We start from the raw sequence: 144,179 nt of genomic DNA, 5'->3' as shown, positions 1-144,179 counted from the left end.
GGAACTGAGCAGCGGGAGGGGGTTGAGGCTTGAACAGAGTGGTACAGAAACAAATCTCAAGGATGTAAAATGTGGAAGGAAAACTTCTTAAACAAAATTTGTCAACACTATGCTGACAATTACATACATATATGTGTAAAAATGCATATATCATGTGTCTGTGGTCAGTCAACACTGTACACAGAACAGACGCCTCAAAAGCCAATGGCGAGTTCCACACAGGGGTTCTAATACCAATCCTTGGGTGAGCTGGTTTTCTAGAAAAATATTGTTTTGATAAAATTTGCTGTCACCCTGACACACCTGGGAAGAGGGACCTTCAACTGAAGAACTCACTGGATTAAATTGGCCTGTGGGCATATATGTGGAGATTTTCTTGATTAATAGTTGGTGAGGGAGGGCCTAGTTCACTGTGGGTGGTGGCACCCATGGGCAGGTGGACCTGGTGTGTAGTAGAAGGCTGATCATGAGCCATGAAGCAAGGCAGTAAGCAGCATCCTCCATGGTTTCTGGATCAACCTTGGCTTCCCTGAAACCTGTGATCCTTTCCACAGGTTGCTTTTGTTCATGATATTTATCATGGCAGCAGAAAAAAATTTAGAAGTATGTATTGCTAAAGCAGATGTTATAAGTATATAGACACTGTGTTTGCAGGCCCCCACACTCAATGTGTGTGTGTGTGTGTTAAACTTCTTCATTCATCTAATTATGACTTAGACAATTTCAATGGAAATTCCTTAACTGATGTTTGAGAACTTGCTTGTCAAATAGTCACAAAGTCAGAGAGCTTTAGTTCCTGACTTTACCTTCAAATGACAGATAGCAACCCTCTTAGGCACAGTTTCAAAGCCCAAGGCTGGGGAAGGCTCGTAACTCACGGAACTCAAAGAAAGATAGAGTGTAAGAAAAAAAAAAACCTAGTATAAATAAGTTTCATTTTGAGTATAGGTGTAAAATGCTAGCAAATTAGCAAACGTATATTCCTACAACACATATAACATCTGCTTCTCAAAGTCTGAAGATGAGGGGCCGGTGGGTGACACACTTCCAAGTTTTTTCATTGGTGCAATTGCACAATCAAGAGGACATTGCCAAACATCTGTTTTTAAAGTTCTGTCTTGATAGCAGGAACTATTTTCCAGAACAATAATTTCTCACTTGTTAAAAATGCCTCTCTTACACTGGATTTACCGTAGATGTGTGCGCTGAAGGGCAGTGGACAGCCCTGTCTCATCACAGGAAAGGTCAGAAATTTGGAGCTACCTGCTTTTTGTTGTTTTGCTTTGTTGTGCTCTAATAAAAGAAAATCATGCAATTCATTTTCAATTTCTCTGATGTGTTTGAGGACTTTACCATGAGACAGCCAACAGATGTCTATGGGACCTAGAATTTGATTGTTAACTCTTCATTCCAGTGTAAATTCCATTACATGGAATATTTTTTTCCATGTAATGCAGGGTATACCCACATCACTGTAATACAAGCCCAAGAACCTATGAGCTATGTGCTAGAACCAATTTGAACATGCACATGAATTGTTACCAAGTCAAGTCGTCTTCTTCGTCATCTGACATTTTATATAAAGGTCCACCTTGTGTCCATCTGGGAAGCTGGCCTGCCATGTTAGAGACTGTGGCTCTGTTGTAAAGGTCTCCAGAAATGCTTCCACCTGGCGTGTGGCCTGGAAAGTCGGCCACTGGGAGGACCTCTCAAAGTGTTCTCAAGACTCATGGTCTAGCTCAACCAAAGTGATCAGGCTTGCTCATGAGCTAATCCAAGTGGGTGGCTTGGCAACGTGACCAGGGTTCTGGTCCAATGATGATTTATTCAAATGCATTTTGGAGCACTAATAGGAAGGCTTTTCTTTATTTCATTCCTCCCTCTCTCTTTCCTCTCCCTCCCTCCTTCCCTCTCTTCCTCCCTCCCTCCCTCCCTCCGCCCTTTCTTCCTTTCTTTCTGTTTGTTGTTTGTTGTTTTTTGGTTTTTCAAGACAGGGTCCTCTGTGTAACAGTCCTAGCTGTTCTGGAACTCAATCTGTAGACCAGGCTGACCTCAAACTCTGAGATCCACCTGCCTCTGCCTCCTGAGTGCTGGGATTAAAGGCATGACCCACCACACCTGGCTAGAAAGGTTTTTCTTGAGCTCAAAATACCTCTAAAGAACTGTGTTAGCCCCAACTGATTTGAGCATATATTCTCCAGGAAAGAGGAAACACACGGCGGTGGGTCTTAGGACTATCCTTTAAAATGCAAATAAGAAATACTATTTATGGGAAAAGGCTTTTTTCTTTCTTTTTTTTTGGTTGTTTGTTTTGTTTTTAAACCTGGCTCAATGCTAGCTGGGTCTCCATGGGTTGTAAAAACACTAATAGAAATTTCAATGGCCAGACATCAAGCCACTCACTGAAAAGAAGAAACACCCTTGTCTGTTTTAGCAGTTAGTGGACTAGGAACATATACATGAGAAAGCCAATCCCTGGTGTTTGCCTTCATTAGTACTGGGACTGCAAACACTTTGAGGGGAAGAAAAGGGAATCGAAGTCCTTCAGAATGCCTCTCATTAATTCCTTGTGCAAACAAACTCCAGTTTGGTATAAAGCAAGATAACCTAAGGGGTGTTTTGTAGAGGATGTGTGGTCACTTTGTTTAGCAGTGAACACTTATCAAATGAGATGAACCAAGCAAGACTAGCCAGGCAAAGTTTGCAGGCTGCAAATCTCAAAACATTCCCCAGACACCCAATGGTCAGGCTTCGGCGTCCAACAGACTTTGAGTCGAAGGTCACAGTTCTTGCAAACAGAGGGGACAGCACATGGAGTTTGTGTTTATTTTTGTGTCTCTTAAAAAAATCAAATATGGCCACCAGAGACATAAAACACCAATAACCAACTCCTGGAAGCAAAAGAGAGGTGTGTGGGTATCTTTCTCTCCATTGTCTTATGAAGAAAAGGCAGAGAGGCAATCATAGTTCGGTTTTCTCTATTTCGTTTTAACAAATGTGTAGATGCATTTGTTTTAAATAAGAGCCATCTGCAAGGGGAGGCACATGGGGTCAGCAGCTCAGCACACATCTGCAAGCCTTGGGTGGGGCTTCTCTTCAGTTCAGGCAGGATCTCAACTTTGCCTAGTAGGCTTTCAGGCATCACAATTCCCCAGTGCTATGAAACTTCTTAATTCCTCGTCCTGATTTGTGTAGCTTGAATAGTAAAAATTAATGTGTTTTTGGGAGCTTCCAATTTTGCGCCCAGCTGAGCCAAACCATGTGATGACATCAATCCTCAAGGTAATTTTTATTATTAACATTAACAAGGTAAATCAGGCTACTCACTGCACTCACTAGGTTGTTGGTGGGACCTTAAGGCAGGGGAGGATTTTTATGAAATGAACAAGGGCTGGGGCCCTTAAGGGGATTCAAGTTTCCGACTAGGTGTCCAACACTTCATGTGGTCTACAAGTTTTATTTTGTGTGCTTCTGAACAAAACCAGCCAATCTGGGCCCATATAGTGATTGGCTGTGATCCCAGTTCTGAAGAGGCAGATGATGGGTTCTCCTGGGTAAACGGCTGGTTAGACTACCTGGAATGGGTAGTCTCTGGACTCAGCAAGAGACTATGCCTCCAAATACAAAATGGAGCGTGATCAAGGAAGACGCCCCGCCAACAGTAACCCCAGGCTTCCACGAGCATGTGCACACCTATGTGCACACATGATATCTACAGGCAAACCGGCATGCCAGTTGCATACACTCTCAAAAGTAAATGCAAACTAAAAAAAGGAATGAAATAGGTAAAATGTATCTGTGTTCTAAACACTTTAAACAGAGGGCAGCAAGGAACTGGTCTTCCCCCTATAGTCACAAGGATGCTGGATTTGCAGGGAAATATTTTGCCAATTATTCAGATCATTGTTTTATTTCTTTTATTTTTTTCCACATACTAATCCCAGTTCCCCCTCCTCCCCTCCTGCTCCCCCAGGTTCCCTTTATTCCACCTCCATCTGCTCCTCAAAGAGGGTAAGGCCTTGGGGGGGGTCAATAAATTCTGTCACATCGCCACGTTGATGCAGGGCCAAGGCCCTCCCCTTCGTGTCTAGGCTGAGCAAGGTTTCTCTTCATAGGAAATGGGCTTCAAAAAGCCAGATCATTCATTAGGGATTGCTCCTGGTCCCACTGCCAGTGGCCCCACAAACTGCTCAAGCCACTCACTGTCACCTGCTCTCAGTAATTGTCTTAATTGTAGGGCACAGCTAGCTACATATGTGGCTATATTTATAGTCGACTTGCAAAAAAGATGCCTGCTCGTATAATGAATAGATTATTCTCTAGCCCAAGTTATCTTCCTAGATCCAGGTCAACTTTAACTTCACTGAATCCTTCCGTACCCTTCACATTCTGTACGTGAGTAGCTTCAAAACGCGTCTGACCATTTATTGTTTGTCTTTAATTTCTTTAGACTGGTTTCATTATTTTGTCTAGTAGACACACAAGGAGTGGATTTTTATAACAAACAAAAACATGGAATGTCTTTCCTTTCACCCAGGAATAACTTCCAAAAAGAAATTTTTATTTATCTTTTATGCTTTCCGGTGGTGCTTCTCAAAGCCAGGACTCTGAGGAGCATACCCAGCGAATGTCCTGCTGCTGAGCTACATCCCAGCAGAGGACCCCCTCCCCTGACCCCATCCCCATGGGCGCCAACTTCTATTTTCCAGCTTGCAGTCAACTGCTCTTGAAGTTAGCATTTGATTTTTTTTAAGCAATTGTAAGATACAACTTCTGTCTTTGGAGAATATGTTTGCTATTGCTAGCACACGGATCCCTAAGCAGCCAAATCGAGGACTGACGGGGTTATTTGCTCTGGAAGGGAGGCTGTGGAGCAGAAGCTCGGCTTGTTTGCAGTTTTCATGGGTGTCTTGAATATGTGGGATGGTCGCTGGAGAGGATAACTGGAAACCAATCATGACTTTTACACAGGTGATTTTACTTATTTTGTATGGTAGAAACAGGTTTCAATTCATGGGCGGGGATGCTGTGAGAGGCAGATCAGCCCCGGATGATGTGTGTGGTACATTGTTGCTCCCTCAAACAATGAACCCTGGGCTGTGCCTCGGTCATCAGACCCTTGCGTCTTCTTCATATCTGCCTGTGTACCTCTGACTGATTTTATGACCTCGGCTGTTTTACTTGATTGCAGAATGGAGTGAAAGTGTCAGCCATTTCTGCACATTTGGAGAGTCACAGAGGTTATGAGTTCTCTGTTCTTCACTCCAGCCTGGGGTTATCTGTCAGGATCCTAATGGTCCCCTGTATAGACCTGTGACTGCAGGAAGACAGAGCTAAGGACCCTGGCTATTTCCATGACTCTCTGTTTCCATGTCTTATTCATGGCTCCGGGTTTCTGACAACACTTCTCCCAAATTAAACAGTACATTTCCTCTTTCCTGAAACTTCTCTAGAGTCTGTTTGAAGTTTTTACCTCTATATGTTTTATGGGGTGATAAAGATTTGGGGTGCCTTGAAAACAAGGTAGATACTATGGTTCGATTAAGAAATGTCACTGTGAGACTCAGGTATTTGGTCCTTACTGGGCTTGGGAAGCCTGTGGTATCTTTAGAAGGTGGAGTCTCACTAGAGGAAAAGATTACCAGTTGTCTGTGGGAGCTGGGGCTTAGGGGTTCATAGCCAGGCCCCACTTCCTGTCTGAGCAGCCAGCCCCACCCTCCTGCTGCCATCCCTTCCACACCACGATGGCCTGCATCTCCTCCAACTGGAAGCCCAGATGAAGCTTTGCTCCTGTAAGCTGGTTCCAGACAGTTGGTTTGTGCTCTTTGGATGCCATCACAATTATATTTGCTACACTAACTGGCATTTTCTTTGGAAGAACGAGTTATCACTATAGTTCATGTCTCCTACTTGCTACTTCCAGCAAAGCACACACAGCTTTGACCTTGACATTCACAGTCTATGGGTGATGGAGGAAGGTCATTGGTTAAAAATAAAGAAACTGCTTGGCCCTCATAGGTTAGAACATAGGTGGGTGGAGTAAACAGAACAGAATGCTGGGAGGAAGAGGAAGTGAGCTCAGATGCAGGGCAGCTCCTCTGAGAGACAGACGCCATGCTCTCCTCTCCAGGGCAGATGCAATGAAACTCCGGCCCAGGATGGACGTAGGCTAGAATCTTCCTGGTAAAGGCACCTTGGGGCGCTACATACATTATTAGAAATAGGCTAGTCCAGGTGCGAGAGTTAGCCGAGAAGAGGCTAGATATAATGGGCCAAGCAGTGTTTAAAAGAATACAGTTTGTGTGTTGTTATTTTGGGGCATAAGCTAGCCAGGTGACCAGGAGCTGGGGCGGCAGGAACACAGCCCGCAGCTCCCACAACATATAGGACAGGAGATTGATCAGTAATGTAGGTGTCTTAAATGATGATGAGAACTAATTCAGGATGATGATGGTAGTCTAAATCAGATTGGATCAAGGTCTTTCCTCTATTACATAAATACACATCAATGAGAAATTTGGGGTACCAACCAAGTAATCATGATTCAGAAAGAAAAGACATGAGCCCTGAGGTTCACATACACTGGAATTATGATTAAGAAATAGACTCTATGGAAAGCTGGTTGATTGACAATTTGTAGACAAATTTTTGCATTTGTAAGCTAACTATGAAAAAATGACAAGCAACAGCACGCTGTTGAATTTGCATCAAGAGTGGTTGTGTTAGAAGCTGGGTGCCCATGGCATGGAGCACCTGCAGAATACAAAAAGGCCAGACATCCCTAAGTCTAGTCTGGGATTAGTTCTCAGAAAACTGACCTCCTGGTTTCAGGACCAGAGAGAATTTTCGGCTTGCCAGCACTGGTTTCTGAAAAAACTGCCAACCTGTGTTGGTGCTACCCAGGACCAAACTGGCATGTAATAAAATGGAAGTTAATCCTTCCTGCCAAAACTTTGGAAAAGATGCTTACCAACCAGAAGTGATCCCCAAGTCTGTGTAAGACGGCTTGTAATGGATTTTGACATAGTGGGAACAAATTTTGAAAAAGGAACATGGCAAGAGCACAGCTTAAAGCACACAGGCTGGATGCCAGCAGGGCTAACTTTTCTGCTTCTCTTAGATATTTGCTTTGGGGATTCACGTACCTTGTTGTGCCAGTTGGTTTTCTTTTTGCATATAACGAGGTGGCCCAGCTCTGCTGGGTTGTAGCATTTCTGGATGACATGCTCTCTCCAGTAATTTATAACTGCAGATTTCCTGCTTGCCTCTGGGGTTTTATTCAGAATAGAATATGTTTCTACATTAAGGCTGGTGTGGTGCACAAATGTTTTTAGGCATATAAATTGATGGCATAATTTGCACTTGACCTTGGTTGGATCTTGGTAGTTGCAAGAGAAGAGAGAAAGGTGTTTTTCTTTTCTTCTTTCTCTTTCTTTTCTTTTCTTTTCTTTTCTTTTCTTTTCTTTTCTTTTCTTTTCTTGTGTTTTTTTCTTTTTTCTTTTTTTTGCCAGTTGGGAAACTACCAAAAGCATTATTGCAAAAAAAATGAGACTGGAGTAATTACCATTACATTTATGTTAGAGGGCAAATTCTGTTATTTCCTCTTATTGCTTGGTTTTACAGAATGTCATGCCCCACTGCTTTAATTAAATTCAAGTAATAGAGGAAATAGTAGTTATTAACCCCCAGCACTGGTGAAAAATTAGTCGAGTTAGCATGGCTTACAACCCAAGCCTTGCTGCTAATCTTCTTTCAGTGCCCTGGCCAAGCATGTGGAGCTTTGTGGTGTCAGCACCCACATTTACTAGGACAATAAGGTAAACCCAAAACGTAACATGAAGCAAGCCTCAGGGGGATCAGATTCAGTTTTAATGCAAGCTGTATTCTTACAAACCACGAGCCATGTTAAAATTGACATGATATTGTGAAAGTAAATATCGACCCCCCAATATCATATTTTTGTGACTGGAAAAGGGATTAGTTTTGATAACTTGATTCCCTTCGCTGAAAGGCTCTTCATGTATAATAATAGGACTTTCAAATTCAATTAGTTTTAAACTCGATTATGTTAGAAATGTGTCCCTTTTCTATGCTTGCCTATATCTGAGTTAGTAATTTTCTGGCGTGATTCTTGTCATTTACACACTCCTTGCCTCCCAAGTTCTGCAATTAATATACTTGATTCTGTTGGCAAATTATTTTGAATTCACAAGAAGTCAGATAATTTTAGACAAATGAAGAAATGCATTTGTTAAATAAAATTAACATAATAATTTATTACAGGAAACTATTTTTTGATAAAGAGTTTAACATCATGGTCTATTGATTAAACATGTTAACCCTCCATGTATTTATAATTTGATTAATATTTTACCCGAATTTAACATTAACAAAATGTATATCTACTAAGAAGTACAAATAAACAAGAAATTTTAAAGATCTGTTATATTGTTTGATCTTTAAACTAAACCTAAAGTGAATTATCAACTTTCTGAAAGGCACCTTTTCTTTTCTGCAACAAAATATACCTTTTAATTGTAAGTATATTGTTTCCAAAAGCTAAGTGTATTTGACATGATTTAAAAACTAAGAACATATGAAGAAAAGTTCTTTGAATCAACTGTTTTATTTTAAATAAATTGGTAGATTAGAAAAATATTAATAAGAGAACATTGGATTCTCTACATCTATTTAGAGAATTACTCTGCGAACATTAAGAGCTTCAATATGAATTCAATGAAGCCACCACCTACCTGGTAGTATTCTGTAAGTACATGAACATTAAATAATATTCTATTAATGGCGTAACAGCTTGCAGGTCACAGTATTTCCAGATCATGTTGGACAGAAAGTATAGAAGAAAGGTAAGTGCTGAATTCAGTCTTTAGATAAACACAGATTGAAGTTAGTCAGTGTTATTGGCAGGACTCAGCAATAGATTCACTTTTTAAATTAACCACTTCAATGGTTAATTGAGGATTTCTAAGCCAATAAATCTCCCTTCAGCGTTACTGACTGCGAGCTCAGCTAGCATCCCAAACAAGCTAGCTGTGAATGGACCAGTCTACCCCCACCAACTAGGAAACTTCCCTTATTCCCAGCACATTATGGGACGCCGTATTTTCCCACTTAGGACGGCTTTTGTGCAAGAAGCATGTGGCTGTTTAAAGGCCCCAGCGGGACATCCAGGGACCTCAAAGAAGGGAAAATGATTTGGAACGATTTTCTTTAGTTCAAGGGCACCCGAAGCAGCCCGCAGCTGGCCCGCCGCTATTCTGGTCTGCGTCAGAAGTCCCTTCCTGCTGCAGCCCTCCGGAAGCTTTGCGCGGCTGGCCGGCTCCTCCTGCTCACAGCCTTTGATCAGCCGGCCCCTTAAAAACAACAGCTGCCCCGAGAAGGCCAGGTCTTCGGGAGAGGAAAAGGCCTTTGCTTTCCTTTTTCCACTCCGTTGTCTTGCTCTTGCTTATGGGAACACAGATTCCCGGTGCACAGTGTGGGAGCCGGTTAGGGCAGGTGAGGCAGTTTGATAATAAAGCAAACACTTGTGTCCAGGCTCATCTTTTTTTCAGTAAGCTCGGGTTTTGAGAGAAGCAGGAACAATGTTTTCTTCGACTGTATCCCAATCAAGCCTGGTTTCATCCACCTAAGGGCCAAACCTCTTGCAAATCATTTAGGATGGTTCTTAAGCCAAAGGCACAGCTGGAAACAAAACAAACCCCATCACAATTGCAACAACAAAAAGACGATAAAGCTTCTTGTTAATAAAAATAATACTAAAAGATGAACATATAATTGACTTTTTGTTGTTGTTGTTTTTGTTTTTCGAGACAGACTTTCTCTGTGTAGCCTTGACTGTCCTGTAACTCACTTTGTAGACCAGGCTGGCCTCGAACTCAATGATCTGCCTGCCTCTGCCTCCTGGGTACTGGGAATTAAAGGCATGTGCCAGCACTATCCAGCTTAATTTTTTTTTATTAAATAACGCTAATTATTAAAATAAAGCAAGAATAAAAATAAAGAACTTTATATTTCTATTTTCATTCATCAATGCTTTCTGAAAAGTTGTTGGTTGTCCAGAAAGAAAAGCTGAAGTATTTCTTACACACTTTAAAACGTTGACACAGGGTCTTTGCAGATAGCCCTCTCTGGCCGGGAATTCCTGCACCAACCCTCCAGCTTCAGTCTCCAGAGTGGTGAAATAACAGGTGTGGGCCACAGCACCCAGCTCACACAGCTTTTGTTGCTGTTTGTAGCTGCTGCGGTCTTTCTAAGAATTTTGATTGACATGATTACGACGCAGAGTTTAATGACCTTCGCTATTGCCTGTTTAAACAACAGAGCGAATGAATGCACCAGAAACCCGGGCATCAGCAATGTGATTGGACTTGCAATGCAATCTTGATGGTTGGCTGCAGCGTGGTCATACGAGGCTAGCAATAATGACATGTATAGATGGGCCTTTGTAGTGGACACGATCGACTATTGCTGTTTAACTAGTACAGGGCTGACGGCTCCCAGGAAAGCCGGCTAAGGCTCAAGGCTCCCTGGAGTTTCTTCCTGATGGTTTGATGACCTGTGTTGATTTGGAGAAAACTGATTCAAAGGAAGGGCTGTGGAATACATTTGGAGAACAGAGGGTGAGATGGGGCTCAAGATGGGAAGATCAGCTTCTGTATCCTTCAGGGTCGAAGGCGGTTCGATGATTACTGAAGCGGCAAGGCTCCAGGTGGTTGTGAAAGCCTGGGGTGACAGAGAAGTGGGGGTGCCTGGGGAGTAGGGTTGCAGAAGTAATCGGGATGAGTGCGGAAGGCCATGCAGGCTTCCACCTGCAGCTGTAATGATTATTCCCCATGCTAGCGTGGTTGGCTGCCGTGCTGTATTCACTCACGCTTCCAGAACTCCTCTTTGCCTGACTTTCAGGATCAAGCCTTTCAAACAGGGAGATTTCTGGTGGTTCTTCTGCTTGTCTTCAACATCACCAAGTGTGACAGCTCACACTGCAGCAGACACCGGGCCTGGAATCTCTAGGCCACTGTTCCTGTCTCATGAAATACACTCCTAGCCCTAACTGGCAGGGTGGGGCCAGTCCTTTCTGAGGAGCCTTACCATTGAATCCAGCCTGGAGGCCACTGAGCTTGGGTGATAGTTACTTCTCGGGGTATTCTAGCCCTGTAGTGTAGACATCCCGGGTCATGTGACTATGTCTTAAGATGGGTGATCTGTGATCTACTCACGTCTGGACACCATCTTGCTCCTAATCGATTAAAGAACTACAGCAGAGTAACTAACCACTTTGGCCATACTTGCAATGTTTGGGGGTACTATGGGACCCCCTTTGGCCCATGGCTCAACATCAAGTTGGGTGTGTAGGGAGGATCTGAGGGGAGTTGGGAGAGAGGAAAATATGATCTAAATATATTGTGTAAAAATTTCTAATGTATGTAGAAAATACAGATAGATCCATACTTATCACTCTGCACAAAACTCAACTTCAAATGGACCAAAGTCTTCAACATAAATCAGGATACACCAAATCTGACAAAAAAGAAAGCAGGGCATAGCCTTGAACTCATTAGCATGGGAAAAGCCTTTCTGACCAGAACACTGTTAGCAGAGGCACTAAGATCCACAATTAGTAAATAGGACCTCGTGGAACTGAAAAGCTTCTGCATGGCAAAGGATACTGTCATTTAGACAAAGTGGCAGCTTATAGAACAGGAAAAGGTTTTTTTTTTTTTTTCCAACTGTCATGACTGGCAACTTGTCCATACATTCCTGAGAAGGGAAGTATGGACTGAGGAACAAAATAGACAAGAGACAGAAGACAGAGTCTGGAGGGCTTCCAGTGAAGACTGAAACAAAAAACCCCAGTTCTTACTCACAGTCTTTACATACCCCAATCGAAAGGAGAGGGCACAGATTTCCATGACATAAAGAACAGGCAAGTGTAATTACCCACTCACACAAAAGCACCTGGTAACCACGCCTAAGTCAAATATTCTGCTGTCTGGCCTTTGAGGAGCAAAGCATCCATCAGCCACACCTTCGGTCAAACATCCTGTTGTTCACACTTGAGGAGCAAGGATAGTTTGAACTCTCTGACCTTTAGTCAAGATGGAACAGATCCAAAACTGAGGACTCTCACAACCAACTACACATCTGATAGAGGACTAATATCCAAAATATAAGACCTCAAAAACTGGATATCAAGAAAACAAATAACCAAATTTATAATGTGGTACAGATCTAAACTGAGAACTCTCAAAAGCAGGAACTCAAATGTGTGAGAAACACTTAAATGCTCAACATCCTTAGCCATCAGGAGAATGTAAATCAAAATACGTCGACATTTCATTTTATACCCATCAAACTGGCTAAAACCAATAAAACAAATGACAGCTCATTCTGGCAAGAATAGTGAATTAGGGGAACACCTATCCTTTGCTGGTAGGATTGCAAACTCATACAGTCTCTTTGGAAGGAAGATGGGAATTGATTTACTTCAAGATCCAACTGTATTACTCTTAGGCATATACCCAAAGGGTGCTTTATCTTACCACAGAGTAAGGTGCTCAACTATGTTCACTGCTGCTCTATTCATAATAGTCCCAAATTGGAAACAACCTAGATGTCTCTAAACAGATGAATGAATAAAGAAAACATGATACACACATGTATACATACATATACACATACATATATACATACATATACACATATACATACATATACACATACATATACACACACATGTATACATACATATACACATACACATATACATATACACATACATATACATATACACACATACACACATGTATACATACACATACATATACAATACATATACTAATACATATATACATACATATACATACACATATACATATGTATATACATACATATATATGAATATTATTTAACCATTAAAATGAGATCATGAAATTTTCAGGTAAATGGAGGGAACTAGAAAAATTATTCTGAGTGAGGTAACGCAGACCCAGAAAGACACATGGTATAGGTGGGTATTAGCTGTAAGTTAATGATAAGCAAACTACAATCCAAAGAACCTCAGAGTTTACGTATATAGTAAGGGACTGGGGCGGGGCATGGCAGATAGGTCTCTCGAGGAAAGGATAGATGAGAGGGCCTGGAAGGGGAAGATCAAGTGGGGAGAAAGGACTAAGGGTTCAAGGGAGTAAATATGGGGAGAGCTAAAAGTAAGGGTCATTTGAGGGGAAGTAAAACAGTCGAATCTTCCTAAAATACGTATATGAAGGCAATCTAAGGAAATCACTAAATAACAGGGGAAAGAGAGTCCCAGATAGACATCTTTTGCCACCAAATGAAGCTTCTAGTACCAGGAAGGTTTACATCTAATTGAGTTGTTACCTTTATTTTATATGAATTGATGTTTTGCCTATATGTATGTCTGAGTGAGGGTTGTCAGGTCCCTTAGAACTGAAGTTACAGACAGTTGTGAGCTGCCATGTGGGTGCTGGAAAAGCCGTCAGTGCATCTCTCCAGTCCTGTGTCTCCCCTCCCTCACCCCCCAATTCTCCTCACCCGCTGCCCTGGCCCAGGCCTGTTCTTTTCTGATGAGGATTAGAAAGGAGGTGAATCTGGATGGCATGGGAGGTAGGGAATAGAGAGAGGGGAAAGGGGAAATGGTAATCAGGAAATACGTGAGGGGAAAAAAAGCCCTATTTCAACAAAAGAAAAATAAGCAAAATAAATAAAAGAACTTTGAAACATTTCACTAAACTAGGAAACAAACAAGCAAACAACAAAAACCAAACAAAAACAAAATCCCATAGCAGAAACCAACCAGGAGTTGTGTTCTCCAGTTGCTTCTGGTGAGGTCAGAGCCTGCCATCCGCCTCGAAAGTTATCTGAGCTTTGAAAGACTGAGTGACAGTCCCTGCTTTCCTTCCTCTCATTTCCCTTTCCTTCCCTTCCCTTCTCGATTCCCTTCCTTCTTGCCTTGACTCGGGCAGTAAAGTGCGTGCCATGCAGCATGGAGACCTGAGTTGCATCTCCAGACCCCAAAGAAGTGCCAGGCAGTCAGGGTCTGGGATCATAGCATTAAGAAAAAGTATTCAAGTATCTTTGGGGCTCACTGGTAAGCTGGTCTAGCAAATCAGTGAGTAGCCCTGTCTCAAAAATCAAGGTGGCAAGTGATTGAAGAAGACACCTGATACCAACCTCTGACCTGCACACACACACACACACACACACACACACACACACACACACACACGTTTGAAGAGAAGCATTGACTTCAGGTTTTTGAAAGAGTCAGTTAGCTCATGGGGATGAAAATAGATGCATGATGCAAACAGACAATGGTGGTAGTTGTCGGAGCACAAGAGACTCGGATAAGGAGTAAAAACAGTGTTTGGAAAAGATGATGGAGCTGCAGATATTGAAAGCAACCGAGTGCCAAATCCAGAGATAGGGTCATCTTGGCATGATCTGGTGTGAACCACAGGGATGGGGCAGCCTGGGGATGATCTGATGTGAACCACAGGGATGGGGTAGCCTGGGGAGGATCCAGTGTGAACCACAGGGATGGGGCAGCCTGGGGATGATCTGGTGTGAACCACAGGGATAAGGCATCCTGAGGAGGATCCAGGACGAACCCCAGGAAAGATGAGCTTCCCCCACAGGGCTGTGGTGACCGTGTCAATCAGAACACGCTCTACTCTCGTACACACCACTTGCTCCTTCCACATTCTCCTACTGTAACAGAATCCCTTCATGTCTCAAGTCCCATTCTCTAAGGAACTTAGACATTTGCATAGAAGACTTTGCACTTTTCAACTAGAACAATAAAAAAGCACCTTTCCCCCTTTGCTGGCTTCTGCAACGAGCTACATTGCATGTGTTTTAGGAACAGCTTCACCACTGCCATAGTGAGCCGTGGGTGATGTGCTGCAACACAACGAGGCCACCTAGAGCTTGCTTTTGATTGCCTTAATCCACCGAGGACACCATCTGCCCATTCTGACTCCAAACCCATGCAGCTGTGGGGAAGGTGACTCCAGGACGCATTTCGTCACCCAGTTGGCAATGACATTTATTTTCATTGCTGACTGGTGTTGTTTTGATCTGGGTTTTCCCCCAAATGTCCATGTGTTAAACACTTGGCCCTCTGGCCATTGTGCCATTGAGGGATGGTAGAAGTTTTAGGTCAAGGGGCTCCGTGAGGGTTCTAGGACATTGGGGCGTGGTAATATTATTGTGTGACACTGTTCCTGGGACAATATAAACAAATGTCTGCTCACCACAGCCAGGGATCCAACAAAAGACCTTAGTGACAGTAACTACATCGTCAAAGTCCAATTTGGTGAACCAATGAATCTATGGGTGTCACGGGGGATGGGTGAGGAGTTACAGAAATAGGGGGGTTCAAACATGGCTGTATCACTAAAAGCTCAAACTTGGGAGCTCTCTGCTCAACTTGTAGCAGCTCTACAGACAGACAGGTCTATAGAATGTCCTCCCCTCCACAGTCCTTAAAGCTACGCAACTGTACAGAGAGAAGGGCCTGGGAATCGACTGAGCTTGAGGGACTCCTGGGTTGTTTATTCCCAGGGTCTTAATGAACTGAGAAATCTATGAGTCTCAGTGTCTCCGTCTAGGATGGAGGGCTCTCATTTGGAGGAAGTGGTTTGCTTACAAAATAATCCTCAGAAGGAGGAAGTAGGGGACCCTGGTCACCTCTCATTGCTTCACTCTACATCCCTACAAAATGACATCTTCCTCTCGGGGGACCCCTGCCATGATGCTCTTTCTGCCTCACATAGGACCTAAAGCTGTTCATAGACTGGGGAGGCCACCAGCCTGACAAGGCCTTCTGAGTTCTTCTGGGTGCTTGGAAAGCAGGTTGAGATACCAGCCATGCCTCTTCTAGTATCTGCCGAAGGATCCTGATGTGTGCCTTCTGAAGCTTCAAATTCTCATCTTGTATCTTTGATTCCCTCTGTAACTATTGTTATTTGGTCTTTCTCTAGTTCCTTCATTCCATTTTTTCTTCAGTCCTCTTCCCACCATTTTCTTTGGAAGCCCTATGCCAATCCATCTCCTTGTTATCTAGATAGAAACCATCCATGTGTGCCGTCAGCTCCCCAGCTATCCGTAGCCAGGGTTCAGCAGAGCGTCCTTACCGCTGGCTCTTCTTCGTGACTTCGCAGTTCACTGAAATCTGGACACCCCTGGGCAGGACTGGGGGAATGCTGTAGACTCCCTGAGACTCAGTCCCTGTAGCATGTTCTCCCCAAGTGCGCCCCCATGCTGTAGGTGTGCCATTTGGGACAATTCCCCATCATCTGAACAGTTATCATGCAAGGTCACAGAATTCTATGTGGAAACCATCACAAACACTGCCCGTATAACAGCCCAGGCTCTGAATAGAGAGGAAGAAAAACCTATAATTCTTGCATATCTTTCTTGTACATAAAGGAAAAGATGTTTTAGGTAAGGCTTTCATTATTTTGTGAGTTCTAGGTATAGCTATAACTCCAGTGTAAAACAGGCTGACTCTCCATGGTTGTATAATCTCCATGGAATTGTTCTGTTCTGAGCAATTAACAAATATTTTTTCCTATATTTTTGGTAATAAAAAGGCCAAAATGATTCATTAGTTATATTTATTATTATTATTATTATTATTATTATTATTATTATTATTTTTACTCTTTGATGCCAAGCAAAGGAATGGCTGGTAATTAGTTATAACGTGGGATTATGTAAGAAGACAAGGTTAACGTACCTGACTGAGCGAGCCCACTTCTGGGGAGGTGCAACAGAGGGCACTCACAGAGGAAGTTCACAGCAGGAACTCCCAGAAGCCCCTGATGCTGCAAAGAGCGGTCCATGGATGCGTGGAGTTGGAGCAGCACATGTGAATGGCCTCAGTGCCTTTGAATTGTGAGTGTAGACATGATTTCAAGACAGGCAGCTTTTTGTGATGTGTGTTTATGACAGTGAGAAAAGACTCTAGGGCCGGGGAGAAGAGCTTGGCCTCAAGTAAACAGACTGGATATGGTGGTGTACATTTACAGACTCACTGCCAGGAGGTGGGGACAGCATCTCTGGGGCTTGCTGCACAGATGATGGGGCCCACAGTCTCACCGGAGGAACATCCAAGGTTGATCTCTGGCCTCTGCATGAACAGGCACACGTGTGAACAAATGTATACGTCACTACATGTATGAAATCACTTCAGGTTGTATCTCTAACAAGAAGTTATTTACAAGTTCCCTTCCCTACAGTATTTCCGATGGATATTATTCTGACTTCAGAAGCTTGGGACTAGGCACTCAGAGCAGCCAGAAGCCTTTTGTAGAGCTTTGCAAAGGTGCAGTAGCGGTCATGCCAGTCCCTTTGGTGGCATCTGTGTCCCACCTCACTTCTGCCACTTGTGGGCCGCTAGCTCATGTATGTACACACACTCACATGTATACTGTGGTCGGGAACACACATTGTTCCTTGCCCTACGATGGCAGTGTCAGCTGTCGTAAGGACAACTGAGCCTGACCACATAGCAAACGCTGCAGAATAGTGCACACACGCTGCTTACTGCCCGTGGCATCTGGAAGAGTCTCCCCAACACACCCAGGTTCCTGACTCAGGGAGCAGCAGGCAGGTTTTGTAATCACACTCTGGTGCTTCGGGAGCACACTTCGAATTCTACTCCCGAGAACAGCCGCCCTCTGTCTTATTTTCCCTCCCGGTTTTGGGGAAGAGAATGAGTTATTTATAAATGTCTTATGGAATTTTTATGATTTTTTTCTCTGTATGGGGCTTGTATGTGTTCGTTGTGTAAAAAGAATAGTCTACCTGATAGAAGCAGACGTTGGGTACCACGGTGGGCAGAACTGCCCAGCCTTTCTGGAACTTGTGTTTCCTAAGTCTTGGCACAGAGCACACTGAGAAGATGCTTTCTACCCAGGAGCACAGGGACACTGAGTGCGGGCCCCCGGGACCTCCATTTGGGGTGCAGCGTGTCGTAGGGTGAGGAAGTGAGCAGACACCTCCAGCTGCCATCCATCAGCTCAGAGGCTGGCTGGAGCCGCAGTGGGTGGATTCTGCTCCGTGTGGTGGAAACCCAAGGAGACAGAGACAAATGCTCTCCAGCCTCTCCGCTCTCCGCCCTGCCCTTTCACAGCCCTTAACATGCATGCTCAAATTGATTCAGCCCCTTTCCCCTCCGCTCAACCGTCTCTTTTCCTTGCAGACTGACAGTTTTATGTGTGCCTGCTCTGCCAGTAGCTATAGTGTTGCAGAGACACTGACTTCTAGACTTAAAGGATGAGTGAGGGGAGGGGGGAGGATGGAGAGGAAGGGAGGTGAGCTTGACTCATTTTAATTCCTTTTTATTACGGGGTGCAAAACATGCCCATCACGGCACCAACTTTGTCTCTCCCTCTTGTTTGTCTTTATTCCTTTTCTGTGTCAGTGATTTCCATGAAAAGGTTTGAATAAAGCCTCACACTTGAGAAGCACATCTGCCAGGTGATGTCAACGCCTGGCCTGCTCCGTTTCCTGTTGGGTGGTTAACATGCCATTCTCTCATGGCCCTGGAATGTTGATTTGGTACAGGGGCGAAGGCCAAACACAGGTAGGGTCAAGCTGGAGGAGCGGGATGGGGGAGCTTTCTGTCCTCAGTACAGCTTTGGGGGATGGGGGCTGGGAAGTGTCTAGAAGCAGTTTATTGTCTGTGCTGCAATGTAATCTTGGAGAAGGGGGAGAGGGCAGGAAGCAAAAACTGGACTGTCAACAGTCCCTTGTCAGCTGCCTGTACGGCCTGCAGACTTGCCAAACCTTGGGTGGACTAGAGACTTTGCCTGGGACAAGCTGGGACCCAGGTCTGACCCTTACCCCGACAGTTTTGGAACTGGATGAAAGCACCTTATCGGAATGTGTGAGAATATTTCTGGCATCGGAGGTCGAAGACTGAGCCTCGGAGTTAAAATAAATATTCAGGGTAAGGAAGGAAGCAGGGAGGTTAAGGGTTTGATCAGATAGGGGCTCTGAGCTCACTGAATTCGCCTCCCTCCTTGCTTTCTCTCCGGTTTCATGTGCTCATCTACACAGCAGCCAGCACGCAGCCTGCCCTTCCTGCTCCTGCGGGGAAGGGTTGAAGGGAGGCCATTGATTTATGCAGACAAATAAAGATAAAACAAACAAAGTAAAAGAAGGCGGCTGGAAGCGTGGACCCAGGCCTGAATATTTTTGGTTATTCCCTGTGGATGGGAATTTAGCTTTTCTCGGTGTCTTATCCTATAAGACAGTAAAGATGATGGTACAAGAAGAAGTAAGAGTCTTAAGATTGTATTTTCACCTTCTTAAAATAAATAGGTTCTGGGGGAATGACTTGCAAAGTAACCACATACTATCTATGCACACAAAAACAGAGCGAGAAAGTTTTGGTTGATCTTGCAAGGTTAACTTTATGGTTTAGGGCTCTAGTTACCAGCCAGGTGAGCTTATTGCTGGGTGCTTTCTGGGTTTCTCCATTCTGTGGGGAGTTGCCCTGTTAGACACTGAGATCATGTTTGGGGTCATCCTCACGTTATCAGGGCTCACAGGGCTGTCCTTGTCTCCCTGAAGTTCTCAGGGTCTTCATGGTTGACTGTTCCTAATCAGACGCTGCTCTGATATGCCCAGTTCCCCTGGAGCCGGGCACAGGATGCCCCTGGGAAGTGAAGCATGCAGTTCCTGAAGCCAGACATTCCGTCTCCACTGAGGACCATGGATGGCTGGGAAAGCCTCCCTGCTGGCCTCTGGCTTCTTCATCTTAGGATGGAGGGAGCGCTGTGACCAGTTTGCTGTGGAGGGTGTGGGCAGAGGCTGTCTGTCTGGCAAGGTCAAGGGTGGCTGGGGGAGTTGGTATGAGGCTTTCTGTAGTCATGGGGCTTTCTTTAACAAGATCCCATGAAAACACCGTTTGCAAACACAAGCCTTGCTCAGCATAAGACAACGACAGAAACCTTTTCCTCTGACAATAAACTTTAAAAGTGACTTTGACTCTGTTCAAAGGCCACGAGAGCATACACACATACACTTCTCAGCCCCTGAAATCCCTACCTTATTTTCAGCAACGCGCTACAAAGGGTGTCAATCCTCTGGGAAAATGGGAGATTTACAAGAGCACGTGTTCTGAATGCAAACGGGATCTAGGAAGTCTTCCCTTAGCTACGACTTCACTTCCTGGGGTTTTAGTGGCAGTCAGCTATGGTCTGAGTCTGTGGAATGGAAACATTCGTGGTGTGTAGGTGACATAACAGTCTAAGTAATACGATGAAGTTTGTGTGCGACGGTGTAAACCATCCCTTCACCTAGTGCATCTACCAGACATCACTCCCTTCTTAGCCATGTTGGAGGTTAGGTCCAGAGCCATAGTTTGTCAGGGCTTGTGTCTGAGGGACCTGAGGGGCAAGGTAGCGTTGTGGGTAACTTGAAGATAGCATATCCCTACGGAGGCTTTATTATGGTGGTTGCTCCAGTTTCAACCTCCATTTGAACCTCGGACGCTATGGGAAATGATTTGACCAGAAGCAATGCGGGAAAGGGTTTATTTCTTCTATCAGGTCATAGTCGATCACTGGGAGGGGTCAGGGCAGGATTTCAGGCAGGAACAGAGGCGGGGACCATGAAGGAATGCTACTTGTTAGCTGACTTTATCTCTTGCTGATGGGATTATACGCTTATCTAGTTTTCTTATCCGCCTCGGGCCCACCTGCCCAGGTGATGGTGCTACCCACAGTGAGCTGGGCCCTCCTGCATCACTTAATAATCAAGGCGATCACCCACAGACAAGTCTGTAGGGCAATCTGGTCTAGGCGGGTCTTCCATTGAGTTTTTTTCTCTTGGATGACTCCAGGCTGTGTTGTTAACAGTTACAGTTAACTAGGACAGTTACTGTCACCAATATCTTACTATAGCTAATATAAATTAAACATAGTCAGAGGGATGTACAGGCGGGATGGTGTGTGTGTGTGTGTGAGAGAGAGAGAGAGAGAGAAAGAGAGAGAGAGAGAGAGAGCGCTCAGTCTACCAGCAGATCCAATTTCAGCCATCGCCTGGGAGTCTAGAAACATTTCCCGCAGGATCCCAGGGGACTACTGTGTTGTGAAACCTTAGGCCTGCCTCCTGGGAGTCACTGAGCAAACTGTTTAAAACTGAGAATTTTCCATTAAATTGCAACAAAGTGTTTGCCACGCTAATCGCCTGCATAATTAATTCTTCGTTGGCTCTTTGTCGTATTTTATTTGTGTAAATCTTTATTCTCCAACAAAGTAGAACAAGAGGAAGCCAATAAAAGCATTTCCTTCCACTCGAGGCCTCGGAGGAAGGTTAGGTGAGAGTCTATATGACCATTCTGTGCCAGAGTAATTGTCCTGATCATCTGTGGTTTTGATCCTGCTGGCACACAGCTTTCTGAGTGTGTTTTCAGGATACTCCACGGGACACGGGGAACCAGAGCTGAGGGCTTACACTTCGCATTCACGACTTTATCTTTTAACTAAGCGCACCTCTTTAACTGCAAACTGGGGCTCAGTGACAGCTTTGCAAAAAGCCCAGTGTTGAATAGTTGTTCCCCAAAATGTCAGTTTGGGGGCACACCAAGTCAGGAAATTTCTTGTTTCCTTTTTGAAGGTGCGAGTGTGTGGCCCTGTGATTCAGCAATTCCCTGAGAATGGCTGTCTGTCAAACCTGTTGTGAGCTAGCAGAAGCAGCCATACACTACTAATGAAGGGCTTGTGTTTCACGGGAGAAGATGGAGGGTAGCTGAAAAGCAATTAAGGGACTAGAGAGATGGCTCAGTGGTGAATCGCATTTGCTCCTTATGCAGAAGACCTGGGTTAAATTCCCAGCACCAGAGCTAGGCAGCTTACAATTGCCTATGATTCCAGCTGGGGACCCAGCCTCATCTCTGACCTCTAGGAACGGCCAGTGCTGTTAACCTCTGAGCTGTCTCTCCAGACCTGATACTTCATTGTTCTGGGAGCACAGAAATTTGGTTTAGATGTTTGGCTGGGGGAAGAGTACAAAGTTCAAAAGAAGGAATACCACCGGGATTAACTAAACTACACAGCTCACCTTACCTATTGTTGGTGTTGATAACTTTCATTGAATTAAGCCCTACGTGCGTCCGAGCTAGTTTTAGAGACTTTGAGGATGGTTTTACTATTATCTTGATGCTCAACTTTGATTTAATGATCTTACACCAATTAATGTTATCAAACCTTCAGCACTTTGGCTAAGTCCAGATGATAACAAACTGAATTACGATCTTTCCAGACTTATATTTTAGTTGTGAGAAGCATACTAGGTTTGTCTGTAGGAAGTCTTGCCAATTTTATGTTAAGCTGACTTAACCCATATTCATTATTCATGTGCACAAACTGTCTAGCTTGGTGTGTTCTCTGAGGTGATGACTTTGTCAAGGAAATTGACATTTATATCCTTCTATTTTGCCAATAGGAAAACCAATGGCTCATAATAACCAATGACAATATAAATACACATAGTATTAATAAACCCACACACAGTAATTGTAACATAACACAGAAACGATAAAATTTCTCCCTGAAATGCAAGTGTTAGCTTTTGAAGAATGGCACAGAACTTTTGCAGTTTTTTCAACATTATTTCTGTTAATAACTCTTTCATTTTAGAAATTTTGTTTCCGGTTCATAGTCCTGGTAGAGAATTTCCTAAGTGGCCACTGCTGTAGGTGTTGGCTGAAGGCGATCTGATGACCACACGTTGAGGCATAGGAAAGTCACAGGCATTCGTATCCCCTTGTTGTTTCCAGACGTCTTAAATGCCACATCTGTAAACAAAGCCGCCTTCCTTCTTACATGTGACTGAGGCAAGGAGGCTGGGACATGGTGAAGTCACTCCAGCATTGACCCAGTTCTCAAGTGAGTAACAATTCTGGGTATACATAAGAAGAGAATATGTGCTATTAACTAGAGAAAGTCTTGGACACCTGTCTTTAGAGACAAGTGATGTCTGAAGTTGGACGGAAGCTCTCTCGTGGTGGGACTGACTCTGAGAGGCAATGCTAGTGTGGTTAAGCAGCTTCCATGGCCCTTGTTATCATGGCATGAACAGTTGAAGAACTTCTGAACTGGAGGCTGCTCCAGTCCATGTTTTGAATATGGAGATCCTCTCTTCCAGCTCTTGTTGGACTGTGTCCTCCCTACTCTTCAGCAATGGGTAGGCAGTTCTTAAGGTCTTGGGGTGAGGTGGAGGGTGGGGATAGGGATGCAGAGTGGGGGGATGGGGAAGTAAAAGAATGTTCCTAGGTCTTCGAAGGGTGGTTACTACAGAATATTTAGGAAACCAGTTTATTCTTTGGTTGGACTTGACTGTGAGGACATTCTGAAATTTCAGTTTAAATCATGGATGGGAAGTTGACTTTAACATTCATTTATAATACATTTTTTTAACTTCCTCTCTTAAAAGACCAGTGGTCTAGAACACACCACTCAACCCTGAGTACTTTCCAGAGACCTATGGGCCCCTCACATGGCCGCTCATCCTATGAACCCCTCACACTATGGGCCCCTCACACTATGGCCCCTCACATGGCCACTCACCCCTGCTTCTCCCTATACTGTTCCCCATATTCACAGTCCCTGAAGTTCTGCTCAGATGTCAGATGTCAGAATTATTAAAGATTAAAATAGCACCAACGACATGCTTCATTCTCTATTTATTTCATAGGGATAAGTTTGTGGGACTGAAAGGCTAAGCCTGTTTGCTTACTGCTGAGAAACATTTCTGAGACTGAGATACAATAGTCGAAATACGTCTGCCCACTCCTAGAAAAACTTAGGCTGGGACATGCAAAGCAAGGTCATACAGGTTAAGGAACTCATTTTAAATTCCTGTAGAGGATCAAAGTCCATCTCTAGATCCTTTAGATGGCTGGGGTTTTGTTGTTGTTGTTTGTTTTGTTTTGTTTTTATTTTTACATAACTGACTTGATCATGAAACCCTAGAGCCTCTCACACATCACACCGATGACATCGGTTTCTTGGCCCTGTGGACCTTACAATTTTTCTGACCATCGTCAATCATCACCCGCCATCTGAGTCTGACACAATGCCATTACTTACACCCGCTTGAAAAAGACAAGTTGCTAAGTGACAGGTGAGGGAGCTGGCCCTGGGCTAGGACTGTTATTGAGTTCTCATCACTGGGAGTAGAAAGGAAAACCACCGAGGGACCCCCGCGTTCCGCCTACAATGAGCTGAGCAAACATCTTAACAGGCATGGAGGATGCGAACAGATGTTCTGATGGCGGGTCTGTGAGAAACTGTTGTTTACTGCTCCTCTCTGGCCTGGCCTTTGAAACCTCCGGAAGTTTCCCGTCCCAGCGGGGATATCAGTGATTTATTGATTGCAGTACAATGGAGATTTTAGGAACTAGTAATATTTTTCAGAGGTTAAATACACCCTTACAGAGGTCAGCACTAACTCAGGCTTCAAGGGGCATGCCTTCTCCACTTGAAGCCGGCTGGGGTCTGGCACTTGCCTGCATTCCTGGCTAAGTGGGAAGGGGCTCCTAGGGGAACGGAAAGGGATTCCTAACAGAGGATGTGGACATATAAAACATTTGCACAGAATTCAATTTTTTTCTCTTAAATATTTTTCCCCTTGAGAACAAAACAAGTGATGTGTAAATTACAAAAAAATTGAAACCCTGCCTTGAAAAACAAAAACAAAACAAAAAATAACAAAATATTAAAGATTCTCAGTGGAAAAGACTGTATTGTTGATCAAAACAGTAAAAAAATGTGTCGCAGGCTTATACTCCAGATACACAGTACTGATTAAATAATCAGACTCAGAAACCTGAAAACTGAATTCAGGGATGCTCCATTCTGCCCTCCCTCTGTGCTGAGATTCTGGTCCAGGCTGTTGTCTGCTATCTAGACTCTGAAGTCTAGTTGATAGAAATGTTTTTGCGCTTCCTGCATTCAAGTATCAGGCTTGTCCCAGATACTGATAGGTGCTGTGTTATGATAGCCACAGAGCTATCATGCAGATCCCATTCACACCGTATCACACAATGGTTCTCTTCAGATAGACCAGTCATTGGCAGAGGGCCACTGCAGAAAATCTTTGAACTCACCAACAGGTAGTTATTTTGTGATAAGTGAAGACAATCCTTCACCTTAACTACTTTTAAAGGTTTCACTCAATTCTTAGTTATTTGTAGTAACTATTCCTCCTGAGATTAAAACAAAGACAGCCAATGAGATTTTTGTGATAAACCAGGTCTTCCACAGGTGTGTTTGCTGTCTCTAGACCAGCGCCACGGGATATGGTAGCTAGTGGCCACATACGGCTGCCTGTCACCTGAAGCACAGGGTGATAATTGGAGACCTACCACGCTAAAATCAGTTTACTTGTTCAGCCAGTGTGTGTGGAAATGGGAGCATTTTGGGCCTCGTTCTGGTTGCTTTCCATTGCTGTGATTAAAATATTCCACAAAAGCAACTTGGGAAAGAGGAGTTTATATGGCTTACATGTCCTGAGCACGATCTATCACGCAATCCAGCACCACCTGCCTGGACTACCCCACAGTGGGTTGAGGACCTTCTGTGTCAATCATTAGTCAAGAAAATGCTCCCAGAGACTTGTCCACAGGTCTACCTGATGGAAGCGATTCTTTGATTGACATTCCTTTTTCCCAGATGACCCTAGTCTGTGTCAAGTTGACAAAAACAAAACAGAACAAGCTAGCACAGACATGTTGGGTCAAATGAAATCTAACATTAGTACTGATGTCGCATTTTACTTTCATTTTATAAAAGAAATTTTTAAAATTTTGTGTGTGCATGTATATGTGTGCACCTGTGTACTTGTGTAGTTGTGGTGGGGTGACAAGAAAGGGCAGTGGGTATGTGTGAATACAAGGCACATTGTGTACCTATGTGGAAAATGTCACAATGTAACCCATCATTTTGTACAATTGATAAACGTGGAGATAAGGGCCACAGAGAGTCTCTGTCTCATGGAGCTGTACTCCAGCAAACAGAAACAAAACCCATAGAAATAGACCCCAGGTAAACATGTAACCAAAAGCTTGAAAATCCTGAAGGGAAGAGAATGAGGTAACCCCATATGGTGTTGCATGCATAATGGTGGTGCCACACCTTAGTTGAGGGCCATAGTGGAGCACATAGATCACAAGGACACAGCCAGGCTGGGAAAGAATCAGGAGAGAACCTTCTGGAAGAAGCAAGAGTGACATCCCCAAGAATAAAAATAACCAAAGTTGTCTGTGCAGCAGAAAGCAGGCCGTGGTACTTAGCAACAGAATGGTTGATGTGATGAACTTGGGCCCCGGTTGGGCCTGGTCTCATAAGACATTGAGGACTGCGGTCATTGGTTTTAATTTTTTTTTTTAATATTTATTTATTTATTACAATATTCTGTCTGTGTGTATGCCTGCAGGCCAGAAGAGGGCACCAGACCCCATTACAGACGGTTGTGAGCCACCATGTGGTTGCTGGGAATTGAACTCAGGACCTTTGGAAGAGCAGGCAATGCTCTTAACCTCTGAGCCATCTCTCCAGCCCCTGGTTTTAATTTTTGTTCTCCGAATGGCAGTCTTGAACTATGTAGCACACAGCTCTGCTGGGGACAGGAGCCAAGAGGATGCTTGTTGAACAAACGTGGAGAGACAAACAGAAGTGCTGAAATGAATTCGGGATTCAACCTTTAAAATAGGCTCTTAAGAAATTTGTTGCTAAGAACTCCATCTTCCTAGTTAGGGCCAGAATATGGCTAAATTAGGGCGTTTGAACCTGCTCATCAGAACGCGAGAACTGTTTGTCTAGCTCTGAATGCTTTGCAGTTGGCCTCTCCTGGCTATCCCGCATTCCTTCCCTCTCTGACCTCCGGCTTCTATTCTAAGCTTAAAGTTAGCATTCCTGGCCACCCAAGCCTGATTTCTAGTTTCTGCCAGATTAAAAACATTTTTTAAAATTCTCTTGTAGCGGTTGTTTCCCCACTGCTGTGACCCAGCCCCTGAAGAGAAGCAGCTGAGGGGAGGGAGGCTTCCTTTTAGCCCACAATTCAAGTAGGGATGCAGTCCATCCTGGTGGTACATGAGACGCTGGTCACCTTAGGTCTGGGGTCTGGACGCAGAGGACTGACAGCAAGTAGAGCTAGGTCTAACACACCAAGGTCCACGCTTGTCCCGCGCAACCGTCTCGCCAGCAAGAACGACGCGGCACACACAGGATCCTTCTGCAGAAAGCTTTAATGCATCTTGAGAGGGAGAGCATAAGCTTACAGAGCGGAGACCCCAGAGGACCAAAGCCCAATCCTTTTATAGGTTAATAGTCCTCGCCTCCGACGTGTCACGCTCTGACTGGTTGCAGCTCGTCAGCCCATATGACGCCACGGGAGAGGCAGAGAACAAGGGATGGAAATTTCAGTTGGTGCTGCCGAATGCAGGCGCCATCTTGTAATGGAGTATGCAGGGGTGGCTCCCCACACACGCTCTCCTTCAAGGCTCTACAACCTTTAAACACTGCCCCAGATGGCGCCTCGGTGTTGAAGTACATAATCCTGTGGGGAACAGTTCATATTCAAACTGCACTATTATTTCAACCCACTTAGCTTTCAAGTTAAATTTACTTTTCTTCTGGTAAATTTCATCAATGGACTTGTTTTATTTTGAGACAGATAGTTGACCATTTATTAATTTTATAATTTTCAGTGATATTGAAGGCAATCAATGTTTTATGTGTGTGAGCCTGTGACCTTGGACCCTGTGGAGTCTGATAGCTTGTCTGGGAAGTGCGCTTGAATCAGGAGTTTCTTCCAGGTTCACCAGTAGGCAGGCCACCCTGGACTCAGGACAAAAGCCTGAGGGATCAAAGAAGATGCATGACTCACAGGGTTGATTTAGCAGTTTGCAATATAGCAAGGGAGAGGGGACGCAGCAGACTGACACAGGCTAACAGAGCAAGCAACCAGCAAGGCTGGCTTAAGCCACGTTTGCACGTGCAAGCCTTCCCTGCTCACAGTTTGGTTGCAAAAATCAAAGTGTGATGGCTAAAACGGTGGTTCTCAAAGACTGTCCCCTCTAACACCCTGACATATGTAGTCTTATAGGGCAGAAGAGGAGCTCTGTAGGTGTCACTGTGGTGAAGGGTGATGGCCTGATCCACCCTGGGGCTAAACTAGTCATAGGTGTCCTTGAAGCTCAAGGGCCTGTCTCATGGTGGCCTTCTGACAGAGGATGTGGGTGGTGAAGGATGAAAGAGATGCGATTTTGCTGATGGGGAAACTGCCCCTTAAAGAACACGTGCAGCCTCCAGAAGCTGATAGAAGCGGGAAATGGAGTCTTCTGTTCTGTTAGCAGAAGAAGATGCTGTGGAGCTAGAACCTTGGTGTCTGCCCAGTGAAATTCATAGCAAATTTTAAAACTCTAATGATGTAAGATAACGCATCCTCCCCCCCCCCCACTGTGTGCTACTCTGGCAGGGATAAGAAATTTATGCCATAAGTGAATCTCCAGTGTTTGGTGAGTGAGGCATACTCATGTTGGCACACACCCATTTGTAGGAGGACACAGGTCTGGCCATGCTACCTCAGTTATAGCTCATTGCACAGCTTTAGCTGTGTCTGCATTTGTGAGCAGAGCTTGCCTGAGGAACGAACTGGTGTTTAAGCTACCACAGCTATCAGCTGGAAATGACAAGGGCCGTGCCTTAAGAGTATTTAATATTTGCTTAGCCTTTCCGTCTGTGTCTATCTAAAATTAAAAGTCTTATTTGCTTTATTTTTAAAAGTTGATAGTGAATGCCACAAACTCACTTATTTGATCTTTTCCCCCATGTAGGATACTGGCCAAATGGCTGTAATTATTGCTGTGGTCTGAGTATTCATTTCCTCCACCCATTCTCACGCTTGCATCCTCGTCTCCGTGTAGCCTATGCTGGGAAGCAAGTCCTTTGAGACTCGTTGACTCACTGGGATGCACAGGGCTGGGTTAGTGGCTTCCTATAAGATGCCTGGTAGATGTCTTCCAGTGTGAAGCTTCCATATATGGACCAGACACCCAATCTGCCCACATCTTGAACTTGGACTTTTTAGTCTGCAGAATTCGAAGAAAGGACTTTTTCTACCGTTCCTATGCCACTCCATTTATAGTGATGCAATAGTATTCCTAATGGGGCAAGATAGTTATAACTTTTATTTACTTTTTCATTCCTTTCCTGAATTATTATGGGCTGTACAGAATATATCTCCCAAGGAAGTTATTTACAACAAAGCAAGAAGCAGCAAGGGCCAGCGTTACAGTTTACTTCTGGAATGTTCCCAAGGACCCAATTTTGGTGCTAGCGGGAGATGGTAGGAGCTTTGAAGACTGAGGCCTGGTGGGAAGTCTTCTGGCTATTTGGTTACTGGGTTGTGCTCGTGAGGACTTCAGTGGGACTTGCCTTTGCTCCTTCTTGCCATGAGGCAAAGGATTTTGCCCCTCTGAATTCGCCATTAAGAAGTGAGGTCTTACCATTGACTTAGATACAATGGGGCCTATCAACCATGGGCTAAGACCTCTGAAATCATGAGGCAAAGTTGTTACAGTGAAGGAAAGCTGACTATCATGAAGTGATGAGGATGTGAAGAAAAGAGAATTACGGGCTGTGGAAATAAAAATTCGTGGAGCCACTATGTCAAATAGGATAGAGATGCTTCCTCAGAAAATTAAAAAAACAAAGCTACCACAGACTCATCAACCCCACTCACGAATTCATTGAAGTAAATTGAAATTAGAATTATAACAAGTTATCTGCACTCAGGGCTCACAGAAGTCAAGACATAGAAGCAACTGGAATGTCCATTTGCAGATGAATGGACAAGGGAAATGTGGTTCCTACACACAAAGAAGAATTACGCAGTTTTTTAAAAAAGAAACCTACGAGCTGTAACAACGTAGAAAAACCCACAGGGCATTGTGTTGAATGAACTGAAACAGCGGGACAGATGCCACAACACAAGGCTCTCATCAGATGCCCAAACAGTGGCACCCACAGAAGCAGAGAGTAGATGATTCTTTACAGAGACCCTCAAAGATATGAAGTTTTCTTATACATGACAATGCCAGGGATCTGAACACCGTGTGTACATTAACAGCAATGCACCGGCTAAGGAGGAGGGCCTTGTGTTAAATATATTTGCTGCACAGGTACAAGATACCAATGAGGATGACGGGGATGCTGGAGGTGATTGACAGGCTTAAAGCACAGGATGTAATGACGACTTCCTAGGCATAAACATCTTCAAATTCTTCAAGTTGTGTACTCCAAATAGGTACAAGGTTTTGTTGTCAATCATGCCATAGCAAAGTGACGAAAACGAAACGATCCCACAGCTGGCAATCTCCTGAAGGTGTCAAGAGTGGAGGGCCGTCAGCATGGAGCCATTCTGCTGACAATGCTCCAGGATTCTCGAAGCCTCCACGTTCTTCCCTTTGTGGCCCGCTGCGGTGGCTCTGAGCAGGTTGTCTTGAGAATCTTCTAGCACTTCAGGCTAGACAGACTAAACAGAAGGGCAGGGTTTTGTAGTTGCTGCAAACTTTGGAAATTCTCTGTTTAGTCTTAAGAGTGAAGTAAGCGAGGAAGTCACAACAAGTTATCAGTGAGCACAGGCATTTGTGTGCGGGGACAAGTTTCTTCTGTAAACATTTGGTATACATAGCACGGTCAAAGGGTTGGAGTCAGTTTGCACACTCAAAGAACCACGTGAGAGGATAATTATTAAGAGGAGAGAAGATGGCTTGACAATGGTACGTGGCTTTCATTTCAAGTCTATTTTAACAGTTAGAGTATTAGGTTTTCAAAGTAATAACAGATCAAGATCACCCTTGCCTGCTTAGTAGTGACTGATAAAGATGCGAAGTGACAAGAAAAGACCTTGATGGCTGTGTCCCCACAAACACCGCTCACACGCAGCCAGGCTCATCTCCGCCTTCCCACATTTAAGAGCCGCACTGTGGCTGCTGGAAATGGTCTGGAAGACCGTACCCATCCTGTAGGATGCTCTTTGAAATCATCTATTTCAAATGACATTGTAAAGCTGGTTTTCTTGGTTAAGGGACCCCCCCTCTCCCTCTGGGTGTGAAGTTTGGGCCCTCTTTCTAAAGGGTTAGGATTGTAGAAGCTGAATATAGTTTCTGAGTCTATACTTTCATTGAGAAGTTCTTTCTTGCCATCACGTATCCAAAGAAGGTGAAGGCACCATGCTTATTATAGTAAGACTTCAATTCTGATGCCGAACTCACGAGTATGTCAATCTCCCCTCAAGTACGCAATAAGTAAGGAGGCGGTTTTGGTTTTTTGTTTTTCGGAAGGTCTGTGCCCATCCAGCAGTTCTGTTAAATAATTAATCAGAGGCGAATATAATCAAATTATCTTCTTTGGGCTGGAAAATTGAGTTAAACCATTCAACGTCACAACAATAAAACAGTTTTGAGGCAAATGTTATAATTGAACTGGATTCATGTTAATGCAATTCAGATTTCCTAGCCTGGCCGAGTGGCCCTCATTTGCTGCTCCGTCACAACCAGGACGGAGCAGCCATCCGACTTCTGTTCATGTCACAGGGCTGTCAGTTCCTTGGACATCAGTCCTGAAAAGCTAAGCACAGCCTAGTGTGGCTATTAGCCCATGCAGGGAGCTGCTCAGCTGCTCACTGGTGACACGTTAAGCTGCCGTTGAGCACATTAGGTCTGCGGAAGAAAGGAGGGCTGTGATGGACTGCTGCCACCAAGGACGAGAAAAGACGAAAGGGAGTGACAGTGTGCTCACCGAGTAGTGCTAATAACTCAAGACTCATTTTAGATGCCATTTTGGTGCTGTATATTAAGAGACGGCATGGGAACAAGGAAGGGATGGGATGACAAACACAAGGCAAAATCGATGCCCACGCCCCGTAGACAACAGCCACCCCCAGACAGAGCAAGCCCAAAACATGGTGACAGCTGAGACCAGCATCCAGCCAGGCCAGCACTGGGTCTCCAACGCAAACTGGAATCTGCTTAGGGTTTCATTTTTACACAAGTCAGAGAGTTTATTCTTCCCCGGGATTGCTACGGCTTGCACCGAGTGGGGAGAGCTTGACGCGGAAGGGCTGTACCGAGTGGGGAGAGCTTGACGCGGAAGGGCTGTACAGAGTGGGGAGAGCTTGACGTGGAAGGGCTGTACCGAGTGGGGAGAGCTTGACACGGAAGGGCTGTACCGAGTGGGGAGAGCTTGACACGGAAGGGCTGTACCGAGTGGGGAGAGCTTGACGCGGAAGGGCTGTACCGAGTGGGGAGAGCTTGATGCGGAAGGGCTGTACCGAGTGGGGAGAGCTTGGCACAGCCTCAACTGGGGTTGCTGTTTTGGAGACAGTGAGAGTGGCCGTTGGCCGCAGTCCCCATGACTGTCTTCTCTATCTCTCTTCTTTGGGGAGCACCGGCGGAGACAACACCTGGAGGGGCCTCTGGGGCCGTTGCTAGAGCTTGGACAGAGGGAGACCCTACCATCCTTTCTGTACCCCTGCCCTTTGCATATGCCTTGATTTGGTTTGAGTTGTATGGGCCAGTTCTGTTCAGTGGCCTCTTCTGCTTTCTCCTCCTGATTGCCTTTTTGTCCGCATTCATCACTGGACATCCTTAGTGAGATCTCCAAGTTTACCTTTGAGGGAGGGCCTTTTAAATAAAAATTTTATTTTTAAATTGTGTGTATGTGTCTGTGTGTGTGTGTGTGTGTGTTGTGACTCGGGTGCTAGAAATTAGTCTGGGTTCTTTGTAAGAGCAGTGCTAGCCTCATAAGAGCAGACTGCTGAGCCATCTCTCTCAGCCCCTTAGTTGTTTTTTTATGTTAGTCTGCAAAGAAATGGACTTTTTAATGATATTCCATTCATATGTCATTATGCTTTCTTTGCTTTTGTTACTTCTCTTCTTTGCTACCCTACCCCTGTTCTTGCCCCTTTCCACTTCAGCTTTCTTTCTCTCTTTCTTTCTCTCTCTCTCTCTCTTTCTTCTTCTTCTTCTTCTTCTTCTTCTTCTTCTTCTTCTTCTTCTTCTTCTTCTTCTTCTTCTTCTTCCTTCCTTCCTTCCTTCCTTCCTTCCTTCTTTCTTTCATTTTGTTTTTCGAGATAGGGTTTCTCTGTGTAACAGTCCTAGATGTCCCGGAACTAGCTCTTGCAGACCAAACCGACCTTGAATTTACAAAGATCCACTTGCCTCTGCCTCCCAAGTTCTGGGATTAAAGGTGTGAGCCACCACTGCCGGCCCAACTTTCTTATTACATGAATTCCATTACCCTTTCTTTTATCCCCTATTTACGATCTTCTCCCTTTGATGACTACTTTCTAGTTTCGTGACTTGTACAAACACCTTTAAATATACACACAAGTATACACACACACACACACACACACAATTTTATATCCGGAATACACATGAGAGAGAAAATATATGTGGCATTTGTCTTCTTTTCCACGGCTGTTCTGCTGCATTTAATCTAATGGTTTCCGGTCCCATCTAGTTTTCTGAAAATATCCCGATTTCACTTTTATGACTGTGTGAACTGCCATTGTGTGTATCACATTTTCCTATCCATTCATCCGACAGCCAGCCAGATCCAGTTTCTATCTTACCATTGAGAACAATGCAGGGATAACCAGGGATGCCTAAGTCTCTCTGTGTCTTGTTGGCTCAGTCTTTGGAATGTTTACACAGCAGGGGTGGAGCTGGGCTTTTGAGGCCACAACAGTTTCCATTCCCAAAGATTGCCATTCCCCTCCTCTAAAATCACCTTTGCGAACTCTGTACCTGTATTAGCCTCAGCTGTCAACTCGACACAGTCCAGAGTCACCTGAAGGAGTCTCACTGTGAGATTGCTTACATCAGATTGGCCTGCGGCCATGGCCAATTGCCTTGATTGCTGATTGACAAGAAAGGACACCTTCCACTGTGGGCTGTGAACCCCTGGGCAGGTCATCCGGACTGTACAGGAAAGCTGAGTGTGAGCCAGAGGGAGCAAGCTAGTAAGCAGCATTCCTCCGTGGTCATTCCCTTCAGTCTCTTATCTCCAGGTTCCTGTCCTGACTTCCCTCAGGGATGGACTGTGACCTGGAAGTATAAGCTGAAATAAACCCTTTGTTCCTTAAGTTGCTTTTGGTTAGATTATTTTATCACAGAGCAGGAAAGCAATCTAGAATAGCACCAAATATGAATTAAATGATGGAACTCATATCTGCATATAAGGCTCTCTGCGAAAGGTTTTCCCTTATGTTCTTGTCTTCAAGCCTTGAAGTCTGTGCTCTCCAGTCCCTTGGTAGACACAAGGAGTGAGTTGCTAGGAAACCCATCACCTGGTGTGAAGGCTCTGTCATCACACATGATTCAGTGTGGGTGTGGGCCTAGGGGAAGTTCTCATTCCCGGTTGCACTGTGGAAGAGTGCCAACGAGCACACATGTGGGCGAGCACACTACTGTGTCCCTACCCCCACACGAGGCAATATCATTATCAGTTCTGTAACATGCTGCTTCCGTTCGTTGCTTGTGCTTATGGTGCATACACAGTACTGAAGGCTCTGTTCTGTCCATCTTGATTGCTAGACTCATGGGACAATGGCTATGTGATCCTCTGTGACAACTGCTGCTTTGCGTTGTTCTTTATGCACTCAATGATCAGGACAGTTCCTGGAGTGCCTTAGCTAGAAAGAGCTAGAGATGTGGTGGGCCAGAGTTAACCTGCAGAAGTTTTATTTCTTTTGAAAGACCCAGAGGGGATAGATAGTGTCTTACTGGTACCCAGAAAAGAAACTCTCAGAATGAAATCTTGGCCCTCTGTTGTATGTGGTCTTAATCAATCTGGGGATCTCAGTCTTTGCGTTCAAAATAGTGTAAATAAGAGCCGGAATAAAGGTATAGTTGAATAAAAATCTCTGGAGACAGAACTACAGAGAGCTCTGTCTATAGTTATTTTGGGAGAATTTGACATTAGTCAAGCTGGGAGCGAGCAGGGCAAGAGGTGGTTCCAGGGAAGGAATTTGCTCTTTGGCTACAGATAGCCGATGGTGACTGGGGAAGCTCCAGAAAAAGATACTTTATAGGGACACACAAATACCCAGGAACCATTTAGCTGAAGCTCAGTGTTTTGGGGCCTTGGAAGGAGCTGTGATAACAGCCCAGAGTTAAGAGCTGCAGCTATAAAAGTCTCTGTTTTTGTTTTGGAATGATAAACATTGATTCTCTCATTCTGAAAATATTTGAGATTGCCTGCAAATGTTGTCCCTGCTGGGCAATTGCTGAAAACACTGTGCTGATGCCAACCTGTGGTTTCTTCATTGTAAATTCTAAGATGTGCTTCCGTTCTGGAGGTCCAAGGCAAATATCCCTTTATCTGCTTTGCAAAAGTTTCTAATTGTCCAGCCCAAATGGAAAGTTTTCTTATTTGTTTAGAGCTTATTATTTATTTTGCGCTGTGCTAAGTGCTGGGAAGCAAACAAAGACACTTAAAAACATTAAAGATAAGCAAAGATGACATTGGAACCCCTGTTTTGGAAAATACCAAGTCTACCAGCAAAGCTCAGTGTGCTCATGTTTTCTCAAGAGTTAAATACCCTGGGAAGAAGGGGGCGGGGAGAAGGAAGGTCTGTTGGAAGGAGAAGCATAGCACGACTCTAGTTGGTCTTAATAATAAAAATCCAGAGTCAGATCTCGAGGTTAAAGCTGAAAGATCAGAAAAACAGAGCAGCTAGTCACTAGTTCTTACCTCTATGAAATTCTCGGACTGGAGGGAGCAAGATCCTGTCTCCACGAATCCTCAAACTGTAATGGGTTTTCCTATCTCTACAAGTCCTCAGATTGAATGCTTTAGCTCCTATCTCCTCCTGCCTTATCTTCCTCTCTCCACCCAGCCATATCACTTCTGTCTCTACCTCTCTAGTGTTGGGATTAAAGGTGCGTGGCTCCCAAATACTGGAATTAAAGGTGTGAGCCACCACCACCTGGCTCTGTTTCCTCTTTGAGACTGGATCAATCAAGTGTAGGCCAGGGTGGCCTTGAACTCACAGAGATCTCTTAGCCTCTGCCTCCCAAGTGTTGGGATTAAAGGTGTGTGCCACCACTGCCTGGCCTCTATAGCTAACTGGTGGCTCGCTCCACACTCTGATCCACAGCAAGCTTTATTTGTTGTAGCACAAACAAAATATTGCCACAGAGAAGAGAACACAGCATCTTGCATGACTGTGCTGATCAAAGCTAAAAAACAGGATGGTATTAGGAAATGCCTCTGGGGCAGAGTGAGGAACAGTGCCTGTTCCTGCAGCTAAGGATGGCAGTGGGACTAACTAGGGACCGTAGTTAGCAAGACTGTCCTCTTGTGACCGACCTTTTTCCTCTCTGCCTCTCCTTTCCTCACTTTAATTTCACATTCTTTTAGGTTCTGGTTTCTGGCCTGCAAATGCAGCCTTTAGCTCAAATGACAACTCCCTGGTTAGGGCCTAGGAGGTATGGCTGTCAGCTCCACAGTCCTGAAAGATGGAGTGGGCTGTAATGTGATGTCATGGCACTCAATGGTGGGAGAGGAGAGAATGTGGCAAGGAAGAGTGATTGGTTGGAGAGCAAAGTCTGAAGGCACAAACCCCTTAAACTCTTAGACCCGGCCCAGGATGGTCAGTGCTTGCTGGTATTAAAGAGATGGAAGGTATTGTTTAGACAATCAAAAGAACATTGGTTCTTTTGGAATCACCCTGGAACCTTTATTTTAAGAAAAATGAAATAACAAACATCCAGTGCCTGCCTATGGTCTTCCAGAATTCTATCTATATCATTTATATCTATATCTGCATCTATATCTGTATATATAGGTGTGTGTGTATGTGTGTGTGTGTAGGGAAAAGAAAGTGTGAACAAACACCGGCACACAAGCTTTTCAGCAGAGGAGAAAAAAAGTATGAAGAAAGCTGGAAAGAGCCAAGGGCCCCATGTACAAATGTGAAAAATGGGTTAAACTGTACTTAAATATGAATCCATCCAAATAGCCAGCCAGAAAAAACAACACAAGACTCATGCCTCATAGTTCCGGTGTCCAGAAAAGACTTTTTATTACTTGGATGATTTCTCTTGCGGCACGTAAGAAAAATACAAAGTCAATCAAAAATAAAGTTGCAGTGTGCAAGCCGCACCTGGAACAGAAATAACTGGCCTTTGTCAAGTTCCCCATCTGGAACAGAAATAGCTGGCCTTTGTCAAGTGCCCCACTTATTTATACACTTCTCTACACTGTGGAGACATCCTGGCTACCTTTATTGTCCTTTAAGGAATAGAAAAACATTAATAGATTTAAAGATATTGCTACTTCAAAGAACTATAAATGAGGGTATTTGGAGAAAATTCATAGACCTGGGGAAGTTTCCAATTAGATGATTCAGAGCGATTTCCCCAGACTGACAGACAGAAGAGAAACCCGAGAATCTACTGAATCTTTCTTGGTACCTCCATGAAGCTTTTCTCCTGTCCTGTGCAATTGTGCTCCTTCATTCACAGACTGAAAAGGGGGGACTTTTCAGATCTAAAACATTTTCTCTAGTTGCTGGTGCCCAAAGGGCCGGGGCTGTAGGGACCTGGGTTGAAGGAGAGCTGGGTCGGGACGCTGCTCTTACCTGAGCAGTGAGGGTTGCTGTTGACATCTGTGGTCTCCACTTCCCAGGCAAGTCTCTTTTTCTTGGATTCTGTTGTAGTGCCACCCTAAGAAACTGTGGAAGAATAGGGCTGTTCACATAGGGGCCCCTTGGGTGACAACTTAGCATCTTAGCACTTAATGTAGCGTGGCAAACACACCTTGAAGTTGAGCTATTGTCTTTCCCCAAATTATTCCAATTGAATGTATACATTGTAAGAAACTCACTAAAACAAAACAAACATTTAATTCACTTCTCTGTGTGCCCAGGGACAAACAGAAGAACTCGTTAAGACAGCAAAGGAGGGAGGAATCTCCAGGAGAGAGACGGGGCCAAAATTCAAGGACACACCATCAGCTTTCATAGTATGGGAAGGAGTCAATTGCAGTCATAGTGTTAGATGGTAAGGGCATTGACCGTTATCATTTCTGAGCCCGAGATACCAAGACGACTATGCATTGTTAGGTGCATTCTGCTAAAGAAGGCACAGAAGACAGTCATATATATGTAGGACAATCCACTGATGATAAAATTCTATTTCGATTCATTACGTGTGTATTTAAGTTGCATAGGAGCTGTGGTTTTGTTTGTTTGTTTGTAAGTTGTTAACTCAATGAAGAAGGAAGGAGGTCTGGAAGGCTCCTACGGGGAAGGTCTTATTTAACGACCTTTTCAATACTGCCACTTGTGGGCTCTGCACACCGCAGGCTTTCATTCACTGCCCAGCAAATGAAATAATAGCATTTTTCTCCTTCTAGCGGAATAACATTCCATTGTGTGTAATTACAAGATTGTCTCTAACCATTCATCTGTTGATGGATGTCCAGGCTGACTTCATTTCCTTTTTGTTGCGTATAGTGCAGAAATGAGCGCGGACGGACAGATAACCTCCACGGTGTGTTGACATCCCCAGCTGGGTCCCATGGCTGTTCCATTGTCAACTTTCTGAAGACCTTCTGTAGTGCTTTCTACCTGCATTGTGTGAGGTCCCTTTCTCCACATCCTGGCCAGCACTTGCTGTCACTTGTTTCCTTTAAGGCCTGAGTAAGAGGGACTCCCAGTGTCGTTAATTTGTGCTTGCCTGGTAGCCAAGGGTGGCGAACACGTTCACAGGCTTTGGGCCATGTGTACTTCATCATCTGGGAGCTGTATGTTCATTCCTTTAGCCTATTTACTCATTGGCTTGTCTGGGCTCTTGGTGGAGTATTTTGTGTTTTTTTCTTCTTCTCTCTCTCTCTCTCTCTCTCTTTCTCTTTCTTCCTTCCTCCTCCCTTCCTGTCTGTCTTCTTTCTTTTCTTTTCTTTTCTTTTCTGTTTTTTCTCTCTTTTTTTTTTTTTGGTTCATCTACACTGTGGGTGTAATCCTCTCTCATAGGTATAGGAAGCAAGGCTTCTCCCCTTCCTGTGGGCTGTCCTGCTTCCTTTTCTGTCTAGAATCTTTTCGGTTCCATGCTGTCCTATTTGTCAGTTCTTGGTGTTATTTCTTGAGCAGTAGGATGTAGGATACTTCTTCAGAAAGATGGGTCTGTGTCTACATCTTGAAGTGTTTTTTTTCTAAAAGTTCTGAAGTCTTGGGCCTCACGTGATGGTCCTCAACCCTCCTGAAGTAGATTTCTGTAATGGTGGGTGGCAGCTTCGACCTCCATACAGATATGCAGTCTTCCCAGCACTGCTTTGGAAGAGACACATTCTCTACCCTGCACGCCTTTGGGATCCTCATCAAGAGTTGGGAAACTCAGGCTGTGTGGGTTTTCTTCTGGGACCTTGTATTTCTGCAATAGCTTCAAGAACACTGGTTATGAGTTCATCTTTAAAGGTCTGGCAGAATTCAGCAGCGACTCTATCTGGGCCTGAGAATTTTTCGTTTCTTTTATTCCCCTCCTCCTCTTCCTCCTTCTCCTCCTTCTTTTTAACTTGGGAGACTTTTTTATTATTTCTTCAGTCTGGTTGCTTACTACATAACTATTCAGGTTTATATTCTCTTGGTTTTATTTTAGTGGATCATATATATATATATATATATATATATATATATATATATATATAAATTTATCCATTTCTTTCGGATTTTCCAATCGATTGGAAACTAAGTGTGATGGCTAATCTTACATTAACTTGACTGGATCTGGAAGCAGCTAAGGGACACTCCTGTGTAGGGGTCTCTGAGGGAATTTCCTGGAAGGGTTATTCAAGGGGAGAGGAGGCTTCTTCAGAGCGGGTGGCGCCTTCTGGTGCCTGGCTGCCTTCTCTCCCTTCTGTGCGAGCACCTGCCTTGGTGCTGCTACTGTTGCCACTGTCCTTCGATGCCATCAGAATATTGGCCTTCTAGCATGGACTACAGAGCTATGGCTTCCCAGGAACCCTTCAAGTATTCGGTGCCAGACTGAGATGACTGAAGCATCCAGCCTTGTGGGCTGAGCAACTTCTGAGCTCCCAGCCCCCGGCCTTTGTTAGAATACCCAGCCGATACTGCGTGAGCCAATCTAATAAATCTCTTTTGTAATATATACTCATTCTATCAGGCCTCTTTCTTTAGGGAAACTTGATTCATGGGATATGTTTTTATACTCGCCCATATTGATCCTGTAAGTTCCATCTATGTCTGCTGAAATCACTTTCCTTTCTAGTTTTAATATTTTGTACCATCTCTCTCTCTGTTGGTTTGAATCTTCTGACTGTGGATCCATCGTTATCATCTTAGAGATAAGACACAACACAGCAGTCATGGAAGGCGCTACTCCTGGTGGTTCTAGAATGTTTGGTGCAATTTTGAACAGCAGACACTCAGATGCTGGGAACCCTGGCAGAACCCCAGAACTCCACACTATGGGTCGCTCTCTCTCTCTGATTCGGACATTGTGAAACTTCCTCCCATAAGGCCATAAATACTGCCTTAGACACAAGGTTGAGGCTGTGCGCTTGCAGCTTAGAGAAAGCAGAGGAGATAATGTCACCTTTAATTCCTGTGTTTTTCCAAACACAAAGAATAGGCCAAAGGTCACAAGTGGAAATTAAATAAAAATGGAAAACAGATGTTAGGAAGCTCACTAGTAATGGAAACACAAGAAGCAATGAAAATTATTAAAAAGAAAACACAGCTAAAAATATGCATACGACCCAGAAAGCAGAGGTTTTAGGAAGGTTTTATTTTTATATCGAGTGTTTAGAAAAAAAAAATACCAGATTTTTTAAATATTTCCTAAAGGGATTTAATTTCTTATATTCTCTTCCTTTTATTTAGAGGCAGAATTCCGCAGTAAAGATGTCTGGAATATCCTGAAAAGGTGATGGCCCAAAAGCACATCCACTGTCATGACCAGAGTTCCGTTGAAAAGGGACGCTTGTCTTTCAGTTGGCAGGTTGCCACTCTCAAAGGCGCATCGATTCTTAACCCAGATTCCTGTTCAGATCTGGGCACATGACCTGGGCATCATCAGGGACAAGTTTGTTCTGGGAGAACAGCTGTCGAGGCAGAATTTCATTAAATTACCATGCATATCCCTGTTAGAGAGGTTTCTTTTTTTTTTTTTTTCCCTTTCCGTACTTGAAAGGAAGCTCTGTGTTTGGTATGTGCTGACTTTTATAGCTGATCTCCAGCCAATAAAAGATGTTACAAAGTCAGTGGAAATACCTAACTCTACGTGTGATATTTTGGATTGTTATAAACAAATACGCAACGACAGACATCTCCACTCTGCCCCCGAAGCTCCTTCCTGTGTTATCGTTTAAACAGTCGAACGAGTCATAAAACAAAAACAAAACCATATTGTAACACAACTGAGAAAGTTGTAGCATTTCAAATAAAACCAGGAAAGAGAAATGACTAAATATCCACAGCCCCCAGCATGTCTTCCTACCCACAGACTCCCACGGGGGCTTCCCGGGTGCCTCTGAGCATCTGCACTGGCTAACATCGACCAACTGACCGGGAAGGTGGCAAAGAGGAGTTGGCACACCTTGGCGGCAGCTATGTAATTAAGAGGAGATAATTAAGGATCATTGCTGGATGTGCTTACAGCAGGCATGTAATTACGAGGGAAGAGTCTGTGTAGGAGCCAGGATGTGAATGCCAAAGCATGCTCGGAAACCTGGACCCTAAAATCACTTCCTCTGTGGGAGGGAGGTCATTCCAGCCTTGTGCTTTACGGGCTATGCCGGCATGGACTGAAGACGAGCCCTGGTACCTCCGTGGCCAACCTTGGCAGTCTCAGCAAATCATCCAGTCTTTTCATGGCTCATCCCACCCTCCCAGACACGGTTCAGGACATTCCATTTTTATGTGCGTTTGTATTTTCTCAGGAGTAGACACATTAACAGGATGGGTTTAACCATAGTTCAGTTTATTTATGACCCTCTGGTTAAATGTTAATAGCCCCAAGTCAAGTATCCAACACAAGAATTTGGAGCCGGAGATTTTAGCAGGCTGTATTTAGGGACCACTCAACAGCATGAACAGCCAGCTGTTTCTTTTATTTTGTTTTATTTTTAATTGCACGTGTGTGTGTGTGTGTGTGGGGGGGGGGTTGGGAGGCACACGCCCATGAGTGCAGATGCCCTTAGAGACCAGAAGATGGTGTTAGTGTTCCTGAAGCTGTAGTTATAGCTGGCTGTGAAGCGTGTGACATGGGGGCTGGGAACTAAATTCAGGTCCTCCGTGAGAACAGAAAGCATTCTTCAGCAAGGAGTTATCTCTCTAAGCCCTCTTCCGCTTATTGAATCCTGGGCACCATTATAAAAGACTGTAGTCAGGTTAGTCCATTTACTCCTCATGAGACCAACATCTCCCTTTTTAAAGAGGACACTTAGGCAGAGTGACATCACATAATTTGCCCAGGGTCACACATCTGATGAGGGGCACAGTTGAGTATGACTCCTAAATGTGTCCCCTTGGCCACCGTACCATGTCTTTGTCATTTCACAGTTGCCATGGAAGTTCTTTCATGACCATTTCCTTATCAGGGGGTCAAAACTGTTAGATTAGATTATTAGTGTTCATTTGTATGGGGAGGGAAGGATGGAATCCTCTCGAACTGTCTAGGTCAGCTTAATGTTCTGGAGAGAGAGCTTGAGCCACCCACGTGTGGCTTAGTATGCCGTCTATGGTCATCGCCTAAGTTCCTTGCCAAGCCTTCCTGACTTAGCATGGATAATCCATTGTCTCAAGTTGTAAGAAAACTCGATGAGATAGAATTGAAAGGCTAATTTTTTTTAAAAGATTTATTTATTATGTACACAGTGTTCAGCCTTCATGTATGCCTGAAGGCCAGAAGAGCGCACCAGATCTCATTACAGATGGTTGTGAGCCACCATGTGGTTGCTGGGAATTGAACTCAGGACCTCCGGAAGAGCAGTCAGTGCTCTTAACCTCTGAGTCATCTCTAATTTTAAAGACAGGAGTTGTTCTCGGGTCCCTTCCAAGGTAGTTTCATCTGCAACCCAAGAGTTAATGCATATTGCAGGGAAGTAGACTGAAAATTCAGAGTGACTGGGGAATTAAATAAGGAAAAGCAAAGGCTCATCACAATATGAAGCAAGCAAAAAAGCAAACAAACAAACAAAAAAGAAAAAAACAACCAAAATATTACACACATACATTAAAAACAACAAAAACAATAACAACAACAACAACAAAAAACAAAACAAAAAAAAACCCTCAAAAAACAAAACCAAACTAAAATTTTCAGAAGCAGCACACCGTGCTCATCCTCCACAGATTCTGCACAGCTAGAGGGAAGTCATCTAACACTGATATGGCCTCGGACACCAGTAATCTTTATTAAGACATAACTTCATTATTCCATGATTGTCCTCTTCCGGGACCAGCTGTGACCATTGAGGGCAGATTTAACTAGAACCTGGTGGATGTTAGCCCCTATTCAACAGTGCTGGCCAAATACTGTGATTACACAGGATGCGGAAGTAAACGTTCATCTTGTGTTCAGCTGTGCTCCCGGGTAAGTTCACTGGCCGTCTTCAGGCTGAGCTGTCAGAGGATGGGCTGTATCTGTGAAAGAAAGAGAGGGGCGGTAAGGGGACAAACCAACAAAAACAAAACAGAAGGCCCCCAGTGAAGCTAAAGATTTCTGGAGACAGGAGGCGATTCCCTGGTGCAGGCTTTCAGCACGGTGAGGACCAGCCTTTCCCCGGTAGAGCAGTCCCCACCCTCCAAAGTTTGCTTTCAGGTGTGTGAAAAGCTTGCTGTCTTTGTACTCTTGGGCGCATGAATTTTTCAACAAATTGGACAAACAGCCTCTGTCCTATTTTTCCGTTTCAGAGGAAATAGATTCCCTTAGAGTGCCGGCTCATTCCCCTGTGAACTCAGACGAGGAGCACGTTCCTGGTGGCAGTCTACCAAGCAGAAGCAGGCTTCTGGAGAATGGTCTATTATTCTAAAAATTTTAATGACCCAGAAGCAAAATATTTTGGTCTTTAAGTTTAGATATAAATGCTTAAGTTCAAATTTCAAGGGCCAAAACTTCTAAGATAGGATGCTGGAAATCAGCCAACAAGGAGTGACGTAGACAGCATTTGTTAATGGTTGAGGAAATCCTGGCCACTCACTATTCACCGGTTCCAAACGGTTCCCTCTAGGTCTTTGGAACTCCACTGTACCACACAAATGTCTCCTTGCTGTTAAAGACGCTAAGTTGAATGAGATTAGTTTATACCAGTCAGATTCCGCATGGAGGCTTCTGGGAGCACAGTCAGATGCCTCTGCATGTTCTGTGGCCCTCCCTTATCAAAGGACGATCTCACCCACCTTCCCCAGTGAATTCCTGTTTGTCTGTCAAAGCCCACAGCAGCGCCACACTCGGCGGAGGCTTGATCGCCACCTCTCTTCTCCTTTCTCCTAGTAATTAATTCCACCTTCAGTTTGGGATTCACACTTTCTGCCTCTTTCACGCCATGTATTAATGCATTACGATTAAAAATTATTACTGGTCACTCTCCAGCGCCCCCCCCCCCAGCGAATATGCTGGGTCTTTGCTAAGTCCGTGCTGAATGTATAGGTGATTGTGGTCACAAAAGCAAAATCCCGTTGTTCTGAAGGCAAAGGACACTCCCAGCACTTGAACCTTTCAGAAAAAATGTGTTTTCCAACCTATGAGGTTACTGGAGGATGACCTTCATGTTGGGAACACAGGAGAATTCTTTCTCCTACCCCCACGTGGTGGGAAGGAGAGACTACCTATCATTCCGCAGGTGTAGGATACGCAGGAGATGCAGGTGGGCCCCAGTCTCCAGCTCCTCTCTCATACCTTTCCATTAATGGAAATGGAGGGGCAGAGCAGAGGTGGTGATGGGTTTTCTGAACCCTTGGTATTTTAGCTTCAGAGACAGTATTGAGTTTTCTAGGGCCTCTCTGTATTTCGTTAGCTCTGTTTTTTACATTGAGGCAAGTTCCACAGAGGGACTGTGCGCCTCTCTGCACCTTTGCGTGGGTGTGTACTTCCAATGCAGGGCAGTATTTACTAGGCCTACGGAAGAGTGTGGGTTTATCAGTAAAAAACTGCTCACTTTTTTCTTTTATCACTTTAAATTGACTGTTAACATAGATATTTATGGAGTATTTATGAGATGTTTGGATGTAGTCATACATTGAGAGTTGATCAAACGAGGCTAATTATTATATTTATTGTCTCAAATACCATTTCTTCATAGTGCCAATTCTAAAATATCTACTCTTTTGAAACACTCAGTATAACAAACTGTAGTCACCAGGCAACAAAAGCAAAAACAGACAAATGGGATTGCATCAAACTAAAACATTTATTTCTGGGGAGGGGGGGGGGAGGTAGAAAAAAACTAGCAAAGAAAAGAAATGACCCACAGACTGGGAGAAAATGTTTGCGAATTACACATTGGATAAGGATCTCATATCTATGATATACAAAGGATTCAAACTTTTCAACAAGTGCCAAAATACTAAATGTTAGAATAGACAAAGGACCAAAACAGATCTTCTACAAAGGACAGTGGATGACTTTAAAAAAAAAAAAAGTTGAATAATGTCAAGTGATCTTTCAAGGTAGGAAGATCACAAATTCAATATCCGGCAACTAAGCAAAATTTTGTCTTAAACAGAAAGGGTTGGGGATGTAGCTCAGTGGTAGAGCCTTAGGTTGAGTCCATAGTACGGATAAAAAATGAACAAAGACTCCTCTCCTTAGAATGGAACCATGGGGCTGGCAAGATGGATTAGTAGGTAAAGGCCCTTGCTGTCAAATCTGACAACCTGTGTTCAATGCTCAGGACCCAGATGGAAGGAGGGGACCCACTTCAGTAAGTCATCTTCTGATGTTGCACCTGTGCTGTGCATGCGTGTGACCCACTCCCCCCACAAAAGAAATACATTTTAAGAAGTGGAATCATGTATACGCAAAGGAGTGCTTAGGCATTTTGATGTAAATTACTTTATGTCAAAGGAGCTCAGGAAAGGGAGTATAAACCCCAGTAAGAGAAGCGTTATAGCCATAGAGAACCGCTACCTGACGGAAACTTAGGGACAAAATTTTCAATCAGAAAAACAAGCATGTGCAGAGATTTGGAGGAAACAAGCTTACGACCCAGAGGGACATGGGCAAGTGGCTTAAGGTGGGGGAGGCAGGAAATACTCAGAGTATGGTCACAGTGAGTTTGGCTTTCTACAGCCCTCTGGGGAGATGGGTGCAGAAGAAGAAGAAGAAGAAGAAGAAGAAGGAGGAGGAGGAGGAGGAGGAGGAGGAGGAGGAGGAGGAGGAGGAGGAGGAGGAGGAGGAAGAAGAAGAAGAAGAAGAAGAAGAAGAAGAAGAAGAAGAAGAAGAAGAAGAAGAAGAAGAAGAAGAAAGCCATTGCAACACATGGGATGGAGATGTGGCCAACTTCAGTGTTTAGGAGAAGCACACAAGTGATTGTACAATGGAAATGGGATGAAATTCAAAGCGGAAAGGCCATTTGGAAAGTTTCTGTTTGTTTCTCATTTGTTTGTTGTGGTTCGGCTGACTGCTGAGAAAGACACTGGGAACCAAGACGAAGAGTCAGTGATCTGTGCGAATGGTGTCTGTCGGCAAGGAAAGGAAACAGACTTTACGGTGGCTAAATGCAGGTGAGAGAAGGGGAGTGTAACATCTGGTTAAAGGTTTGGCTTCTTTGGGGCATTCAGGTGGAAAAGTCTAGAATATTTGAGGCCTGAAGGAACAGATTTTGGAAGAGACTTGGTCTGATTTGGGAAACATTAACACAGGCATGGTGCATGAGCTGGGGGAGACTGAGCCTGCAAGAGATGGACATAGCAGAGACCAGAACACTAACCTTTCCAGAACTGGTCCAGGGGCTCAGCAAAGCCACTTGGGACAATCTCTGAGCTTTGTGAGGAAAGCCCAGAGGGCATAGAACTACGGAGGCCGAGAGTGGACAGAGCTTCTCCAGGGGGGTGCACCATTGTCTCTCTCTCCCCACCACACGTCTCTGTCTCTCTCTCACATACACACACACACATACACAGTCTCTCTCTTTCTCTCACACACATGCGTGCACACACACATGTCTCTCTCACACATACACACGCACACACACATACACAAGACTGTGTTGGGTGGAAAGAAATAATCTGGTGATTTCTTCACGAAGCTGTTACGAGTGACCAATAGTTACATAAGTGAACTCAAGTGGCCAGAAAAAGCAGAGATTGTGTGTTCTGGGCAGCAGCTGCGCTAGGGTAGTGTGTAAGACTATGATGACTACACAAAGAACAGGGATCCTCTATTTGATTGTTTGATTTATTCTGTTGCTTTACCATGTTCTGAAAAAAAGCTAATTCAGAGACCAGCAAGATGGCAGGGCAGGTATAAGAATTTGTTGGTGGAGCATAAGAACACAAATTGAAATCACCAAAACGCATGTAAAAAAATCAGGTGTGGTCACATATACTGTATGCTGTATACTGTACACATGTCTTGTGTACTGTAGGTCATATATATCTCAGTGCTGGGGTGAGGACAGATACAGGAGAATGAGTGGAGTTTGTGGGTCACCAGCCTAGCTTCAGAGTTGGTGAGAGATCCTGTCTTAAGAGAATAAGCCGGAGAGTGATGGGGAAGACATTCTATATCTTCCTCTGGCCTCTGCTTGTATATGTAATGCCCTATGAACCCAGACATAAGCATGTGTATTTACAGCACACACAAGAGGAAAAAAAAAAGAGTTGAGACACAGAGCTTTATACCTAACTTCTTATCGAGATTGAACTCCTTGAATCAAATAAAACCATCTGGTAACTCTTCTTGTATGGAGTAGACATCTATTTACATCAATTCTGGGATACTGAGTAAGGTTTAATCAGACTGCAATCTAACTAACCTCATCTATTGTCTGTTGCTGTGATGAAATACCATGACCAAGAGCTAGCCAGGGGAGGGTAGAGTTCATCTCATCTTGCACTTCAGGTCACAGCCCATCGTTGAGGGAAGTCAGGGTAGGAATTCAAGCAGCAACTGAGGCAGAACCCATGGAGGGATGCAGCTTACAAGTTCTCATTAAGCTTATGTTTCGCTAGCTTTCTTATGTAGCCCAGGACTACCTGCCTAAGAATGGTACTACCTAAGGATGGTGTTAGGTGGCAAACTTTTCCTGGAGAGATAATACACACACACACACACACACACACACACACACACACACACACACACACACCTACTCACCCTATATAAGTAACTATGGGAGAACAATATGGGCGCTGCGAAAGTTTTATTGGGGTTACTTAACAGGAATATGGTTGAGAGGTTACCTACAGGAGCAGAAATGGCCGTCAGACACTGCATCACTACAGCCCACCCTAGCAGGATGATGGTAACCTGGAGCACACTGTGCACCCTGGAGGCAGCTCAGCAGGTTGGGGAGTGTCCTTTTCAAGTGACTCTGTTGGTCTAAACCTCTTTCTGGCAGCTCAATTTAAGGTTTCTGCTTCTTCCAGACAGCTGGTCTGGTCTTAGAGTCCTTGCAGCTTGACTTGTTTGAGAGTGACTCAGCTGCTTGGCTTGTTTGTTCTGGGAGGTCGGGGCCTAGTGAATCTGGTTGACTTCAGGAACTTCCTGAAGCTATTTGGAGTTGTTTACCTTTTAGTATAAGGAGCTTCCCTACAGGATGGAGTCTTCCAATTTCTGAGGAACTGTTACACAAGGGCCAGGCTCTTTTCCACCAACCCTCAGTCAATGCAATTTCCCACAGACATCCCATAAGCTAATCTGATAGAAGCAGTTACTCAAGGGTCAGCTCCTTCCAGGTGACTCTAAGTAGTGCCAAGTTGACATTAAAGACAAACCAGCATGCTTGCCTCCTGCCAGGAGGGATCTGTGAATGCCATTTTTCTTCTTCAAACACCCCAACAGCTGCAACTTAGACCAAAAATCTCCAAAATTTGAATTACACATTGCCTTTCCTGAATATGAAAGTTATAATAACAAAGAGTGTTACTGGTTGGGAATGTTCTGTAAAATTCTCTATGGAAAGATATAGGTAAGACTGAAAGAAAAAAAAAAACATTATCTAAGAAGTTTCAACTGCTATCCTAGAGTATTAATGAAACATTAACAAGAAATGAAGAAGAATAAATAGTTTAGGTGGAGCATCTTAATTTCCTATTTTATGGAAGTATTTGAAGAGTCATTTGAATGACTAGAAAATTATGATAGAGATTTCTGTAAATGATTGTGATTAAAAGAATACTTTTGTTTTTAATTGCTAATCAGCACTCAATTTTCAATTTTGCATGTTTATTTGGGACTTTTTCCATCGGAAGGAAAAGAAACCCTCAAAAACAAAGAGTAGAAAAAAGAAAATAAGTTAAATACCAAGGAAACAATGCTTGCCAAAGTAGAATAATTTAATTACCCTTTGTTGACTGATATTTAAGAAAATGGTATTGCACGGTAAATTATTAGTTCACTTCTGCCACGACTCCATTTCAGCAGCCTTGAAGTGCTAAGAGAAACAAGCTCGGAGTTACATATAATTTCACTGTAGCCTTGAATGTAGTTGTTTTTAGCCTGATTAGGTAGGACTTGACCGACCTTGTTTCATGAAAATGAGTCTTATTTTTCTTTTGTGACACTTTGACCTTTTGTTGAAAACAAATGTCTCCAATGACAAGCTCATTCAGGCTGATTTCAAGAATACCTCCTCACTTCATCTTCCTCTACTATTGCAAGCCTGCCCGAATGACCATGGCTGGTGGCAGTCTTCTACCTGAGTTACACTATACTGCTTTGCAAACACCCTCTGGTTGCTATAGTGTTGAGATCCCATTAAACAGTTGATTTAGCTGTTGAGTTGTTTTCGTGATGTGGAGGTATATTGCTTTTGGTAGACAATCCCCAGTGAGGGGCTACCTCAGGGTGGATGTTCCATTTATCCTCCTGAAATGAAACCTTAGGAGAGCACGGTGCATGTGAAGTTAGACACAAAGGTCCCCCCATCCTGTGGCTCTCCCACCCTGGGGCTGGCATCTGACTCATGTTTCAAGTAAACCTTTTTTGCCTCATCTCGTCAGCATCCATCTAAGAAGAGGCCGGAAGGACAGAAGCAAGGTGGCCAACTCTCATTACAGATGTTTCCAGAAAGTCATTCACGTTTCATTTTCATCTCTTCAGGTGAAATTTCCTCACAAGACCACACACAGCTGCTGTGGAGTCTGGCAAATAGTTTCTGCCTCTGCCTGTCTGTCTCTGCTTCTCTATCCGTCTCTGTCTCTATTTTTTTCTCTCTCTCTGTCTCTGTCTCTGTCTGTCTCTGTCTTTGTCTGTCTCTGTCTCTCTCTCTCGTGTGTGTGTGTGTGTGTGTGTGTGTGTGTGTGTAGGCCAGAGAACAATCTTGGACGTCATCCCTGGAACTCTCCATCTTGTTTTTTGTTGACCTGGTTCTTATCAATTAGGCTAGGCTGGATAGGCAGTGAGCCCTCAGGATCTGCCTGTCTCCATCTTGCGAGGGCTGGGATTGCAAATGGGGGTCACCTGACTTTATTTTCCTTTAATCGTGAGTTCTAGAGACTGGACGCAGAGTTTCATGTGTATGCACCAAGCTCTTGACTGACTCTACTATCTCCCCAGTCCAGGTGACTGTGTGCCTAGTGCATTATTTATTTTTCTTATCTCTGGGACCAAAGTCTAACAAGAGCCAACTTAAGGGAGGAAGGACTTATTTTGGCTCACCATTACAATATATTCTTGTAGTGGCATTTCATTTATATTTTAATAAATAAAGCTTACCTGAATATCTGAGAGTAAAACAGCCCCACTGGTCAGTCTTACAGACCAGGTAATGGTAACACACACCTTTAATCCCAGTAGCCACACTAGTTGCCATAGAATCTGGGTAGTGTATGCCTTTAATTCCAGTGGTGCACACCTTTAATCCCAGCCCTAGAGAGGATTATAAAATGGGAGGAAACAGCTCTCAATCTCTTTCTGAAATTCTTGGATGCGGGTCCAGGTAAGAGCCAGTGACTGACTGTTTTGCCTTTCAAATCTTCAGGTTGAACCCCAATTAATGCCTTATTTGGTACCCAAGTATCCTTTTGCATTCTAAATTAGAATTTTCAAAAGTCAGAGGTTCTATGAGTATTCACATAGTTTCTGGATCTACTACCCCTATATTCAGGCTGGCCTCAAACTCACAGAGATCCATCTGCTTCTGCCTCCCAAATGCTGGGATTAAAAGTATGTACCACCATGCCCCGTGTTTCAGGATATTCTTTATCATCAAGAAGGCATGGTATTTCCAGGTTGTGGCAGCAGGCGGGCGAGGCTGCTTGCTCACATCTCTGCATACCATGAAACAGAAATGGGACAGGAGATAGTGCCTTGCTATAACTCTCAAATTCTCAATACTCTCCGCCAGTGACCCACTTGATTTAATAAGGTTCCATCTCTAAAGGTTTCACAACTTCCCTAAAACAGAGCCATCAGCAGGGGTCCAGATGTTCGAACACACGAGCCATTGGGATCATTTCACATTCAAACCACGATATTCTGATAATCTCTGAGGTCTCTTAGACTGAAGAAGAGAGGCAGTGGAGATTGGAGACAACTATTAAATAGTATCCAAGCAAAAGTCAAGGCTACAGAAATCGGAGAAGAGAATATTAGATGGCCCTATTCAAAGCTCTCAGAAATACTGTGAACTCCATGGTGCATTCCCTGGAATGGCTTGAGTTGCCTTTGAGCAAGGCTCCTGCCTTGTGGGTTTTGAGGATCTTTTCAGGTCACAGTACTGCTGTTTCCTGTTGGGGTGAGGACTGTGCTTGTCCCTCACAGTCTGGAGGGCGATAGAGGACTCTGCTTGGCTGTGAACAGAGCAAGCTCTGGGAAACTCCTTTCCCAGCAGTTATGTGGGAGACCAGCTCTGATGGGCTGAACAGCAGACTGGAAAGAGAAGCGAGTGAGGGAATGGATCCGAGTGAGTGTATGTATGTTAAGGAATCATGCATCTAAAAATGATGTGCTAACTAAAATAAAAACAGCCTCTGCAGTTTGGCTGTTTTTACTTTTGAAAGGACTCCTGAAGCTCATGCAATCTTTCTACTCTTATATTGAGTGCTATTTATTGACGGAGACTTCCTAAACAACCAAACTATGGCTGTTTTATGTAGAGGTTGAAAGCCAATGTTGGTTGTAAGCAGATTTTATGATGCCCATTAATTAACACTTCCAGGTAAAATCAACACATGTGAACTTGGAGTCAGATGAACAATGAAGGCTTTTGTTTGTTTGTTTAGCCTGTGTGTGTCCTGTGTTATAGCTGGACCACACCTAAACTAGAAAATTCAGCTGCTTTTTAAAGCTCCCTGGGGTCCCTGTGTCGTTACTTCCTGAAACTGTCCTCCTGCCTCCTGCTCTCCCTCCTCCTCTTTAGTCCATGGTACGGCAACTCCTTCTAACAATGGTCTGTTAGATTGACTGGGATTTTTTTTTCTCTGACCCATAAAACACAGCCAAAGGGATGTTGTGCAAACCAGGGAGTGCAGGCTGGGCCATCATGTGGTTCCCATCTTCACTCTACTGGAAGCTTGTAGCCATGTGTGTCAAAGGCTGGGACTCAGTGGCCAAGCAGAGCCACATGGAAAGGGAAGGCCCCAGTCTGATTAAAGAGGCTGTTGCTGACCTAGGGCTTTTGGGTACCTTCAAATGAATGTGACTTGTCGAATTCACTAAGAGAGAACAGCCAAATAAGCCAGCCAGGCAAAGTGCAAGATGCTGGTAGAGATGCCATGCTGGAAGTTTGATCTACTATATGTTGGGTATAGTTTTCTGCGTAGCAATGAGTAATTGATATAGTTCTATTCAGGGCAAGCAATTCGGAATGTAAAATTTCAATGCTTTTCATCAGGTGCTTTGTGTCTTTGACAGGATGAGGAGAATAACAGCCTTTTGATGCAAAACACAAGCCACATAAAACACTTAAAAAAAAAACCATAGTTATACCATATTACCATGTTTGTATTGAGAGAGTATAGGAAAATAACTAGAAATCAAGAATAAAAGTGAAGCAACAGCCTGGAGGTCTCAGAGTGCTGAGACCGGAACTCGCAGCCGGGTCACAGGAAAGAGCAAAGACTGGAGAGACCCACTGGTATTTCTTCCTGTTTAGACCTGCTCTTCCAATCTGTGAAGTACCTTTGGGGACCTACAAACCATAGTCTGAAGACTGGCAAATTTTATCCAAAGCCGTGCCACAGGCCAGGCACTAACTCCACCCAGGTCCTACAGTGCCCTCCTCAGGTCTACCGCGGGAGTCCTGAGGCTCAAAAATGATTCGTGCCTTCCTCCTCAGACAGTACACAGCCCTTCCCGGCTCAGACAAGGAGAAGCTAAGCCCAATCTAGGTCAAAACCGGGGAGAAAACTGAGTAGGTTAAGCACCTAGGTCCATCTTTCCCAGGCTGTTTGCAAACACCTGGGAATCTATGTATGTTCCACAGCTTTCAAAATAGCGCCACAGTTGGAGACAAAGTATCCCTAAAAGGAGCCTACAGATTCAGGCTCAGATTTCAGATTCAGACTGTAATAGGTCTGAATAATTATGTTTTGCTTTGTATCATTCACAAACCAGTTTAAGTAAATGGTTTAATTAACATTGTGTATTAATTAAACAAATGAATATAAAACTGTTTATTCACATTGGGTGTCTTAGTGAGGATTACTATTGCTGTAATGAAGCACCACACGCTAAAGCAACCCGGGGAGGAAAGAGTTTATTTGACTTACGCTTCTATATAACTGTTCATCATTGAAGGAAATCAGGATAGGAACTCAAACAGGGCAGGAACCTGGAGGCAGGTGCTGATGCAGAGGCCATGGAGGGATGCTGCTCACTGGCTTGCTCCTCATGGCTTTCTCAGCCTTCTTTTCATAGGACCCAGGACCACGAGCCCGGGGGTAGTGTTACCTACAATAGGCTGGGCCCTCCCTCATTCTTCACTAATTAAGAAAATGCCCTACAGGTTTGCCTACAACCTGGTCTTCTGGAGGCATTTTCGTAACTATGGTTCCCTCCTTTCACAACTATAGTTTGTATCAAGTTGACAGAAAAGCTAGCCAGCACACTGGGGAAAATCTGGGTTCTCCAAAATGATCTGTTGCATTTATGAAGTGGAACATTGCTGCACTTGAACCTAGATCTATAATGATTCGTAAAATTAAATTCCCTACAATTATGTACAGACATGAATGATACCGGTGCAGGAAGGATATTTTATGCCCGAAGTCGAATGAACAACGATTTCTACCACCAAACCCAATACTGGAGCTTTAATTTCAAGACGGCGTCTGCCATTCATATTTCTTCCTGTTGGTTTCAGTTGGATTTTATTTTCAGTTTTTAAATTTAATTTTGCATGTGCTATGATTTTGTGGTTTCAAAAGCTATATTTTTCTGGTTTAATGTTTTCCCCATACTGCATTTAAGTATTTACCATTAAATTAACACTACAAGATGTTAGAATATGTTTTCCCAGTAAAAAGAATCCCTTGTAACTTAACCAGTCGACAGTTAGTTAATGTGTTAAACCAGTGTGGAAACGTGGGAGTGAATCCAATATAGGCCATTCTTTCTGTTCCGAGACACACAGTGGAAGAATATTAAAAAATATCCTTTGACAGTGAATTCAATTAAGAAAATAGAAAAGGAAAACAAAAACCAAAATCGTAAGACAGTTCCGTATGAAATAGAGCATGGTGTAATACAAGTACTAGAAAGACAGCCTACTCATGGAGAAGAGATGACGGTGTCTCTTTGCCGTCCCTTTGCCCTTGTCTTCTGCTCACCTGGACTCCCCTTTCTATGGTGTCAGGTGATGTGTCATCTTTCACTTAAGAGAATATGCCACTGTCTGGGGACCACTTTTGTGTCTCCTCTGCGTGTTTCTGGTGGTGTGTTCGAGCGAGGCTGCACGGCTGTAGGGGCTGGCATCTCGTCATTGACTCGGCAGAGCCCGTGTCACCCTGCGTTCCCACAGAAGAGCTCCTTCTGTGAGCCACATGTCACATGCGCTCGTCAGTGACGATTGGTGTGGTCTACATCTCAGTGCCCTCGTGTTTTGTTTTCAGGGTTGAGTCATCTGTTGAACAAAGAGATTCTCCCAAGGGATTTGTGAGCTGAATGAACCCTCCAGCCTGGGGTACAATTGGTTGAACGCTGCAAAGATGCACGGGAGGAAAATCTGCTTTGTTCTATCAAGCAGAGACCAAAGTTTTGTCTGTACACCACTGACTGCTCTGCATCGCGCATGTCATTGCCCCATCCACCTGGTCTCCATGACAACGGGCAGTGCCTGTGCTTTCGTCATTTGGGGAAGTGCCCTAGTTGTCTGGGAAAGGCCATGTTGTGCTTGGCAAAGGATGGAAGAGAAACTCTGATTGAGACTGAGGACAGCGTTCTGAAGCGACCAGCTCTGTCTCAGTGGGACACAGACACAGAAAAGCGTTCTGTTCTCCTGTATCATTTACTTGTCTCATCCATGAGACTAGATGACTGTCAGAGACCTACGAAGGAGGGATTTGTTTCCATCGATGGTTCAGGAGATACAACCTTCCACAGTGGCAGGAAAGGCATAGTGGTTAGCCCAGTTGAGTCCATGGTAGTGGGGGTTTGCAGCTGCCATTCCCATCAGACAAGAAGCAGACATATTGGGCCAGAGGTGAGGCCACGTTATGACTTTCAGAGTCCCTACCTGGTAGCTTTCCTCTGAAAGCTAGTGCCTCATGACCTCAACATTCCACACCCTCCCCAAACAGCTTCATTGACTGGTGAAGAAGCGCTCAAGGACAGGAGCCCGTGGAGTCATTTCACATCCAAACCGTAATAATAACGTTTTTACAATTTCTGAATCAGATGAAACTTAGATTTCCTTTTCTTTCAGGAATCTTAATATAAGAAAATATTGGTACATTTTGAATGGAAGAATGATATTGCTCCCTTCACCATCCACAAAAGTTCTCTCTGCTGGCTACTATATAAAAAACAGATGGATCAGACAGGAAGGGCAGGAGTTCAAAGTCAGCCTGAGCTACGTAGAGAGTTTTTCCCCAAACCTGGGTGTCTCTCAGGCTTACTGTTGCTGTAACGAAACACCCAGCAAAGCTTACAGGCTAGCTCAGCCTGCTCCCTTCTAGAACCCAGGGGTGTCCTCACCCATAGTGGGCTGAGCCCTCCCCTACTGATCACCAAATAAGAAAATGCCCTTGTCTGCTTACACAGCCAGGTCTTCTGTAGACAATTTCTCAGTTGAAATCCTCTCCTTTCAGATGACCATGGCTTGTGTCAAGCTGAAGTAAAACTAGCCAGCGCACCGGGCTATAGGACAAGACCCCACGTCTCTAAAAATCAATCTCCCCTCCAACAAAACACCCCAAAACTAACCAAACAAACCAAAACCAAAAGAAAAGAAGTAAAAACGCACAGAGGTAGAGTGGAGTGACCTCATACTCGCTGTTGTCTCTGCGGAGAAGAAATAAAGGACCTTTCTAAGGTTCTCAGTTACTGGATATGCAGGGCAACCTGGGCTTGCCTAAGGGGCGCAGAGGTCAGACAATACGGGAACACACAGAGTATCACAGATGGCAGATTCCCCATGCTGACATACCTCCTGCCTTTCCACTCTGTGTTAATTATAGCTCCGAAGCCAGCCCTCCTCCTTAATTACTGAAATCTTAGCCATCCCTTGAGTTTCAATTGAAATGCTTCCTCCTCTGGGAAACGGCAAGGGCCCCATCAGATACTGTCTGCGCTCACCCTCCCTGGCTCCTGTGTTCCTGCGTTTGATTCCTATGACATTGCACATTGTTCCATTGGGTGCAGCGCTGGTTTACCTTGAATGGCACACGGATCTGGATTCCGTTAGGCGTTAACTATCTGAAGGAGAGGTGGGTGCCCTGTAGAAGGGTGCTGAAATGAACGAATCCACAGCTGGTGCTTTCACCCAAAATGCCACCATGAAAGCCAGTGTTCTGCTCTTCCAGGGGTGGCTTGTGAAGACTCGTTTTTAACAGACACCCCAGTGGGTATTGCCAATTGCTACCTCTGGCAGAGTGAACTGAATTTAGCCTTAAGCAGCACACTTGAAGTTTACGCTGAATGTGGCTAGCCAGGATTTGATTAGACAGTTACTGTCTCTTTTTAACGGACATTCTTAAAGCAGATTTGAATAGACTGAAAAATTATTAAAGTGTCACCGATTCATTAGACTCAGCCAGTCAAATTTAAACACTAAGAGTTCTTGTCAAGTGTCAGTTACACTGATGTTTGTGGAGGTCGGCCTGTGCCCTACTGAAAAGTACAATACAAAACAGTAGCCTTACAAAACAGCAGCTTTCAGAAGCCTGTGCCTTGTCCTGAGTGTCACCATTGTACAAAACACAGCTTACATTTTGAGTGAGACTACTCCTATCTTTTCCTTGTGATAAGAGTCACCATTAGTCCAGGATAACCCACAGGACCAACCAAATTGATAAATAATAACTTACACAAATAAAGTTTTTCTAAATGTGCACTTAGAAATTAGATCAAGAACACAAGGACATGTGTGTATCACAACATATGAAGAAGATTGGGCTTGTGAACTTCTCAAACGTGCTAGGCTGAGAAAGGCTGGGATACCTAGATTGTACGAGAGAGGTGAGTCCTCATGCTGAGATACAGTGGTACCACTGACCACGCATGTGTCGTGGGATGATTAGGCATCAGCTTCCTAGTGTGGTCCCATAGCTTCAGCTCAGCACGGTGCCCTGGTGGATGCCGTCACTCAAATGGCCTATATTCCAGACTCAACTTTTCCTTGAACCACATCCCTGTGTGAGGAGGGAGGGATCCTTAACATTAGCGTCTTATCCAGCTACCTCCAGTGACTGAATCTGTATCAGCACACCCCCATCCCCATGTGGCAGTTTTCTCCTGGGCAGATGTGCCACATACATCACCCTGGAAAGGACACTCATGCCAAAACAAAGTACCAGTTGCATCAAAGTCCAACATGGAGTACTAGTGAGTTTGTACTGGCTTAGGGTGATCTACAGGAGCAGGGATTTACACCACCCAACACAGGTTGGTGACTCAGGGAAGCTGGACCCTGGGCTTTCTGTACAGCTTGCAGGTGGCTCCCAGTCTGAGAGTCTCCTCTCTTTGTGGTTGGGGAGTGGAGGGTCGGCAGAATATGACACTTTGTACTGCTAGGGAAAAGTCACTCAAGAATCCTCCTGCCTTCCAAGTTTCTGTGCTCCCAGATATGTGACTTTTTTAACCTCCTGAGTTCCCTGAGCCTCCTCTCCCTCCAGGATGGAATGTTTAAACTGGGAGGAACTGGCCACATAGTATTCTTCACCTTCAGGGGAGACCATATGGATTCTGAAGAGATTTAACCCTTTCTAGCTCCACTTCATTTTGTGACCCCCCCCCTCATTGTAACACGTATAACATGTAACTGTATTAGCAATTAAGACAGGAATAAAGGAACCTGTGTTTGCAGTGGCCATGGCTGTCCAGTGAAATCGTCAGTGCTTGGTAAATTAAAGCCAATAAAATGGACATAGCTTGTGAATTTATTGTTATTGAATGAACTCTGATATTACCAAAAGACATAAATTTATCTCTATTTTTGACAGCTCTCATTTATTTACTTGGATGTGTCCTTTGTGAGTTTAAATGATCATTTTATCAACCTCTGGATGCCCCAAGTTGGGAATTTGATCACACTGGTACTCTGAGAGTATTAAAAAAGTTAACCTTGAATCAGGGGGCAGAGACAGCAACTAGCTGACCGGAATTAGCCATAGAGAAGCCAGGAATTTGGATAGAGGAGATGCAAAGGAGGGAAAGAATGGGACTAGAGTTTAGGCTTTTTTTTTTCTTTTGCCTTTCAGGACAAGTGAAGAGATGTGTCTCTTGCTGTGTCTCCCTCCAAAAAGCAAGGTCAGCAGGTTGCTTTTCAGCTTCTCTGATCTATCAGGTTTTCATCCTCACATCTGACTTCCAAGTCTTTGCTGGCTAATAGATTGACAGAGACTTAGTTTAAACCTACATATCCTCCAGGCCTCAGTCTAAGTGGCCAGCAGGGTACTGACTTGGTGTTCATGAGGACGTATTAAAATATCAGTAGATTCATGTGCAGCTGCTAAGTAGACAAAAACAAAAAAAAAAACAAAAAAAAAAAAAACTGTACCAGTCTCCTTTATGTTATTTAAGTATCTCCTTCAACTGAATCATCAGAGAGGTTAGGGTGGAGTTGTGTAGTGTTGGTCAAGACTGCTTTGTGTTTAGGGTGAAGCTGATTTATGAAAAAGATTAAAAAACAAAGAATGAGCAATCAAAATCTGTGCAAGGAAAACTATAGAATCTATTGCATTTAAGAGACATTAAGATGGTTTATTCAGAGCCATTCAGTCTAACCCAATTACCACAGCTCCCACCCTAGATACTATCTACGCGTTTGTGGTGGGTATGGGCAAGATATGTGTGCAGTGTATAAGCATGTGGGAGGGGATTTGTGTGCCATTGTGCATCTGAGGAGGTCAGAGGAGGACACTCTCACTGTCCTCCCACTTCTCTTGAGACACGATCTCTCACAGAACCTGTAGCTGGGCTGGTGACCAGCAAGTCCTGTGAGCCTCCTATTTCTGCTCCACCCAGTGCTAGGGCTTACAGTTGTATGCCACCATGCCCGTCTGTTTGCATGACTGTTGATATCCAAACTCAGGTCCAAATACCCACACGGCCCTTGCTCTTACCCACTAAGCCATCTCCCCAATTAGAAGTATGCTTTTATAAGGTTTTAGTGCAATTAGTCGTACTCTTTCTCTTTTTACATTTATTAATTTTAAAAAGGATGTTTCCATTTCTTACTCAGATCTACTAAAATGTATCTATTTCGCATACGTGAAGTCTGAAGAAGCAGACATCCACCTTAGGATTTCTGGGTATAGCCCTTTTCATTCTTCAGCTCTGAGATTTCACCCTGGCTATAAAAGTAGTAACATTCAGTATAGCATAAAAAGAAGCCGGGAATGGACAGAGGTTGCAGGCAGCAACCCGGGACACTTACGTGACATCTCTTCCCTGTCCCCCATTCCAGTTACATCAGGAAGACCATCAGGTGAGAAGTACTGTGCTGATGGTCCAGTCTTCTCACTTCCTCCTCTGTCCTCAGGGACTGCTGAGTGTCAGGAAATGGTGGGATGAAGAGTGGAGCAAGAGTGCCAGGGAACTTCATGATTTGCTTTAAAATTGTGGTTATCACTCATTTTATGTTTATCTGGCTTTTGAGGATTATTGCATTTGGAGAAGGGATTAAGTGGTCCTAGGCAGTAGATGATTTACTTGACATCTGACCAGAGCAAGCCTCAGCCACTAGTATCCGTTTATTCATTAATACAGGGATCACTCAGCATCTGGGTCAACTCAAGATACCAGGAAATTGGCTACTCTGGCACCTTTAAAACCTGGGAGCAAATTTATGTAATTTTAGGACCCTCTGCTGCAAAGACCACTCTGTGAAATAATTAGCTCAATAGGTGGACACCAGCTGATACTTTGCACAGTGTCACGTTTTGTTATGGAGGAGCTGGCATTTCCTCATGGATTCAGAACCAGCCCTTTGTGATCCCAGCATCAGAGATGCAGACTTGTCTTTTGATATAAAGACTGTCCTCTCAGTATTGTACACAGCGAACAAGGAATATTTTCATGCTGACTCAAGTGTGTGTATTACCAGGTAGCTTCAAATGAACAGCTAACATTAATAATGTAAAGAAACATTCTCTTTCCTTTGTATGTACTGTGGAAGATAAACAAAGCTCTAACCAAGCCACAGTTAGGACAAGAAATGCTGAGGTTGGCAATGGAGTGAGTGAAGAAAGAAAGGGAAGACAAAGGATCATGCTTGTCTTTAGCATCCTGTACTTTTGTAGGAAGGACCAGCCAGTTCATTGGCACAGCAGACACCTGAACTAGGCTAAACACAGTCACTGAGAGGGAAGAAATGGGAAAAGCCAGAGAAAAGACTGCTCTAGGAAATCCTTCAGCCAGTAGCCTTTAAGTTATCTGCCCACTTGGGTGTGGCCTCTTATACTATAAATGCCGATGTAAAGCCTATACCTGCTCTCTCTTCCAGCTGCTGGATTTGGTTGCTGTTTTCCCGTTTGAACAGAGGACTGTGATCTGTGAGTCTACCCCTAAATAAATAACCCTTTATTGCACTCAATTCTGAGCTAGTGTGGGATTTTTTTTCTTTGCATCCATCTTCATCTGGCGCCCAACATGGGACCCAACTCCACACCTACTGGGTGGACCCGTCCAAAAGGCCCAAATGGTCCATGGCCCAGAAGGTCTTCTACCCCTGACAGCCTGGCTTGCTTTTACCTACTAAGTGTGTGTGTGTGTGTGTGTTTGTAAAACCCCTGCCACAGCACAGCTAAGTGCACGGCGACTTGGAAATTTCCCAAGCTCGTGCACGTTTCCCGACAACTGCTGCAGTCCCTGACATGCTGTGACTTGCATAGCTTCTGGTTCATTTGTCCTTCTCTAAATCCAAGCATGTTGTTAAAAGAAAAATTCAGAGTTTTTGTCTTATGTCAGGAGCCACCTGGTATGGGGCAGAAAGAAGAAAGAATTTAGGAAAAAAAAACTTTACTTTTCTTCCTCTATTGTTACCTTTCATTGAATATATGTCTGTATAAATAATGTTTAAGTTTTCCACAATGAACAATGAATTTTCCTGCAGTAATCTTTGGAGTTTCCAGGAAGAATATGGGGCCCCACAACAGCGACTCCACCTGGTTGATATGACATCATGATGCTGATAGTGTTACTATAAGACCTGGTTTGGGTACTAGCTACTCAAGATGGTTTCAACTTGGTTAGCTGAAATGGTGCACCTTTCTACAATGTTCTGGCCAGAACTCCAAACAGGAGCCTCAGAAAAACTCTACCAAATACCCAGAGACTATTTGCAATTATACCAGACAGTAATCTTGGAACTTAACTCTCAATTTACTTTCACAGGATTCCATAGAGAGAACATCACCCTCATGACAGCTGGAAGTAATTCTAGAAGATGATCTCCCCTCTCCCAACAAAGTTTGTCCTCAGGGTTAGGAACATCAATTAGGAATTGATTATAATTGGTATAGGGTTGGGGATTGGGGGAGAAATTATGTAGGCTCAGGGATCTCTTTGAAAAAAAAGGGAAATTGGATGGGATAATAGATTAGTGTGAGTTTACTCACACTAATAATAATAGTGAGTAATAGGGTGAATACTTGTGAGCTATTATTTATAGGCAATTTACATTGGTGTAGATTCTTGCATATTGATACAAACTTAAATTATATTGAAAAAGACTGTCAAATCCTGGCAAGACAGGGTAAGATAGTTTTGAAAAATTTCCTGCCTCTGAAAATGGTCTGTCAGTTATTCTAGGCCTTAGACAAAGTTGGTCACTCAATATTGAAAATGAGACTTTGGGTGATTGCCCAGGTAGCCAGTTGTCTCTGTCATTTTTTGCACATTTTGGAAGTTACTTGATTGCACTTCCTGCTTACTTAAGCAATAATATTTCCTTTCTTAGGTTTTTGATGGGGTTGAAGACTAGATAGTCATAGTTACTTTCCTCTTGTGACTTGGCCAAGTTATTTATAACACAAGACTTAGACCCCTTAGGATAGGATAATTATTGAAACATTTATCACATGTTTCTTGCTTGATATTGCTTATGCTGGTGGTAATTCTGATTTTTATACTTGATATTTGTTCTTATTGTATATAATTTTGTATTAGGCTTAGAATTTAAACAAAAGGTGGAGGTGCTGTAGGAAATCCTACAGCCAATAGCCTGTAAGTTACCCGTCCACTTGGGCATGGCCTCGTATACTATAAGTGCCGATGTAAAGTGTGCACCCTCCCTCTCTTCCAGCTGCTGGATTCAGTTGCTGTTTTCCCGTTTGAGCAGAGGACTGTGATCTGTGAGTCTACCCCTAAATAAATAACCCTTTATTGTACTCAATTCTGAGCTAGTGCAGGATTTCTTTTTAGCATCTGTCTTCAAAATACTGACAGGGGAACAAACTAAAAAGACATGGGTAAAATGTGTGGGAGGAAACAATACAATGGAAAACCAAGAATGTGTGTATGATTCCTTATTTTAACAGGTAAGATAGCCAATTACCTGTTAAAAAGACAAGTGAGTGGGAAAGAGGATGGGCAAAAGAGAAGTCAGACTATTTTAAAGAAGACACACTTATTTTATTAAGAGACAGGAAAATGGGAGGTGGTGGCACACACCTTTAATTCTAGCACTCAAGAGGCAGAGGCAGGCAAATCTCTGTGAGTTTGAGGCCAGCCTGGTCTATAAGAGCTAGTTCTAGGACAGGCTCCTAAGCTCCAGAGAAACCCTGTCTTGGAAAAAAAAAATGTGTCAGTCCATGCTAATCTAAGCTTTAGAAAAACAGCCCTTATGATGTAGAGATTGTTATGTAAAAGCGAGGGATACCCTGGTGAGAACATTTACACTATAGTGTTCATCGCTGTTCCTTCTTCACAATCAGATAAGGAATCTCCAGAACCATGTGCATCAAACTTCCTTTCTTTTATGTTTACATTGGGAACTGAAGACTTCAAAAATATTTAAATTATACCCACTGCAGGCCAATCACAGGAGGCTCTGCTGTACTCACCTGGAAGTTAGAGCAAAGGACTAGGATCATCGGCACACAAACCCATCTGCTATCTTCTCTGAACTCCATTTTCCTTGTGTCCCGGAGCTGAAGTGTCTACAGAAAGCAGTGGAGTTGAGTTTAGTTAGGAAGTGAAATAATTGTGCTGAAAATCGAAAGTTAGTGTTGGCTGCTCATCTTCCTGCTGGAACCTGTCATGTCTGTGGGAGGACCAACAGGAAGGCAGGCTGCTGGTGCAGGCCAGTGACTGCTGTGGATTCTGAAGCTTGAGCTGGGCGGGTCCAGAGCGGAAACACACAGCCCATATTATGTTCAGCTTACTCTTAGTCTCACATCAGTTGCTTAATTTCCCATAAGGAGTGGAACGTACTTGGAAAAAGAGTTAAATGGAGTTCAGGTGCATGCGTGCCAGTTACACCTTGGTCAGCCACAACGCTCACCAGCAAGGTCATTCTTTATCACGCGAGTCACATGGACCTTCAGGTGCTGGACTTCTCCATGTGACTAAACACTCACATTTGCATTTTTAAAAAATCCTTTACAGCCACAGTAAAAACAGAGCAATTGTTTACACTACTGTTTTTGCTGCTATGACCACCACACAGCACACAGCCATAGTAGTGATGGGGATTAATAATAGTAGCGATAGCTGTGACAGGCTTGGGACACAAGTTTCAGAAACACAAGTTAGATCATCCTTGCGTAAGCTTTGGAAATCTCACTAGTGAGCAGATCGAGGAACACAGTCAGGGCCAGGTACACAGTGAGGTAGAACTGGATTTGTACCTGGCCTCCTATGTCCACATTTAAGATGGTTTAAGGCTAATGAATATTCAAATGCTGGAGGAAGGCATCCGAATGAGGAGCACAGAATCACACAGTACTGACAGATACTGCTTAATCCTTCAGTTTTTTTCTGAAACACCGATTCCCATCTAGCTGGGTCTGTGGTGGAAGGAAGCAGAAAAACCTATAAACCCAGTGAACAGGTCAGACAGGCCAGACCATAGCTGTGTTGTGCTGTTCTAGGGCCCTTTGGGAATGTTTCAGGCGTATAAACAGTAGTGGGCACTTGCGTGCAGATTGATGCCACATTCAAATTACACGAAGTCCAACAAAGAGAAATGAAAGCCTCTAAACATGCAAAGCGTTGGCATGAAAATGGCAGGATGTGCTGAGCATGGCTATGATCTGGTCTGTCCGACCTGCTCAGGAAATAGATCGGGGTTCTCAGTATCCTTCCACCACAAACCTGGCCACACAGGGTCTGAGAGCTGGTGCTTCAGACAGAATGGTGAAAGGCTGAAGCCATGGTTATCAGTATTGTGTGTGATTCCACGCTCTTAGAACCTGGCTCCCTCCTCAAGCATTTGAATATTCATTACCATGAAACCATCTTACATGTGGACCTAAAATATCAAATATCCTCTGGAGATCTCAGACAAGCATCAGGCCCCTGCCAGTCCTGGAGATCAACCTGACTCACCCCCGTTGCTGGGTGTCTGTATCGCCACTTTTCAACCATTTATTAGCAAAGAGAATAATATTATTTGTCCCAGTGCCATTTAAAAAACAGAGAAAGGGCTTAACAAAATTGTTTTAGAAGAGAATATAGTTTAAATGGACTAATTTCAATAAAAACTTGAATTCTATTCTTATGATTGAATATGTAAAAATGTTTCACTTCCTCTTCAAATGTTGAAAATAGGTTAAGTGGCTAAATTTAAAGCACACAAGGCAATTCTATAAAGGGTGACTCTGCGTTGATGCTTTCTACGTTATATTGTTCTGTAAAGACATACATTTGACTCCTGCTGGGACCTAGGAGAAGGTGCTATTATCATTCCCACTTTATAGAGGAAACAGGCCCTGGGAAGTGAAGTTCTTGCCCAAGGTCATGCATATCTAAGCATCAGCAACAGTTTGAACCTGGTCAAGGTTTGGACTGCATGCCAGGGCCATGCCCTATGTCTGTTCCTGCTTATCTGCATTAACATAGCTGTGTCTGCAAGCACAGCCTGGTTCATTACATCATTCTTGGCATGTATTCTGGTTTGGTTTGGTGCTTTGGCAGTTTGTCCTTTTGACAGGTTGAGTGTACTCGGTCTGAAATGCTGCAAAATTCAGAACTTTTGAATGGACACAGGACACTCCTGATAGGAAGTCCTACCCCTGACCTTCTGGGATGGTGTCATCAGAATCCAGGTGTTCTAAAATCCCATCTACATCGCCCTTCAGGCTGTGTGTGAGGCCAGGAAGGGGACGGCAGTGGATTTCCTATGCCCCAGAGATCTCTCATTTTGTCTGTGTTAATGGTCCAACATCTGCAAAATGTATATCTCAGATACTTCCGGGGACATTTCCAAAGAGGCACATGCAACTTCTGTCCTATTCAAATGTAAATAATCTGTCCTTTGTCACTTCTGATTCCAAATATTGACTTGGCTTACTGATCCTCCCTCTACTAGGGAGTCACCCACTATAAAATGCTAATTAGTAAGAAATATTAATGGCTAAGGAATGTTTAATGCAATAACAGGGGATGGGAAAACAGACTGAACGCTTGCCTGTGGTTAGGTTTCCCCTGGGAGTGACGGGTGTCCCCTGTGCTAGAGTTCAGAGTTGCTTCTGTCTGGACTGTTGCATGTCCATTTTCTGACTGTCCATTTAGGAAGGTTGGCTGAGGTCATTCCATTCTATGCCTGTAATAAAAAAGAAAAAAGAAAAGAATTTTCTATGACCTCCGAGGATTTCAGTTCATATCCCACTTATCATAAGAAAATTTAAAAATTACCAGATTATAATGTGGACTAAGAATAACTGCTGACAACAGAAATAAAACTGGTGACAACCCTCAGTCTTCTGTGTAGACCATGAGCTGATGTGTAGGCAATAGTACTGCCCAGCGTGGCACTATCCCCTCCTTTACCTGCTCTCCCCCCATGGGTGTTGTCTGAGCAGAGGTTTTGATTGGTGGCTGAGCAGGTTGGTGCCTATCATTGTTTTTAAAAATTGAATGAAACAGATGCTTTTTGTATTCCAGTCTTAGAAATGACTTTGATAACGGTACATTCCATTCTAGGAGAGTATGCAGGCTTCTCCTTCACATAGGTTGAAGAAGTCTTGTAAGGACCCCGGCATCACCCACTAAGGGTTCTATAACACAGAGAGAACAGCAAACTCAAGAGAATGCTAAACAATGAATGTGTGTCTACTTAAGTCACTTTGCTGTCTGATTGCTGTACAGTGGATGATATATGGACAAAGATCGGTTGGGGCTGAAGGAATCAGAGCTAAGCTTGCTATGTGCAAATGTCTGTAACACGGGTCAGCAAATCGCCCTTGCTTACGCCTTTCTCACTGCTTTCAATGGGTGCTAAGCAGGACATCTTCCCATAGGTGAGGATGTTATTTTCAAACAAACCCCAGACCACTGTTTCTGACAGAGCCAGGGCTGCTTTCTAAGCAAATGCTGAAATTCACATCATGATGGCATTTGCCAGAATTTCCCTATCTCCATATCTCGTGGCTATTACATTTCTGTGCTGGTTTTGGCTCATGACGAGTGCCTGTGCTTTGCTTTGCAAGTTTGTTTACTTCAAAACCTGCCTCTTAAGCCAGAATAGTGGCCATATGGCAGCGTGACCATTCCACACCCCACTCTCAATAGACTTGTGCTTCTCTCTTGTAAACCTGAGGGAAGGGGACACACCTAACACAGCAATAGTCAATACATTCTGATAACTTATAAACATGCAGACTGGGCAGATGTGTCAGGGAAGACTACTTCATGGAATATTACTATTCGTTGAAGTGTAAGCAAAAAATAAAATGAAACAAAATTGCTGTTACAATTGAATAGCAATTCTACAGTGAAGCCAAGGAGCTTCCCTAATCTGGGTAAAGTGTGGTTAACTTGAGTAGAGGCTAGTTAACCTGGGTAAAGGATGGTTAGCCTGGGCTTTGAAGGTTAGAAGTTGAGGGAAGAGCTACAGGCTGGACAGCCTTGCTCTCTCAGCCCTGGTCCTGGGGGAGGGGGCACATCCTATGCCACACCCCACCTACTGTACCCCGAGCCACAAGGCAACAGCATTCTACTTACCCACTGCCCTCATCCGCTGCCTCACTGGCGACCACCAGAGCCACAAGCCCCACATGCGCCTGGAGGAAGAGTGGTCACTAGAGCCACAGGCCTCGCCTGCAATGATTGGAGAAAGAAATGGGAGACAATAGGTTAAGAATACGCTCAACAACATAAAGAGCAGTAGTATGGTACCACCTGAAACCAATGGTTCTACAGCAGCAAGACCTGAATATCCCAACGCAGATGAAGCAGAAGAAAATGACCTTAAAAATAACATTATGGGGATGATAGAGGCCCTGAAATAGGAAATGAAAAAAAAAATTCTCTTAAAGAAATCAAGGGAAAGACAAACAAAAAATTGGAATAAATTGGTAAACCCTTTAAAGAAAACCAAGAAAAAAACAATCAAACAAGTAAAGGAAACAGTTCAAGACTTGAAGAAATAGAGGCGATAAAGAAAACACAAATCGAGGGAATCCTGGAAATGGTAAATCTAGGTAAATGAACATGAACTACAGATGCAAGCATAACCAACAGAATGCAAAAATGGTACGAGGTCTACAAAAAGTACTAGAAGCAGATAGATGATCCAGGCACACAGATCCTATAAGCAAAGAGTAGAATTTTGAACACATTTTAGAATGATTTTTTGTGGTAGTAAGGATTTGCTGCGTCTCTTCTTGGCTTATTTCTATATTTAGATATTGTGGTGAGCATCCTATATCAGGGACATGGACATAGACAAAGATGAAGACATTTGTGCCTTTCCATGGTGCCAGAATTTATCTAATGGCAACAAATTCACAAAACACAGTGATTTTGTTGACAGCAGCTTGCTGAGTAGTCCTGTTCCAGAGGTTGGAGACTGGGGCAGATGTTTCCAAATTATTAGAGTCTTGCACAAAAGGAAAAGAAAAGTACCAAAGAAACTTTATTCAAAGCAAAGCAAAGTACAACTCAAATATACTGTTGAGAGTGACAGTGGGCCACACAAGTGGGGTAACTTAGGGGCCTTCCTTTTATGCACGCTCAAGAGACAGGAGAGTTTTGTTGCTAAGGGAGATAACACGGGAGGTTATCTGTTTTGATTGGCAGGCTTGGATTGAATATGTGTCCCTTCCCACAATGCATTCAGTTTTGATGATATGTACTCTCAACGGTGCCTAAGTATTAGATCATAAGTATGGGACTCTCCCTAAAAGTTCATTTGGAGGACACAGTTTATCTTATTGTGCATGGATGCAATCCTGGTTCAGATGGGCTTGGCCCGTTGTCTGTAGATCCTCGATACATTTCAAGATATGTTTGGGTGGAAATGGATGTTGTGAAGAGGTTACCAATGAGAGTAAATTATTTCTGTTGTTTAAAGCAGGTATATGTGCAGCCTGGTTCAGGGAGGCCTCCAAGTTGTTAACAGGTTACTAGATGCTTTGTTTAGAGAGGGGTGTGTATATAGCCCAAGCCAAGTGGAGTCCCAAGTTGATAAATTATTCCCTATGCTTTTCTGCCTTAGTGCTACAGGTGAATAATTTCTTACTAATTAACTCTTAGATAACACATTGAACATTGTAAATCTCTCTCTCATTCACACACACACACACACACACACACACACACACACACACACACTGCAGAATAGCAGCAAAGGGTTAAGAGGCATGTTAGTTCTTTTCTGTTGCTGAGATAAAACACCACGACCAAGAAACCTTATAAAAGGAAGGGAGGGTATATTTGGGCTCACCATCCCAGAGGGGGTTAAGTGTCCATCAATGCCCGGGAAGCTTCAGGCATGGTGGCTGGAAGTGCAAGCTTAGAGCTTATACTTGACCATTTAGGATGCTAATAAGTTTTCATTTTCACTCCTCAGTTAATTGCTTATTAAGAAACTGGGCCTGGCATTTCACAGGAGCACAGTAGTTAGGAAAACAACTTCTGCCTTGAGCCCTATTCACAACTGGTCGTTTCCAGCCATTTCAATGAATTTGATGCCTTTGCTTTACTTAAAAAAGCAGACCACTAAGAATCTATTTAAAATTAATTTATGGATGTGTATCTCTGTATGGAGTTATCTATGTAGGCAATCCAGTGCTGGAGAAGACCAGGAGAAGCTAAAAGGTCCTAAAGCTGGAGTTACAGGCATACATAGGTGAACCACCCTATATGGATGCTGGGATCTGAACTTGAAAAGAGCAGTATGTACTCTTAATACCATCTTCCAGCCTTACAATTCCTATTAAAGTTGCATTCAGGTGTATCTATTCCATAGCGCGAAGTGTTGGCACCTGAGCAAAGTGACCAATCCCTGGGCTTAGGATTTAAAAGTGAGTGTGAGACGGCCCATGGGGGAGTTTGCAGAGGCCAGCCTCGGCTCCACAGTAAGGGCAAGGAAGAGGAGGTGTGACTAAGGCCTAACAAATTAGGCTCTTGGAAAAGTTAGAGTGGCAAGTATCTTCAAAACTGTCAGCTGGGAGAAGGATGGCCTCTGCACAGGCCCTGTTCTTCTACAGAATTCTCTGGAACAACTTTCTTTTTGCAGTAGATTCCAAGCCTATGCCTGCCAGAGATCCACTTCATCAGAGCTCTGGATGCTTCCTGGAGACAGGTGGAGTCTTCCTGAGGCGTGCAAAGGATAATGGGACCAGTCAAACATGTTCTGTGCTCCTCGGGGCAGAGTCGGCGTGAACAGATGCCAGTGTGCCTGGGTTCACGTACAAGTTAGACATGGCATTAACTGTGAGCAGACTCTGATGCCAGTATCTGGAAGGATTTTGAAAATGAGAATTAACAACAAGGAGCTAGTCTTGCTGTTTCTGAAAAAATGTCTGATGAAGCAACTAAAAATGAAATTCTCTAGTTCTCCAAAGTAATCAAAGAACACAACTAATAATACTCCCGAATTCACATGAAAATATCACCTACAATAAACTAAGTATTTAGGAAAGAGAAAGACTTCAGTATTTTTTTTTTTTTACCTTAATCCTTATACCAAATATTTAAATTAAAAACTTCTGGGGAACTTTTTATGTATATGGTTTTTTTAAGGTATTTTGTGCAAGCACTTTGGTAAATGCTACAAGTTCATAAGGTACCCGAGAAGCCAAGTGGGCTGCCCGTCCAATGAAATTGACATCTGTCGGATGAAAAGATTGCCAACAAAGAAACTGACATGTTTTGGGGGACACTGTAATAAGGATAATCCTGAGATTTGAGAGCAAAAAAACCCAGTTCCACAATTTTGAACCAAATTTGAAGCAAGTTTTAATTAAAAGCTTGGCCAGGTTAGTGAACTCTGTCCAGATTCACCTCTGGGTTCCCAGGGAATGGCCCTGAGTCACATTTTGTGGGGGCTTAAAAAAGGCATAACCCAGTCGGGTGGTGGTGGCGCACGCCTTTAATCCCAGCACTTGGGAGGCAGAGGTAGGCGGATCTCTATGAGTTCGAGACCAGCCTGGTCTACAAGAGCTAGTTCCAGAACAGGGCTCCAAAACCACAGAGAAACCCTGTCTTGAAAAACCAAAAAAAAAAAAAAAAAAAAAAAAAAAAAAAAAAAGAGGCATAACCCAGAATTCATTGCATTTTCCATTGGGTTCAACTAGGGGCAAGCATACATCCTGACCACTCCCCCTGCCCTCCGCCCACATGTCATCAAGTATGCCCAGTGCTGATGGCTCAAACACGCTTGTTTATAGGAGTGAATACACGTGGCTTGTTATTTCTAAGAATGGTGACTCCTAGCATTCCAGGAAGTAATCTTGTCCTTGGGCAAGTGGGACTTACAGGTTAACTTTAGCTCTTAAAATAACATGTCAGGAAAGACAATTCAGATAGTTTCTCTGAGTTGTAATGAGCTCAAATAAATACTGTAGTTAAAATTAGATTGTCTGAACAAACGAAGAATTAGTAAGTATATATACCACAGGATAACCAAGGACCATGGAACAGGAAGGCTCCTCAATGCTGGTGAGTTTGTTTTCTCTGTCTCATACACCAAGAATTTCACTCTTGCCCCTCAGAGTGCAGGTTTCTGCTTCTTCATTTTCTTATGTTTGTTTCTGGTTATAAAACAACAGAAGGATGGGAAACACATGCTATCTCTCTGTTTCTAATTAAAGTTTTCATCTAATAGCAATGACTGCAATTAGTTTCATTGTCTAAGCCTTGCCACCTCGCTTCCTCAGATTCTCAAATCAAGTCTTGTCAGCAAATGGACAAGGAAAACGTTTTGTTCTCAGCAGTTGGTGACTGATCAGGACTTTAACGCTCTTGTGTGAAGACAGTCTAAGTTGTTCCCTTCTCAGAGATTCCTTCCCAGGTTCCCTTGTTCTATCTCTCATGGTTTATCTCTGAAGTCCCCAGTCTCTGAGGGGAGGGCACACTCAGGAAGAATCATCATCCTTTAGGAGACTTTACTTTGCTACGATTGCGGTGCAAGTTAGAACCTTGGTGGGTGAGGGCTGCGGGCAGGAGACAAATGTGCCATGCAGGCAGAGCCTACGTGAGGAGTTTATTGAGAGAAGGGTAAAAGGGGGGGGGGAGTGGAAAGAGGGAGAGAGAGAGGGAAAGAAAGGGGGAGGAGAGAGTGGGAGGAGGGAGAGAGAGAGAGGGAAAGAAGGGGGGGGAGAGAGAGAGAGAGAGAGAGAGAGAGAGAGAGAGAGAGAGAGAGAGAAGAGATAAAGACACACAGGGTGACTAGGCCTGGCTAGGTGGGAGTGGGCAGAGCCTGTCTGTTAAAGGGACTTTTGCCCCGTGTGGTGATGCAGCAGCCATAGGGCCCTGGGCTGGACGGGTGCTGTCTCAGTGCATCCTGCCAGGTGACAGGGGTCAGCATAATGCCTGAATCCTAACATTTGTAGCCTACACACTTATGAAAATGTCAGCTATTATGTTTTCTCTTTATTTTTCCCCCAGTAAAAGAGATATAATGCTGTTCACTCATGCATTTAAGTTGCCATTAGCCACCACCACCAACAAAAATTAAGAAACCGCTTAAATTGTAGAATCAGATTTCAGTCTCAGCCATGACTGCTTCAGTTTCTTTCTTTCCTTTTAACCTTTATTTATGTGTTTGAGACAGGGTCCCAGTATTCACTTCTAGCTGAACTGAACAGGTGGCAACCCTATCTGGGCTTCGCACATGCTGACATTACAGATGAGCCCACACCTGTTCAGCTGCACGGACATCTTCTATGTCTTAAATCTTAGAGAGCTTTCAAGATGGACTTTTGGAGACTCTCTCTTTTGAAAAAAAAAAAAGTGTACCTACCCTCTTATAGGTTTTTATCAAACAACTGTGTTGAAATCTTTTTCTTCATAAATTATAATATTTCCCCAAACAAGGTCTAGGCACCTGGAGCATTTAAGGCAGTTCCAGTTCTCACAGTGAGTTGTGGGATGCCATAGGCCATGGGTCCAGAAACTCCCAGTGCCCTGATGTAGAGAAGAATGTAAGATATATTCTGATACCTGAGTGTCCCTTTGGAGGTGACTGCAGGGCGAGAAATTGTCTTGCCCACCCTTCAATCTAGCTCCTGATGTGGCACACGTGGTATTTTTATGCGTTTAGTGTATTAGAGTGTACTTATTTTCTACTGCGGTCTAACAAATCCACCATACATTAGAAGCTGAAAAATGCACACGCTTCCTCCCTTGATATCCACAGGAGATTGTGCCAGGGTCTTTGTGACACCAAAATTCATATGGGTCCAAGTTTCTTATGTAAAATGTGATAGAATTTGCCAGTTACTTATATACAGCCCTCCATAGAGTGAATGTCATCTCTAGATGACTTACCAGGCTTCATACATTTACTTAGCTGTCTGTCATTTTGAAAAATGTCACAGTCAGTACCAATGTGTCTCACAGCTGTTCACGTGGTTCTAATCACCACAATTGCAGAGCATCAAAAAGGGAAAGGGCCAAGAAACTGGATTTGGGATTTGAGTGCCCATTGTTAAAAAGGTTTTAGACATGGGCTTGGGAAAATGGGTTAGTTAATTTGGGATGTGGCTTCTAAAAGATAACCCTCAGAGATCTTACACCCTTTGTATTCTGTGCCTACACAGCAAAAAGACGACCTTCTAATAAACCAGAAAGAGCCTCAGGAGACGCAGACTCTATCAACACCATGGTCTTAGACTTCATGCTCTCCAGAACCATGAGAGACACATTTCTGTTAACAGTCTGAAAAAGACATTCTTTTAAATCCTAGAGTTAGTATATGATACTGACTTGATAATTGTTGTCTTTTCTTCTCTTTTCTTTAACTCTCTCTCTCTTTTTTTCTTTTTTCTGCCAAGGTTTTACTATCTGATCCAGGCAGGTTTTGAGCTTAAGTTAAAACCCCTGCCTCAGTTCCTAAGTGCTGGTATTGCAGGCATCTGCTACCTTATTGGCTGTTAATTGACCTCTTAAATTTTGATCTTCTAACGTTACATGTGTAATTGTAAAATATCTGTTTAGAGAGAGGGGAAAGAGTGATCCTGGCTGGACTGAAATCCACTGTGAGGGGCAGCTAGAGTTGGAATCTGCCCTTTGTTGTTAATATAATTGAGAATGCATATGTAGTGTGTGTATTGTTTTCCCTGTGACATAACCATTTACTCATCTATTATGCTCTGATGGAATTTAGCTCCTCCTTCCCCTTTCTTGTTGCCTCTCCCTGTGGGTCCCCTGCTTGCCCTAGTAATCCTTTAAATGTTTTTAGATCTTCAAAATAATCTTAGATTCTCTCTTTAAAAAAAAAAAACCAAAAACCAAGAAACCACGCATTGTCAGGCAGTGGTGGCGCACACCTTTAACCCCATCACTTGGGAGGCAGAGGTAGACAGATCTCTGTGAGTTTGGGGCTAGCCTGGTTTTCAGAGTGAGTTCCAGGACAATCAGGGCTACACAGAGAAACCCTCTCTCAAAAACCAAAACAAGCCGGGCGGTGGTGGCGCACGCCTTTAATCCCAGCACTGGAGAGGCAGAGGCAGGCGGATCTCTGGGAGTTCGAGGCCAGCCTGGTCTACAAGAGCTAGTTCCAGGACAGGCTCCAAAACCACAGAGAAACCCTGTCTCGAAAAACAAAAAACAACAACAACAAAAAAAAAACCCCAAAAAACTAAAACAAACAAACAAAACCAAAAACCACACACATCACTTGTTTTCCGTATGTGACTTACTTTACATAACATGATGACCCCCCACTGACCTATTTTCCCTGTAAATGACATGAGATCGTTATTCTTCTTGCTTGAATATCTATTCACTATATATTGCATAATTTCTTTTGTCGTTCCAGTGTCCTATCGCGTAGTCTTCTTCTGCAGTTTGGCTACTGTGGCTAACACCACACTAAGTGTGGGTCTTACATACGCCGACTTCATTTCCTTCTAGAGTATCTCTGAAACGGCACGCCTGGATCGGACGCCAGTCATCCTGAGTCTTGTTGGTGAGAGCTGTTCTGACTGGAGGAAGGCAGAATCTCACACTGTTTGGAGCTGTGTTTTCCTAATGACTGAAGACATTGAGAGTGTTTTCAGGTATTTATTGGCCATTTGTTTGTAGTTGTTTTAAGGAATATCTACTTAGATTACATTCATTATTAGATTTTTATTCTTTTGCTATTCATTTTTTGAGATTTTTTTTATATATATATTCTGAATACCTGTTCTGTCAAATGAACAGTTAGGATTTTTCTCCCATTCTTTAGATTATCTCTTGCTCTATTGATAGCGCCTACACTCGGCTGTTGTAATCACGTCATCGATTCTTTTATTTCTGGAGCTGTTGACTTCCTGCCTGGGAAGTCATCGCCTGTGCTGATCTCTTGACGTTGTCCATCACTTTTTCTAGCAGTCTTAACCTTGGAGGTGTTTGACGGGAATCAAGTTTCAAAATTTAAACATTGTCAACAGAAGATGTGTTTTGGTTCTGGTTTTAAACGGAAGATGCGTGTGCATGCGACTCCCATGCTCGCCATGGTCAGAAGTGGGTCTTTGCTTTCTGTAGCTTTTCTTATGACTTGTAAACCATAGTTTCACACATTGTGACAATGAGCATGGCTGAGTCTGCCTCTTTGATTATTCCCCGGGGCTTTCTGCGCTTGACTGTTTAGCGCAATAACTTAGAAGGCATTGTTCTCCTCTTCGTCTTAGTCTGTAATTAATGACTAATTAGCCTGTGGTAGACTCCAGAGATCCCAGGTTCATTAAGACTGACCCTCATAACCGTGTTTGTACCTTGGGAGTGTGCCTTATCACACTTGTCTGGTTTCTTGCTTCTCATTTCCTTGTGATAAGGTCCGGGGCACAGCGAGTCTCCGGAAGTAAGTGCAGAGGGCTGCCTAGGGAGTTTATTTGAGGAAGGAAATAATCAATTTAGAGCTATTACACTGGAGCCCCTATCCAGCTCATTTCCTTGTCTAATGCTTCACAAGCTGATATTACATGTTTAGTGGGGCTTCAAAGCAACGGCCCCAGGCTGTGTGGGCTTTCATTAATGTGCAGTCTCTCTGGAGCACCAAGTGTTTGTCATTACCGTGACTATAACCCGCAGACTTGCAAACAGGGGCCATAAAAGTTGTAGGAAAAACTTGTGTCACTCAGCTCATGGCTGCAGCTCGGCACACTATTAAATTCTGCGTTGCTGGAGAAGTAGAAAGGTGGGTGGGGCCAGTATCACACGCAGGTGTGTGTGAGTGTATGTGTGTGTGTTGATGTGTGTCTGTGCACGCGCGCGCGTGTGTGTGTTGGTGTGTGTGCGCCCACGTGTGTATTGGTGTGTGTGTGCGTGTGTGTGTGTGTTTGCATGCACACGTGTGTGAGTGTGTATGTGTGTGTGTGTATGTGTGTGTACATGCATGGAAGCCAGAAGTCAACCTCTGGTGTCCTTTCTCAGGCACAGCGCACTTACTGTGGGGAAAAGGTCTCTTTCTCATTGGGACCTGAGATTTGCCCAGCTGGCTAGAGTGTCTAGCCCATGAGCCCATGGGTTCTTCTGTCTCTCTCTTCCTGCTGCTGTTGGGGTTACAAGTGCACGCCACCAGGCCTGGCTCTTTATGTGTGTTCTGGGGCTCCAGCTCAGGTCTTCACGCCTGGGTGGCAAGCGCACTCCTGGCTCTCCTCAGCTCGATACTCACAGTTTTGATTTGCTTCTTTCCTCCATGAAGGTCTAGTAATCTGAAAAGTGGTGATTCGTCCTATCGGTCAAACACTGAGAACAACGAATACATGAATATCTAGTTTACACTCAGGTGACAATATGGGAACTTCTCACCCCTTCTTCGTACCCGGTACGATCTCATCCAGGCCCTTACCCACACAGGCAAGTGGTTAATGCACCACAATAGGAAAGTAAAAAGAAATTCGGGCATGTCAGAAGGAAAGGGAGTTATTTTGAAGGCAAGAGGCTGACTGAAAAATCTGTAATTAGAAGTCTGAGATTGTGACTGTCTGCCAACGTGGGATAGCCCTGCGTGGTTGTTTTCTGGCTGTATGCGGGTGAACACTGCTTTTCTTAGCTATGCACCTGACTAGACTCCTGGGAAGGCCTGCTGCTCTCAGCCAGTCCTCAAACGCAGAGTTCTGTTGCACAGAAATAAGCAGACACTCACGAAACACTATTTCCTTCCAGCTCCTGCCACAGCCATCGAGACAGACCACCTTGGGAGGGCTTCCTGTCACACACAGAGGAACCCATTCCAGAAGGGGCTCCGGAGAGGAGTCTTCTGCCTGCCTGGGAGGCTTCACTGTCTGGGCAGCCAAGGATCTGCAGCTGCTTGTTGGAGCCGCCCTGGTTCAGAGTGGGAAAAGTAGAACCACCCCTGGGGAAGCATGATAAAAACACGGAAATTGTAGGAAAATCACTAGCAGTTGTCTGGTTCTTTTTGTGTGTGTGTGTCAATAGGTTTTTGTTGAATGTTTTAGGTATCTGAGCTCCACTGTGGAAGCTTTTGTTTGGTTTCCTCTCATTAAAAATAGTCCCGTTGAGAAGCCAGCTCTCCAGTGTGTGGTCGTAATAGAAAAGATGAGGAAGAAAACATACCAAAATTCTAAGTTAACATAAACTCTCCTCTATCCTGTGCATAGTTCCCAGAAGAGACAGATCGTCAGGTTGATTTTTATTGGGAGGGGAAGTAGTATCTTGTAATTAGCTGTCAAACATATTTACAATTAATGTTTGTTTAGAACCTAGAATACCATTACAAGTTTTTTTTTTATTTATTTTACTTTATTTATTTTAGGGAATATGTTATTCTCAGTTAAAAGAAAAAAAAATGCCAAGCCCTCATTAGAATCTATGAAGGAACTTAAAGACAGGACATTTTATGTTTTTAAACATTATTATTTTGTATTTCCAAGCATTCCTTTGGTAAAAGAAAAGCATTTGGGGAGGGCTGGTCTGACACGTTTCCTACAACTCAAGGGTTGTTTTGCTGTGATAGATGCGTGTTGTTGCATTTAAAATGTAATATAGGAAATGCACTTATTTCTGTCAAATGTTCTAATAACATTTTGAAAATTCCTCATGCCCAAGTACAAAGTAGTATTTGATTTGGCTTAGATATATATTCAGTCTGTTTGGGTTTAGTAATCATTTGGCTTAATAATCCCATGGTTCACGATGTCCTAGGAAATGCACCCCTGCGGTTAGGGTCCTTCCATTTGGAAAATGAGTGCAGGAGTAGACAGGTCTCATAGATTTTCTGTGTCTTGGTCTCAAGTATGTTTTCATTTCCTGGGACTTGTGAGGCAATGGTGGCCTCAAATCACAAACTACCCTCTGCTAGAAACAAGCAAGGGGTGCATTCAGATCACACAGTGGGTGGGAGCCGTCCTGATTGTGCCCCCATCCTTTCCAAGTCTCTGATGGCCTCTGGGATTTCCTCTAAACCCCACTATCACTCCTTCGCTCTTTCTGTGAATCTATATTTGAGGGTGGTGTGGTTATTATTCCAGAGACCCCCTTCCCTCTGGTTTTCTTGTTCCTTTCCTATTTCTTCTGCTATTTTTTTCTTTTTGAGTTAATAAAATGATTAAACCAGAAAATGACAGGCTCATCCTTGTCTGCTGCTTCTAAGCATGGGGCTGGACAGGAGCGATGCATGAAATTCATATACTTACGAAATATTTTCTTACCTCGTATCCACCATAGTGTTGTATAAATTGGCACTTTCATAGAGGAAAGTGCTTTAAATAATTCCAGTTTTGTTAAACTGTTAGGTGTCCTACTTACGCCACACCTGCACTTATTAGAAACACTGAGAAAATTGCTAGTTTTTTTAATTTCAAAAAACTCTGAAATATAAATGCCATTTAAAAATGTACTTAGAATCCTTCCCATCCAAGCTTCCTGAGAAAACCACACCAAATGTAATTAACGTGGCTTTAGATGTGCAATCCCCCGACGCACCATTTCACAACTGCATATGGTTTTTCTAAAGCAGCAATTGCTTTCAGTTGTTGCTCTAAACGGATGGAAATTTGTAACATCACTTGCTGACTCTAGTGAAGTTCAGCACCAGGATTCTTCCAGCATTGGCTGCCTGCATTTCGGTGCACAGCATAGTGCTTCTGCCTTCAGCCGGCGGCCCTGGGAGGGTGAGGCCATCTCTCAGCGCATTATCCAAGTCTCTCCCCTGTGGTTTTGATGATTCATCCGCCTCTTCCTGTCTCTAGATGGGGACCATATTTTGCCAAGAGTCCTGTTACACCCTCTCTTGTTAGAGCATTGCCGCCAGCAATGCTCGCTTTCCTGTTAACACCTGCACCAAGCTGTTGAGGAAAGAGTTTTCAAAGCAATCCTTTTTAAAAAAAAAAAAAAAAAAGATTCTGCCTCTTTAATGGAGGGAACATTTCTTCCAAATGTGAAGGGAATTGTTTAGAAGGCCAAATTACTCAGAGTTCCTTCTAAATATTTAGTGTTACTTGTATTCATAAGGTCAGTTGCTATAGTGAGGCATTTTCGTGTGTACACCACACCAAACCCACCCTGGATCAATACAATGTCTACTATATTTTAAAGGCATGCTTCACAATACTCATGGGCCTAATAGTTGATTAATGGAATGGGAAGAAAAATCTAATAATATTTTGCTTATTGGTCCCAATGTTTGTAGTTATTAGCTTATTATGAGTAATTTGATATTTGAGAATATTCAAGAGTTTACATAGGCTGAATCCATTGATCCTGCCCTCCATCCGTCCATCTGTCAGTCCGTTCATCTGTCCATCCATCCATCTAGTCTACCCATTCATCCATTCACTTATTCACCCATCTATATCCCACACATCCACATTCTCATTCTTCTACCCATGTACACATTCATCCAGTCATGCAGTTCCTCTGTTCACCTATCCATCCACCTTCCATCTGTCTGTCTATCCACCCTTCCATCTGTCCATCCATCCATCCATCCATCCATCCATCCATCCACCCTTCCATCTGTCTGTCTATCCATCCATCCATCCATCCATGCATCCATCCATCCATCCATCCATGCATCCATCCATCCACCCTTCTGTCTGTCTGTCTATCCATCCATCCATCCATCCATCCATCCATCCATGCATCCATCCATCCATCCATCCATCCACCCTTCCATCTGTCTGTCCATCCATCCATCCATCCATCCATCCATCCACCCTTCCATCTGTCCTTCCTTCCTTCCTTCCTTCCTTCCTTCCTTCCTTCCTTCTGTCCGTCCGTCCATCCATCCATCCATCCATCCTTCCATCTGTCCATCTATCCATCCATTCAATCATCTATCCATCCACCCTTCCATCTGTCCATCCATCCATCCATCCATCCATCCATCCATCCATCCATCCACCCTTTCATCTGTCCATCCATCCATCCATCCATCCATCCATCCATCCATCCATCCATCCATATGTTCATCCGCCTATCCCTCCACCCATCCATCCTTCTGTCCATCCATCCACCCCCTTCACCCCCAACCACCCACCTTTTCATCCCACCACGTTCCCTCCCCTCTCGCCTTATTCCCCTGCATCCCTGCAGCTCATCAGCCCAGCTGCTGATTTTTCTCCTATTCCATTGACTAACCCTCCCAATCAGCCTTGACATCTATCCCATCTCTCTGTCCATCCAGTCCATCTGTTGTCTGTCTCCTTTCCTGGACACCCTAGAAGCATTTTGATGAAAACCCCATAGAAAATTTTAAGGAAACCCAAAATAATGATACTGACGAGTGATATATGAAAAAAGGTGCCCACTTCTGGTGCCAAACAAAATTAGTCCAACCACTTTGGAAATCAGTATGGACGCTCCCTCAAAGAGCTGAACCTTAAATGACATGTGATCCCCTATACCACTTCTTAGAGCCCAGAGAGCTGGAAGTCCACATGAAGCGGTGAGCTCTTCTGACAGGTGTGACTAGGGCGCATTATAACCCCAGGATAGGGGAGTGGGGAATACACTAGCCTCTGTTTGAGGGTCTTTTTAAATGATTTTTGCCAACACCAAGTTTCTATCCTCTCAACATTGTCATCCCCAGTGGTAAATCTCTGCTTCTCGGGACATAGTCTGCTTTTTTTTTTTTTTTTTTTTTTTTGGTTTTTCGAGAGCCTGTCCTGGAACTAGCTCTTGTAGACCAGGCTGGTCTCGAACTCACAGAGATCCGCCTGCCTCTGCCTCCCAAGTGCTGGGATTAAAGGCATGCGCCACCACCGCCCGGCTCATAGTCTGCTTTTCTTTGCCCCTAGTGGCTCTTTGTGTACCTACTATGGCACAGTAGAAGTTGGGCCACCCTCTCTTTTCCTAGCCAATCAGCAATTACAGAAACAGAGCTCCCACCAGCCCCTGCTGTAGAAGGAGCTCACAGATCTGGACCAATAGAAAGGGAAAGGAAGGGAATCACCATGTAGGACACACCATGTAGGACACACCACGTAGGACACCCCAAATCCACGTAGAATCCAAACCCTCCTTTGCGTGGCTGGGCTACCATCTCTACCCGAGATACCTGAAACAGTTACCAATAAACGTTCATTTTGCCATTCTTTTAACCCACACATGAGCCAGTTAAAAAAGTGTATCTCAAAAGTCATAGCATCCATGTTTACTGCAGCTCTGTCCACAAGATCACGGGTGCTGAGGCAAACTGTTCCTCTCTGATGCAGCTCCAGGACCAAGCATTGAAGGAAAGGCCGTGAAAGCTCACGACTCCCTTACCCTCTACTTGAGGTGCCAGACAAGACTTCTCTCAGATTTCTCCCGTTCCTCTCGTTTCCACTCTGAGCAATGGGGTGACACAGAGTCAACAGCGGGCAGGCCGGATGTTTAGAATGTTTTCATCTTCCATCAGGCATGCCCCGACTGTACACAAGCTGATGGAGGAAAACTAGAAGAAAACTAGAGCATCTGAGTTTATCTTGGAAAGTCTGAACTTGGCCATTCACGCCTGGGAGCTCAGTAATTTTATTAAGTAAACGTCGTTGGCCTCTTTGCATCCAGTCACAGTAAGCTTATTTGACTGGAAGCCCCAAGTGTCGTGTGGAAAGCAATCTAATTTACATTGAGCACGGCTGATATTTCAGATCAACTCCGAGGAGTTTTTCACATGGTTCCCTATCTAGCTCTCAATAGTGTTGAGGCCCCTTTGGCAGTTATACTGATGTACACTGGACTACACTGATGGTAGAGGAATCCAGACTGAGCCTGGCTCTTTCCTGCTTGAGCCACAGACGCACTGCCATTCCTCAAGGTGCATTGCTTTCCTCCCATGCTATTGCTCTTTCTCCATGTTATTTTTTCTGTGTAAAATCATCTCCTCTTATCCACAGGGCTCTCTGGTGGCTATCTAAACCTCTGGGGGATGCTTGGAACTGCTGATGGTGCAGAAACACACTATGTTGTGTTCTGTCCCAAACACACATGTATAATATTGCACAATTTGTAAACTAGACCCAGTAGAGAGTAGCAACAATAAAGAACGGGCCAATCACAACAGTATTTCTCTCTCTCTCTCTCTCTCTCTCTCTCTCTCTGCATCTTTTCTCTCAAAGCACTTTTTTTGAATTAATATTTATAAACTACAGCTGAGTAACAGCACTTGAGGCCACAGGAAGCAAGGCCTCAGATAAGGGGTCCGGCTGGATCCATGCTTAATTCTTCTGTTTATGAGTCTCTGATCTGTTTTCTTTCCTGCTATAGGCCTGGATCTTGGTCCTCAGCCTCTACTTAACATGCCTTCCTTATCCCTCAGCTGTCACTAAGATACATCTCCAATCACAGAAGCAATGACAGCTGTCAGAAGGCTCCTCTATGGTGCATGCTTCATGTTCCATGGGGAAATAATTTTGCAACCATTTGTAATGTATCTTACATATGTTTCTAAATGGAAAATTGCAGGTATCCTTCTCTTTTAGATGGGATTCTTTCAGAAGTGGTTTATGGGATGGGAATTTGTTCTTGCCATAGGGTCACTCACTGTATTATGATACGATGTGACCTGTCACTATATAGTCCAGGCCAGCCTTGAACTTGTAGTCCTCCTGCCTCAGCTTCTTGAGTTCTGGGTATTGGGATACGAATTACTATGCCCAACTTTGGTCCCAGTATCTTATTTTGTCCTGCCCTAGGTTTTATGACTATATTCTTGAAGAGTATGCAGTCTTCAAACTTTGTTGCCCAGAGGTTGCTACTCATTCTTTTGGGTTCCAATTATGCATCTTACCAATGGGAAATAACTTCTCCTTTATTCTTGATGATGGGTATTGACCTTGAATTCTACTTGACCTGATTTAATGTTACCCCTTAAAACCTGTATATTTCATCTTGTTAATATACTATTATACACACTCTTTGTAACATGCCAAATTCTGGGTGGTTTCAGAGTGACCTAACCAGAGTGATGAGGGAATGAAATGACAGACATACAAAAAAAAAAAAAAAAAAAAAAAGAAAGAAAGAAAGAGAAAAGAAAAAAGTTGGGATTGGTGGCTTGTGCCGCCTAAGACAGAGCACCAAGAAAACAAGGAAACCTAGAAACTCAGTGCGTTTATTTTATACATTTGAATCAAGGTTCATGGTGTGCAGCCATTCAAGGAGGTCTTAGCTGGTCTTACTGGGAGGCCTTTGAAGGGAGGAGTCTCTCGGTTGCAGTTATCTGGGAGGAGGAGACTATAGTCGATAATTTTTGCACATACTGGACAATCATTGGCAAACCCTTTTACCTGGATCAAAGGAAGGCTTAGCCAGTTCGCAAGCCTGATGCAGGGAAGGCTTTGCTGTTCCCATGGTCCTGAGGCACTGGGGTCCTTGACATAGACATATTCATGTCAACAGTACACTCAGTCAGAACCTCTTACACATAGCTAGCTATATATTTTGAAATAAGAGCTGTTGATAGATTTTAATTATAAATACTAAACTGAGCCTTTTGTCTTAAAAATTATATTTATAACATGCCATACTCCCTATCTATGTCTGGCTTTGGTTTTGGTTTCTCCTTCCAGAATTTCGCCAGTGCTCAGTTTCTTGTGCACCCTTGCAGAGTTAAGTGAAGGCATTGTGTGCAGTGGGATGTGAACATGTGAGAGCGCACACCCAATCCCCTTGTGCCTTGTTCATTATTAACCTTCGTCTCTATAGATTGGTACTTTTGCTTATCAGCACATACTGTTTCCATCATTCTTTTTAAATGACTACTACTCAGGACACCATTTTACATGCAGGTGCGATTTATTTCACAGTCTCATTAATGTAAGTTTAGGTTCTTGACAATCTTTTGATTTAACAACAATTGCTTTGAGTAACCTTCTACATAATTCATCTTCAACATGGCTAACACACTTATAATTTCTAGAACTGGAATTATAGCATTGAGGGCACTTGAAATTTCCTGTTTGGAGAATGTATTATTTTCAAACCTTGAGTATGTAATAAACTGCACATTATGTAATTTAAAGGGAGCAACAGAAGAGGCAGGTCTTTCCTCTCTCTATTCCCTAACGTATAACGTTGTCCCTTCCAGAGTCTCCATGTTACTTTACAAGGGAGAAGGAAGCCACGTGGACTTGGCATGTGCGAGGAGGTTAAGGATTGGTGAGGTTGAGGTGTGGGGGCTGGGAGATAGCCATGGGATATGCGCATGCATTCTTGCAATCTTGCAAGTCCTTTATTAGAGAGCATTTCATAGCTGCACTTAGAGAGGTGTAAATACAAGAGAGGTTCAAAGATATGACATGCTGTGACTTTGAAGGATGAAGAGATCCCATACCATGGTGGACAGTGGCCACAGGCATTGGATATGGCAAAGTCCCCAGGAAGACACACAGCCTTCCTGATGCTTTGACTTTAGTTACATGTCGCCCTGGTCAGACCTCATAATGCGACGTAACGAGCATCTTGTTTTAACCCCTAAATGCATGGCCATGGAGACTAGGCTGTACTCTGCTCACACTCCATCCTGTGTCAAAGGTTCTTCAGACTTTGTCTTGCCTCTGTGACTCCATTTAATAAATAACACTGGACTCCATTATGAAGGCAGATGCAGAGACACCACTGCCTGTCTGTTACCACCCAGTAGGCACAGACAAGTCAAGAACTTACTTCTGAAAGTACAGAAGTCCTCTAAACTATTCAAAACATGGTAGGAACATGTGTGTGCATGGGCGTATTAACCCCCACCCTGGTGCCTAGTTCTTTCCTTTTCTATTCTACTGGCCATAATATTTAAAAAAATTTCAATCTAATTATAGCCATCTTACTAAGATTGCAATCTGGCAATTATGTGATTCCTAGTTCTGGGTTTTGATGATTGACTTGATTATATAGTATTAATTTTCTAGCACACATAACTATTTTAGTGAAAAGCTGGATGATATTTCATTAGAACTAGGAAAATAAATTCCATATTAAATTTATAGTTAGTGGGTTAGAGAGATGGATCAGAGGTTAAGAGCACTTTCTGCTTTTGCAGAGGGCCTAGGCTTGGTTCTAAGCACCCATAGTTTGACTCACAACGAAATGAAAATGAGGGCATGGCCGCTCTTAGGTGTCGTTGAGAAGAGGGCTTTTATTATAGATTTGAGGGAGGAGAGAACAGCAAGAGGTGTCTAGAAGAGTTCAGACTGAACATGGCCAGCAGAATAGACTGGACCATGAGAGGAGAGAGATAAGGATGAGAAGATAGAGGGGAGCAAGTGAGGGGATCAGGAGAAGGAAAAGAACTAAGACAATGAGAATCAAGAGGAATCAAGAGACCAGAGAAGAACCAAGAAAGCGTGTGGCCAATATGGCAGGGATATATGTGTGTGTGTGTGTGTGTGTGTGTGTGTGTGTGTGTGTGTGAAGCTGGAGGAAGCTCAGGGGCTGGAGAGGTTTGGGGTAGGGGCAGGCATGGGGAACCCAGACTCTATAATGCATACTTGCAATGCTTAGAGAGCCTGGCAAGCAACCAGAGTCTGCTTTGAGATGCTAACAGGCACCGCTGCCATTTGTCCTGAGCTTCTCTGGGACCTAAAACAGCTACTTGTAACTCCAATTCCAGATGATCTGACACCCCCTCCTGGCCTCTATATGCATGGGGTGCATATATATACACATAGACAAAACACTCCTACACATAAAATAAAACAAATGAAAATCTAAATATATATATACATACATATATATATGTATGTATATATATATAATTAGTCTCCTATGTGTTTTGAATTAGTAAAACCTAATATTTCCTTTTTCTGACCTCACGCCAGCTTCACACCTGCAAAAGCATGTCTTTAGTGTTAGGAGAGACAGCACAGACAGATCCAGCCTTTAAGTCAACTCAAATTTGGACCTTATCAATGTCCCACACAATAGGAATGACAAATGGCAGAGCCGTGCTTTGTGATAGCATCATGGGAGTGGGGAAAGCACTAGCTCTCTGCTTATGTAAGCTGTGGTCAGCACAGTTCAAAAGAAGCACCCAGAGAGCTCCAAGCTAATTTAATATGGAAGATATTAGAAGCTAGAGCTATGGCCCGTCTAATATTTATTCCCGGGGATGCTGCCCACATCGGTGTCAATGGACCCAGCATTGAATGAACAAAAGAAAGAGTTCTTCCAACACCCCAGGAGCCTGTTCTTCTCACAGTTTTAAAAATCATGCCTTCTGAAATCCTTGCTGACAAGCCTGTGCTGAGGTGACGTATCTCCTGCTGTGGGCCGTGTGCTCGCTGGGTGTGTCACCTTGACCTCTTGGCTGGCTTCTATTCTCAGCGGTGTAGCTGTTGCAACAAAGACTGAACCGATGTTTCAGTGGAGAGCTGAGAAACCCAGGAGTTTATCAGCTGCCGCTGCACATCACAGGAGGGGCTTAAGTACAAACTGACATTTATTGGCTCATATAAATGGAGCATTCTGGGGTATGTCTCCTTCCCCTGGTGACATAAATGCTTTCCGTGAGGTCAGTGCACGCCCTCAGGAAAGCAGTGCCTGTTTCCTCCACAGCGCAAACTGGAATTTCATCTCCTCATCCTGAATTGGTCTAACTTGTTTCGGGAATGCCTGTTTTAACCTAGAACTTCAGTGTGTAGACGCACACTGGAATGCCTTGGGTGAGACCTCTGAATCCTGTTAGCTTTAGGTGTGGTGGGGCCAGGGTACTCAGGACACAACTCAACCCCCTACCTATCTCTCAGCAGCTTAATTCTGCTGGCCTAATAGCAGAATTCTGATTTCTTTTTTTGGGGGGGGACCATATTCTGTGCAAAGACTGGAAAGCAGTATCCTGAACAAAATTTGTCACTGGAAAGATATAACATTCCAGTAGCCACCATTGAGTTTGGATGGGTTGGCCATATAAATTCTGTGATCACAGCATGGTGGCAGAGTGTGGTTCCTTCGGGACACCTCTAGGAGGTTTTCAGCAGAACAAGGAACTTAGAACAAATGGCTGTTGTGTGCAAGACAGAGACCTTGTGCCCTGTAAAGAAAACATCATGGAGTCGCAGAATTCAATTGTTCCTTTGCCTACATCGATGAAGCATTTGTAAGAAAACTACCTTCTCTTTGAAGTTTACACTTAAACCAGGTGACTCTCCATTAAAAATCCAGTTGTGAAGTTTATTCCCATAAGTAAGTAATATGCTCCGGTTAAAAATAGTAAGAGAAAGAGGACAGTACAAAGGGGTCAGGGTGAGATTCCTCAACAAAGGGCCAGCTCACATGCAGCCCCTCTGGCATGGTAACCGAGTCCCATGCCACCTTCATTTATAGAGCTGGGAATGGCTATTAGTGGGTCTGGGGGATCACATAGAAGGGGGTTTCTCAGGACCAGTGAAGGGAAGATTGAAGAGTTAGTTATTCCTTCTCCCTGAAAAGGCCATTCCATCTGGTGAGGGGAGCTGTCGCTGATAAAGGAAAAGCCGAGTGAAGGTGACAATGAACGGCAAACACACCTGGGAGGACCCAGGATGGGCTCGGCAAAGGGGCCATAAAGCAGAGTTTGTGGGACAGTAAAACTGCCTCTCAAGGGCCGTGACCTTTTCCTGAGCATTTGCTTGGCGACAGGGTCTACTAAGAAAAGCAGGCTGTGTGCTTTTATTAGCCTGCGGACGCCAGCTTATATCATGTCTCTACAATGACATTGACCTAGGACGTTCTCACGTCTCTCCCTTTATATAAACATCTTCTCCGACCAAAATCAGACACCTTCTCTTTCCACCATGGTGACGGCTTCTGACAGGTGCCCACGGGTAATTTTCTGAGAGCCTTGCCGAACTGAGCTCCTGTGGTGGGGGCTGCATAGGCTAAGGAAGGCCCAGCAACTTCCCTCCCTGAGTAGACACCCTGCCCCACCACTTCAGATTCCTCCGGATACAGATCAGATGGCATCCCACCAGCATGGTGATAGTAGTCATTACCGACATAATGAGCCCTGGGGCGGGGGTTGTTAAATGAGCCCAGACACCTGATATTTATCCAGACTGTCTGAACCTCATAGGTCTGGAAACAATGAAACCTGTGAACATCTTTAAGACGTCTGCGAGTTTTGTAGCTTTGGATTATTCTAAAAGACTGTGGGACCACACTTGTTACTAGCCTGTGATGGGGCCCAGAGGGTAACCATCACACTGTGGTGACCTCCTTGCCTTGGTCCGCAAAGGGTGTCTGTGATACTTGTTGAGTTACTGCTGTGGATGGGTGGGGACTTTTTCTAGTCTAACCCCCCATTAGCAATGCCTTGCTGACTGCTTTTGCTGTACACTCAGGCTCTTTGCCCTCAGATAGAGTAACAATTTAGTGCTGGCTCATGTTGGGCCTATGGAAGCCTTTGGGACCAAGATTAGAAAATATTCCCTTCTGAGGCCTGGGCAGATGGCTTAGTGAGAGGAGCAGAGTTCAAAATTCAGAACGCTTGTAAAAAAAAAAAGGTAATTATTGTGTTGTATACCTTCAATCTAGGGACAGGGGTCAGGCGGCCCTCCTGAACTGGTGAGTTCTAGGTCAATCATTGACCTTCTCTCAACAAACAAGGCTGGAGCAACTGAAGAAGAGTATCCCATGGCAACCTCTGGTAGCCACATTTGCTCATGCATGTGAGCACACACATAAAGTTGACTAAGGGGCTGGAGAGACTTTGAGAGGGTTTGCTGCTCAGCCAGAGGGCTCGCATTGGTTCACAGCTGCCTGTAATCCCAGCTCCAGGAGAGTTGATACTCTTTTCTAGTCTCCACGGGTCCGTGGGTACTCTCTCTCTCTCTCTCTCTCTCTCTCTCTCTCTCTCTCTCTCACACACACACACACACACACACACACATACATAAACACACATACATACAAACACACATACATACAAACACACACATAGACACACAGCACACACAACACACACAACACATGCACACACATGACACACACATAAACACACATACATGCAAGCACACATACATACAAACACACATACATACAAATACACAAACATATACACACAGCACACACAACACACACAACACACACACACAAACATGCCCTCACACACAAAATCAAATCTAAAAGTATTTAAAATTAATTTAAAAGAAGAAAAAAAATGTCCCTTCTGAGAAACCACCTTCCAGCCACTACCTACCAAGAAGCAGAGTGTGGGTATTTGGTAGCAGGGGCAGTGTCTACCATACCTTAGTGTGGCATAGAACTCTGAAGCCCTGGTCCTCACGGCGTGTGCACTTGACGGCTACACTGAGGACAGCTATGAAGATGGATCCAGCAGCAACACCAGCCCTTCTGGACTGGCTGAGCCTTGACTTCTCTTCTAATGCTCTCTTCCTACAGAGTTTTAGGAACAGCAGCGAGAAGATGCTCAGGTCTTTAGCTGTCTGCTGGGTCTAACTTCAACAGCACCTCTGAGAACATCACACCCTCATGGTGGGCCAGGGTGATGGAGCAAGGATGGTCTGGTCCACCTGTGTGGGGAGGGTGCCTTCCTTCTCCAGTGCCCCAGAAGCCTTCCTGGACTCCAGCGAGTTGCTGTGGGCTGCAGATTCATGTTAAGTACTTTCATAAACAAAGCTAGAGTTATAAATCTTGAAAGCTGAAAATGCCTCTGGAAGGAGGTTTGGGTTTTCTGTAGGTCACATGATGATTTTCTTAACCCACGCACATGGCCGCTCCGATGGGGCCCTGAGCAGAGTTCCTGAGAACTGTCAGCTCATTCAACCCTTGCCACCATCAGGTGAGGGGCTGGACCTCCTCTGTCTTTACAAGTCAAGGCTCAGAGTTGTCTGTGGGAGACTTTCAGGAATCATGGCACCCCACAATCTGAATCACAGCCATTTGGGTCCCTGCGAGGGTGTTTACCATCTTTACTGTTTCTTCTTCCTTGGCCTCTTTAAGAAACTGGCGAGATTAGACTCACTGCTATCATAAGTCCAATTTTCTATTTTATTAGGAGTATGTACCAAACTGGACCTCATGGACCTGACATGACGGTGCACCAGCAGGTCAAACTCTGGGATCCTGACGTCTTATTTTTTTTTTTAATTTATTTATTATGTATACAATGTTCTGCCTCCATGTATGCTGACACACCAGAAGCGGGCGCCAGATCTCATTACAGATGGTTGTGACCCACCATGTGGTTGCTGGGAATTGAACTCGCGACCTGTGGAAGAACAGCCAGTCCTCTTAACCACTGAGCCATCTCTCCAGTCCCCGGATCCTGACGTCTTTGAGAGAATTTGGTGATGGTTAGGACTGGGAGATTCTATTATGAGAGAGCCATCCCAGGGGCAAGGAAAATCTTGGTCAGAACTGGGCCAGATGAGGCCACCTTCTAGGGGAAGGTATGATAATCTCATGGTTAGGTTAGTCTAGGTCAGCTTGGACTATGGTTGTACCTACTGGGAACTGTCTTATGTTGCTTGACATGCTAAATTGTAGCACACTGTAGGATAGCTCCCTGGGTCTGAGTCCTGGAGGAGGTGAACTGACTGTGTAGAAAGCATTCGTCAAATCCATCTCTCTCTTCCTTTGATGCTGGATGTGACGTCAGAGTGTTTTATGTGATGTCAGAGTGTTTTGTGTGATGTCAGAGTGTTTTGTGTGATGTCAGAGTGTTTTATCACAGGAGCAGAAACAAGCCTAGGACAAGACTCTGACATTTATACCCATGGGCACCATCTGAGCAAAGCCAGGGCTCACAGGTCGTGCAATTCCTCTTCTGTAAAGAGAGGTCGAGCTTTAGTGTCGCCATCATTAGATTCTGCTGCCCGCTCATCTCTGTCCATTTAGCCTCACCACAGCGTGCCACATTTGTTTTGCTTCTGCCTCTGTATCGGCTGTTTTTAGTCCCTGGAGGGGGGTGTCCATGACTTCCGAAAGAGGCAAGATTCTATTTCACTATTTTAGAACTTTCAGCCGTGGCTTGGAGACCTTTGACCAGACAGTCCACAGTGGCGGATGATCATAGAAAAGAAGGCTGTTGTCCCTGTGGTCAGGCAGCAAAGACAGAGGACAGGGCTGGAGTCCCAGGGCAACTCTCGAAAGCATGCCCAAATGAGACCCCTTGCACAAGACCCCTCCTCCCAAAGGCTTTGACAGCTCCCGCTAGCATCATAGGCTTGAGGCCCCACCTGTAGCCTGTGGGCCTTGGGGATATTTAACCCCCCTAGAAATTCCACAAAGCACCCTCGTTCTGTCTGTGTGTCTATTTTGTGTCCCTAACTGTCCATCAGGTACTATTTTAAAAATATGCAAGTGTCCTTATTTCTCTCCAACCGGACTGTAACCACTCAGGGCCGAGAAATCTTCCACTTCCGTTGACTCACTTGATGTCACTTAGTGGGATTCTCAGTTCATTAGTGAATCAAAGCCAAGGCTGAGCCTGCTTGCAGAGACGGATACAGACTTGATCACGCTAGCTGAGGTCCCGCCCAATCACGAGCGGCCCCGGTCACTTCTCTCCCTATTGTTACTATCTCAGGCCACTCGGGCCAGAAAGGCAGAGTTCCTAGCAAAAGCTTTCCTAGACAAAGCACAGATCACTTTTCCTTTACTGACCAGAAAATTATCTGCTTCATTCACAGAGGCATCTCTATTCGTCACAGCTGTGAGGAGCGGAGTAAATTAATAAAATCAAGATGTCTGGACGGTCCTGGACCCAGGCACATCTTTGCATTCACCAAGCCTTTTTAGTGAATGCAGCCCCAGTAGAGCATAAAAATCTTCAATGTTTTGTGCCTTCCTTTTTATTTACATCATTAATAAGGTATTGGCTTCTATATTTCAGCTGCTCTTTCTCTTTGAATACCAATTACTTCAGTGCAATTATCTATCCATTGTGCGTTACATTCTGCTATATCTCTTGCATTACTTGCATGCGTGTTGTCTTTTCCTTGTTCTTAATTTTGTCCATTTCCTTTTGTGTTAATTCTTGCCATTTCATTTTTTCATCCTTAAGTTGAATTTTTTCTAAATCTTAATAGCTACTCTAATAATAATAAATGCCTCTGTGTGGCATTTAAGTTATTAAATCCAAAAGTATTTCATCAATTTTTCTTAAAGATGATTTGTAGAAGGTTCTAGATGGCCTCTTTAGAGTCTCTTCCCAAGGCTGAGGTAGAACCCTTGACTGTAGACTCTGTTCCTTTATCACCTGAACTCTTTATTGCTGCAAACGGGAAACTCAAGATCCTAGCAACCAGCTGAACTTGAATGCTTGCTTGTCTCCTCTTCTAGGCCAGGTGTGGCTCTCAGTAACTGGGATCCACCTCTGAAGTCTCTCAAAATTACAAGAATAAATTCGTTACATTGTGGAACAAAGAGCTCCAGATCTCTTATTTGATTCTCTACCCATGGAACTCAGCACTCCAGATGTTGTTTTTGTTTGAGTAAAATCTGAACTATATTAAAAAAATACCTACTGCTGTGTGGCCATTTTGCTTTTTTCTCCTCTTGAAAGGTCCCAATTGAGGAAGGACTGTGGCAGAAGCTTTGCTGGAACTCCTGGGGGTCCAGCTGCTTCCTGAGACACTAAGCTTGGGAGCCAGAGCCTCTGGGTTATGACTTTTGAAATGGTTCTGCTGAGTGCGTGTTTTGACTTTGGGATTTCCCAGATGTTCCAAAGCAGACCCCATGTGCTCACAGTTGTGGGACTCAGCATTCTTCTTAACGTGAGGCCCAGAGAGCTCACGAGTTTAGAGCGGTTTGGTTTGAACAGACAGGGCAGCTCGGCATCGGATTGCGTTTCATCCCATTGTTTGAATATTATATGTTAATTGAGTCGCTTGTCAATACTTTATTTTTATAAAAGACATTTTAACATCCTAAACCATTTTTAATTTCATACGCTACTATACCCCGTGACTATTAAAATGAGGAAACATCAAAACACACAAATGGATGGTGTGTGAACTTCTGGCAGGGGGCCATCCCAATGCTCACACACTGTAGCTGTTTTAAATCTCAGCAGCATAGCATCACACAGGGAAATACTGAGTAGAGCTTTGGAAGCCGTGTCTGTAGGCTTTGTCACTTTTCTGAGGAGGAATCGAAGCCTGTGAGTAACAGGATAATAGCCCAGTGGTTTCCGGGATCTAGGTTTCATTTCTGACACAATGGCCAGAAACATACAGCGTTTTTTTAACATGTATGTGGTGTGAATGGTCATGTGTGTGCGCATGTGTGTGTGTGTGCGCGCGCACACATTTGTATACACGTGGAGATCAGAGGTTGAAGTCAGGTTTCTTCCCCTATCGCTCTTCTTAGACATCCTGAGGCAGATTCCTCAAGTATTTATGTGGGACCTAGGATGGGAATTTCCATCTCATGCCTATGTAGCAAATAATTTATCTACTCAGCTACCTCCTCAGCACACGAAATGATTTTTTATGTCTCATTGTAACTGTTGACAGGAGTGACGTATTCTAAAGAGAGACATGTCTGCTGCTCCTTTTGGCTTTTAGTTTATTGAGACAGTGGTCTCCAAGGGATTGGCATTTCCCCAGGGGTCTCATGAAGGGAAGGAAAAGGAAAGGTTGGGTTACTGGTGACAGCCAGAGGAAGACCTCGCTACAGGAAGAGAATTCACACAGCTTTGACAATTTGTCAGACCACCCTGCGGGAGAGACATGCCCAGACCATAATGATGGTGGGGCCGGACATTGGCCAGGGCTGCTCAGCTATGCAACCCTCTTAACTCTCTGTTTAAACCTAAGTCTCATGTTAGGGTCACTGAGATGGCCTTGGGGGAGTCAGTGAACCTCCTGATTCCTCGTCTCAATGTGGTCACATTGAAGAAACCCTTTTCTGCTTTCTTTATTACTTTACTGTTTAATTGGCCTGTTGAAGACAGGTGTCTCTGAACCCCGCTTTTTGTGCCTTCAGAGCCCAGCTCTGATTCTGACAACCACAGTGCCCAGTGATTTGAAACTTTAATCGTATGACAGCAATGCTGATCTAAGTGCAAAATTTTCATCTCTGCACAGGTATACCAAAGTGACTCTTGATGTCTGGGAATCTGTGTTGGTGAGAAGTCACTTTCAGTCACTGTGACAGGCACCAGAGAGCTAAATGTGAGACTTATACATTCAAGCGTTACAGTGAGCACTGACAATAAAAACAGATGGGAAATTTCAGGTATTGTAAATACACATGTGACTTCCCAGCTGCTGGCAGAGCTGCTGAACCTGGGCTGACCTTCCTCTCCACGGAGCAGCCAGGGCCATAGCTCTCCTCAGTATGCTTGCATCAGCAAATGTATCGTTATCCTCCATCATGGAAGGCCAGAGAGTGTATCTGAGGATGTGAACCAGACCACAGGAATGCTGTTGACTGGGACAAGAATTTGTGTTTCTGTGCTCAGGAAACAGACAGCCATGGAGAGGTTTGTAGGATCCATGGTGTCATTTGGAAGGACACTCGAGTTTGGCTGAGGGAAACCCTGACAGGGGGCTGTCCTGAGCAATGGGAACGGCTCATTCTAGATAGGTGTGTCCAGTGCTAGCTTTTCGGGGCCACGCTGGAAGAAGAAGAAATGTCTTGAGCCATACGTTATTTTCAAGATTTTCCAACCATAGCCTGTGGGCTGTGAAAGCATATGTATATTTACTTTATGTGACACTGAGACACGATATTGCCATCAACCAGTTCACATTTGAGGGCCTTATAATTAAACTAAAAAAAATCATGGAGTTGGGGAGCTGGCTTATTTAGTTAAATGCTCGCCATACAAACATGGAAGATCTGAGTTCTGTCCCCAGCACCCTCATTTAGAAAGCTGTGTGTGATGGAGTACTCCCACAATCCTATGCTGGGAAGATGGAGGACTCCCACAATCCCATGCTGGGAAGATGGAGACAGAAGGACCCCTGGCTCCCCTGGCCAGCTAGCCTTGCTGAATTGTAAACTTCTGTTTTAGTGAGAATACCCTGACTCAAAAAAATGAGGCGGGTAGCAATTTAGAAAGATAATACTGGTCTCTAAGCTTCACATGGATGTTCCCACATACATAAACGTGTATACACACATTATACATAAAAATTCTCATAATAGTTTAACCAAGTTTATGAGTTTGTGCTGCATTCATGCACAGTTATCCTGAGTCATATGTGGCATGTAGGCCGCAGGTTGAGAACCCATAAGGGAATTTCCCTGGAGACAGAAATGGACAGATCTGAGTGAAACTCACCCAGCATATTAAAAAGTCATGAATAGAGGGATAGCATGGTTGTCATAGATGTTAAATGGGTCTGCAGGTCTTCCAGGGAGAAACACTTTTCTTTGTTCTTTATTTCTTTGTTTGTAGACTGCCCTTGTTACCAGCTTTAGTCAAAAGAGCAGCAACAAATTAAGGCTTCAGCACTGTCTGCATGCTGGGGAAATCTATCGAGCTGACATCACAGTGTGAGCCACCAGCTGGCCTGTGAGAAGTGGAGGGGTACCGAGGAGAAACACCACCCTGCCCTCCTCCCACTCCCTCACCAACTCACCTGTGCCCTTGGATCTAGTCCTTTGCATATATTCATATATAGTTGATGTTTAATAAGTCAAAGATAAACATCAATAATTGGAAATGTGGGAAATACTTCACAATATGAGCAACATATATGCCAAACCCTTAGGTGAGAATTTCATTGTTGCAAAGCTTTGGCGTGGGGATCCTTGAGATCCAAGACCTGTTCCTCTCCATTAAAACATCTGCTTATAAATTTCTGCATTGTAATACAACTTCTTGTTGCAATAGAAACACCTGCAGACAGAGCGGTGTCTCATGTAATTCAGAGCGTGAAACAGCTTTGGGTTCGTATTTGCGGTCCACCCAATTTTGGATCCACACCCAGCAAAGAGAGAGCCCCACCTCTTGAGCAGACTCCGTGCGGTGAGGAGACAGATGGAGCAGCTTCAGCATCTCTGGGACTACTGAGTGGTTTATAGTCAGATGATAGAGAGTTAAGCAGGAGACGATATCAGACACAGAGGTGAGAGCTGATCTTAAAAGATGTCGTGATGGCTTTTGTGGGAAGTACCATTGTCTTCATGGTGCACACGAGGCTAAGACATCATCGGATCTCCACTTCTTTAGTGCTGTGTGGATTTCCTGGCCCTCGAAAGGATGAGTATACCCCACCTCAGATTTGCTCAACTTCACGAAAGTCCTGTAACCCGGAGTTGGACCTGCTAGACTTTCTCATTCTGTTAAAATTTAGTTTACAAATCTGTCATAGGTATTGTACTCCTTTGAGAAAATTGCCGGTAAGAATTATCTAGATTATACTGGTGTTAAAATTGCTCAAAAAGAAAAGATACACTCAGTGTTTAGTAAGCTCCCAGTCACAGAGCCATGGGGTGAGGGCTGTGTATTTCACTAGGCTGTGTGTGCTTCTGTTAAGAGGTTGAGAGACGGAACCTTCAAATGAGAACAGGAGTGAATTCACGCCTCTGCTCTGTCCACATTTTCTGTGCGAAACCATTTTCCTATTCAGAACACTCTTTCAAAGCCAGGTGGTATCTGATGACTCGTTCCTCAGCACAAACATTGCTACATCCAATATTCCTTAGAAAATGCTTAATTAAGTACATTGTGGCTGTGGCTCAGTGTAGAGTGCTGGGCTAATAGTCAGGATTCTCTAAAGGAACAGAGCTGGAGGCTGCACACACACACCTGCACGCACGTGCGCACACACACACACGCACACATGCACACACACACAGGCACACGCGCACACACATACACACACAAGCATGCACGCGTGCGCGCGCGCACACACACACACACACACACCCTATCTGTGGGGTTTATTTTGTTTGATCTGTCACGCTGGAGACTGTGAGAACCCAGTAGTGTCTCAGTATACAATTCTCAGAGGTACCAGTCTGGCACTGAAGGCCCAGAGGATTCTGGGAGAGCTGCCCATCTTCGGTCTTCATTGAAACCTGAAGAAGCTGGTTCTACTATCCGAAAGGAATGCAGCAGCTGCAGGATAGATGGACTTGCCAGTGAGATCAAGGGCAAGCAGGCGAAAAGCAAAGATTTCCTTTTATCTGGGCTGCCACCAGCAACCGCCACCCACATTCAGTGTGGAGCATCCTGTTTAAAATAATGTGATCAAGAAATTCCCTCACAGGACCCCCCACGGGCTTCTATTCTAGTTGGTTCCAGATCCAGTCCAGTCAGCAACCAAGATTAACTATCTTACCTAGCAAGCCCAAGGCCCTCATTTCCACCTCCAGAGCAACGAAAACCTAAAACCGCAGAACAGTTTTATTAGAACTACATTTTATTTATAAAATGAATTATCTGTTCTGACTAGAGGGCTCCATCTCTAGGGATGACGTGTTGGTAGTTCCTCCTTCCTCTTTCCACAAGGTCTCTGTCCTCACCACCACTGAATAGAAGATGATAATGGAAAGTTTATGGAGTGGAAAATTAATAAGTGATAATTATAGTTATCCTAGCCCAGGTAAATAGAGAACACACACGCATATCATAAAATGCACCACTGTGTAATGAGGTCTAAGATACTAAACATTGAGCTGAAGTTTTCTTTGGTTAATATTAAAGTTTACTGTCTGGTCATATATTTTTTCTTAGTTGTAAATGCAATTAACACAGTAAGACACCGCCACATGAGGCAGAAACTGCAGAGGAGTGTTTGAACTTGGATGTAAGAGATAGCAGAGAGCAAGGCAAACCCCAGTGATATCCAATGGTTGTATGTTGGAATATAACCTCATGGTGACATTTGAATAGAATTATATGTGGAGAGGTGCATGCCTTAATTAATTAATTTCATATATTTGTGCTTGCATGAGTATGTGTGTGCATGCACATGCATGTGTGTGCCTGTGCGTGCTTGTGCATATTCATGTATATGAGTGCTGTGTGCCTGCATGTTATAGCATGCCTGTGGAGATTAGATGACAAGGTTGGATATAGGTTCTCAATTTTCATGGTTTTGTCGTTCACCTTTAGCTGGTCTGTAAGATTCTCCTTTCTCTGCCTACCACCTCACTATAGGAGTTCTGGGATTACAGATGCACGAGTCATGTTGAGTCCGGCTTTGTGAGGGTCCTGGGGGTTGAACTCAGGTCCTCATGCTTGTATGACAATTACTTTAACCATGGAGCTGTCTTCCCAACTCCTGATTTATTCATTATATTGACCATATAGGAATGCATCTTTTTTTCCTATTAGCTTGACACAAGCTAGAGTTACCTGAGAAGAGGAACCTGAATTGAGAAAATACTTCCGTCAAATTGCCTGTGGATCATTTTCTTGATTTATGATTGATATGAGAGGTCTCAGCCCAATTGTGGGTAGTGCCACCCCTGGGCAGGTAGTTCGGGGAGGAGTAAGAAAGCAGGCTGAGCAAGCCAGGAGACATTACTCCTCCATGGCTGTAGGCAGAGGCTGCTCATTCATTCCCTTGACCCCAAAAAGTCACACAAAAAACTATATTCATTACAACACTGCTTGGCCTATTAGCTCAGGCTTCTTATTAGCTAACTCTTACATCTTAAATTAACCCATTCCTTTTATTTTATATTTTAACACAAGGCTCATGGTTTACTGGTAAGGTTCCAGCATGGCTTTCTCCTTTGGTGGCTCCATGGTATCACCCTGAGTTCATCTTCTTTTCTCCTTTATCTCTGCTTGGATTTCCTGTCCTGCTCTATTCTGCACTGCCATAGGCCCAAAGCAGCTTCTTTATTAACCAATGATAATAAAACACTCACAGCATACAGAAGGGAATCCCACATCACATGGCCTCTGCACCAGCTCCAGCCTCCAGTTTCCTGCCCTGGTTTCTGTAGGTAATGGACTATAAACTGTAAGACAAACAAACCTTAGCTCCCCAGTTGTTTTTGGTCATGGTGTTTATTGCAGCAATGCAAACCCTAACAGAGACAAATGGTATTACAAGTGAAAAGCACCCAATGCTACACTAACAACTTAAAAATATTGGACAAACTTTTCAGTGTAGTTTCCCATCCCTGAGTGCCGCTAAACCCCAAGCACTCTCCTTGCTCATAAAATCAGAAGACCTGTCCTAACTCATTTCCAATTGGGATCCTGGGCGTATTATGACAGTTGTGTAGGTGTTCACTGGAGGAATTTCTACAGCACATTTTTCATTTTAAAGCATTTATTTGAAAACAATTTAGAAGTTACAGTCTTTTTTTACTCATGTACTTTGAAACAATTCTAATATCAAGGGTAGGGAGATACCATGTTTTTCATTAAAATTTTAAAACCATTCAGATAGAGTACTGATATGGAAATCTAAGTGTGTACCCAGCAGCTCCCTGTGTCAGATATGAAGCTGGTGTACCATGGGCCCTGATCAATCTGTTCTGATGCTTGTTAACTCTTAAAACTGAGTTTTTCCAACTATCAGGACAGCATAGACTATATAGCATGTAACTTTCCTCCGACAGTTAACTAGCCAAGCATTGAATATGGCTTCCAGCAATGCCACAGTGCTTGCCTTACTTGAAGCAGGCTCTACAATTTTAGAGCTGTATTTTTTATCAAAATCAGCATGAAGACTGGTCCACTAGCCAAGGGTCAATTATATATGATTTCTAGTTGCTCTGAACTACAGGGAAGGCTCTGCAATTTCAGAATGTATCACATATTCCTTCACTGAAAAAAAAAGTCACATATACACATTAAATAAAGTCTGCTTTGAATTTTATTGTTCATGTGGCTTGGAGTTAAGTAATGAATGCCTTGCCTATTGTTATAATTACTGTGTGCTCGGCAGGGTTTCATGTATGTTCATTTAATCTACAACATGTAAGGAGGATGTTGCTAGTACAGCTGGACACGTGAAGGGTTTGGCCACCTCTTTGGAGTGGCATGGCTGCTGAACTCCGGGGTACTTACTGCTGGGGAGCCAGCAGTGGTAGAAGCTGAGGCACCCAAGTTCATACCTTGTTTGATGGTTTCACATATTCAAGCAACACTCTAAGAAGAGTGTCGTGAACCAAATGGGGAGAAACGAGCTGAAGTAATACTTCCTGCAGAGCCTACCTGTGACTCAGTTTACCACCCGCCTCAGCTCAGGGCCTTATGATTTCGTGATTCCCTTGGCTGTAGATGCTGCTCTGACAGGAACTATTTCAAATCACACCAGTGGGTCTCACGCAATCCTCCTTCCCTTGGCTATTCATGCCCAGGGAATACAATATTTATTAAAGCCATCCGTGCCCTCGGGTGTGTGGATGTACGTTCTGGGTCTTCTGAAGGAAGTTTCTGTCTATGCGGAAGGGGGGTAAAGGAACCTGTCTGTGCTGATTACAATTTAGACATAAGAACATCTGTTGGGCTGAGAATACCAGCTGTAGGCAGTGGTGCTGGCCCGGAAATGAAGAAAATTGGTGTGCACAGATCTCCTGCAAAGGGTTTTGGAAAGACTAAATATTGCTACTCACACTGCTGACATTTGACCTTCATGGAGTGCTTAAATAAAATGCACTTATTAAAGATACTTTCCTTTCATCTCCTCTATTTGTAAAATTTACCAACTTTTAATTTTTAAGTTACATATTTTATATTTTAAACTACCTTTTTAAATTTTACATACCAATCTCAGTTCCCACTTCCTCCCTTCTTTCTGCTCCCTTGCCTTTTCCCTTCCCCTCCACATCCACTCCTCAGAGAGGATGAGACCTCTTATAGGGAGTCAACAAAATCTGTCACATCACTTAAGAAAGGACCAAGGCCCTCCCTTCATATCTAGGCTGAGCAAGCTATCCCTCCATAGGGAATAGGCTCCAAAAAGCCAGTTCATACACTAGGGATAAATACTGGCTGTACTGCCAGTGGCTTCACAAATTGTCCAAGCCATACAACTGTCACCCACATTCAGAGAACCTAGTTCGGTCTTATGCAGGTTCCCCAACTGTTGGTCTGGAGTGAGTGTGCTCACACTAGCTTGAGTCAGCTGTTTCTGTGGGTTACCCCATCACGGTCTTGATCCCTTTGCTCATATTATTGCTCCTCTATTTCTACTTCAAGAGCTTGGTCCAGTGTTATCCTTAGCCACCAGGGAAATGCAAATCAAAACAACTCTGAGATTCCATCTTACACCTGTTAGAATGGCTAAGATCAAAACCACTGATGACAATTTATGCTGGAGAGGTTGTGGGGAAAAGGGAACACTTCTGCACTGCTGGTGGGAGTGCAAACTTGTCCAGCTGCTTTGGAAATCAGTATGGTGGTTTCTCAGAAAACAGGGAATCAATCTACCTCAAGACCCAGCAATACCACTCTTGGGCATATAACCAAAGGATGCACACTCATTCCAAAAGGACATTTGTCCAACTATGTTCATAGCAGAATTATTCATAATATATAATACCCAGAACCTCAAAACAACCTAGTGATTCATTTACACAATGGAGTACTACTCAGAGGTAAAACACAATGACATCTTGAAATTTGCAGGCAAATCTGAGTGACCCAGAAAGACAAGCACAATATGTACTTACTCATAAGTGGATATTAAGCACAAAGCCAGGATAGCCAGGCTACAATCTACAACCCCAGAGAAGCCAGGGAATGAGGAGGACCTTAAAGAGACACACATGGATCCCCCTGGAAAGGGAAAATAGACAATATCTCCTGATTAAATTGGGAGCATGGTGGGGGGAGTGTGGAGGGTGAAAGGGGAGTGGGGAGGGGAGGAGACAGGAGGGATTAGGATGGTAGAGTTGAGGGAAGGTCAGAGAGGGAGAGCAAGAAAAGAGATTTCAATAGAGGAAGCCATTGTGAGATTAGTGAGAAACCAGGCACTAGAGATATTTTCAGGAACCCACCAGGATGATCCCAGCTAAGAATCTAAGCAATAGTGGAGAGGGGACCTTAACTGCCCTTCCCCTGTAATCAGATTGATGACTACCTTAATTGTCATCATAAAACATAGAACCTTCATCCAGTAACTGATGGAAACAGATGCAGAGATCCTCAGTTAAGCCACCGATTTTTTTTTTTTTTTTAATTTTTGTGCTGGGATTAAAGGCAGGTGTTACCATTGCCTGGTTAAGTCACCAATTTTAACCAGTTAACTTCAAGTCATTCAAAAACAAGCAAGCAAGCAAACAAACAAACACGTTGTTAGTGGCTTGCAAAATACTGGGGCTGTAACACAAAGAATTTTAAGCAAGTGGTTTTGTGTGTGTGTATGTGTGTGTGCGCGTGCGCGTGCGTGCATGTGCTTGCGTGTCTCAGTTTACACGCTACATGTGAGCAGGTGCCCTTGGAAGCTGGAAGAAGGCAGATCCCTGGTGCTGGGGGTTTCCAGTTGCAATCAATTGCAGGTGGCTGTGAGCTGCCTGACATGGGTCTGAGAACAAAATTCAGGTCATCTCCAAAAGCTTAAGTGTTCTCCAGCCCCATAAAATAATGTTTATGTTCTTTTGTATATGCCCATGGTGTGCACGGGTGTGTGTTTGCATGCTCTCATAAGTGTGGGTACACACAGAGGCCCAAATTTGACATCGGTGTCTTCCTCAATCACTGCTCACTTTATTATCTAGGCAAGTGCTCTCTATGCACCCAGAACTTGTCAATTTTGGCTTAATTCTTCTATGTCAGGTTGCCCAGAAGAGCCTGTCTTGGCCTTCCAGAGTGCTGGGAGTCCAGGAAGCCTCCACTGCTGCCTGGCTTTTATGTGGGTCTTGGAATCTGTACTCCCATACTTGCTAGGCAAGGACTTTATCCTCTGAGCCATCTTCCCTGCTAGAACTTTTATATTTTAGTGCACCACGATTTTTTTTTAAATCTCTAAAAGAAGTTGGTTGGAGAAAATGCCTGTGAACCAGTTTGTCTGTCAACTTATCACTCTGGTACTCTCATTATGTGTAGCACTGCTGAGAATGAGAACAGAAACACAAATTTCAACAATTTAGGAACCCATTATGTTTATTATTATTATTGTTAGCAGTTTTGTAAAAGCAGTGGACTGTGCTCGTGTGGAGGGGTCATTGTGTGACATCCTGGTAAATCACATTAGAAGGATGACTGCAGAGGAGGGTTCTCTGACATGTGGAAGGCTTAGGAATGGCTGTGAGTTTATTGTAGTTGACTGTTGTTTTATGTGAGAAAAACTTCTACAATGCACTTAGCTTTGAGGTTGGTTTTTTTTGAAACTCTGGAAAAGACAGATACACAGTAGCTTACAGTGTGAATTCTCTTCTTGTCCGTAGCAAAGGGACAGGGCAAGACACTGTATTTGTGCAGGATACTCAGATGTGATGCCTTGCATCCCTCGTTTTCCATCCTTGCGTCCCTTTTTACCCAGGCAGGTAAAGCAAATGGCCCATTGGCCTTGGTGCTAGCAAAGCTCTCCTCAGAGGTCTCTCATCTTCTTCCATCTCTGCTGAGAGGCAGTGGTCAGCATGAAACGGTTTGTAAACTTTGCACTGGACAAGTCTCTCAAAGACAAGGCATAGGTTGAGTGCTTTTTTCCCTCACCGACTCCCTCTCTTCTCCCAGCTGAACAGCTGTAAGGTGAAAATTTAGGTCTCATGCATTTTTGCCCCGCTCGTTTGGGAAGGGTTGTATTAGATTCCATCACTCCCAACTGGAAAATTCGATCCATTGTAAAATTGAAGACGGCAGCATAAAATTCAGACAAACAAAGATACGGAAAAGTTTGGGTGGGAATGAAGTTAGGGCCCTCGAGCCTGGCATTCTGTCTGAACTCCCTGTGGACCTGTAACTCAGCAGTTTGTGTTCTCACTGTATCCTGTGGCGTGTTCCTGGGTGTTCAGATGAATTCAGAACTTAGTCATGACCCTGTGGGATTTTCACCTTGAAAGGCTATTGCATTTTGAGTAAGTGGTAGAATTTTATAGAAATGGCAGGAGTTTTTTTTTTTCTTCCTGTTTTGGCAGAGGTAGTGAGCCTAAGAAGAAGAGGGAGGCATTATTAAAGTCACAGGCCTGCTAACACAGGTGAGCTTCAGAGCTTCAGTGTTGAGACCTCACTTGGGGACATTGGATCAGCCTTTGAAATGTGCAAGGCCTATTCAGACCTTAGCCAAGCTGGAGGCCTGGCTTAAGAAGCCTCTTCTGTGGTTCTCCTTAAGTTGGCCTAAGTGATATAGGATCTACATGCACAGACCTTAAGGACAGAGCCACTGTTCACTGTGTTTGCTCTGAATGAAGGCCCTCCTATTCCAGCACTGGAAAGGAGGTGGTATGGTGCCAGTTATCCCTGTCACAGAAGCCAAGAGGAGGAGAGCATGACCTCCAACACTCAAGGCCCAAACTGATCAAGAATCACACTTACCACCATCTCATGTTGTTCCAAAGCCATCATTGTCTCAACAACCATCATAGCATTCAGAGTTCTTGGTATAGAGATTAGGGTTCCTTTCAGAAAGTCAGAGAGGGTTTACTAATGATTCAACAGGAAGGGCCTAGATTATAGATCAGTTACTGCAGGACCTGGAAGCGTCTCAGAGCGTTGCAGTTCCATCTTGCGACTGGCCAGCTCGGTTTCCGCGGGAAGCACAGAGGAAGCAGCTTCATGGAAGATGCAGACTCTGTGAACCTGGGTGCAGGGGGCCCAGGCTCAAGACTGAGCTGCAGTATTGCTTGTGCTCGCGTGTGTTCCACACATCCTGTGACCCTGTCAGCCATTCTCCACAGGGTTAGGTCATCAGCATTCATGGCGAGGACCATCTAACAAAACAAGCGACGTGAAGGGCCCTACTTTTTCTGTTATTGTCGTTGTTTCGCACCTTCGATTTGATTTGATTCGTACCACTCACCGTCCATGGCCCATTCCAGATATGGCTCCCTTCTGCTTGAAGTCTCGGAAGGGCCCTGCGCACTGACATTTGGAATTGAATTAACGCCATGTCTGCAAACAATAAGTTAATTAAGTCACCAGAGTCCCTCAGGGTAGGAGCCAACAAGACTCAACAAATTTTGAGTCGCTGAAGAACAAAAGATTCCACAGCCATTGTTCCTCTGCTGTGTGGAGGGCCTGTGCAGGGCTTCGCTTGAGAGCTCCTGTGTTAATGGTGCTTGCCCAGTCCCTCAGGCCCTGAGCAAAGATGCTGAAGGCACTAATGACTGGGGCCATCTGGTTTTCAGCAGCCGCTTCCAGTAAAGTCATCAAGAAGCGGAGTCCTTCATGACTGTGAATCCAGCATTTGGGATGCTGAGGCATGAAGATTGCCCCGAGTTTGAGGCCAGCTTGGGCTGCACAGTGAGTCTTAAGACAATCTGGGCTACAGAATAAGGCTTAGTAAGAGAGAGAGAGGTTGGGAGGGCAAAGAGGGAGAGGAAGGAAGGAAGAGAGGGAGGGAGAGAGGAAGGTAGGAAGAGAGGAAGGGAGAGAGGAAGGAAGAAAGAGAGGAAGGGAGAGAGGAAGGAAAGAACTCACTATTTATGTATGCTGGTTCTAAGTTTAGTTATGATAAGCTTCCCCACTGTTTCCACAGATAAACTCAAGGTCTCGAGGGCATCAATTCTGTGAGGAAGATGACATCACTATGACTACCAAGCTATATTCCTAGAAACCAAATTCTTCTTAGTCACTTGATGACTATTTGTAAAATATTCTACTTTAAATATGCTGCTGTTGTCAGGGATACACTTGAATCTAACCCTGGATGGAATTCTCCAGAAGCACTAAGAGGTAGAGCTGTTTATTCATAGTTTCTCCTTTCTAAACTGGACTCAGATCACAGTGCGTTGAGGATGAACGGCTGCCGCCTTCTAGTGCTGAAGTGCCACCTGAGAAAGCTTCTTTGTTCTGAATATAAATACATCTGCATCCTTATCAGCACTTGGAATGCTCTGTGCAGGTGACAGGACCCAGAGGGACAGGACAAGATGATCTTCGCCACCTCATCAGTTCTTGGAAAACAGGCTGAGGCAAAGGTCATTGGTGGTGTCTGGGGTCCACACCCATCTCTCTTGCTAGGTCACCTGAATAGCCTGTCTTTAAGTCTGGGGCTCCTCGGCCTCTGCATCTTCACTGCACATGTGGAGAAACGGAGTTTCGGGGAGGGCAGGTCACACTAATAGTGAAGGAACAAGGTGGCCTCCGCCTCAGGCTCAAGGAGTCCGTGGAGTCTCTGGTAACATATGTTCTCATCCACGGAGTTTAATGCTTTTGAGAGGCTCTGACTCAGCAAGTTTCAGGGTGGCTGGGTACCACCTCCAAAACCACCATGTACATTTGGCTTCAAAGAATTTATGCAGAGGGTTTGCCCTGGGAAGGATAAAACTTAGTAATTTTGATGCAGCTTAGAAACAAGAATTGACCCATGATATACCAACCTGAAAATGTATGTTTCTTTTCTCTTCTTCCTTCTTTTTTTGAATCCCAGGGTCTTCCATAGCTCTTTTTCTGATAAGTAGTTTAGCAAGAGTTGTTCTTTATGGCTATTCTAGGAAACAACCTGGTCAGATTGGTTAAAGTGGAAGAAAGTGAACCAAAACCCTGTGTGGGATGCTCAGAACAAAGAGAAACCACCTCAAGAGCTAAGGGCTGGCATTCTCTGCTTGTATAGAAGCTTCCAAGACCTATGAGCAGGGAATAGGAACTGTATATCCCTGCCAGCACTCCTTGGCCTGTGTCTAGGAAGTTACCAGAGCTATACAACTGCTTCGTAAGAATTGAAAAGCCATAGGCAAGTCAACCAGAGCCTGACTCATGCCAGCCAACCAGGGAGATGATATTGAAGAAACTTTGTCATTCATTTCTGGCTAGATGACTTACTGCCAAGTATAAAGTATTTTCAGAATTTCTAGTGTTATTCAGGGCACCCAACAGCCTGTACTGCACTGTCTCCTTGGCTTGTCATCTTGATTTTCTGGCATTTCTGTTGCTGAATGAGAGCAGACATTATAGTCAAACTGAAGTGACCAGGCCCACAGAGACTATTCCGAGAGACCAATTGGGCTGCTATGAACCAAATGTTTGAGGCCTCCATTTCTTTTTGTTCTAATTGAAAAAAAGATTTATTTGTTTTTTTAAATTTTATTTGTATGTGTGTGTATGTATGTATGTGTCTGAAGAGGATATCGGTTCTCTTGAAATTTGAGCTAGAGATAGTTGTAAGCTGCCCTGTGGGTGCTGAGAACTGAGCCCAGGTCTTCCGGAGGAGAAGTTGTCACTTCTACTGCTGAACCGTCTCTCCAGCCCTCGACCCCCATTTCTATGACTGGAGTCTTTGGCAGATGACTAGGTCCGGAGGGCACAGTCTTTAGAGATATAATTCGTAGCCTTTCCCCGCTCCGTCATACGTGGAACAGATAAAACAAAAAAGGTCCTTATCACTCATGACCCAGGACATCAGTCTTCCCTGGCCCGGCTTATCTTCCAGGGTCTTGATCTCAGCCTTCCTGTCCCCCAGAACACTCTGTCACTGTGGAGACTAAGGTCTGAGTGGTTCGCCCACACTGTCTTTCAGCCCACAGCGATGAAGGAAACTTTAGAGGAAGGTTTTGTTTGACCTTATGGGAATCAGAACAAACATACACAAATACTAAAACTACAATTTAAAAAGTTGTGTCTGAAAGTGTTTAAACTTTTCTAGCATTTGAGATTTGGAACTTTCCCCCATTCTGCTTCAATGTTTCTTCTGTAGCTGTTATAATAAAATATCCTGATAAAAAGCAATTAGCAGCAGAAGAGTTTGTTAGCGCTCACACTTCCAGGTTCCGGTCCACTGCTGCAGGGAAGTTGGGGCAGCAGATGCTTGAGATGGTGGATCCTATCATATCCACAGTCAAGAGCAGAGAGAAAAGGATGCATACCTCCTGGTCAGCTTACACAATTCAGGGGCCAGCCTTAAAAATGGCTCCTTTGTCTTCAACCCAATTAGCCCAACTAAGAAAAATCCTTCTCAGGCATACCCATAGGCCAACCCGACCTTGGCAATCCCTTATTGAGCCTTTTTCCTGGTGCTTCTATGTCGTGTCGAGTTGACAATTCAAACTGTCACACTTCCCCAATGCCTAGGGATGTGTCTGCTGGCTGCCGGGAAAGCCGGGTCTCCCCAAGTCTCAGGAAAACACACTGGGACTGGATACACATTTGATTCATACATCTCAGTCTTGGCTTCCTTTACCTTTCTTACTTTTCTGTTTCCTTTCCTTCCGTTTTTCTCATCCAATAAATATTAACGTGCTTTATTTAATGTGTCTTCAAGTTGCTTCAAAATCTTTCTGGAATAATTAAAGCATGATTGAGGAAATTATTTAAAAGTTGCTCGGCAATTTTTTTTTTTTATCTATCCCCCAGATGTCCAGATGCGCAAAGCCATTTGATGACTGTTGTTGTCATCTGTGCTTTTCATACACAGGACCCCTTGCCTTTCCTGTCTGAGCAGTTCATATGGGAAGACAGCTCTGCCTTTGTAATAATTTTTGTAATAAGTTTTGTCTCGTTGAGTCATCTAAAGCTTCTAATGTGAACTTTCTTACAGAAACGGATTCACAATTTCAATGTTTTAATTTCCTGGGAATTCTTTTCCAAAGGGGAAGGAAAACTAGTCAGAGCAACAAACAAAGATGCGGTCGAATACAGGTTAAGGAAAATCTTACCTCAGGAAGGCCCCTGCCTTAGATTGCCTCATTCTTAGAACCCATTCGGTCGGTATGTGGAAAAATTCATAACCTGGCAAAATCAAAGTATTCATGCTCCTCCAGGCTGTACGCCAAATCAAACCATTCTTTTTAATTACAGGTGAATAATAATACCCTTAAAATATCTTGCAAATGACATCAGCTTGCTTGGGCCCTGTGGCTGAGGGCAAGTATCGAGTGAAGGCCTTAATTCAGCATAGCCAGCTGGGTCTTGTTGCCCTTCCTGTCCGAGGGGGCTGTGCAATCTGGCCTGTTTTGTCAAACATGTTGACGGCAGGTGGAAGTGGCTTTCAAACAGATGACACTTGTGTGATTGAGTGCCCTGTTGGCAAGGCAGCTGGGTCTAGGTGTGCAAGCCGGAGATGTGCCATTTGCTCGACGGCGAGAGCCAGTGTGTGAGCGTGCTTTGATTTGTTCCTTCACCCAGGGCCGGGACGGCCCCTCAGCAACCTGAGGATGGTGTGAAGCTGTTGTAGTGCCATCGCTTTTGAAACTAGCTTTGTAGCGGCGAGCCTGAAGCCTTGGTTCCAGTGTGGGGAACAGAGTACGCTGTGAGCTAGGCTTTCCCAGGGCACAGCAGGTCTTGGGGACATCTGGATAGGAGTTGACTGTTGGCTGTTATAAATAACTCGACCTTTTCTAAGAATGAACTAATTGCCCTTTCCTGGGAAAATGGGAAAAGCACTGCTGCCCTTTGCCATGGCCTGTGCTTGCTGCAGGCTTGATTAAAATGAGTCTCACATGGCAGAGTGCATCTGGGTCCTATCTCAGAAGGCTGACCTGTGTCCCCGGGGGCCTGGATCCGGACACCTGGACTGGCCATTCAGCCCTGCCTCCAATTTGCAGGGAAAATAGGCTTCATCCCACCACCGGGATAAAGCCACAGCTGACAAGTTAGTTTCTCAAGATGGAACGGAGACTGCCTTGGCTAACCCTCTTTATGCTAGAGGAACGGAAGGTATTTCTCAAGTGTTTGCTGAGGGAGGTATTATCTGTACTTCCCAGACCAAACTATAAAATTACAATGAGGTCTCTGTAGGGATGGGAAGACAGCATAGCAAAATGAAGAGAATGAGGAATGACGGACTGCATAGATATTCACACTATGTCTAGCTTGGAATAGCGAGCTCTTTCCCAAAGCTGAAGTTATTGCCACACTAACAGTGTATCTCACAAAGCTTAAAACAATCCTTGACAAAGACAGCCGCTTTGTTACACTTTTTAAATGCAGGACAATTTTCTGTGAACTCATTTAAGTTATTAGCATTTCTTTAGTGTGCAACCTTAACTACTAATGTGCACTATTAAACCTTAAGTGCAATACAATTATGCTGAGACATTGTTTGTAACCTCTTCTTCTATATCTCCAGAAGGAGGACACCAGTGGTCACTAGATGATTTACAAACTGGGGGAAAGCAAAGAAGAAACGGCTGGTCCAGGAGCTGCCTTGGTTGGGATCTTTGGATTCTCCCAATAGCTTTAAAGTCTTCATGCAGACGGCATGACTGATTTCACTCAGCAAACTCAGTGAGTGGCTGAGCTGTTAGCTAATGTGTGCCTCGCATGAGCTCGGGGGACATAGTTCTTTGGGTGTGAATGCGAATGAGTTTGGAAGAATTATGAATGTGGTAAATGAATGTTTAGGCCAGAAGGGAACAAATTGTCCCAGGGTTGAGAACAACCGTGCTTAACATAACATAAAGCATGTTATGTCTATAGAAAGGAGAATCAAAGCATGAAATGGTACAGTTTATCGCATGTATACAAATTATGTATTTTATAATATATATATTTATTACCCACTTTGTACTGTCATGTTTCTTAAATATTTACATGCCATCAAGTGCTCCCCTACATGTTTATAAATACTCAGTGAAGGCTATTTTATAAGAGCAACAACTTAAAATGCAAAAATATACTAAAATAGTCGATAGAAACATTTTTTAAAAGAATGTTTAAAGTAACTGACTAATCTACTCTAAAACCATAAGAAGCAAAGGACAAGCAGAAACAGCAGATGGAAAAAGAAAACAAAGAGTAGCCAGTGTAATTCTAACCATGTTAATGGCTACACTAAATACAAATAGATTAAGTTCTCTGATTAAAAGGCAGTAATGATGTATATAAAATAACAAGACCCAATGATGTATATGCTACCTCCAAAAGACACATTTTAGCTAGATGGACACACATAGATGAACATAAAAGTGCCAAAAATAATAGCAAATTAGAGTGGCTGCAAAGCTCTACATTACCATGGTGTTATTTAAATATGTATTTTATTTTTTTTACTTGAAAATAACTTTTTTCATACAATATACTCTTATTGTGGTTTCCTATCTCTCATATCCTTCTAGATCCTCCCTATAGCCCCACTCATCCAACTCTTTCTTCATTCAACAATGTCTTCTTTCTGTCTCTCTTTAGAAACAAAAAGGCCAAAGAAGCACAAGAAACACACACACCACCACCACCACCACTACCACCACCACCACCACCACCACCATCACCACCAACAACAAACCACCTCGTAGAAACAAAAACAAAAAACCCTAGAAAGTATAACATACAAACAGAAGACCAGCAAGGTAGAATATGCAAACAAATATGGAAGCAGAACCATATGAAACAGAAGATTCTCCAGCGAGCCCACCAAGTTCATTTTGTGTTGGTCATCTACTACTGGGCATATTGTCTACTCTTAATTGAGACTACCCTGGAGAAAACTGATTTTTCCTTGGCAAGCAGTTGTCAGTTGGAGATTGCTTCTTGGTTAGGAGTGGGAGCTCATGTCTACTTCCTCCGCTCAGCACTGGGACCCTGTCTGACTTGAACCTGCGATGGCCCTGTGCATGGTGCCACAGTCTCTATAAATTCATATGTGCATCAGTCCTGTTCTGTCTGGAAGACACTGTTTCCTCGGTGTTGTCCATCCCCTGTGGCTCTTACAATCTTTTTACCTCCTCTTCTGCTTAGTCCTCTGAGGGATGGTATTTGGTAGAGACATTTCCCTTAGGACTGAATGCTCCAAGGTCTCCCACTCTGCATGCTGCCCACTTGTGTGAGTATGTATTAACTCCATCTACCAGAGTAGAAAGTGTCTCTGATGATGACTGAATGAGTCCTTGGTCTATGACTGTTGCAGAATATCTTTAGGAGTGATTTCATTGCTCTATTTCTTTAGAAGAACAATGGGATTTGATTTTCCCCTCAGTCTATGGTGCATCTACTTTCAGGTTCTGAGTTACCGAAGCAGTATCAGACATGGATTTTATCTCATGGGTAGGCTTTAAATCCAACCAGAGAGTGGTTGTTTACGCCTACAACGTTTGTGCCACTATTGCAGTGGCATTATCATGCAAGCAGGTCACCAGTGTCCATCTCAGGGTTTCTAGTTGGGTTGGTGGTTACCCGAAACAATGAACAGAATGAAGAGCCAAGCTAGAGACTGAAGAAAGTCCTTCCCAACTATGGATTTGACAGATGGTTAATATCAAGGATTTATAAAGAACTCCATAAACACTAAAAACATAACAATTTTCCAATTCATAAAAGTGCAACCATTTTAACAGATACTTTCCAAAGAAGAGCAGCAAAAGCTTGATAAAATGTAGCATGTAGAATATCTTGTCAAGTTATGAACTGTAGTTGTAGGGGTGAATGCTGTAGTTAGGCACCTGCTCAAACTCTCTGTGTTCTGTGAGATATGTAAGTGTTATCTTCTGTGGTCCAGTCTTAACCACCAGTTTGTAGAGAGTGGCCAGTAGCTTAGGCAATAGCCTTTGTTGTTTGGAGTTTTCATGAGGCTGACAACTCATGTAACCCATTCCTGGCACAAGAGGCTTCACTTGATGCCGAAAGAAGTCTGGTTGTGGATTTGTCTGCCCCAGTATTTGGTGACTTCATTTAGATTTCTTGCATATACATGTGTGTTTTAAGAAGCTTCTTCTGTAGTAGGAGTCCATAAGGTTCTTCAAATGGCCCCTAGTGTTAGCTGTCCCTCCCCATGTTCCCTCCCTTACTCTTCTCTTCTCCCTCTATTTAATCCTCCTAGCCTGTCTTCTGTCTGTCTCATGATAACTGGGTTCTATTTCTCCCGCCCTTGAAAGGTCTTCTCCTTCACCCAGTCCTTTACTCTATGCAGTTTTGAAATACATAAGCAACAACTGGCAGAAAGAAAGGAATGGAGGGATAAAAATAATTAAAAAGTGAAAACACAGGTTAGACTTTCTGGAAATGACCCCAATAGCACAGAAAATAATCCCAAGAATTGACAAATGGGATTACTTGAAATTGTAAAATTTCACAGTCAAGGAAGCAATCAGCAGAGTGAAGATCAGTCTAGAAACTGTAGACAGTCCTTCCCAACGATACATATGGCAGATGATTAATACTGAGCCTTTATAAGGAAATCTATAAATTAAACACCAAAATGTAACAATGTCTCCAGTCCACAAAGGGGCAACAGACTTAACAGACATTTTTGAAAGAAGACCAATAAATGCTTGAGAAAAAATGTCCAATATCCTTTGTCTTCAGGGAAACGTAAACTATAAGTGCACTGAGAGTCCATCATACTTCAGTCAGGATGGCTTTTATAGGGGAACAACAGCCACCCTTGGTCCAGCTGCTATGGAGAACAGTATGGACGTTCCCAAAAGACGGCAGCCCTGCTCTATGAGCCAGCTGCACCACTCCCAGTGTCTGGGCGAACCTGACTGCTTCTGTGTTTACAGAGCCCACGGATGAGCTGATAATGACAAAGGGATGGGAGAGGCTGCAAGCGGGGATGACGAGGGAAGAAAAAGAAAGTAACCCATGCTGTCTTTCAGATGGGGAGTCTTGATTTATACATGCTTAACCATACTTTTACATGACTACACACAGGTGCACACACAAGTACACTTGAAAGCAGGGGAATATCTGGGAATGTTGGGGCCAGTAAGTGGGTTTCTACAGAAGAGAGCGGGCAGGCAAATACGTACATGCACAAAAACAGCACAGTGAAACTCAGGATTCTGTGCACTAAATAAATGTGGGACCACAGCAGCACGAGCTATCAGATTCTTCTTTCTCCGTGGCGTCCCAAGATCACCCATGCTTATCAAACTGACTGGGCAGGATATACACTAGAAACAGTTTCGGTTCCTGAAACCACAACCCACATCGTTTCTGGCATCTGAGTTTCTATAAATTACACATTGTATATCCAGAGCATTGCTTTCATGTTCTTTCAGTGGCCCTTATTTCTTTGTATAAGAAAATATAAAGCCATTCCGCAAAATATTCTGTTCCAAGTGTTTTCGAGGACCATGACCCAAGTTTTAAATCTGCTCAGTGTATTTAACACTTCGGATAGAAATACTACGCACTTCTCATCAGTTATGCTGCAAGACCCAAAGCAAATCTGTTCTTCCTTAAATTGCTTCTGTGGGGTACTTGGTCATAAGCAAAGTTACTAAGGCATTGGCACATTGCCTTTCTACGCTCTTACTTTTTTTGCAGAGAAGTTGTGTGTGTGTGTATGTGTGTGTTTGTGTATGTTCATGTGTGTGCATATGTGTGTATGTGTATGTGTGTATATGTGTGTGTTCATGTGTGTATGTGTGTGTGTTTGTGTGTGTTTGTATGTGTACAGAAAAGAGAGAGACCGTGTCTTTGTCCTTAATTTTGCTTTCTTACTCAGTTTTGCACATTTTTAATTTTTTTGGCCCAAATCTGTGTTGTAGATATGACCCCAAGTATGTATAGAATAGTGATTACAGAACTCCTTATATCTAAGAGTATCCCTTTAAATAAGCTAAGGTCAGTACATGAACCCTAAATTCTGCCTAGGTCTTTCATTCTTCATCATTAGGCACTTGCCTTGTAGTGTTGTGAACAGAAAACCGTTCTCTTCTGTCAGACAGACAGGACTCATTTTCCATGTAGAAGTGACGAAGCAATGTGCATGTCACAAATCTACTCAACAAATCAACGAGAAACCTTTAAAAATTATTTTATTTTCTATTTTATGAGTGGTTTGCCTGAATCACGTCTATGCACCACAAGCATGCAGTCCCCAAGGAAACCAAAAGAGGGCACTGCATCCCTTGAGCTAGAGTTATGAACAGTTAGGAACTACCATGTGGGTGCTGGGAGCTGACCAGGTCCTCTGGAAGAGCAGCCAGTGCAGTCTCCAAGGAAGCCAAAAGAGGGCACTGGATCCCTTGAGCTAGAGTTATGAATAGTTAGGAACTACCATGTGGGTGCTGGGAGCTGAACCCAGTCCTCTGGAAGAGCGGCCAGTGCTCTTAACTGCTGAGACATCTCTTTAGCCCTCACAAATGTGTCTGAAAGGAACCTCTATGTCTCTGACTTTGTGTCGTTAGCTAGAAATCTGCCCTGTGGTTAGGCGGGCCTCCTGGACAGTCCGTGGGGTCAGCTGCTTTCTCTGGATACATGGTCTGTCTCAAACAAACTTGGAGTAAGAAGAGCTTTACTACACAGAAGATGTTAGAAGATGTTTGTTCACACTGAGAAGTTTGAATGATCTCTTTAGTGGGAATGGGAGAAAATACAATGAAAACAGCACAAAACAAAGACACCCCATTCTATTTTTAACAGACAACAACCTGGGGAAAATATCAGCCATTGTTTCAAAATGCTGTAAAGAGTAAAGTGGAGACAGATTTTTTTTTCAACTTCACATTCATAAGAAAAGCTTCTCTCTCCTCTCCTCTCCTCTCCTCTCCTCTCCTCTCCTCTCCTCTCCTCTCCTCTCCTCTCCTCTCCTCTCCTCTTCTCCTTCTTTCCTTTCTTTGAAAATGAAAGAAAAATGCTAAGGAGTCTCTCTCTCTCTCTGCTAAGGACTCTCTCTCTCTCTCTCTCTCTCTCTCTCTCTCTCTCTCTCTCTCTCTCTCTCCCTCCTCCTCCTCCTCCTCCTTTGTATTCCATTGTGTTCTGCTGCATTTCCAGCAGCTGCCAAGGAGCAGAGGGCACCTGTGCAGGACTCTGCAAGATCCTCAGATAGGAGCAACAGCTGCCTCTGGTTCCAACCCAGGCTCTACATTTCCTGACTGGCCAAAATGTGAACAAGACTCTTGCAAGAAGCTGCCACCGCTGCCAGGGCCACCCAGCCACCACCCAAGGGACTATGCACTTGAGAGCTATAAGCCAGAATGAACAAACCCCTTCTCACATCTCCCAGGTATTTTGTAACAGGGAGAAAAAAAAAAAAGAGACACAATGTTTTTATTTATGCAAAAAATTACTCAGAAATCCTATGCATCTGGATATTATCTGTGTCTCCAAGACTCCTGGGCACTTCGAGTCAAAGGCTGTGTTCCATTGTGACAACAGGCAGCGTGAAAGTGTGGTGTGGGCGCTGAGCCAGACAGCCCTGGCCCTCCTTTGGGGATCCAATTGTGTCTGGAGGCTCAGCATTAGATACATGCTGTGAAAAGAAGATACTTTGCCCTGTGTCCCCCTGGACTGTCTTGCAGATGTGGGGCAGACTTGGTGACTTGGTGACAGTTTTTTTTTTTTTTTTTTTTGTCGCCAGCTGCCATAGTAATGATGGGCACAGCCAGAGACTTTTTTCTGCTGTGCATTTGTTATTTTTAACCTGTATTGGCTAAAATGCTTTCTGCTTGAAATGCCAGTGAGGGTTAAGCCTATGGCGTTCTCGATTTCCCTTGCTTTGATTTTAGTACAGGACCCAATGACGAAAATCACACTGGCTTTAATTTATTCACCTCATGAGTCTGACGATGCCTTAATAGCTTGCACCTGCTTATCGTTTTTCTCTGGATGGCCAGAGAGGATATGTGGACTCCTTCCTAAGATTTGCTCTGAATTCTTCATTTATTATTCTTAATAACGTCTTGAGAATCATAATCAGAAGGAAGTCACAGAATAAAGGACCCCAGCCCTAGCTGTGACATGAGGAACTGATTTCAGCACTAGGAAAATATGCTGAAGGATAAGACCAGCAAAGACAGGGCGGAGCTTCAGCGGACTGTACAAACAACAGCTGGGTGCATCTGCTGCACCCTCTGAGGTGGGAGGAGGTGGAAAAACATTGTTTTGAGTGTTGGGCCGTTTCCAGTCAAACCATGATGTCACCAGGGTATGTTTTGTCTGTGGCTCTCATTTGCATATGTTTCTTCCCACGGAATCGAACAACGCGAAGGAATGTTCTGGGATACATTGCCCTTCTATGCTCTGAGCTCTCAGGAGTGTGTGAAGTCGATATCATGGGCAAAGAATTTCATTTGCAAATTTCCTCCAAGCCAGAAAGAATGGGCAAGGAGAGAAGTGAGATGTAAGACGCCACAGGCTTCACTGTGCGCTCACGCAAAGAAGTGGTTGTTTTACTCTCCAAACCACTGGCTGATGTTTTAACTGCCAACGGAGCATTTCCCGCCCTGGGGTTTACGTTTCGTTCATATTTAGAAGTCCAGAGTGAGCCCGTGTGCTGATCTCTTCGGACATAATGGTCCCACACTTCCATCACACACTGAAATGTCTGTGGGACTAGTGTTGGGGCACAGTTTTGGCATCAAAGACAGAGGCGAGTCAGTTTGTGAGCAATAGAATGAAGTCAGGAGGGCCTGAGCTTTTTTCCACACAGGAGTCTTCATTCCCAAACTCCATTTGCCCAGCTCACACCGCTGGAGCTGCCTCAAGTTGGCTCGCCAGTGTCGGCTAAGCCAGGGGATAATGAAAGATACCGAGGGAGATGAGGTCACGTGAAGTGCCTGAGCGATCTGTTTCAGGCTTATTTCATGTTTCCATAAATCCAATAAGTAAAGACAATAATTTTTCTACTTATGGATGATTTTAATTTCTGGTAATATGAAAGACTATGTTATATAAACTAATATGCCCACTAAAGACAAATTAAGATTCTTGGGTAATTTTACAATTTTTTTTTTAAAAGCATCAAGTATTAATATTGTTAAGTCCGTTTGGAAGTTTAAAAAAAAAATGCAAGAACCCCAGAGTGGCACTCACTGGGAACCAAATATTCAAATATAAGAGCCTATAGGGTCGTTCAAACCACCGTGCACAGCCTGACAGTTTCTTGTTGGTGCCTGCTGCGGCCCCTGCTGTGGCAGTTTAGATAGTAACACAGCCTTTCCCGAAAGTGTGTGGCCATTAGACTGATGACAATCAGAGTGAAGTTGAATTTTTATTCAGGTTGTGATTTTAGCAAAACACAAACGCAAGCCTGGAAAGCTATATTTTCATATCATTGAAATATCTCCATATGGAGAAGTGTCAAGACATAAAAAGTGTTAGACAAAAATTTCAGGTTAGAAGTGAGAACATTTAGGATCCAAAGATCAATTTCATTTAAAAAGACATTTTTATCACCCAATTTTCTTTTATTAAGTACAAATTAGTTTTTAAGTAACAAATCCCAGTAACAAAGTAGCTACCAACTAAAACTCATTTTCTTACAATTTTGAAGGCAGACTGTCCAAGATCAGGGGTCAGCACATCTGGGTTCCCTGGCTTACAGACTGCTACCTTCCTCCTGTCCTCACATGGCCTTTCCTGCCCACAGCTCATGCCTGGCATCCCTCCTACTCATTAGGATGCTGGTCACAGGAGATCAGGACCCACCCAATGACCTCATTCAACCTAATTCTCCTCTTAAGTCCAAGGGAACGCAGTTTTGCTGGGCAACTGTTTTTCTCTGAACCTCATGTCTAAGCTTCCTAAATGGTGTCCAAATGAAATTCACGAGAGGTTGAAAAATCCAAACTGGAGCAGTGATAGACCATTGCTATCAAACTGAGGAACTAAACAGAGGTGGAGAGCAGTTTGCTCCCAGAAACAGAATTGGCCATGCTGCCTACCTTTCCAAAGTCAAAGGCATTGGCTTAGCAACTCTCAATTAAGCAGTCAGTTTGGGGAACAGAGGAGAGGGCAGAGTCCATGAAGTTCACGAGTGCAGTGTTCATGTATGTTTACATAGGCATGTGCACATGTATGTGGAACCTTGATCACTCTCCCCTGTGCATTTTGAGGCGGGGTCTCTCACTGAAGTCTCTGTCCTCACAGCACTGGATTCCCAGACATTGCCATCCTGATCTGATTTTTTGCATGGGTTCTGCTCTGAACCCAGGTCCCCAGCTGGCTTGGCCATGGATGCTTTAGTCCCAGAGCCATCTCCAGCCTGTTATTTTGTTGTTTATTCAGCATTTCTTATTGGATGTATTGAAGACAGACACACTACATGTTAGTTCATTAAACCATCAAACCACAGACAACTCATTTGGGAAGAAACCCCAGACTTGGAGCTGGAATCAGGAATTGGACAGACTCCAGACTGGCCTCCTGGACCTGAGATTATCAGGCCTAGCATGGGAAGAATGTGACATGTCTGCTTTGCGAATGAAGGGGAATTCTTATCAAGGAGTATGACTCACTATGTGTCTTGTAGCATTCAGGTTACTCTGTGTCCCCAAATGCTGCCCCACACCTCTCGTGATTTTTGAATGTCTTTTACATCAGTGCATGTGAAAACCTGTTTACAATTATCCAAGCTTAATATCTAACCATGGTATAAAAATCATCTCAACATTCTTGCATGGTTCTGATCCAGAAACAGAACCAGCATGGAAATTGAGAGATGATTGCACTTTGCATTGTTTGGAACATTGACAAAAGTAGATTAGCATTTCAGACTGTGTGTTCAAAGGGTCAGTCCCCTGCATGGTGTCCCCTGCCATTCTCAGGCTAGTACAAGCAAGGCATGAACATTGGATTGCTTCATTCTGTCTCCCAGTGTGTTTGTGGCTGTGTTAAAATCCGTACAGCAGACCACATCTGCATGTCACAGACAGCTTAAAACTGTTCCTAACGGTGGACTGTAACAGAAGATAAAAGAGTTTGTTGTTCCCATCCTCCCCTTCTCACGTTTCTCATCCCATTTCCCCTTAGCTCCAAGCCACCTCACCCACTAGTTCCCAGTTTTTGCCTGGCAATCTTGTCTACTTCCCATATCCAGGCGGATGACTATACGATTTTCTTTGGGTTCACTTTCTTATTTAGCTTCTCTAGGATCACAAATTATATGTTCAATGTCCTTTATTTATGGCTAGAAACCAATTATGAGTGAGTACATCCCAAGTTCCTCTCTTTGGGTCTGGGATACCTCACTCAGGATAGTATTTTCTATTTCCATCCATTTGCATGCAAAATTCGAGAAGTCATTGTTTTTTACCGCTGAGTAGTACTCTAATATGTATATATTCCACACTTTCTTCATCCATTCCTCCATTGAAGGGCATCTAGGTTGTTTCCAGGTTCTGGCTATTACAAACAATGCTGCTATGAACATAGTTGAACAGATACTTTTGTCATATGATAGGGCATCTCTTGGGTATATTCCCAAGAGTGGTATTACTGGATCTTGGGGTAGGTTGATCCCAAATTTCCTGTTAGTATATAGGAAGGATGGATACGGGAGCAGCGAAGTATATATCCTAACTAAGGGAGCCATCTTAGGGTTGGCAAGAGACTTGACTCTAGAGGGGCTTGCAGGTGTCCAGGGAGATGTCCCCAGCTGGTACCTTGGGCAACTGAGGAGAGGGAACCTGAAATGATTCTATCCTATACTGATGAATATCTTACATATCACCTTAGAACCTGCATCTGGCGATGGATCGAGATAGAGACAGAGACTCAATTTGGAGCAACGGTCTGAGCTCTTAAGGTCCAAATGAGGAGCAGAAGGAGGGAGAACATGAGCAAGGAAATCAGGAACACGAGGGGTGCACCCACCCACTGTGACATTGGAACTGATTTATTGGGAGCCCACCAAGGCCAGCTGGACTGGGACTGAATAAGCATGGGTTGAAACTGGACTCTCTGAACATGGCGGACAATGAAGGCTGATGAGAAGCCAAGGACAATGGCACTAGGTTTCAATCCTAATACATGAACTGGCTTTGTGGGAGCTTAGCCTGTTTGGACGATCACCTTCCTGGACCTAGATAGAAGTGGGAGGACCTTGGTCTTCCCGCAGGGCAGGGAATTTGTACTGCTCTTCAGTATCGAGAGGGAGGGGGAATGGAGTGAGGGGAGGAGGAGTGGGGATAGGGAAAGGGGAGTGGGGGGAGGGGCAATATTTGGGAGGAGGGGGAGGGAAATGGGGAACGGGGACAGGTGGAAATTTTAATTAAAAAAGAATAAAAATAATTTTTTTTAAAAGAGTTTGTTGTTAGAGAAGGCAATTTAGGCATGTCTAAGTCGGAATATGGTGAATTTTAGAAATATTAGGGAGTAGGGAGGGGAATAGGTTCTTAATAGGGGTGAGGATGGAACTCTGCTGGTAGAGAGCTTATCTAGCGGGAATGGAGCAGGGGTTGCGCCTCTCGGATAATGTACACTCGGCGTGACGCTGCGTGCTGTAATCCTAGCATCTTGCAAGATGGCGGCAGGAGGATTAGAAGTCCAAAGTGATCTTCAGTTCAGTTATCCTCATAACCACTCCTGAGCCTCTGTCTCAGTGAACAAATTCAGGTTATTGATAAATATTTGACCAAGCAAGCGGTAGTCTTCATCAACCATTTGGGGAAAAGCTGTGTCCTGTAGAATTCCGCCTCAGACCACAAAAGCAGCCACGCGTCTGTGGCCCACGCTCAGCTTTTCCCACACGCTGCGCGTTGATAGGCACGCAGCACGGCCCTGATCATCTGTGACTTATTACCTTCTACTTATCTCCTTATTGAAACCTCAGTTTTCCTATTAATTAATAAAACAGAGAAAAACAATGGCTAAGATTCTGGCAATGAAAAACCGCCATAACTGTCCAGGGAGCCTGTGGGGTGTGAAGTTACACTAGGAGTTTTGTTCTGCTCTCGGGGGGCCTCTTCTCACCCAGGGAATCTTTGCACAATCCCAGGTACATAACAAAGCAGGGGTACAAACCAAACATTTACTAAGGAGGTTTATTTTAAAACAGGTCTTTGCTATGCATATAATTTTGCCATTTATTTCTGGCAACTACAGTGAATTTGCATACTAATGAGACGGATTTGCTTGTTTGTCCGATGATCCAATTCAAAGATTTACTAATTTAATGCTTGCATTCTGAGGAATGGTGGCAGGAAATGCCTTTGTTTTCTGTAATCAAACCATTTTATTTTTGTAGGCACAGTAAACTTTGTAGGTCCCATCAAGACACGGAACTTCAGAACATACTCCAGTCTGAGTCCAGGTATTTCAGGCTGCATCTTGGCACACATGTTTCTCCATTTAGAAGATGTCGGCTGTGGGTTTGTCACTAAGAGCCTTTACTATGTTGCGACACTCCTTTTCGTTCTACTCTCTCTAGGAATTTTATGATAAAGGCGTATGAGATTTTGTCAAAGATCTTTTCTACATCTATTGAGACGGCTATGTGATTTTTGTCTTTAAGTCCATCTTTTATTATTTATTACATTTTTTGACTTAAACGGGTTGGGCTATCCTAACATCTTTGGGATGAAGTCAACTTGTCATGGTAGATGATCTTTTTGATATACACCTGTGTTTAATTTGCAAATATTTCATTTGTTTTATTAAAGGTTTTTGCATCTATGTCCATCAAAAATACTAGCTTCTCCCTCCCTCCTTCCTCCCTCCCTCTCTCCCTCCCTCCTTCCCTCCTTTCTTTCTCCCTCCCTCCCTCCCTCCCTCCCTCCCTCCCTCCCTCCCTCCCTCCTTTCTTTCTTTCTTTCTTTCTTTCTTTCTTTCTTTCTTTCTTTCTTTCGTTTAAGAAGGATTGGCTGTAGATCTTCTTTGAGAATCTGGTAGAATTCTGTTGTCAATCCATCTTAACCTTTTCAGCCAAAAGGTTTTTGTTATTGTTTTTATCTTCTCATTTAAGTTGCTGATCTCATCTTGATCTAGCTTCGGTGGTCTGGATGATTCTAGAATTTATCCTTTTCTTTTAGATTTTGTAATTTAATAGGAGTACAGGCTTTTAAAGTATTCCCTTATAATATTTTGTATTTCTTCTGTGTTTATTGTAATGCTTCCCTGTTCATTTCTGATTCTGTTAATATGAGTCCTCTTTCTTTCTTTTGGTCAGTTGGGCTAAGGGTCTTTCAATATTATTAATCGTCCCAAAGAACCAGCTCTTAGATTTTTGATTCTTCATATTGTTTTTCTGTTTCATTTTCATTAATTTTTGCTTTTTTTTTTATCATTTCTTGCCCTTTACTAGATTTGGATGGATGTGGTTTATTCTTGTTTTGCTAAATTCTTGAATTACAGTAAGCTATTCATTTGTGTTTTTTTTCTGATGTATTCTAATGTAGGCTTATGATATGTCTCAGAGGTTTGTTGCCTTGAGTTTTTGTTTTCATTTAATTCTCAGAATTTTAAAACTTCTTTCTTGATTTCTTCATTGACCTACTAATCATTTAGTAGAGAGTTGTTCAATCTTTATGAGTTTGTATATTTAACAGAAATTTGTTTGCTGACCATTCATTTAAAGTTTTATTACACTGTAGTCAGATAGGACACATAGCTATTTCATTTTTTTCTGAATTGTTTGAGATATGTTTTTTTTGTACCAGGATGTTGTCTGTTTTAGTGAGGCTGCCACATGCTGCTGTAGAATGTGTATTCCTTGCTGTTTGGATGGAATATTCTGTAGATATCTGTTAAATCCATTTGATGTATAATGCCATTTAATTCTAATGTTTCTCTCCTTATTTATTTATTTATTTTTTTGTCTACACTAACTGTTGAAGAAAGTGCTATAAAATCAGCAGGTCTTCTTGAGCTGGGGTTAATCTGTGCCTTTAGTATGTAGTAGTACATTGTTTATGAAATCGGGTGCACCAGAGTTGGTGCATGTATGTTTAGAATAGTAATGTTCTAGTTTATTGTTTCCTTGATTAGAATAAAATGTCCCTCTTTATCTCTTCTGGTTAGTTTTAGTTTGAAGTCTAATTGGTCAGATAATAGGATAGTGACTCCTGTTTACTTCCTGGCCCCACTTGAGGGAAGAACTTTTTTTTTTTAATATCCCTTCACTTTAAGGTAGTATCTATCTTTAAAACTTAGTTTCTTGTAGACAACAGAAAGATGGATTTTGTTTCTGTTTTTCTTTTCTTTTCCTTTCCTATCATGTTTTTCTTTCTATCTTCCCTTTTATTAAGAATAAGTTCCTTCATATGCAATAGATCCATATTACAGTTTCCCCTCCTTTTTCTCTTTCCTGTTCCTCCATAACTTCCCTGCCATCTGGATCTACTCCCTTTCTCTTCCGCATCAGAAAGAAACAGGCTTCTAAGAGATAACAATAAGACATAAAAAGTAAAATAGAACAAATACCACCTCATTGAACTTGGACAAGGCAAACCAACAGAAAGAGAAGGGCCACATTTGAAGGTATAAGAATCAGAGAGTCAAGCGTGGTAGTTCACAAGTTTAATCCGAGGATTTAGGAGGCAGAGGCAGGCAGATCTCTATGAGTTTGAGAACAGCTTGGTCTACAGAGCAAGTTCCAGGACAGTTAGGGTTGTTACACAGAGAAACCTAGTCTCAAAAAAAACAAACAAACAAACAAAACAACCCCCCCAAATAAAACCAAACAAACAAATAAATGAAATCAGAGATTCACTCTCCTGGTGTCCTTCATCCCCTCTGGCTCTTACACTGTTTCTGCCTCCCCTTCCATGGGGTTTTTTGAGCTTTGAGGGGATAGATTTTGATAGAGACATCCCATTTTGGGCTGTGTTCCAAAGTCTTTCTCTGTGTGTAACGTCTTGTGTTTTTCTGTATTTGTTCATATCTGCTGCAGGAGGAAGCTTCTCTGATGATGGCTGAATAAGTTATTCATCTGTGAGTATAGAAAAATATCTGTAGGAGTCATTTTATTGCTACTTTCTTTTTTTTAAAAAAAAACAACAACAGTAGTGTTTGTTTTTACCCTACGTCTCTTGGATATTTAGTCTCTTGTCTTCATCACCCAAGTGGTGTTGGGTATGGGTTCCATCTTATGGTGTGGGCTTAAGTCAAATCAGACATTGGTTGGGTTACCCCTACAAGCTTTGTGCCACTGTTGCTCTAGCATATTTCGCAGGTAGAACAGCACTATAGATAAAGGTTTTGTGGCTGGGTTGGTGTTTATGTTTCCCTTTTGGTAGCCTGAGAATAACTTCCTGTACCCAAACCCCAGAACATATGGGCGAAGGTTCTGTGTAGGCATTGCTTGATCTCTCCACATCCAGTCGGTTATGTGGGTTTTGTCTTCAGCAATGGGGCCTTGCTTTCAGTTTTTGGAGAACAATGCTGTCTATTGACTTGGCAACAGCCTGGCTTGTTTGAGGATTTCAGTGGAACCCCTTTGGTTAACAACTCAATGGGATGAATCTCAATTCTGGCTCTGGAATTGACAAGAGATGGCCAGTAAGGGGTTCAGGTTCCCACATTATTTGACTACTTCATTAGAGTCACCGTCACATATTTCAGCAAGTTTCCACTGCACTAGATTTCCATACAACCCCTCTGATGTCTCTCAGTTCTAGCTCTCTCCCTGCGCTCCCTTCCTCAGCCTCCCCTCCCTTCCCATCTGATCCTACCATAAATTTGATTTTCATTTCCCTGATGGCTAAGGATGTTGAACATTTCTTAGGTATATCTCAGCCAATTGAGTTTCCTCTACTGAGAATTCTCTGTTTATATCTGCACCCTATTTTTAATTGGATTATTTGTTTTTTTATATCTAGTCTTTTGAGTTCTTTATATATTTTGGATATTAGTCTTCTATCAGATGTGGAGTTGGTAAAATATTTTCCATCTGCAGGCTATCTCTTTGTCCTATTGATGATGTCCTTTGTCTTACAGATGCTTTTCAGCTTCATGAAGTCCCATTTCTTTGTTGTTGGTGTTAGATCCTATGCTAATGATGTTCTGTTCAGAAAGTCTTCTCCTGTGTCAATGTGTTTCAGGCTATTCCCTACTTTCTTTTCTGTCAGGTTCAGTGTATCTGGTTTTATGCTGAGATCCTTGATTCACTTGCAGCTGAGTTTGGGGCAGGGTGGTAAGTATGGATCTATGATAAGTATGGATCTATTTGCATTCTTCCACATACAGCTATCCAGTTTGACTAAGATCATTTATTGGAGATGCTGTCTTCTTTTCAGTGTATATTTCCGGTTTCTTTGTGAAAAATCAGCTGTCCATAGGTGTGTGGATTTATGTTTGGGTCTACAATTTGATTTTATTGATCAGTATGTTTTTTTCTTTTTTTTTCTTTTGCCTTTTTGAGACAGGAGTTTGTAACGGCATAAACGAATGCAGACAGATTGTAAAAATATATACAGCTTTAATGGGGAAATAGACTTACAGAACCACCGTTCCCACAGAGACCTGGGGTAATGGCAATGGAATTAACCATATAAAGCTGTAGCGTAAATAATAAAAACCCAGAGACAGGTACTGGGGTCCGAGATGAAGATTAGAAAAACAAGGCAGCCAGCCACTGACTTTTACCTTACTTGACTCAGCCTGAAATGGGCGATCCTGCCTCCACGAAATCCTCAGACTGAGACTGAGCATGAGACCTGTCTCCTCCAATCTTATATTCCTCTCTAGTGCTGGGATTAAAGGCATGTGCCACCACTGCCTGGCCTGTATGACTGACCAGTGTGACTGCTTTGCATTCAAGCAAACTTTATTGATTAAAATACAAATAATATTCCAGTATATAAAGCTGCTTTGTAAACCATTCACCTGGAGCCGGACCTTCAAACCCATTCTCTCTTTCAATTTAGGGACAATTGCTTAAGTCTACCTACATGTGGAACATAGGAAGAGCAGGAGGAGTGGAGAGAGGATGGGGAGGAAAGAAGGAGATAGAAGAATTTTAGGAAGAAGAGGAACAAGAGAAGAAAGAGCAAGTGAGAGAGGATGAGGAGGAGGAGACACCTTTCATCTTGTCTCTTGTATCCCTGGGTTCCACTGAGCTTTTAATATTATTATTATTATCTAAATTGTTTGTTCTGTCATATATTAATCCAACAAAAAATAAGAGAAACACTTTTGTTTTCCACTGCTTTTTGTTGCTAATAGCCCCCTTCAAATGCTTCCCATTCTTTCAGCATAGAAATACCTCCTAAATTCATGATATCTCCAGTTATTTCCCCAATACAATCACTTGCAAACTGAACAGTATCCTGTAGCTGCTCATTTCACAGAGGACAGAGGCCAAAACACACACAGGCTGCACTCCCACCCCCGCTTTCCCCTGGAGCTGTTGATTTGGCAGGCTCACATTCTGCAGAATCATAGATGTTTTGATTTATATCAGCTTGGAATTTTTAATGTATGAACCTCAGGCTTTGACAATATTTGAAATTGACTGGGTAAGCTATGAGGTTTTCTACGATGTTGCCCAGGGGAGTAAAAGAAAAAAAAAATCCAGGCAGGCAAACTTGAAAGCAAAAAAGCATAAAACAAACAGTGTGAACATCACTGCTTCTAGCTCCTTCAATGAGGCCCATTACCTTTCCGGTTAGCATTTATTTTGTTCTGAAATGATGATATCCATGAACTTCAGACCCATAAAAGGTGTGAAGGGAGTCAAATCCCCTTGTAAAACTCTGACTCGAAATTCCTTCTGGAAACATCTTGAACAGAGCGAAAGAAATTAGTGTGGAAATCGTGTTCTGCACGCAGCCAGGCAGCCTCTGCTTTGGTGCTGATGTTTGCAACACTAGAGGTTGGAGTTTTCAGGAGCTGCTCTCTTCCTGAGCTTTTGTCAAGGAAACCAGGGTCTTGCTGGGCAGCCCAGGCAGGCTTCAAACTCACCATCCTCCTGGCTCAGCTGTCCAACAGACTCACTCAGGGAAATCACGGATCAAACGCAGGCACTGCTGGGATTGTGTCACCATCCCAGCTAAACAGAGCAGAGCGTCACTGCTGCCGGGCAGAGCTTTGTGATTCTGAAGCGTAATGGGCGCTTCCACTTAATCATCCAAACCAGACCGCTATGGGGCATAAACATCACTTACATTTTGCTCTTAACAACTAATTTGCGCTTTTGGCTGATCTTGAGAACCTCATTGTGAGTTAGTAAAGTTGGCTGCCTGAGAGTCTTTCTCTTCCTAGCTTGCCAAGGGCCAGTTATGAGGAACAAACACATCCTGTGGTTATCATTTTAACATCCAGTGGTGAGATTTCCCACCATCCATGGCACTTCTCCCGGGCATTGCTATCAGTGGATGCTTAGTTCGAAAAGATGAAGGACTATCCTTCCAGATGCACTGGGCCAAAAGGAGTTGATTGGCTGATTGATGGCTGGGCTAGGATCATGGCTGACTCTTTCCTGGCCTTTTCTTCTGGGTTTGTGAGCCCCCTCGTGGACCTTCCTTTCGGTACTGTTGCTGAACAGATACACGGGCAAACCTGATTCTGTTCTGCTCAGGCAGTAAATATGATCCCAATACAGGGGTCCTTTCAGACAAGAAGAAGGTGAAAGCCTCCGCTCAAGAGAGTTACTATGCTGCCCTAGGAGATCGCTCCTATGTTCCGTCTTTGTTTACTTTGCATTGCTAGGTTTACTATGGAGGCCTGTGGCAGACAATGTCTTCATTCCCCTGGCTGGAGTCTGTGGTGGCTTCCCACTCCACTCTACAGTCACACTGAGGTTCATGCACGCCTCTTGGTACGGGACTCACATTGTCCCAAATGGCTTTGTTTCATTTGGATATTGCAGAGCAGTTTACGGCAGTGTTTTCCCCAAACTCATGATCGTAAACTTTAATTCCATGCGACTCTTTGGTTTTATTCATCTTCTCTGCTTTCTATCCTCCATCAGCTCCACTCGGGGCTCCTGTTTCTACTCCCAATACCATTCCAGTCTCATTTTCTTATTCTATATTGAGTTAAGTCTTGATTTCTTATGTTTCTATTTTTCATTATCTTTGTCTTTTCAGTGGAGACTGAGATAATCACATAGCTTTCTTTCAAGACCATCTTTTTCCAAGCAAGGCCTCTTTCACTTATAGTTTGTTCTCATTTGTGTGGACATTGCTTCTCCTCCAGCAAATGGATCTCCCTTTTTGTTTGATGGCTTCTTACTTCCTTTTCCCTCCCTCCTTTTCATTTTCTCTCATCCTTTCTTCTGTTTGGAAGCTAATTTCATGGTCCTCTGTCTTGCACTGGTGACTTTCCTGGAGTGGGTTTTATAGTTTCATCAGAAACACAGGATGGTGCACGGCTTTGAGGTGTCAGAGCGCTGCCTCTTAAAGGTACAGCTTATGAAAAAGCACATCTGTAGATATGTTTAAGAATTGTTTTCTTCCAGGACAGGCACCAAAGCTACAGAGAAACCCTGTCTCAAAATACCAAAAAAAAAAAAAAAAAAAAAAAAAAAAAAAAAAAAAAAGAATTGTTTTCTTGCCTAATGGTGGTGTACACCTTTAATCCCAGCACTCGGGAGGCAGAGGCAGGCGGATCTCTGTGAGTTCGAAGCCAGCCTGATCTACAAAGGGAGTTCCAGGACAGGCTCCAAAGCTACAGAGAAACCCTGTCTCGAAAAAACAAAAAACAAAAATAAATAAATAAATAAAAATAAAAGTAAAAATGAGGAATCATTTTATTTTTGGGGGAGTTGATGGCGAGTTGTTTGATATTTATAAAGAAGGGCCTAGAAAATGAATGTTAATCACGTTGACCTCACTTCTCCAAGAGAAGAGTGAGAAGAGTCAAAGGTTGCAGCTCCCTGTCTGTGAGAGCAGAGGACCCTGAGCCTCTCCAGCTGCCCTGGGGACAGAAGCAGTTTGGTGGCCTCAGTGACGTCGGGATTTCTGGTGGAAAGAGTGGCTGTAGTCTCCTAATGTTCAGGCACACGTGCTCTTAACACTTTGCTGTTGGGACTGGTTGAGTCCTGGCCTTCAGCTGCTCGTCCCTGTCTAGAACCTTCTAATTGAAGTTACTAGAAGCTGTGCCTAGCCTAGAGGATCAGAGGATGGGATTTTCACCTGTTGGCCATTGACTGCAGGGTATTTAAGCCTCCATGGTGCTATTAAAGAAGGGCTTTTGGTACCTGTGTTGTGTGTCGGTCTGTCTCTGCGTGTGTTTCCTCAACCTCCAGCTCCTTGCCTGAAGCTCCTGAATTGGGTTCTAGGGCATAGAGCACAGACGGGGGCCCGGTGCGCGGCACTTTGTTTCATGAGCTCAGAAACAAGGTGGAGAGAGTTGACTGCAGTAGTTTTGTGTTCATGAGCCACACAGGCTGACCACACGGCTCTTCTGTAAGTATGTCACCAAAGGCGTAGGTGCCATCTACAGTATTCCAGAACCCCAACTAAGCTGCACCAAAAGTAAGCCGAATTTTGTCAACCCTATGCAAATGCTACCTGTCTGGGACCCTGGATTGCTGATTTTTAAGTACCAAAACCAAAAAGAGTTTTTAATTAATCTTTCTTAGAAACGCACAAATTTGGGTTCACCTTCTTATTTAGCTTCTCTAGGTTCACAAATTATAGGCTCAATGTCCTTTATTTATGGCTAGAAACCAAATATGAGTGAGTACATCCCATGTTCCTCTTTTTGGGTCTGGCTCACCTCACTCAGGATAGTATTTTCTATTTCCGCCCATTTGCATGCAAAATTCAAGAAGTCATTGTTTTTTACTGCTGAGTAGTACTCTAATATGTATATATTCCATACTTTCTTCATCCATTCTTCCATTGAAGGGCATCTAGGTTGTTTCCAGGTTCTGGCTATTACAAACAATGCTGCTATGAACATAGTTGAGCATATACTTTTGTTGTATGATAGGGCATTTCTTGGGTATATTCCCAAGAGTGGTATTGCTGGGTCCAGAGGTAGGTTGATCCCGAATTTCCTGAGAAACCACCACACTGATTTCCAAAGTGGTTGCACAGTTTGCATTCCCACCAGCAATGGATGAGTGTACCCCTTTCTCCACAACCTCTCCAGCAAACGCTATCATTGGTGTTTTTTATTTTAGCCATTCTGACAGGTGTAAGATGGTATCTTAAAGTTGTCTTGATTTGCATTTTCCTGATCGCTAAGGAAGTTGAGCATGACCTTAAGTGTCTTTTGGCCATTCGAACTTCTTCTGTTGAGAATTCTCTCTTCAGCTCAGTGCCCCATTTTATAATTGGGTTGATTAGCCTTTTACGGTCTAGTTTCTTGAGTTCTTTATATATTTTGGAGATCAGACCTTTGTCATTTGCGGGGTTGGTGAAAATCTTCTCCCAGTCAGTGGGTTCCGTTTTTGTCTTAGTGACAGTGTCCTTTGCTTTACAGATCAGGCAATGAAAGGAGACAGAGACAGAGAACCACACTGGAGCACCGGACTGAAATCTCAAGGTCCAAATCAGGAGCAAAAGGAGAGAGAGAGAGCACAAGCAAGAAAGTCAGGACCGCGAGGGGTGCACCCACACCCTGAGACAATGGTGATGTTCTATCGGGAACTCACCAAGGCCAGCTGGCCTGGGTCTGAAAAATCATGGGATAAAACCGGACTCACTGAACATAGCGGACAATGAGGACTACTGAGAACTCAAGAACAATGGCAATGGGTTTTTGATCCTACTGCACATACTGGCTTTGTGGGAGCCTAGGCAGTTTGGATGCTCACCTTACTAGACCTGGATGGAGGTGGGTGGTCCTTGGACTTCCCACAGGGCAGGGAACCCTGATTGCTCTTCGGGCTGACGATGGAGGGGGAGGGAAATGGGAGGTGGTGGCGGGGAGGAGGCAGAAATCTTTAATAAATAAATTAATTAATTAAAAAAATAAATAAATAAAAGAAGAAAAAAAAAGAAACGCACAAATTAATCCAAAAAAGGCCTATTACCACATCTGATAGGCATTTTAAATTGTGTTCGGACCGGTGAAACATGTAAAGTTTAATCCTAAGAGTTTCTAGAAATTTTGCTTTGCTTACAAGTGGGCCGATAAGTTCATTCAAATTCCATGTTGTGAAATTGTGAAGTATCTGACATCTATTGGTCTTGGCTTTGGACAGAGAGAAAACTCTGCCCGGAAATGTAAAATGGTTTTCTTCTTGGTAGCAGGTTTTTTTTCCAGCTGTTCGATCCTGCGGTTGCAGTGCCAGGGGTAAGGGAGCAATCGTGCATAGCGGTAAGAGAGGAGTGGTGCATGGGCCAGCAAATCCCGGAGAGCTGATGGCAGAACCAGTTCACTGCAGTGTGCCCTGGAGTCTGTAAACTTGGGTTCCATACACTTTCTGCTCTTTCTTCATCTAACATCCCAGCTCTTTTAAGATACACCAGGTGATAAGGACATTTGGTGACTGTGGGATCACTGTTTGATCACTAAGATCTTAGTGATGTGTCAGAGTGAAGAGAACACTGCCCCTGTCCCTGTCCCTGCTCCCTTTTCCCATCCTTACTTCCCCCCTCCATCCCTCCAGACTCTTTCCCTCTTTTCTTCCCTTCCGTGTTTGCTCTTTCCTTTCTTCTTTCTTTCCCTTCCCCCTTTCCTCCTTCCTTCACTTTTGTATTCTCCCTCTCCCTTCCTTCCCCTTCCTCCTCTTCCTTCTGTCTTTCTCTTACATAATAACATTCTAAATGAGGCCAGGCCAATGCGCTGGTCCTGGGATCACTGCCCTGTCCTGGTCAACACTGTTCAAGGCAGATTTGTGCTCAGGGTCCTGGTTACTAAGGTTGGTGCTCCTGCGGCAAAGGCACCCTAGGCTGGGGTGGAGGAGGGGTCAGCCATTCACTGGATGGTCTGAGCCTGGAGGTGACCTCACAGTGTCAGGGAGACAGAGGAACTCAGCTGTCAGCAACAGGAAGTTGGTGAAAAATGGAAGATGCCCCTGGAGAGGGAATGAAGAGCAGGCGGCCTTAATTGTCAGCCCTACAGTGACAGCAGACAAGAGAACCTCTGCTCTCTTGACATTTAAAAGATACCAGAGATGCCGATGGCCACATTCCAGAGCTGCCTGAAGGTCTCCCTGTCAGGGAGCTCAGACCTAAGCCTGGAGAAAGGCAGGTGATGGTGACAGGCACACCCCTGGGATTCCCTGATGGTCCCCAGAGTGCACTATTTAGAGTCCTGGGCCTTTAGGAATCCTGTTTAAACTTTAATTTATCAGAGTTTGAAGCAGTCTTCCGTCTGCAACAGAAACGGAGAGACTTCCATTGATAACTTGAAATGGAGATGAGAGAAGGAACTGTCTGTCACTTCAGGGTCAGAATGTCCGGTTTGCTGTCAAATATCCATCAGGATTGGAATGCAGCCTTAGAGGGTAAGAAGCCAAAACCCCAGGTGGGAAAACTCTTAGGAGGCTGAAGAGAACAGCTCCCTAATTCCTGGAGCCAGAGACACTTCCCTTAGGATGCGATCTTGGGCTGACTCTTTCTGAAACACACTAAGTACTGGGCTGGCCACTGGTGATTTAATCACACTGACATGTAAGAGCTTGGGGTAAGGCCTGCATGTAGAAGGCAGGAATTTATATTAGTTAAGTCTGCTGCTAACGGTGACAACGACAGGGTCTGATTTTTTATTTTTTTGCATGGTCTTTGGCACCTGGTGTGCCAGTCTCCCGAATCTCTTTTTTTTTTCTGGGCGGGCCACTCCATGGCAGATTCTCCACACCAGTCCCTAGCGGTGGCAACAGGATTGATGACTTTGACACACCCCTTGCTGCTGTCACTCAGTTCTCCATCCTGCTTCCTTTGTTTGTGTTTTCCCACCTTACTCTTATTGACCCTGGGATCAGTGTTCGGGGCTGCTTCAGTAGAACCCAACCCCCAATTAGCCCATCAGCAGACACCACGCCCCCCGCCCCTCCTGCCCCCTCCCCCATGCCTTTGCGTGGGTTCCCAGGTACGCTTTGCCACCGTCCTGGGCACGTGCAGCTTCGATTGCCGCCAGATTCTCTTATTTTATCACTGTGTACTTCTGAAGTCTGAAGAGCCGTGGGTTAATCCCTCATATGTGGATCTACACGGTGGTGAAGACGGTGCCTACGAACGTGGAAGGATTGGACTCTGTCTGTTTTGCCTCTCTGCTCCACTCAGACTCGGGTCTCTGCGTTTCTTCTTTGGAGTCTCCTGCCCAAGCTTTCCACCCTCTCAGCCACCACTCTGGTTCTGGCCATGTGGTATTTGGCCCGCCATGACAGTGTCACCCGGTCAGCTCTCTTGGCCACCAATCTTAGTGCCCACCGAAGTAGAAAGATCATTCTGAAACCCGGACTTTTGTTTGAGCTCTCCTTCCTTGACCCTAATACCGGGTGCTTCCCACCAGTTTTTAGCTTTGGTCCAGATTCTCTTCCATGCTGTTTCCGCTCACTCTGCGTAAAAATGACCCTTGGAGGTGGGGTCTACCACCATGAGCAGAGATGCTGGGAGCTGATTGCCTGGTCCACTCCTACATCTATCTTCATAGCTGAACAGTGGCTCTCAACAAACACAAGCCCTAATCCTTGAGACCTGAGTTACTTGTGTGGCAAATACAGGGAAGTGTGTTAAGGATGTTGACATGACAGCGAGTACCCCAGGGGTCTACTTACTGACTTACAGCTCCCAAAGGGAAGCGCTGATGCTCCGCCCCTCCAGCATCTCAGAGTAGGGCTGCATTTGAATCAAGAAGGCTGTAACTAAGTGAAAGGGAGGCTGCTGAGTTGAGCCTGGCCCAGTCTGCCCGGTATCCTCAGGGGAGGAGCGGGGGTCAGCACAAGACAGCTGGATGCACGTGCAGGTGCAGACCCCTGTGAGGTATTTGTGAGGCCCTGGGGAACAAACCGGCCTCTGTCGCGAACTTCCAACTTCCAGGACTGTGGGAATACAGGAGGCTGCTGTGAAAGCCACACAGTCAGCAGGATGGGATTTTACCGTGTCAGCCCTGGCAAACACACAGGCTCCACCAAATGTCCCCAAGAGAGCTGTGGGGGGAAGGTCATGTCTATAGAGGAGAAGGTGAGGCCATGGCCATCTCTAACTTCCTGGCCTTAAGACTGGAATGTTGAAGCTTCACGCCAAGGAATGTTGGAGGCCCCTGAAGATAAAGAGGAAAGGAAACCTTGCTCCTCTAAAGAATCTACTAGTAGCCAGACCCTGCTGTCCTCTTGACCTCAGTGCAGTGACAACGGCGTTCTGAGTTTGAATCTCTAATAATGCAATATTATTGCTATAGGGCAACATTTGTAGTAGTTACAGCAGCCACAGGAAAGCCTGCATACACCACACCATATCACACCACACCACAAGCAATGGGTACAAATGTATCCACTTCTCCAAGATGTAGCCATCTCCTCAGTAGCCAATCCCGGGTACTTCCTGCTCTGGCAGACTTAAGTCTGACACAACCCGAGCACCCACCCTAAATTCTCTCTGATCCCTTCCTCATGAGGAGCAAAGGCAGTTTAGATACAGGCTGACTCCACGGGACACCTCTCAGCTTTTGATCCATCGAGGCTAGAATGACAGATAAATATTCCAGTGTCTGTACTCCGTCTGTTCCTGTGACAGGACTCCAAAGAAGCAACACAGAAGGGACACTGACTTTCATAACACTTCAGTTATCTTAAAAACGACTTAGAATAAAAGAAAAAAAAAAGCTGTTGTGACTTCATAACTTGCGTCTTTAACCAGTATATATGGAGTGATTGTATTTGCGTTTTTATAAGTAACTATGAATTGACTGGATTTGTTTTTGATGTATTTCTTTTTGCTCACACCAAAAATAGCCTTTTCGTCCTTGTTTGTGAAAATTCCACGAGACAAAAGGCTAAGGAAGACCAAGTGCCTTTGTCTGTTGTTCTGCTGGTCCCAGTCAGGCTGGCAGTGTCCACTTCTGAAGGTGACCCGCAGAAAATGGAACATTTCCTGTGAGGCAGAGGCCTCTGCTGGAGTCTGTGCTGACTGCAGGCCAGATCCGCCCTGGGAAAGGCAGCAGGGCTCCTCAGGCAGTGTTCCCACTCCACCTTCCCTTCCCAGGCTGTGCCACAAGAGAAGGGTTTGTGGGCAGAAGGGAAGAGAGAAGAAGTAAAGCAGCGGGAATGTAAGCCTCGAGGATCTGGGGTGGGACGGGATGGGGGCTGCTCCGTTTTTGTTGCTGGCCCTGGGCAGAAGCCTGAAGGAGATTGAATAACCTAAGAAAACACTCCCCTGCCGCACGTCTCCTTTGCTCGGACGCACTGGAGTATCTCAGAGTGAAAACTCTTCGGAAACTGGATTGTTTAATATTGCATTCGGTAATTTATAATTTGTGTATAAAATGAATCCGAAAGCCATACAATTTCACCTCTGGAGAATGTAGCGCTAAGTTGTACTTCATCTGCAATTCATTCCAGTCAGTTGTTGGCTGCTGGATTTTTCTCCCTGGCTTTTCGCCAGTATTCTAGGCAAGGATTTGTGAAGATACATTTTCATAAAAAGTAAAAAGAAAAAAAAAAGGAGTGAGACTGTTGCTCGTGTATCTTTTGGGGTTTTATGAACTTAATAACAATATAAAATACACAGTGAGAAAAGACTGGCCACATGGACAGCTTCAAATGAGGTCTCAGGGGTGGGGAATGTAGTTCAGTGGGCATGGTGCTTGCCTCGCACACGTGAAGCCCTGAGTTAGATCCCCAGGACCACATGAACAAGGTGTGGTGAGGCGCTCTTGAGGCAGAAGCAGGATTGGAAAGCCGGTGTCATAGTTGGATATACTGTTTGAGACAGCCTGGGCTACGGAATAGCCTGTCTCCATTCAACAATCAATTCTTGATTAATCAAGGCATACTTGCTAAAATTGTAAGATTGTACTTGGTGCTTGCTGGACTTCATTTTAAAAGCATTTATTATTTGGGTGTGTGCAAGAGCCTCTGTCCTCTGTGTGTGTCACTGTGTGGATGTCGATGCCCAGAGAAGACAGAAGAAGGTGCCAGACCCCTTGGAGCAGTGTTTGTGAGCTGCCGGGGAGGGTGTTGGGAACCAGACTCTGGTCCTCTGCCAGAGCAGTGAGTGTCGAGCTGTCCTTGCAGCCCCTAGGCTTCATTTTGCGTTTGCCAAACTGCGAGTAAAACCTGGGCTGACTTCATCAGGTTTTCTGAATATGGAAACACCATAATTTCGGGTGGAATCAGCTAATCAGTCCTCAATCAAAGTTATTCTCATTCATGTCTTTGAAAGGACTCAACCTGATTGAAGACAATTGAACAATACATTGTCAGGTGACTGAGTATGATGGGTGAGTATGTTAAACCATAGGGAGGCTATGTTGAGGAATGCAAAGAAAATCAGGATTACTATTTAAGTCTGATTTTCAAATGACCACTGAGACTATTTTTAAAATAAGCATAGCCCACACATGTAAGGCACATGTATGTAAGTAAAACACATGTATGTAAATAAGACACATGCATGTAAGCAAGACACATGTATGTAAGGCAGGCTCATGCATGTAAATAAGACACGTGAATATAAGACACATGCCTGTGTCTTACACTGAAATGTTTGCTGCTTATGTAGCATTCAACAAAACGGGCAGCCTTAGACCATGCCTGGCAGCCCTGGATGGGTGCTGAGCTCAAGACAAGACACACACATGGATCCGTCTGCCCCTTATTATCCTGTGGTGTGGGCGGGGCTCACGTTCATGATGTGATCTCTCCTTGCTTGAAATGAAAGTTGTGTGAGCTATGTCATCTCGTCACCATATCCAGAGGCCTTTCCTCACATCCCAAGGCCTGTCTGTAGTTTTTACGACATTCAATGCTGAGACCTTATAGGACCCAATACACTGGAATCACAGGATGAGTTGTGAGGGGACAAAGAGTCCAATGCTCAAGACCAGATGAATGCCATGCACAGATATTTCAAGTTAGCTTCCCAGTCCTCCTCTTCTTCCTCTTCCTCCTATACTCCTCTTCCTTTCCCCCCTTCCCCTCTTTCTCCTCCTCCTTCCCTTTCTCTCCTTTCATTCAGACAGGGTTCTGGTATGCAGACCAGTCTGGCCCAGAACTCACTCTCGCACTCCAACCACACAAGCGCTAAGATCACAGGTGTTTGCTAGCACATCATGCTAAGCTCCTATAATTCTTGAGCTGGAGAAACATGTCACCAAAGCACACCAGGCTGTACTTTTTAACAGTCCACTGTGAGCAGAAAGGACACCCCATCAAAATGATGCTGTCCAGACAACAGAGATCTTCCTGGAAATCGCAGCAGTCAACATGCAGAAGACATGCGACGGATATTTCCTTCAGGACCATGCATGATGTTTCGAAGGGGCTGATACAGCCTCTGTTTATTGTTGACAATGTGAAAGTCAATGTGGAGGTGATTGATGTGAATGAGTGGGCATGGAAAATTAAGAATATGGGAATGGTTATAATGACATATGTTATAATGTTATATTATAACATTCATAATGTTCATAGCTCAGCCGTACTAGGAAAGTGGCTTTCAACTGATGTTTCTGCAGCTCCGAGGAGAACTGGGTCTAATAGCAACCCAGGCTCAGGAGTCTGAACTTGGGAGTTTCTGTCTCCCTTGTCTTCTTTCAAAGGTGGGTTTTGGGAGATGAAGTAATTGGTCAGCCAGTAGAAAGTGCTTACTATTAAGGACTTTATTGAGGACCTGAGTTCTATACCTCCCAAACAACATAAAAAGCCACGCACAGTGGCATGCACCTGTGACCCTAGCCCTTGGGAGGCAAAGAGAGGAAGGTCCTGGGCTAATTGACAGTTGGCATAACCTACTTGGAGATCTCCAGGCCAAGCGGGATGGCTTCTGAGGAATAACACCTGAGGCTGACCTCACAGGCATGTGCTATTGAAGGCACACACACACACACACACAGGACACACACAGACAACATGTTCTTGATGAATACTGTGAAGTCCAGGCTATTCTGACCTGCTAGGTCTGGTTCAGTGTGGAAGAGGGGTGGGAGGAAGAAGGCAGGGAAGGAAAAAAGGGGGGAAGTAGGGAATAAAAATAAAAATGGTAAGAAAACGAGGGAAAGGAAAGGGAGAGGAAGAAAGAGATGGAAGGAGAGAAGGAGAGAGTGAGGAGGGATGGAGGGAGGACAATGTCACTAAGTTATATGTTCTATCAAAATACTGATATCTATCAAAATCATGATGTGATTGAAATAGATTTTTCTTTTGTAAAGGACAGCAGGCCACCAAAGGGCAGGCTAAGACACTCCATGTGGTGTCTGTGGATGATGAAGAGAATCTCTAGGCTGCATTTTCCCTAACAAGAAAACCCTCCTCCTAGAGCAGGTACCCCCTTTCAAAGCAGCCCTTAAAAGTGGCCTCCTGGTGCTACAATCTTGCTGTTTTTGTTTTCAGATAGAGGTGCATTCTGATGGATTTTTCTTTGAAGAAGAAATCTTGATGTTGCTCCGGCACTTTGGATCCATTCCCTTTGCCTTCATGCACTGGAGGTGTTTATTTGGAGGAATATCTGTAATCTTAAATCAAGTCTCACCCTGTCTGTCATCTATATAGCTATTAATAAACTTGTTCCATCTTCGTTTCGAATCTGGTGGATACAGGCACCTTAAGAGGTGAGGGTCCAAGGAGTTCTTTGCGGGGGCTGAATGGACGGTGCCTCTATTCCACCATGTCTCACTTCCACGCCCAGTGTGAAGCCAACCACCGTCTTCACAGCTTGCCCACCAGGACACACAGAGGGTCCAGTGTGATGTCCTTATGCAGAAACTGACCAGGCTAGCACCTGGGTAGGCTTTAGACCTCGACATCCATGTGACTCAGGGACAGGAGAGCCTGTTATCCAGCTGCTCCAGGCTTTGCTTTCTTTCACCCCTTAGCAGTTTATTTCTGCAGTCCCAGGGAACCCTGCCAAGCCTCATCCAGAGGGATAAGCACTGTAAATCCCTAATTCCCAAACTAATCTTATAGCAGGGGACATGCTCTGGGCAGCCTTCCCGCTCAGCTAACCCAGCGGGGCTTATTGCTTCCTGAAGTGTGCGCACTGTCCTGCGTGCTTCCTTATTCAAAGTTAATAATCAACTTTACTGCTTACATATTAAAGCACGGAACCACTAGCCAGGACAGCTCCTAACCTGGGGCAGCTGGCTTTCTTTCTGTCATGCAAACTAGGAAACCAACTTGTATCTTAGTTAACAGGCAGAGTTAACTCTACCATGGAAACCATGGGGTGAATATTCCCAAAGACAGGCACATCCCTCGGACCACACAAGGACCACATGTTAACCTCATTCCTTCAGAAGCAGGGCATTCAGGGAGCAAGGGAGCACCTGTTCTAGAATTCTCTAGGCATTGAATTTTTTTGACCTCTTTGTTCCTTATAACAGACTCTGCCAGAAGAATGGAAGATCCCAGGATGTCACCCTATGACTCATGAGCCAAGACCATAGAAACAAAGAATAGATATTTCCATAATTTCAACAAGATTTTATGACATTTTTTGGTACCAGCTGTCAAAACAGAGTTAAGTAATCTCTGGCTGGGTATTATAAATTCAGTTTGGTTTTGTCAAGAGTCCCTGGTCTATAGATAATTATTTGAAGACGAATTAATCACAGGAACTGGGGATGAGCTAAAAGAATCTTCCCTGTGCCATCATTTCCATCACGACTTGAGTCGGCTGAGCAAGGATTGTTCAACCTGCCCTTTGTTCCTTTCTTCTTAGTGGACAGCGTTTGTCTTCCAGACGTGTAAGTCACAGGAAGCTTACTTTTGGTCAATGTGACTTGTCATCTCTATGTGCTTTTGGGAAATACATCTCTGGCCTCTGATTTTCCGCTCCCATGTGTGAAGCATGCAGGTTCTAGCTGTATGAATCTTCTGTTTGTTTACCAGTTCATCTTCTGTGCAGAAGTGGCTAAAAATTAAAGCCAAATAGTTCAAGAATTCCAGGGGGAAGGACATGGGGCGAGCAGCTGCAGAGGGCAGGCAGCCACCAGAAAGCACTGCCCTTCCCCAGGGGGATCCCGGGGTGTGGTGAGCAGTCACTCTCCCAGATGGCCTGTGTTCTGCCATGAGACCATGGCTCTATGATGGCTTAGAAGATGACACATGTGGCCTTTGGATAAATAGCTTTCCTAGAACTTTGAGCAGATGAAAATATTTTTAATGTGTGGGATGTTTTTCTTATCTGTAGTTAGGTCAAAACAAAGATGACTTTATTACACTGTGATATATAGCACTTACTTAAACATTATTGTCGAAAGACTGCTTTCAAATTGTATAGGCTTATATGTTGCTTTCCTTGGGGAAACTGGGAGGATAGAAAAAAAGCAGAAAGTAAAAGAGAAAGAAAAATAATGCCTTAAAAAGATATAAAGGGAGAATGATATAATTATATTATAATCTCAAAAGTAAAAGAATTTTTTTTTAAAAAAAAAGATACAAAGAATTCTGTATTGTTGCACAAGAGAACTTCACATGTAGTTGTCGGGTGTGTTCCTGACCCCTTCACATGTAGTTGTTGGGTGTGTTTCTGTCCCCTACTTCCTAATCTCTGATACCTCTGAAGTTCCAAGGAAGGACATGTTTGACTGAGATTGGCACAGACTTCTGTGTTCTCACACTGTGCTGCGTATCTCTTGTCAACTTGACTCAAACTAGAGTCACCTGGGAAGAGGCACCGTCAGCTGAGGAATTACCTCCATCAGATTAGCAGGTAAGGGCATTTTCTTCATGAATGATTGACATGAGAAGACCCAGTCTAGTGTGGGCAGCGTCACCCTTGGTAGTGGTAGGTGGTTTTGGGGTGTCTTAGAAGGTAGCTAAACAATTTTTGGGGACCAAGCCAGCAATCAACATTCAACATTCAACAATCAGTATTCCTCTATTGTCTCTGCTTCAGTTCATGCCTCCAAGTTCCTGCCTTGATTTCCCTCAGTGATGAATGACATGCAACCTGTAAGCCAAACACACTATTTATTTCCAAAATTTCTTCTGCTCAGTATTTTTTTAAATTCCCTTCCTTATTTCCTTCCTTCCTTCCTTCCTTCCTTCCTTCCTTCCTTCCTTCCTTCCTTCCTTCCTTCCTTCCTTATTTCCTTCCTTCCTCCTTCCCTCCCTCCCTCCTTCGCTCCTTCTTTCTCTTTCCATATATATATATATATATATATATATATATATATATATATATGTATGTATATGTATATATGTTTTGACTGCATGTATGTCTGTATAACACGTGAACACAGTATCTTTAGAAGCCAGAAGAGGGCACTGAATCCCTTGGAACTGGAGTTTGTGAGCAGTTAGTTATATGGGTACTGGAAATGGAACCCCAGTCCTCTGGAAGAGCAGCCCACACTCTTAACTGCTGAACCATCTTTCCAACCCCTGTAGAAGCTTTTGACCAAGGTACATTCCTCATGGTTCCTCTTAAATCATTATTAGAAGAGGAAAGAAGAGGTTTTATTAATTAGAGAAGTGTGTGTGAGTGTATAACCCAGTGTCTTCACAGACAGTCCTTCAACAATAAAGAGAACCAGGTTCCACCGTCCACTTTACAAAGACTTCTTGGCTAATAGTCTGTGTTTCCAACACACTGTTCTTCAGCACACTGTGCCTTACAAAGTCTGTGCAATGGAAACTCCACTGTGACACCATTGTTGCTGGATTTCTGGAAAGTAACACAAACATAAAGTCTCGACACAGTCAAACTCTTCTGTTGAGCCAGGAAGAATACAAATAAAATGTCTGTAGATTATACCCCAAATAGTCTACTCTGGAAGACTACACTTTCACTTGCCAGGCAGTAAATAGTATGAAGCGTCATTTAACATTGGCTGTTCCATTTTTGAAGGCAATTTCAGAACTTCAAATGATAGACTTTTTATTTAAGCCTTGTGTTCCCCAGAAAGAGAACCAGTTTCCCCTGCAACCAGATCGTTTTCAACCAAATTGTGGTCTAGGAACAGGATTCAGGACTCAAAGTGGTTGTTTTTTCTTTGTTCTGTAGACCTTTTGGTAGAAATTGCTAAGTTAGTAGACAGGGAGGGAATAAGAACTATAAAAAAAAAGGGAAGGTAGATGACTGTTTAATAGTCAAGTTTGGTAGAAGTCTGTGGTGATTGGAAGCCCCCACATTTCTGGACGAACCCCAAGCCATGGTGGGCGGAGCCTGCTTCAGGTCTGTGCCATGCTCCAGTCACAAGCCCTTCCCATAGTCAGTGTGGAACTAGTCTCTGTCCAGGGATTAGAGAGACTATATGGCCGCAGAACTTACAAAGGCTGTTTGCTTCCCCACCTCCATCCCGGGGAACACTCGGCCAGGCCTCCGCATATCCTCAGCTCCCATGCTGGATGGAGTAAATGCACAGTTGACGTCACAGCCCGTGACCGCAGGATGTGATTCTGTGTGATCCAAGGTAGAAACAGAACAAAATTAGAACAGAGAGAAAGGCAGTTATAGAAAACAGAAACACCATATGGTAAAGAAGACATTTCTTTTTGTTCACAGAAATGCTTTGGTTACAGTACTCGGGCTACTGGTGGTCACCACCGTGTCCAACCTCGGGGAAGACCCTGGCGGGGCTGTCATTGACAGTACCACAGACTCAGTCCTATGCTGTCCTGGTTTTTCTCACATTGGGTTTAAACAGAAATTGCACCTAATTTTAAAGTTGTTTAAAGGAAAAGGAATGACATAAATTGCTTTTGCAGAATTCCTGCCTGTA

Source organism: Chionomys nivalis, chromosome 24 (assembly GCF_950005125.1).
Source record: "Chionomys nivalis chromosome 24, mChiNiv1.1, whole genome shotgun sequence".
Taxonomy (NCBI): Eukaryota; Metazoa; Chordata; class Mammalia; order Rodentia; family Cricetidae; genus Chionomys; species Chionomys nivalis.
This window is presented reverse-complemented; position numbering follows the sequence as displayed.